At 39.2% G+C, this 144,179-nt stretch overlaps 5 protein-coding genes and 2 long non-coding RNA genes across 9 annotated transcripts; 3 read left to right on the top strand and 4 right to left on the bottom strand.

Moving 5' to 3' along the window:
* The first annotated feature begins 4,020 nt into the window (after window positions 1-4,020).
* tspan2a (tetraspanin 2a) lies at window positions 4,021-16,425 on the top strand. Its single transcript, XM_061728432.1, has 8 exons — window positions 4,021-4,222; window positions 7,226-7,328; window positions 12,847-12,944; window positions 14,031-14,105; window positions 14,200-14,289; window positions 15,094-15,165; window positions 15,288-15,371; window positions 15,458-16,425. The coding sequence occupies exons 1-8, from the start codon at window positions 4,154-4,156 to the stop codon at window positions 15,521-15,523; spliced, it is 657 nt and encodes a 218-aa protein (XP_061584416.1). The 5' UTR covers window positions 4,021-4,153; the 3' UTR covers window positions 15,524-16,425.
* A 1,419-nt stretch (window positions 16,426-17,844) lies between these two features.
* On the bottom strand, window positions 17,845-25,009 carry slc25a55a (solute carrier family 25 member 55a). Its single transcript, XM_061726829.1, has 10 exons — window positions 24,929-25,009; window positions 24,243-24,324; window positions 23,539-23,664; window positions 23,236-23,291; window positions 21,903-21,993; window positions 21,693-21,808; window positions 20,054-20,249; window positions 19,811-19,965; window positions 19,024-19,099; window positions 17,845-18,928 (listed from the first exon to the last, which is right to left on the bottom strand). The coding sequence occupies exons 2-10, from the start codon at window positions 24,260-24,262 to the stop codon at window positions 18,769-18,771; spliced, it is 996 nt and encodes a 331-aa protein (XP_061582813.1). The 5' UTR covers window positions 24,263-24,324; window positions 24,929-25,009; the 3' UTR covers window positions 17,845-18,768.
* Window positions 25,010-31,023: 6,014 nt separating this feature from the next.
* Window positions 31,024-36,237, bottom strand: tshba (thyroid stimulating hormone subunit beta a). The gene is made up of 3 exons (XM_061728431.1): window positions 36,164-36,237; window positions 34,529-34,724; window positions 31,024-31,649 (listed from the first exon to the last, which is right to left on the bottom strand). Coding segments are annotated over exons 1-3 (477 nt in total). The 5' UTR covers window positions 36,166-36,237; the 3' UTR covers window positions 31,024-31,370.
* An 885-nt stretch (window positions 36,238-37,122) lies between these two features.
* slc5a8l (solute carrier family 5 member 8, like) lies at window positions 37,123-47,891 on the top strand. The gene is made up of 15 exons (XM_061726827.1): window positions 37,123-37,947; window positions 38,683-38,748; window positions 38,955-39,006; window positions 39,796-39,863; window positions 42,182-42,336; window positions 42,476-42,616; window positions 42,704-42,833; window positions 42,922-43,010; window positions 43,791-43,903; window positions 44,816-44,883; window positions 45,007-45,093; window positions 45,241-45,431; window positions 47,039-47,148; window positions 47,521-47,606; window positions 47,727-47,891. The coding sequence occupies exons 1-15, from the start codon at window positions 37,594-37,596 to the stop codon at window positions 47,838-47,840; spliced, it is 1,824 nt and encodes a 607-aa protein (XP_061582811.1). The 5' UTR covers window positions 37,123-37,593; the 3' UTR covers window positions 47,841-47,891.
* A 1,460-nt stretch (window positions 47,892-49,351) lies between these two features.
* On the top strand, window positions 49,352-52,903 carry LOC133448376 (uncharacterized). Its single transcript, XR_009782965.1, has 4 exons — window positions 49,352-49,609; window positions 49,979-50,414; window positions 50,506-50,658; window positions 50,747-52,903. It is a non-coding gene; the product is annotated as an uncharacterized LOC133448376 (long non-coding RNA).
* Window positions 52,904-65,414: 12,511 nt separating this feature from the next.
* slc16a1a (solute carrier family 16 member 1a) lies at window positions 65,415-113,346 on the bottom strand. Of its 3 annotated transcripts, none has more exons than XM_061726826.1 (6): window positions 113,228-113,346; window positions 73,445-73,519; window positions 69,966-70,202; window positions 67,466-67,609; window positions 66,556-67,329; window positions 65,415-66,445 (listed from the first exon to the last, which is right to left on the bottom strand). In XM_061726826.1, exons 3-6 carry the CDS (start codon window positions 70,180-70,182, stop codon window positions 66,210-66,212), a joined length of 1,371 nt encoding a protein of 456 aa, XP_061582810.1. In that variant the 5' UTR covers window positions 70,183-70,202; window positions 73,445-73,519; window positions 113,228-113,346; the 3' UTR covers window positions 65,415-66,209. The 3 variants fall into 3 exon arrangements, with proteins under 3 accessions (XP_061582810.1, XP_061582809.1, XP_061582808.1); XM_061726825.1 differs by lacking the exon at window positions 113,228-113,346 and adding an exon at window positions 73,647-73,756; XM_061726824.1 differs by lacking the exon at window positions 113,228-113,346 and having other exon boundaries at window positions 73,445-73,739.
* A 5,938-nt stretch (window positions 113,347-119,284) lies between these two features.
* LOC133448374 (uncharacterized) lies at window positions 119,285-125,739 on the bottom strand. Its single transcript, XR_009782964.1, has 4 exons — window positions 125,696-125,739; window positions 119,847-119,929; window positions 119,502-119,710; window positions 119,285-119,390 (listed from the first exon to the last, which is right to left on the bottom strand). It is a non-coding gene; the product is annotated as an uncharacterized LOC133448374 (long non-coding RNA).
* Window positions 125,740-144,179: the final 18,440 nt, after the last annotated feature.

Here is a 144,179-nt window from a genome sequence, read left to right as displayed (position 1 = left end):
CAGGGTGAGGATTGTCTGACCGGACGTAGCGCGTGGAAGGATCACGTTATTCCGGCTAGATCCTCCCCACCCCATCCGGTTGGCCAGAGGGGGCATATATAGCCCAGAACTGTGTGCATGTTTTTGTGAGGGTAGCTCGCATTAGTTACCCAAGGGAACACAGGGACACCATGCAAACTCCACACAGAAAGGCCCTTTCGCCAACCCCACCCAGGGTGTGGGCACTAAAGTCATGGGGGAACTAACACGCCGGCGGGAAACGAACCCAGGACCTTCTTGCTGTGAGACGGCTGCACTACCTGCTGCGCCACCGATAGATCCTATTTTCTGCCATAACTTTTGAATGGTATGACATACAGAGTCGTGGGTGGTGTCATCGGACTCGGTTTTTACTCCTTCACCTAATTGGTGCAAATTAGCCCCGTCCCTTCTTCTGATTGCTCGATATGTAATCGTTCCAATTTTCTGCAATAACTTTTCAATGGCATGACATACAGAGTCGTGGGTGGTGTCATCCGCTAAATGTCCAGGCCTGAAGACATCTACATGTAAGTCATACAAGCGCTTCCACTGCAGCACGCCTGAACGTGCACAAGGGTGCGGGGGCCAGTTCATTGCTGCTTGCAGCTTTAATTAGGGCCCAAGCACCTTCAGTGCGAAGGCCCTATTGTATCTGTAGGAATTTTTCTTTCTTTCTTTTTCTTTTTCTTCTTTTTCTTCTGACGAAAGGAGTGCCTTTTTGCCCCCCTAAACGTGCCCAAAAAGTCACCAAATTTTGCATGCAAGTCAGGCCTTGCGAAAAATTTGATATTTAATGGTTTGCATTAAAGGGCGTGGCAAAATGGCTCAACAGCGCCCCCTTGAAAACTTTGTGCCTCAAGCCCCACGATACGGTTAGACGTACATGCACGAAAATCGGTACACACCTGTATCATGGCGCAACTTAAACAAAAGTCTCTTGGGGTCATGCCCGAAACCGAACAGGATGTCGGCCATTTTGAATTAATCGTGTCATTTTGGCGAAATTTATGCCATTCCTTCGGCAGTTAATTCAGCCCGAAACCGTAACGTGTCCCCAAGTGCGTCTCCATACTGCGACTACACGCATTACTTTTCTCTTTCGAAAGTGTTACCGTGGCGACGCTAGACGCCAACGAGCGCAACCCCCCTTCATCTGATTGGTCCATATTTGATAGTTCCCCAAAAGGCACCAAATTTGGCATGCAAGCCAGGCCTGGCGATAAATTTGATAGTTCATGGTTTGCATTAATGGGCGTGGCAAAATGGCTCAACAGCGCCCCCCGGAAAACTTTGTGCCTCAAGCCCCACAATACGGTTTGACGTACATGCACGAAAATTGCTACACACCTGTATCATGGCACAACTTAAAGAAAAGTCTCTTGGAGCCATGGCCGAAACCGAACAGGAAGTCGGCCATTTTGAATTAATTGTGTAATTTTGGCGCAATTTGTGCCATTCCTTCGGCAATTAATACGGCCCGAACCGTAATGTGCACCCAGGTGTGTTATACATCAAAATGTGCGTCTCCATCCTGCGACTATGCGCATTACTTTTCTCTTTCAAAAGTGTTACCGTGGCGACGCTAGACGCGAAAAGCGCTCGTCCCCTTCATCTGATTGGTCCATATTTGATAGTTCTCCAAAAGTCACCAAATTTTGCATGCAAGCCAGGCCTGGCGATAAATTTGATATTTCATGGTTTGCATTAATGGGCGTTGCCTAACGGCTCAACAGCACCCCCTAGAATACTTTTCTCTGCAATAACTTTTGAATGGTTTGACATAAAGAGTCGTGGGTGGTGTCATGGGACTCGGTATTGAGTCCTTGACCATAATTGGTGAAAATTAGCCCCGCCCCTTCTTCTGATTGGTTGTCCCTATTTTCTGCTATAACATTTGAATGTTTTGACATAGAGAGTCGTGGGTGGTGTCATCAGATTCTTTATGGAGTCCTTGACCTTCATTGGCCTGAATTAGCCCTGCACCTTCTTCTGATTGGTTGTTCCTTTTTTCTGCTATAACTTTTGAATGGTTTGACATAGAGAGTCGTGGGTGGTGTCATTTCTGATATGCTTATGGGGGGCGGTGGACGTGAGTGCGAGGGCCCGTTCATCGCTGCTTGCAGCTTTAATTATTATTATTATTGATATAATAAGCTTGTATTAACATTTGATTATGTTCACTGATTTTCTTATGGTGCACCAGACAAACGATCTTTCAATGCAGTTAAACCTTTTCCTTCTACTGTCACGGATATTTGATTGCCCCTCTGGGGTCTGGGGGGGTCCCCGGACCCAGGGCCGGTTTTTGCTATGGGCAATATGGGCGACTGCCCAGGGCGCAATCCACGTGGGGGCGCACGAGCGCTCTCAAAAAAAAAAAAAAAAAAAAAAATTGCCGCCGGGCAGGGCGCAGACTCGGCACAGAGCCTCCACCACCTTCTCACAACTTTCTCTCTTCTCCCTTCTCTCCTATTGGATGTGCCGAGATTTCGTCACAGCGCGGCACAGTGAAATTAAAAAATGTTCAATTCCGGCAGGCAGGCGCGACGCAACGCTGTGGCATGCGCCCTCTTGCACGCCGCCGAGCTCGGCGGCAGAGCGGTCCGCTCTTGCGCTGCGGCAGCACATACACAATGAATGGGAAAGCCGGCGGCGGATCGGCGCTTTGCACCCTTTATGTGAAAGGGGCATAGAGGGCGCAAAGCACGGCGGCACGTGAGAGGAAGCCTGCCCTCTTTTAATTTCACCGTGCCGCGCTGTGACGACATCTCGGCGCGCCGCGTCCAATAGGAGAGAAGGTGGTGGAGGGTGAAAAAAAACTTGCGGGTTGTAGATCAGAGACGATCAAGATGGAGGATTTCATTTTGGCTGTGAGTCTGTGTGAGGAGGTGTGGGATACAAGACTGCACTCAGAATTGGTCTGACCCTTCCGGTGACAGTAGCGGAAGCAGAAAGGAGTTTTTCCAAGCTGAAGCTTATTAAAACATACTTGAGGTCCACTATGTCACAGGAGCGTCTCTCTGCACTTGCCATCATCAGCATCAATCATACAGTTGCACAACAGATTTCGTATGATGATCTAATTGATGATTTTGCTGCAAAGAAGACTAGAAAAGTCAAGATCTAGATTGCACTTTACCACTTTACACCTGTTGTGAAAGGGTGAAAGTGTCAGGGTTTGACATTCCCCCCAGCTTTTCAGTTTCTGTTTTGCCCCGCCTGTGTCCCATCTGCCCTGATTGTCTGCACCTGTGTCTCGTCATGTCTCGTTATCCCTTGAGTATATCTGGTCTTGTCATTCCCTTGTTCCCTGTCGGCCCGTACTGGTCTTCCCTCCATGTTTCCTGCCACGGTTGTCCTCCAAGTTTTTTGATCCCTTTAGTTTGTTTTGATCCTGCCAAGCAGCGCTTTGTTTTTGCCTTTTGTTAAATAAATCCTGTTTTTTGCCGCCTCCTGCTCTCCTGCGTTTGGGTCCACACCTTACACTCTAGACGTGACAGAAAGAGCCAGGTTAAAAATGAAGTGAATAAGCCTAATTGTATTTTTTTTTATTTATTCATTTTTATTTCATTCATTATTTATACATTTGACTGTGTGAAGGATTAGTGTAAATTACAGTTTGTTTGGGTTTTTTTTGTACACACTGTATTTCATTTATTTGTCTTATTCATTTATTTATTAAAGATACTGTGCATTGATGGGATGTGGGTTTTTTTGTCTTTGCAGCGGGGGGGCGTTTGATGGACAGTTCACCAAGGGGGCAAAAGTAGCCAGGACCGCCTCTGCCCGGACCCCCGGGACCCCACCTCAAGCCTGAATTATGGTTCCGCGTTAAATCGACGCAGAGCCTACGGCGTACTGTTACGGCGTAGGGTAACCTACGCCGCGTGCCCTACGGCGTAGGTTCTGCGTTGGTGTAACGCGGAACCATAAATCAGCCTCCACCGGCTCCGATGGGCGGCGCAAGACGCCACACAGCGTGCATCTGGTGCGCATGTTTCCGTGCGTGTGCGTCGCGACGGGGGCAGATCTTCATCTCTGCACGGGTTGATGCCAAATTGGAAGAACAGAGGATTTGCAAAACAAGAGGGATTTCGATCGGACGTACTGTATCGACAAATCAGGCGGCATCATGACCAAAGTCCACGGTGCGATGAAATGCGTGAAATACCTTCTCTTCGTGTTCAACTTCATCTTCTGGGTGAGTCTGTTTCTCATATGGAATTACGGTGTAATTAATCCCGTTTTTACGCATCCATCCGTAGCCGGATTCCTTTGTAAACAGCGGGGCTGATGACTGTCTTTTATCAGAGAAGGAATTCTGGTTTCAAGTAGAAAACCTGTTAGTGAAACCCTCCGCCTCCGTAAAGCATACGAGCTGTTTTTGTCTATATTATTATGGTTAAACTGGTTATGCATAAATTGTGACTAGGATCCTGCACATCACCTGCTCCGGCTACACATTCCCTCTGACTCCACTCTGCTCCTCAAACCAGTGATCGATCATCTTCTCCTTTAATATGTTCAAAATCAATAAAGCATTTGCAGCCTTTTAAACACCTTTTTAATTTCAACCCATCATATCTTATTAAAGCCACTATAGAGCCTTAAAAGCCATCACGACTTGTCCTGGATGTAATCAGTACTCGAGTTGTAAAAAAAAATCAGGGGGGATGGTGGATTTTATCATATAGGGACAAATAATTTGTGCTGATTACAAATAATATAATATATTACAAATAATAGCACTGACCAAAACACCTGCAGAAATACTGCAGGAATGACATAGCAGCAGTTTTCTGAACTTATCAATATGCGTTTACAGGATAAGTCAAATTTAGTTTCTAGTTAAAATGTCTCATTTTAGTAAAAAAAATCTTATTACACTTAAAACAAGACTCATCACTGGAAAAAACATTTTTTATGCTTGTAATGAGAAGATAAATCTTGTCCCACTGGCAGATTTTTCTACTTATTTCAAGGGAAAATTTACTTGAAACAGGTGAAAATTGTCAAATAAGTTATTTTTCTGTTTTTATTTTTCTGGTGATGACTCTAAATGTTGAAATAGCAGTAAAACCACATTCATTGATGAAATTACATAAGGGATGGGAAGGGGGGATGACAGTTTTACTGGGGGGATGATTTTGATCGTTTTTATTTCAGGGGGGATGCCATCCCCCCTCATCCCCCCTCAACTCCAGTACTGGATGTAATGCAGCCGGGTTTTATATTTATTTCTATTTTATTTTTTTGCAGCACATGAGAGCTATACAGGTACAGGGTGCTGTTACTTTTCCAAATACAGATCCACTCTCATGATTTGGTGTGGTGCTGTGACTTTCCTGCAGGTCTGGTCTTGTGTACAGTATAGGAAGTACTTTTTTCTCTCTCTGTCAGGTTTAATCTGTTTTGGGAACATCATGCAAGGTTTGTTTGGGATCTTGTGCTTCCATAGCCCAGATGATAAGCTCAGGGGGGATGATATGCATCATTTTTTATTTAAAAAAAAGTTTCAAAACAGTGGTTTAGGTATTTTAGCTTCACAGGTATTTTATATTCTTTAGTTTATAATACTTATACACAAAAACAACAACAACAATACTGTAATCTACAAGTTCAGAGAAAAACAGCTCAGTGAAAATTGAATATGTACTTCTTTGAATGTAAGACCTCTTGTGTCCCAGCCTCCAATATGAACTTATTAGGGCACATCAGTACCAGCTTCATTTGATTATGCTTTTACTTCTGAGTGCAAGATAACTGTTGTGCATTCAACACAAGAACTGGGTCTCATTTCATGGTCTCTGACTGCGTGATGTAAAAAGATACCAAGATAAAAAGGCAAATCAGTCCGGGCTGAATCCAACCGTCTCAGACTGGTCCAGCTGTCGGATACTGACTACTACAGCTATGTTTTCATTGTTAAAAGATACGGTATATTTGGGTTTGAGAGGCTGCATTGACGGATCTGTGCTCTGTAAGATGATCCCTTGTGCCGTCCAAACTGACAGCGGCCCCTTTGTCTGGCCCGTTTTGGGGCTGAAAGCAGAGCTGTTGTGAATGGAGCCAAGGGAGGCGGCGTACAGTGCTCTGTCATTTTGGGGTGCAGAGCCAACAAGCGGCCGATGCCAGTGTGAGTTACATCACCCAGACGATGTGAGGCTGGCACAGCCTGTGGCTGAAACGCACCGTGGGAGATGGACCCCCAATGCTAATGTTCACATGTCTATGGTCCACGTGGACAGACTGGTCTTCCTTTTTCTCTCAACATCCCCTGTTAGGAAATAAAACATCACCAAAAAGACACCCTTGAAAAATCAAGATAAAGAAGTCCAGGTTAACTTCTAGACTTTAACATCACTGATTCACTTTTGTATTAGCTTTGTCGAAAATAACATGAATATTTATGAAATATGCTTCATGTAGGAGAAGGGATTCCTCCCTCAGTTTGATCCTGGTCAAGTTTAATGAACGGAGAGGAGATACTTGAAGTTTTTATTTCTTTTTTTTTTATTTAATCTTTTCTGCCAAAGTTGCTCATAGTAGCATTAACATTCCTGGCAGGAGTTTTCTTTTGACTATGTGGAAGAAAAACAAGCTTAGAGCATCAGCAGCCACTTCACTGACAAGACAAAGACTTAGTGCCATCTCCAGAATCTTAACTAACTGATAACGTAGGAAGGAAAAAACAAACACACCAGCAGTCCTTTAGTGCAACGTAGGGCTGTGCGATTAATCGATTTTAAATCTAAATCGGATTTATTAATCAAGACGATGTTAAAAAAAGGAAAAAAGGAAAATCGTAAAATCGATTTTCGTCTCGCATCTAGTCATCTTTGTTTGGTCAAGAAGATTGTAAATGTTGTCACTTTACTAAACCCAAGGAGGATTTACAGTATCTTTCAGTTGCACTTCATTCCCAATAGGGAAATTTGCTTGCTATTTTTCTTTAAAAATAAAGATAAAATATTTGAAACAATCTATTCCATTGTCTTATGTAGTTTGACCAGAAAAAATCGAAATCGAAAATCGGGTTTTCAGAGAAAAAAAAACGGGATTTTATTATTGTCCAAAATCGCCCAGCCCTAGTGCAACGGTTTCTGGACAAATGTAACCAATGTGGCTTCAAAATAAAATAATCCATGTTAATAGCATGTGTGCTATTTAAATACTTGTCATTTGTCATTTTCCCACCCCTCAGTTGGCGGGCTTGTTGGTGCTGGCGGTGGGACTGTGGCTCAGGTTCGATCCAGATACGGTGAAGCTTCTGACAGGTGATGGCGCCCCAGAAACCTTCTTCATAGGTACGTCCCGGTTTACAGCCTCACATATGCGTACCATCTGCACCCTAAAGAAACACTATTTGTTTTCAGCAAGAAAGGAAGCCTGTCTGTCTCAATGTACACACGTCATGTTTTATTATAGTTCAGGATCTGATGTGAGCTTCATGGGTTTCATGGTGTTAAATAATGATCATTTTACAACCAACTGTTAACTGCAGGGGAATCCCTGCCGTCATTTTTACTGCAAAGTTTTTTAGTGAAGCATATGTTAATAACCTGAGCAGATATGTGTCATTATTTCCAGCAGCATCATTGGTTTTGTTATAATCTTCACTCATTTCCTCCATTAGGAAATTCTGAAAATAAATGTATGAAAACGCCATCATTATCTGTGACGTGTGCTAGATAGAGTTGGAGTTATGTGCAGTAATTACTTCTTTCCGGGTCTCTAATCCTTTTCCTGAACCGATAACTACATTTTCCTGCAATATCTGAATGTGTTGCAGGGATATGGGCGGGTGGCGGGGCTGGAGATTTACGAGGACAGCGGGCGCTGAGTGACAGTGCAGTGTAATGTTGAATGTTAGCTGTCTGCTAGCTGTGACTAAAGGCTCAGGGCTGTGATTTATTGTTTTATATATTTATGGAGTGTACAGTGCAGTATTGACTAGCCAGATCTATTACCCCAGCTCTGCAGAAGTGGCTGCCTGAACTCAGGCTCATTTCTGTTGTAAGGGGAACAATCTTGTGAATTTTAACCCTCAAAATAGTGTTTGGTTCAACTACTGAGAAAATATGCTTTATGTTGGACAGGAATTATTTGAGCATCTCTGTCTGCAGTACAATCACATTTAAAGGGAACCAAAGTTACTTTTGGCACTTTTAGTTAGACGACGCCTCTTAAAAGTAATCAGATCATTCCTTCAGATGAACTTAAAACTGGTATTTTTAACATAAAAGAGAGCCTTTTGTGCTCCTTTAAGTCAGCCACTTGCTCCTTGCATGGCATAATGCAACATTAAACTCTGCTAACCACTGTGTTAGCCGACCTTTTTGAACAAAATGCTTCAATTAAAAAGATAATTTGGCCTCAAAGATGCATATTTTATCATGTATCGGCATCAAAGTTCACAAACAAACTTGTGACATGACGGTAATGTGTTTTTTATCTTTGATATGGTTGCAGCTTGTTATTCCGTGCAGGTATGCAGCTAGTGGAAAGTAAGCAGAATCTTTATAGGTTATGATGAGATTCACTTTAAATCTGCAAACACTAATTTGGTTCTCGTAAATGGAGTCACATGAACTGTTCAGTGAGACGTCGTGGACAGGGCATTGCGTACAGATTTCATATTCTAATTGATAATAAAAGCTCTGTCTCTTTGCTGAAATATCATATATGTTATTGCCGCTGCGTTCTCAGGTTCGCTTTTGAATACTGAATGAGGAGTTTCTTTGCGATACTCCCACTAAAACACAGAGCAGATTATTAAAACATACACTACACAAGACAAACAGCCTTCAGTGTTCAGAAATCAATACAATAGGCCCTCTCTTTCTTGCTCTGTGTGGGAGACGACGATTAGAATGAAGCCTATTCTTGCAACTCCCGTTTAGACCATGACCTAAAATGGTGACTTCACTTCATCAGCTCCCTGCTGTGCTGTCATGAAACCGGTGCTCCCTATCAGAACATGAGTAACAGGTTGGATGTGTTGGGTGGCAGAAGGCTCCTCCAGAGACCCCTGCTGCAACTGTCATGATCTCATGCAGCCGAGCCTTCAAATAACCCTTTCACAGAGAAAGTATCATCATTTTAGACCCTGCTCATATTTAATGCATTAAATATGACCAGGGAAGATGAAACTCTCCTGTTCAAGAAACCAAAGACTTCTAACCTTAAAGCATGACAGCAAAACTAACAAAACAGCAACTGAGAAGTTTTAATTCCACCCAGATAAAATACCTTGTGGCAGTTAAGTGTTTACGCAAAGTAGATACAGATTAGAGCTTTTTTTTTTCAGTTTAGTGACTTGACATGCAAATATGTTGGAACTTGTCTCTCAAACTGTTTCTGGGTGGATAAGAATCAATTCCTGCTTTCTGTTCCCAGCATTGACACTTTCATTTACTTTCTTTAAGCAAAACAACACAGGTTATGTTTTCTGAGCGTTCAAAGTGTTTTTAATAGACTAGAGGTTTAGGAGGTGATGCCTCAGTCATTAAAACCCATCAGAACCATCAATTGTGTAAAAAAAGATGACGGGTAACGGGTTGGAGCCGTTACCCGCCTCCTGGGGGGCGTCAAGGTTCCTAAGAAGCTCCATTTGCTCTGGAAGTCAGAATTTGGAGCTGGGAATGACGTAACACCTACACTGACATGTTCCAGTTGGAAAGCTAGTAGGAGGAGCTCATTGTCGCTGCATTCTGCATCTACAAACATTGTCGTCATACTCTACACACGTGTGATAGACTGAGGACACACAAACTGATAGAAGTGCTCACAAAGTTTGATCCTGCAACTAATACCTTTACTTCTTATCCAGAGGGCAATCTCAGTATTTGAATTTAATAATAGAAATAATAAACTTTATTTATATAGCACCTTTCAGACGAAAGTCGCAGCTCAAGGTGCTTTACAGTAACAGTACAAATAAGAAACAACAACAGCAAATAAAACAAAAAACACAAATATTTAAGTGCGGTGATATAAAACATAACCCTCACAACATTCAGTTCCAAATTCCTCCACAGAACAACTACTAAGATAGGATAATATAAAAAGGACCATAAAAATTGAATATATGAATATAAAAAGGTAAAAATGCTGCACGAGTCTTAGGCATATGAAAAATAAGAAGATAAAATATCAACAAATAAGAGTACAAGATAAAAATGATCATATAAAAACATTTAAAAGTATAAAAGTAATGCAGACAGTAAAAATCAATTATATATACGGTAGATAAAAGGAAAGTGGCAGCTAAGGCGCGGTTATCTTATGTTTAAATGCTTGAGTAAAGATTTAAGAGTTAGTTTACCAAAAATAAAATACAAATATCAACAAATCCAGAAGAGAAGTTAACCAGAATAAAACCCTAATATTAGTTACATCTCTTAGCACCTACTTATGTTGATGCAGCAGTCTAAAAACCTCAAGTGGCCTCAGTGAATAAGCGGTAGGACGACTGCAGGTGGCAACGCAGCATCTTTATTGAGTTTTAGTGGTGCATCTCATGTTAAATGTACGATGCAAACTTTTTTAAGAGCTAATTGAAATATGCAAAGGCAAGTGTGTACATTGAGCTTATTTATAAAGTATCTGTCATAATCAAACAAAAACATAATAAAATCTTGAGCAGAATACTGGAGGGCGGATGCCTGAATTCACCCCAGACAAAGGGACTAAACACAACTGATACCACAATAAGGTGAAGTGGCACCATTCCCTCTGGATGATTCACTTTCCATTCTGTCACCTCCATGCTCTCCAGTGTTTAAACAGCCATTACATGTGTATACACGATGGGGACAGAGGATAAGAGATGTAACAGATGTTTACGTGCGTCTCTGAATGATACCCACTTTGGGAAGCGGGGCGCTTGCTTCCACACTCGTCTTCAAGATGTCGTCAGTAAGAGGAAGTGCTTCGGTATACGAGCTATTAAAGTCTGTGATGAAGTGGTGGAATAAAAATCTCCAGTTTGCAGTTGACACCTTTTAAACACACTGGAAGATTTCTTGGCCCCATTATACTTTCCATTGCTAACGCAGATTACACCCTTTGAAGTTGAGCGTCTCATGTTTCCCGCCCTCTTCAGATCAGCCATCTCTCTCTCCGCCGCTTCTTCACCTCCTCTTTGTTCGACAACAGGAAAACAACAGCTTGCATTGGCCCCATGTGGATTAATTAAATTACTGCAGTAGTTGCTGTCAGTGTCACTGATTAGGCCCTCAGACTACCTCAGGGACCAGCCCGGTGTATAGTTACAGTGCGGAGGACTCGGTTGTGAAGGCTGGGAACAGGGGAGCAGGCGGTGGGGGGGGGGGGGGTGACGTCACCCGGGCTCCAGGGGAACCGAGACGGTTTGCCTTTTTGCAGTAATCGAACCCTCCAAAATTTGATTTGCCATTTTATGGCACAGATGGCATCTATTTTACTGCTTTACTCTGCAGGAGCACGAATGAATAAAATCTGTAAATGGAAACCAAACTAATACATCAAAAGAGTAAATCAAAACCTTGTTTCTCAGTGGACCCTCTCGCCCAATCAGTTTAGGTTCTTATTCGATTACGACACAGACTCTGGTCATGCAACCGACAGAAGGTCCCTAAATGGGAAGGACATCTAGTTATATTTCTATGTTCCCAAAGGAGGAGAGATCAGCTTTTGTTTTTTGTTCACTGGATCCATTTATCCTGAAAAATAAAGCATGTTTTAACCATTTTTTTTGTGTGGATTTTTTCACTTTTGGAATTTAGATCAATCTTGATGAAAGTGTGAAGGTCTGCAAGAACATCAGGCTATTCAAACGCTGCTATAAGCAGATTCTCATACTGAACTACCAACAATTGATGTTATAATGACCATGATTTTTTATTTTATTATTTTTTCATTGTCTTTTTTTCTTCTGTGCATGATGCTTTTCTTTCTTTTTTAGCTACTTTTATTATGGTGATTGTTTTTGTTTTTTTTCATTGACTTTTTTCCCTTCTCTACTGTGCTTGATGCCTTTCGTTTTAGCTACTTTTATTATTGATTCACATGTCTTTTAATTACTTTTATATTGACATACTTTTATATGTCAAGAAGAAGGGTATACACTGTATATATGTATTATTATTATTATTATTATTGTTATTGCTACTATTATTCTTTTATATATCGGATACTCAGAGTATCCGATATATAAAAGATATATATATACATTTTATATATAAAATGAGTATCATACTCTTATATTGCAAGAAGGGGCCGGACTAGATAAGCATTTGCTTCTTCCTGTCCCTTCTTGAACAAAACTGGTTGTGCTTTATTATTATTGTTGATGTATGTGTTTTAAATTGTTTTGTTCAAGATGAATAAAGATCAAATCAAACCAAAAAATAGATACAACATTCACACACATACACATCTTGAAATGGCCCCACTTATTTTTAAATGACTTAACCATGCTAGAAAGCACCAAAGAAAAAACTCTAAAACGCACAATGAAGGGGTAGAATTATAATCAGGCTGTGAGCAGTGGGAGGCAGCTCTGAGCTTTTTGGACTATTAAAGAAGTTTCCGCCTCCGCGCTCCGGCTGCTACTCAAACACAACGCTCTTCTCATAAACTCTGCTTCACCAAGTACATGAAAGGGGCTTGGATCATGCTGCCACCCTCGGCTGGGGCTGTGAACTCACTTGATCCTCCTCTTTGTTCTGTGTCTCATTAGATTTTTCTGAACTCATAAATCATAAAACCTGAGCGTGAGGTTACTGATGCGGTCTGAACACAATAACATAAACTGATCAAAGTGGCCCTGTGTTCCCTCAGCGGTGTACATCCTGCTCGGCGCTGGGGCGCTGATGATGGTCGTCGGGTTCTTCGGTTGTTTTGGGGCCATGCGGGAGTCCCAGTGTCTTCTTGCATCGGTGGGTTCAAACACTATAAAAAGTGCTTGTGTCATTTTTCTACACTACATTATTGTTGTTTGAATATTCTGTGAATGTGGCCTTTAGAAGAAAAGTTGTCTATATTTTGTAAATAAAGTTCTAGAGAGCTTTGTTTTAATGAATTTCCTTGAACACAATGTGTTACTACGACGGAGTATTAGGGCCAAACTAAGACAAAAAAAATTGGAAATTACGAGAATTAAGTCATAATATAATGAGAATAAAGTCGTAATATTACGAGAATAAAGTCGTAATGTTGTGAGAATAAAGTCGTAATAGAATAAAGTCGTAATATTACGAGAATAAAGTCGTAAAATTACGAGAATAAAGTCGTAAAATTACGAGAATAAAGTCGTAACATTACGAGAATAAAGTCGTAACATTGCGAGAATAAAGTCGTAATGTTGCGAGAATAAAGTCGTAATATTATGAGAATAAAGTAGTAATATTACGAGAATAAAGTCGTAAAATTCTGAGAATAAAGTCGTAATGAATAAAGTGGTAATTTATGAGAATAAAGTCATAATATTATGAAAATAAAGTGGTAATTTATGAGAACTCTAACAGGAAGAGCAGTCTTCTCCCTGTGTTAAAATGAAGAATATTGAGCATCTTGTGAAGTTATATTTATATATTTATAATATATTACAACTTTATTCTCGTAATATTATGACTTTATTCTCGTAATATTATGACTTTATTCTCATAATTTTACGACTTTATTCTCATTACATTATGACTTTATTCTCATAATTTTACGACTTTATTCTCATTACATTATGACTTTATTCTCGTGATTTCCCTTTTTTGTTTTTTTGTTTGGCCCTAATACTCCGTCGTATGTTACTAATGTGAACGTAGGAGAGGGCTGTTTAATAGAAATTAAATGCAATAGTGTGAGATATCATTTTCTAACTGTTCCTTCCAAGGGTTAAGAAAAATAAATTTTTCAATTTGATACTAGGCAGTTATTTCTCAAATTAAGGACCCCTAAAATATCAGTTCTTGAACCAAAGCAAAACCACTCCCACAAGGAAATAATAAACTTTCTTACTTATTTTGCAGTTCTTTGTTTGCCTTCTGATAGTCTTTGGCGCAGAGATCACAGCTGGTGTGTTTGGATTCATGAACAAGGAACTGGTAAAGTAATACATTTGTTTACCATTCATATTAGTTTTTCAAAAATGAAATGTAATCAGTATTTTTTTCCTTCTGCTTTTACTTTCATAAACAGATTTCAGAGGAAATCCAAAAGTTTTATAGCAGCTCCATTGCTGATGACAATTCGAATGGAACTGCGATTGCATTAATTTACCACAAGACTGTGAGTACGACTTGGCTTGTGTTCGCTCGCTCTCAGCACTCGAGTTGAGGGGGGATGAGGGGGGATGGCATCCCCCCAGTAAAACTGCCATCCCCTCTTTCCATCCCGTATGTAATTTCATCAATGAACGTGGTTTTACTGCTATTTCAACATTTAGAGTCATCACCAGAAAAATAACACCAGAAAAATAACTTATTTGACAATTTTCACCTGTTTCAAGTAAATTTTCACTTGAAATAAGTAGGAAAATTTGCCAGTGGGACAAGATTTATCTTCTGATTAAAAGCAAAAAAATCTTGTTCCAAGTGAAAATCTACTTGAAACAGGGGAAAATTGTTGTTTTTTCCAGTGATGAGTCTTTTTTTAAGTGTAATGAGACTTTTTTACTAAAATGAGACATTTTAACTAGAAATAAGACAAATATTCTTGTTAAGATTTTGGGTTTTTGCAGTGATCCATTTTACTTATCCTGTGAAGGACAGAGTCATATTGATAAGTTCAGAAAACTATTTTTTTATTGTTGTGTTTTGATGTATTTGATGTAAGCCCAGTGGAAATTTAAAGCTTACAGAAGGCTGCATTTAACTGCTGCTATGTCATTCCTGCAGTATTTCTGCAGGCGTTTTGGTCAGTGCTATTATTTGTAATATATTATATTATTTGTAATCAGCTCAAATTATCTGTTCCCATATGATAAAATCCACCATCCCCCCTGATTTTTTTTTTTTACAACTCAAGTACTGCTCGCTCTCCTTATCCAGGCTGTCAGATGTAGCATTAACACCTTTGTTTTGTTTGTTTCAGCTGAACTGCTGTGGAGGCTCCACATCAACCACGGCTCAGGAACTGTGTGCAGAAGCTCCTGAAGACACTCAGGTGAACCTTCCCACCTGTTGTGACATATTATGGCCACATGATGGCAGTATAGCACCGGTGTAGGAGGATCAGCTTGTGTGAGGCTGTTGTCATGGTGTTTTCTCTGTTTTCTGCACCTCCAGGACTGTCTGACTGCAATAATAGACTTCTTCAATGAAAAGCTGCACATCATTGGATATATAGGGATTGGCATTGCCGGAGTAATGGTGAGAAATATATTGAGCTTAAAGTGAGATGTTTTTTTGCCTGTTTTGCTAATGACACCAGTTTGTCGCCATCTGTCCATTTTCAGATCATTGGAATGATCTTCAGTATGGTCCTGTGTTGCGCCATCAGGAACAGCAGGGAGGTTATATAGATGGTGAGCTGGTCCCCCGCCTAACTCGACAACAACCAGACCAGAACGCGCTCGCTCAACCCTTCATAATCAATGTATGCGCATGAGAAGGGGAACACCAAAGTTACATTTGAATGGCATTCCTCGAAGTCCAGACTGTAGTGGTGGGGAGTTTCACCACACAGATCAAATTCAACACAATAAGCTGGATCATTATCCTCGCGCCATCTCCTCGACTCCACCAGCACTGACACACCGACTTATTTCTCCGTCCCTTCTCCAACTCTGTGGCATTCCTTGCTTTTAACATGTCTTTATTAGACCACTGGTGCTCTGCAGAGGCTGCAGTGCTTCACTGGCCTAGTGTTGTCACTGAGGAGTATTGCTGTAAATATGGACAGCTCTGTTCACATCCTACGTTAATATTATTCCGTGCATTTTCTCACACTTTTAGATCTAATGCCATACTTCATCCTACCTTGCGTGTTTTAAGTGTTTTGAGGACTAGCCTACCTTTGCAGAATACATTTCTACTATGCATCTACGTAGTATGATTTTGTTGCACAGTCAAGCCACCGATTAAACGATTATGAGTATGTACATCGTGACTGTGCTCGCTCTCTGCCTTCGCTCTCGAGTATTTTTTACTGTAAAAGCACAATAGAAGACATGTAGGTACGATTTCAACCTCAAAGGGTTAGGACGGTCTGATGATAAACTTCCCCTTTTGTAAATGTTCAAAACTCGTCCAAGAAGCGAGTACCACTTTGCACTGAGCTCTTCTCAAGCACGTTTGAACTGTAACAGTGAGCTAGTTTGCATTTTGTGTGAGTTATCGTGGATGTAAATTTTAAGATGTGAATTGTAGAATAATATAGTTTATGTTGTATTGTTAACCGTAATAAAACTACTGGGTGCTTTTATTCATATGTTTTCTGTCTTTTTTGTTTTGGGGTAGTTTTTTTTTTTTGTCTTATGTTGCCCCTGAATCACAAGCTCACTTCCTGCTTGATTTCACAGGAAGAGAGCGTAAAAGTTCAGCAACGTAAATTCTGTGGTCGGGGAGTTTCCTGAACATGTCGACACTCTGCACGTCCACTGATAAGAGACGGCACTCACACACCCCAGCTTTTTATCCTATGCTCTTTTTCTTTCGGTAAAAACCTGATAAAAATCACTTGATCAATAAGCAACAAGATATACTTATTTTTACCATTATTTGCTTGAAAAAAAAGGAACCCAAAAAGAAATGTAAAAAAAATCATGTGGACAATACTAAGTAGAAGCCGGAGTCAGCTGCTGATGAATGGAGCAGTGTGCAGACTTCTATGGAAGCTGTCTGTCGTTTGTTTGCTGATCCAGATGTGTGTTAACAAGAGTGAAAAAACCACAGCAGCAGTCTTAGAGAAGCTTCTCTTTTGGCTGCATATCAATATGGAAAGGGTTATATAATTGTCTTCTACAGTGAGAAGGATTATTCACAAGTGACAAACATTCAAGAGAGCCACCAGTCTTCCCGGGAGTGGCTGTTAGGGCAGTTCATCAGAAATTATTTGAGACCAACACTCAGGACATGTAAACTACGTTTTTTTAAACTTCAAATAGTTATTGAGATATTCACTTGTGAGTTGTAGTTCCCGCTATGGGCAAGTCTTGAGTTTGGATAATCACCAGATACCGGCCAAAATGCAACTTTGGACGTCACAGACAAATTCCAATTGTTATAGCGAAACAATTTGAAAAAAAAAAAAAAGTTAATTCTGTTTTATTCTTATTTTTCCAGGCACTGTCTCATGATCATTTACCCAAAATCGTTTGGAATTGGTTGAATAGCCTTTGACTCTTTCATTTCACTTCTGGTTCGTCACAAGTAGCAAGACGTCGACAGAAATGAAGGGCATGGGGGGTGTTGGCGTCTGGTGACTTCCAAGGAAGTTTTTATCTTCTAAGTCTGCTGAGCTAAAAGATAAATGCGTGTATAGCAGTGCCCTCTAAAGGTAGATTTATTCCACATGCAGTTCAGCATATGAGCCAAAACATAAACCAGTTTATTATACTGTAGTTTTGCAGTAGGGTCACCTTTAGTAGAGCAATTACATGCCATCTTTGAGAAATGCTACAGTAAAACCCTTAAAAAAAAAAAGACTTCCTTCCCATTTCTTTCTTGTTGTTAAGACTACAGCTTCATATACTTTGAAAATAAGCACAAATGTTAAAATGGACCCATCATTTATGTTGGTGCTCAAATGGTTTCTGCCCTTCAAGAACAGAAACAATGTTTATTATTATATAACAGTCAATGTGCAACATGAAAACAATGCAAAAGACAACCATGAAACGGGAATGATTTACAAATTTAATGTTTATATATACAGACACACACACGACATGTACAAAATTCCACTACAAACACAGTATGTGTAACAACCCCCCCCCCCTGTTGCAATAATGCTGGTTTCAGTTTCAGTCACAAGAACCAATGACATAATCTGCTGTATTACAGCACGAACCAGAAAGGTTAGATACCAGGTGTACGTATGCAAATGTGAGTAGCTCAAGAGTTACGCAGACAAACATACAGATCTAACGTGCATGAATGTTGTCAAGTTTTTTCCAGACAAGAATGGAAAGTTACAGACAGGTAACAGGACATGTATTCAGAGTAAACCACCTGGTCCCACGCTGCTAGATCAGCCAAATCTAGAGACTGTTGAGAATGTGTAAGAAACAAATTTTGAAAAAAATTATCATATTATGATAATTATAAAAAAACAAAACAATTCAATTTTATAAACTGTTCCCTGTTGGACCAATTTTAGCTCCAAGTTCAATGTGGTTCATGAGACAATAACAGAAATTGCAGAACGTAAATTAAAAGGAAATCCAAGTTTTGTATTAATAAAATAAAAAAAACTATAAAATAAAAAAACGACACAAAAATATATTTATTTCTCTGTGATGCAGTAACCTTCCCTCACAGAGGGAAACCAGAAATGACTGTGTGGGGAATAAGAAAGAGAGACACTCCGACTGAATCCCCAACACCAAAAGGCCAATAGCGTCAAGTGCAAACGATCGCTTCAGCCAACTGAGAAAGTCACAAAAGTGTGCAAGTGCGTCACAGTTGTCAGATAACACAGATGATGAAAATCATTAGGTCTTTGCATCCTGAAGTCTGTGACAGGATTTCTTTTTTTGTTGTAAACTGTTGTTGTAGCTGCCTGTTGTCCAGCGAGGTCCTATTCAGTCATCCAGCCGTCACGGCCTCACACCGACAGAGGGTTTAGAGGCGAGCTGCTGAGAATATATTCACCCACGCCGACGAAGTACATGACCTGTGCAATTCCGAACAGAGGCGCGATGACCAGAGCCCGGCAGCCGGCGCCTTTCAAGAAGGCGGCTGGGCCCTCCTTCCGCATTATTTTGCTGTTGAGACACAAGAGATGGGTTCGTTTCTACAGATGCACCAAGAGTTAAAATATATACGACAAAGAATCGCAGCCAAGCTTGCACCACCGTACCTTACACAATCCATAACTCCGGTGTACGTCTCTTCACTGACGCCTTTGTTCAGGGATTGTAGTCTGGTCTTCACCACTGGAAAGAAACATTTCATATTAAGATATCATAATTAGAAGTTAGGGCTGGGCGATATGGACCAAAAGTCATATCTCGATATTTTCTAGCTAAATGGTGATACTCGATATATATCGATATTTTTTCTGTGCCATAATTGGGGTTTCCCCCAAAGCATTATAGCATCTCTGTTAGCTTCATTTTGTCTGAGGCAAACCCTTAAAAAACAGTCAGTTTTAATACAAAGCCTCGTGCCAAATGTCACACAGGTTCCTTTATTAACAGAGGTCTGCACAATATCAAAATGTATAAAACAAATGAAATAAAAATAAACTGCCTGCATATATAGAATAAAAATGCTTCTTGAATAAAATAAATGTCCCTTTCCTGCATAACAATTAAATTAAAATACACTGTGCAATTAATACAATGTAGACAGTAACAGGCAGACTTTTCCACTGAGGTTGACAGTTGCGCAAATAACAAAACATTTGTGCAAATCTCAAATAAAACATTCAAGTCAATTTGTCACAAAATAAGCTATATCAAAATCATAAAAAAAAAAAAAAAAAAGAATTCTCGATATAAACGATATTGTCTCGTACCATATCACGTTTGAAAATATATCGATATATATTAAAATCTCGATATATCGCCCAGCCCTATTTGAAGTTTTTATTTTTAAATACTTAATCATTACACGTCTTGGATAGGACAGCGTGGAAAACTTACCATCACAGGGGTTTACAGCCACTGCAGCAGTAGATCCTGCGGCGCAGCCCGAGAGGAACGCCCAGTAGAACGGTGATGACTCCTCTGGGCTCGGTTGACCCAGGCGGTTCAGATTAGCAAACAATGGGAAGTAAACAATGGAAAAGGGAACATCCCTGAAAGGAAATAACAAATTAGTGTGATATTAAGACTGACCGGTGTACATTTGTTGGGGGGGTGGGGTGGGGAAGAATCAAGATTTACCTAATCAGTGTGGCCCCCAGACCCCGGTAGAGGCCCTGGATGCCCTGCGTGTGGACGAGCTCTCTTGCGATCTGCGTGGCCGACACAGCTCTCGGGGAAGGAGCGGCGGTGCCAGAGTTGTAGGAGCGACTCAGCACGGTGTTGGTGCCCACCAGATTTGTGACTGGCATCATGACCGGCTTTTGCTGCTGAGCCGCTGTAGAGAAAAAGAGATTCCGTCTTAATTATACACAGCGTACCTTTAAGAGAACACATTCCAGAGTTGAAACACTACTATTATCAGATGGTAAGCAGTCTAAACGCTCATTAGGGAACAAAATGACATGAATCAAAGCAGTTTTGAGGTAGAACAGCATGCACGTGCAGCCAAATGGCAAGTGATGTTTGCACAGGGTGTAACAGAGCAATGTCAAAATCCATGACTATTTTAGGGCAAGACTCAGAACAGTCATTCTACTCAGGAGCCATCCTCTCACAAGCCTGTACAAGTCAAAAACAATGGTTGTACTACAGCCAAAAGAAAGAAAGAGGAGATCACAGCCTCTGCTTCTGACAATATTTGTCTTTTAAGTCAAATATACAGGTATGGATCCAGTTCCATGAACTCTCCTTTTGCTTCCACCACCATTAGCCAGTGAGGAACATGTACAGGTTTATTACAAGACAGCTGAGTCTGAACAGAGATGCCTGTATGAACTAGACACCTTTTCTGAGCATTAAATACATGATCTCAACCCCCTTTACACCTCCCATATTCATTTATATAACCAAAAGCTTGCTATAAAAAGAAACTAATCATTGTCCTGTGCTGCTTTGTTCATTACGTGGGAAAAAAAGAAGAGAAGACTCAGGTATGCTGCATGTCTATTGTGACAAGACCAGACGTGCTGCAGCCCAGATTTCTGAGAACTGAGTCTGCGTGTTGAGGCAGCGTCCTCCAAATACCACGAATGACATGAAAAGCTCTAGTCAAATTTCTCCTCTGAGGGATTAATAAAGTTTTATTCTAGTCTTTCTTTTTTTAAATACATCTATTTTAGAATATAGAATAAAGAAATGTTTTGAAGCCGTCCGTTTTTAACACTATGCATTTGCTCACACTTAACCACACCTGGAAAACATTAAGAAATGTTTATAAAAAGCCTTAGGTGTCCATATTACTTGGAGCAAACGGCATTGTCTTCCAGGGTTTATACAGCAATCCTTATGTTAAATTTAATACCAATTTAATACCTTTTTCACTACCTTCAGATTTTTTTTAAAAACTGTCACAACATTAAGTGTTAATCACGGACCTTTTAAAATTAATACAGATTTTGAACTATAGAACACTATACAGAACAGATTTATAGACCCATTGATGTTGACCAGATGTTTCACATTTATTTCACTTTGTGAATGACAATAAAATAGACTGATTAAAATGTAAAAGGTAAAAAATAATACCAATTTAAAAAAAATAATACCTCTGACAGTGAATTTAATACTTTTAATGGCCTTAAATTTGGCAATTTTCGTTTATCACTTTTTAAAACCCCGCTTAACCACATCTGGAAAACATTAAAAAAAATGTTTTTAAAAAGCCATAGGTGTCCATATTACTTGGAGCACGCGGCAAACAGCATTATCTTCTTCTTACCGAGCCTGCCCGCATCCTGCAGCTGTATCTTGAGCATTTCCATGGGGGTCGTGATGACGACTTGGCACATGCCTGCACCGCAGCCCGCCAGCATCTCTTTGAGCACCGTCAACTTTCTGTGAACAGATGAGAAGAAGATTCAGGTCAACTTACGATTGACGTGCGTATCATTCCTGAATCCTGAGTATTATTTCACAGGACGGTTCTCACCCGTCCTTCGCCAGGTGTTGACGGAAGAAGTCATTAGCAGCCAGCTTGATGGCCTTCTCGGGAGTGACCAAAGTCAAATTTACTGCTGCGCCTGAGGAATAATACACAGTTAGTATTGGGGTCTCAATTTTTCTTTAGAGAGATTTGATTCAGAAAAGACTATCCCGCCCCAATTAAAAAGAAACAAAAACCCACACAAGTACATTTCTTGCTACTATTATAACAATTTAACATTAACTGTTTAGATAATCTATAAACAGACAAGACAAATACTCAATTTAAAACAGATTGAGAAACAATGAATGGAGGTTAAGAATAGAGATTATACTGAAGAGTAGTTTTAAGGAAGAAAAAACAAAAAACGAGACAAGCAAAACAATACAGAACAAAGAATGATGGGTAATAAATTACCCAATTGAAAATGCAAACACTAAGGTTTTGAAGTACAGTTAGTTTACGATAACAAGGCCCACTTTGTGGAGAAAATTTAAAAGAAATCTTTGTTTACTGAGGAGCTACAAGTCAGTGAGCAGTGTAATGAAAACATACACAAATGAATCCATGTTAGTGAGAAGACAGAGCGACTATGTTCTGTGCGAGCAGGCTTTGAGCAAACTGACAAGCTCATCTTTGTGACCGTTTTATCAAAAAGGCAAACATCGCTTCAGATAAAAACCCATTTGCAAGATCAAATCAAGGCCTGCACGGACACAAGTCATAGTCGAGAAATGGGACGAGTCACGAGGAGTTGACAGGACAGCGAAGAGACAGCCAAGTCGTTATTGATGAGAAGTCCAATTACAGAATAAACAGATGGCAAAACAAAAACTTGAGCCTATAGTTTTAAATAGAGCAATATTGTAAGAACCATTTAATGATTCCTCCAGCGTGGCTGCGCCTTATCGGCTAGCCTTCAATATCCCAGGGGGACCCATGTCTGCAATATGAAAAACACAGATGCAAACAACAGCATTCCTTGCAAAAGCAGAGACCTACAATAATGGTCTCTATCCTTTAGATTTTCACTTTTGCTTTAGCAATAATCAAACAGCACAAGTACCAACTGGATGAATGTCATTACACTCAGCTAAGAACGGTTTAAAACAGACTTTGTTTGAGCCTCTTTTTTCCTTTAACTTACATATTTTTAAATATACATCAACCATCTCATGCATTAATAATAGAAATAGTCCAAATGATCTGTTGAGAGTAAAATGTGCCCAGTAGCAAAGACAGAAATGCTTCACCCTTTTTATCCATTTATCTTCACATAAAACCTCTAGAGGTGATAGCTTAATACGTCATAAAACTCAGATGTATATAGTTATCTTACCTCTGTACATGCCAAAGTATCCCTCTGTTCGAACTGTCTTGATAAGGCAGTCCATCCTTCAAAAAGAACATAACAATTAGGATAAAACTAAATGTTTATGTTTAATGAAATCTGCATCAGGTGATACTAGTTTCACTGACAGTGGGGCAGAGGTCAGCTCAAAGACACAAAAGGTGAATCAACGATGTGGAATTAGTAAACACAGAAGCGGATTATACATGAGCATAGTAGTCACGCCCAGGGATTGTGTCAGCAACGTCTGGCCATGTGTGTCAACAAGGAACTGGAGCCATAAATACTCACATGCTCTTGTAGACCTGCTGCCCTTGTCTCTGGTTTTGCAACCTAGTCTTTACCAAGTCAATGGGGAACACGCAAGTGACCCCAACAATGCCAGCAATGCCACCATTAATGAGCTTGGCTGGGAGGCTGTGAGGAAAGAACAAGACATTATATTACACAAAATTGAGACTGACAAATTGGCAATACAGTCAGGTAGGGCTGGGCGATTTTGGACAAAAATAAAATCCAGATTTTTTTTTCTCTGAAAACCCGATTTTCGATTTCTTTTGGTAAAACTACAAAAGACAATGGAATAAATTGTTTCAAAATATTTTATCTTTATTTTTAAAGAAAAATAGCAAACAAATTTCCCTATTGGGAATGAAGTGCAATTGAAAGATACTGTAAATCCTCCTTGAGTTTAGTAAAGTGACAACATTTACAATTTTCTTGACCAAACAAAGATGACTAGACGAGCTCTGTCTGTAATGCAGCCAGTTGCAAAAAAGGAAAATCGATTTTCCTTTTTTTAACATCGATTGTGTATTAATAAATCCGATTTAGATTTAAAATTGATTAATCGCACAGCCCTACAGTCAGGATATATTAACTAAAAAAAAAGCAACATAATAATAAACATCAGCATCATCATCAACAACAGTCAAAAACCCAAATATTACAAGTTTGAGAATGCTATTGAGACTAGAAAGGTCACAGTCTCTTACCTGATCTGCTGTTGGGACATGACTTTGATGCGAAGTGAAGATGTATCAATGAAGAAATGTAGACTTCTGAATAAGTGAAAGCCTAGACAAGGAAACCACAAGTGTTACTAATGCCTGAGAAGGTTTCTGAGAAGTGTTATATCCTATGAGCTTATCCACCTGCTGCAGAGGCTTTTGACTCATCTATGAATGAGTAAAATCAGTGGGCGTGGCCAGGTTACCGGAACACCATATATGGGCAAGCCCCGCCCCCCATGCCCCCCGCTTTCATACAATGTTGATAAAGATGTATCCACTAAAAGTTAAGTAAGTAAGCAATTATATACAAAGGCATTTAAAACAGATCAACTTCAGATCAACTTTATTTTTTTGGGGGGGTGGGGTCAATGCAAACAACAGAGCATTGCACATTTGCACCTTATTTTAGATAAAAGTATCCTAAACTATAAAGTTTCTTTCACGGTTTAGACTAAATAATAAATAGTAAGGAAAATGCACGCCTCTATTTGTACGTTATTCAATTCAGTTTTTAAAATACAGCTTCAACAATGGGGTGATTCAAATTCAAACGCCCATTCATATCAAAAAGTGAACCAAAAGTAAAGATAAAAACCCATCAACCACGATTTTAAGGATCGAAAACGCCCATCATCTCACTAAAACTTGAGAAAAAAGGATTTGCTTACCAAAGGATGATCTTAAAGTTTCTCTTTTGTCTGGATCCGTCAGTGTGCAGTTCACCTTCACGTCGTTGAACAGCGCTAATATACAGATGAATGGGACGACTGGAAATTTCCACTTGGGTTTTGAGGCGAAAGGCCCCGCCCACTATCGGGTTTCAGCCAATCAGCGTTCAGCTGACGTGGTCCGTTCACTGACTAACGTTGCCCCATCTTTCTTTACCATTGGAAGATGCACACGTCAATCAATTAGTCCCACCAATCGCTGAGCCGCATCGTTGTTCGGTTGCATACATTAAATAGGCTTTTGTTTAAAGAGCTCATATTTCACATTCCAAGGTAATGCGGATTTTCAGGTTTTGAGACAAATCATCCCGGGGGGGACGAGGGGAAATGTCCCCCCCAATTTCTGAAAAACATGAATTGTCCCCCCCAATAAAAATACCCTAAATTATTCAAAATTGAACAAATGTATTTTCAGACTTAAAGGTTGGAATATTTATTAAAAATATATTTCTAAAAAAATAATACATCCACGGTGCGTTTTGAGGTGTACAGAATGAAAGTATTGCTACTCCATACATTTTTTTTTTTTAGTCTGAATTAATATTTTTAACATTTTTGACGGACTCGACAATGAATTTTTGTCTGTTTGTTTGTTTTATTTAGGATCCTCATTAGCATTAGCCACAGCATTAGCTATTCTTCCTGGGGTCCGACATACACACAAATTAACACTTAATACATACAGACATACAGTACATTACACATGACAAAACAAAACAATAATAGACACAACTCCCTTAATCACAATCTATACAGAGGATAAAACTAAATCACCATCATTCTCAGACATAAATACATAGAAATGAAATCAAATAAAACACCTTTATAACCAATACCTGCCTGGAATGACCTTATCTAGAATTATTTGACCACTTTTCACCTTATTACGATAGGGTTTACACTACCTATAATTATATTTCAACCTTCACTTTGTTCCCTCTAAATGAAAAATCATCATTCATAAAATTTTAAAAGATATTGTTTTAACTGAAACTTAAACCAATCTTTGCTACCTCACCTGCATGTGAAATATAAACTGGTATAGAGTTCCACCCAACCATAGCTCTGTAAAAAAAAGTTCTCTGAATCATACCTGTTCTCACCCTTGGTAGTGTGAACCTGCTTTCTGATGTCATTCTAGTATTGTACCCATGGTAAGCAAAATGATAATGGAATATGTCATACAGTTGTTTTGGAGAGCGTGTCACCAGTATATTTCTCAGGAAACTTAACATAACATACGTAGACCTTTGTCAACGTTCTGTTTACATTCGTACCTGCCCATAGCCAACATGTGGCTCACTTCTCCGCTGTTTGCCTCCTCCCGGTCATATGAGTCTGTTTTCAACGAAGCCTTTTCAATAATCAATTGGTGGATCAATGGACCAATTTATGGCATGGTATGAGTTGCATATTGGCAAAAAATTTCAAATTAAAATCACGTTGTGTCCCCCCCAATCCTGACATCGGATCTGCACCCCTGCAAATCATACTAAAATATTTGTTAATAGGTTGGCGGCGACCACACGTTTTAGTTCTGTTCTATTCTATTTTAGTCAGGATCATAATAGTCTCAGTGCTGTGTTTTTGCAAGCAAAATCTTAAAGGCAAGGCAAGGCAAGTTTATTTGTATAGCACAATTCAACACAAGGTAACACAAGGTATTCAGTTTCCTGGTGTTTGTAAGGACTCTTAAACCAAAATTTTGCTCGACAAAACATATTCAAAAAAAACTTATCAATATTAAGAACAATAATACAACTTTCACAAACCACATTCTTTCCTTGTTCCATGTTATTACCTTTGAATGCTGCTTCAGTATAAATGCATCTTTAGTAAAGGCCATTGTTTTCATTTTAAATGAATATACATCTTGGTTATAATACAAGCATTTAAGAAAGTGTGGTTCTGAACAAATTATTTTAATTTGCAATTTGTTTACTTTTTCTTTCTCTACATTTTGGCTTTGGTCCTACTACAACCATGCACCTGAATACATCTACTGCTTCTGCAGCCTTTTTTTTTAAACAGTCTGTCTGCATGATGAATGAGGGTGAGCAAGTTTCACTCTTCTCTTACTGCCCTCTGGTAAGGCTCGTACTGAATTGCAAATGTAAAGGAATGTGACTACGTGGCTGCCTTAAACTAGGACAAAACTAACTGAACATTTAGTCACGTTTAACTGAAGTGGTTGTGGTTGTTAAAAAAATTATAAACTGCATAAATAAGCATTAAGTGAAAATCCATATGTGGATTAAGATATTGCTGCAGTTAAATTAGGAGTATGGGGAATTCTACAATATACAATGTGGCCTAGATAGTCAGACCGAAAGAGTAGTTTGTTAAAGAAAGGTTTCAGTTGGTTAAAATGGAAGAATACAACTGCATGTTGAAGACATCTGAAATGTCTGTTGGCTTAGAAACACATTCCAAGGCATTAGTGGGCTCTTCCCTGCAAACACATGATAGAGGCTGAAATATGCAACTTTGGGTGGTGCACCTTATTTGCAAGTTGAGTAGATTTTTGGAAAAGGCAGTATCACATACTTATATACTTATTGCTGTTTTTTCCGCTGCATTTACGACAAATTTCAAAAACACATTACATACTCTTTTTACCAAAAGTTAAACTGCATTAGGAATCAGGTGATAGAAAGTTTTTTTTTGATTCATCAAGGACGCTAACTTGCATTTGGGAATCAAATTTCAAAACAATCTATGTAGGAGCTGGACATTTTTCTTAAAACCACAAATGTGAACTTCTCAGTTGTTGGTAAGGAAAGGTCATGCAATTACTAAAGGGTTAGCTATAAAAGGCTACATTTGGGGGGAAAAAAGGATGTAACAGCTCTGTAGAAACACATTTTAACGACTAGGTGACTGCAATACCCGAACAAGACTGAAATAATAAAATAGCACTCTTATGGCTTGAATTAGTGAATTATTAAATTATCTTTTACATGCAAAAGGGTCTCAATTGTCAATGCAGGCGTGACACAGAGAGTCATCAGTACAACAGTTTACTGAACAGAGCTCAGTGCTCTTTAGACAAAATGACCAGCAGGTCCCAAAACAATCTTTGTAGTTGTGTCACATGCCTAACCCACAGACACAATACGGGTCTGACCTGAGTGGAGTCACGATGACCTCACCGAGTGACTGGAAATTTCCATCACTGCTATCATGTGAGGGGTACGTCTGTGTTTATAAACATTTGCTCGAATTCATTAGAAAGATGTTGACGTGATGAGTTGAATAAAATAGGGGCTTTGGCTGCACGGGCCCAACTCAGGAGCATATAAATAAACTATCCTTTAATTTGGACTAAACAAAGTTTATGTTGTTTTTGAAATCATAAGGGGATCAGTGATTTAAAAGTCGTGATAGAGGGTGTACATGAAGACAGGGTAAATTAAATTCCTCGGTGTGATGATCAACCACCAGATCTGCTGGAAACCTCACATTCAACATGTTCAAACTAAAGTATCCAGTATTTCAGTCCTCAGTAAAGCTAAATATCTATTGAATATCAAGGCATGACTGTGTTGTATATTGCTCACTTATTTTTCCATATTTTAATTATTGTGTGTAAGTTTCCTGACTCCGACTGTTCTGCTTCAGAAAAGAGCCATCAGAACGGTTCATTATGCAGGTTTCCAGGACCACATTAATGAGTTATGTAGAAACGCCTGCCTGCTAAAACTCCCAGATCTGGTAGAATTTCAAACAGCTCAGCTAATGTATAAAGCCAGAAAAACAAGCAACTACTAGATAATATACAGAAACTCTTTACTGATGGAGAGGGGGGTTATGATTACAGGGGAAGCCTTGTCGAACAACCATGAAGAGCACGTGCAAATCAGTAAGTGGTGTGAAGGTCTGGATTAAACTCAAATCAAAGTATATTTGATTGTATATCTCAGGGTGCACTGTATATGTGGGTGTGAATGTTTATATGAGTATCTGTGTGTGGTGGATATGAAAGTCTATCTGAATGTCAATTTACAACACTAACATTTAGCATTAAAATAATATTAAATTACTTTCTGCATTATTTTATACGTATCTATGTTTGTTTTTTGTTGTTTAAAAAAAATGAAATATATATATATATATATATATATATATATATATATATATTAAATTTAATACATTCATAAGACTCAGAAAACTGGACGGCTATCAAGTATAATCATGGAATATTGAAGTTTCACTTCTTCCTCCCCCCTTTCAGACATGTTAAACAGGATTTATGTGTTTTATGCATGTGCATGTATATACTGTAGATACGTATATAGATAGGTTGGTGCACATTGGGTATAGATTTATTTTATAGATTTATTTATTTTGTGTACTTTCAGTTAAAATAGATTCATTTATTTATATACATTTATTTTCAAGGGATTCTGTATGTTCAAAATGTGTGTGTATGCATGTATGTATATGTGTATGTACAGTATATCTATTTGTATAAAGATGCATAGATTCATACTAGAGTTAACGTTGTTATACAATGGTTTTGACATGTCTGGAATGAATCAATCAAAATGAAATGAAATGAAATTTGAGTCAGTCACAATAGTGACATAGAAACCTCATAGCACCAGTGATGATGACACTCGTGTAGGGGGACATCTTATAATTCAGTCAGGCGTTTCTGTCCAACAGGCAGGACAAATTCTCATTCCTGAAGCTGTGTTGTTTGCTCCTGGTAAAAGAAAAGAAAAGAAAAAAGAGGGGGGAAAAATTCTTATTTTAAAAATTTGAATAAATCCCACAAACAAAGTTGTTTGGTTTGTCTGAGTGAAAGAGTTATTGGTATGTGCACTGCATAGCTGTTTCCTATGGAGTGCTGATGGAGGCAAATTCCAGTCCATCCTCTACTTCATCCATTCCAGTATCAGAGTTTTCAAAACACAACTTCAGCTGGCCAGTTGAAAACATTGCACCCTTTTAGTCTTATGATTTTAAAGTCATATTAGGTTAAGTGTTGATTTAAAGAAAAAGCTTTAAAAAATTGTTCTTGTACAGCGCATGGATTTGTAAGTAAAGTTAAGGTAGTATGGTAGCACGCACAAAACTTTTTGAATTAAAGATCTGCTGAAATCGGTTGGAATTTAATATTCTGCAAAGGCATGAAAAAGAAAAATATAAACAGTTTACTGTTTTAACATCTTTGTTTTAGAAGCAAATACTTAATATACCGAGCAAAGATATAGGTGAAGGACTATGCAGTGGTCGACAGTTGGGTAAAATGACTGCAAGGTTAAGAACAGTATCAGGTTGTCATAAGTTGAACAAGGTCAAGGATACATTGGCTGAGAAAAGAAGTCCACCACTGACAACACTTTCTTAACTGTTTTTCATCCATATTTCCTCCGATATTATTCACTGACTCTTATTTTCCAAGGCTCACCTCATCTCAAATTTGATTCAAAGTTTAACTGTTGACTCCACCTGTTGTGTGGATGCTTTGTTTACTTTTTTAAATGTCACATTTCATTCTGTCCTGATCAAAATCCTTCAAAACGTGAAAATATCAGTGTGACACAACCTAAATAAGACTTAGAGGGATGGATGTTGTAATATATGTAGAGACAATATACAGTATCATATAAGATGATGAAAGAGCGATGTCAGAGATAGATTTATCAAACATTCTCCCTCTCTGAACTACTGAGCTATAAATACTCTCCAGCTGTCTGCCAAAATTCCTTTTGTAAGAGGAACTATTTATGACCACTTGTTAATATGAGAGGTGACAGAGTTAAAAGCCTAATCCAGTCCGGTGTTTGGTGAATCCCCCTTCATGCAACGTGACAAATCTTTCCAGTCGGACACCCTCCTTCATATCCAGTTCAGAAGGAGAGTTGTGTCAACAATCATGTGTTTTCCAGAGTGACTTTCCAAGGTAAATATAGTATCACAAGATGACACTCTAGAGTAAGTCAGCCTGAATTAGTTGTGTAGTAAACAGACATCCACATCCAGGAACAGGATGTGATTAAGACAACCAGAGCTTAGCCAGAGAGCTATTTAGAGGCTTCAGCTTTAATTGGGATGTATTCAAAGAATCCCTTTCAGAGTTTAGATAAAAGTCTGAGTGTCACATGAGTGAACAAAAAGATGAATAATGACGCTGACCAAAATACGTTCTGGGAGTGGGATCAACCCCATTGTAAACTGAGAAGCAGATCTGCAGCATAGACATGTTGTGACAACAAAGGGACATTAAAATAAGCTGCTGCAATAGGTTAAAGTACAGACAGTGCACATATCACTAAATCCACCAACAGCTAAAGTCTAAAGCTTTTTTTTTTTCTTTTCACGAAGCATTCATGGAGTGTTAAAAAGAAGACATGCGAGAACATGAACAGAAGAGTCAAAAAGGGATCATATAGTTATTCAGGCCAGGGTACGGGTAGAGCCGTCTGACTGGTTTGCTGCATTGAACTGCGTCGGTGGGGGCTCTGTGTGTGCACTCGTCACTGTCGGTCCTGCAGGCCCCGCAGTGACAGCTGAGAGCCACGGGGTAGGTGAAGACGGGATTGGAGTCACGAGCACACCCGGGCAGAAGGGCTGTGCGGTACTCGACGTGATCGTAGGTACAACCTCGCTGGATGAGGAAGCGTGGGCCGAGGATGTCTCTCATGTTGCTGTCCTTCATAATGCACACACACAAACAAAGAGCTCATTAATGATCTTGTGACTCTCAATCCATGAAAAAAAAGGAAAAACTGTTGTTTATTATATTTCATTACTTAATGTCAGATTAGTTTGTTTAGATCAGGGGTCGGCAACCCAACATAATGAAAGAGCCATATTGGACCAAAAACACAAAAAACAAATATGTCTGGAGCCGCAAAAAATGAAAAGTCTTGTATAAGCCTTAGAATGAAGGCAACACATGCTGCACGTTTCTATATTAGTTAGAACTGGGGGAAATTTATTTTCATTATGCACTTTGAGAAAAAAGTCAAAATTTCATGCAAAAAGTCAAAATTTTGAGAAAAAGGTTGAAATGTCGAGAAAAAAGGCGGAAATGTCGAGAAGAAAGTCGAAATTTTGAGAAAAAAGGCGTAAATGTCGAGAAAAAAGTCAAAATTTGGTGAAAAAAGTCGAAATGTTGAGAAAAAAGTTGAAATGTCAAGAAAAAAGTTGAAATGTCGAGAAAAAAGTCAAAATTTCAAGAAAAAAGTTGAAATATCGAGAAAAAAAACAGAATGTCAAGAAAAAAAGTCAAAATTTCGAGAAAAAAAGAAGAAAAAAGCAAAAAAAGTGAAGAAAAAAAGGAAAAAAAAGAAAAAAAAAGAAAAAAAGGAAAAAAAAAGGTCAAACATTTTTGAAAAAGCTCCAGGAGCCACTAGGGCAGCGCTAAGGAGCCGCATGCGGCTCTAGAGCCGCGGGTTGCCGACCCCTGGTTTAGATGAATGCACCTCATGTTTGAGTGTTTAGGAACAGAAAAAAAAAAGTTTTATATAGGGATGCCCCAATACCATTTTTTTCACACCAAGTACGAGTATTTTAATTTGAGTACTTGCCGATACCGAGTACCGATCTGATACTTCTACCACAAACCGGAATGTAACAATGGGATTGTTTATGTTGTACTGTGAGTTACATGGAGTGTTTATTAAAGTTCCCTGTGAGTAAGGGTAATACTCAACCATCCTGTTTCTATAATTAAGGAAGAATTTACTGAAACATGGAAGAGCTGGCTGAGCAGCAGCTCTGTGGCAGCTGCTCTGCCGCCAGGCTGCACACTCACCCAGGGAGCCGTGGGGCGGCTCAACATCTCCCCCTAGCAGCGCTAACCAGTAACTACAACAACAATGAAGTATCGGTGCGTGGTATCGGAGAATTCTTGCGAGTACGAGTATATGAGAGCAGTATCGGCCCCGATACCGATACCAGTATCGGTATCGGGGCCGATACTGCTCCATACTGATACCAGTATCGGTATCGGAGCATCCTACCTCTTAGTATTTTGGATGCATCCAAACAGACCACCTTAGTGTCAGTTCTTCATAGCTTTAAGGGAATAACCAAATCAGAATCAAAAGGAAAGACTGCTTCATTTTGTGGTCTCAGTTTTAGTATCATGATCAGAAAGTAAACTGCTGAATGGAAAACATACTGTAATATGATAACCCTTTAAATTCAGTGCAAAAACAACGCAGCTGAGTTAAAAAAGAAATGATTGTATTTTAAGAAGCCAATCATTCTTTATCTCGCACATAGAAAAAAACATCAGGCCCCATGTATAAAACATGCAGCTCACAAAAAACGTGCGAACGCCTCTGTCTCCGCTCACGTTCGGATGTTCAATAAATGACCTGAATGGTAAAGTAATGGTCCCTCATGCACACATCAAGGCTGCCGTACGCACATTTCTGAGGTTTTGTCCTTTGCCGACACTCACTGGTGATGCAGTGAAGTCCAAAATATGAGGAAATGTGACATCAACAATAAGTCGGCTATCATTTCGTGTTTTTCTTCTAAAATGTTAACAAAGTCTTCTAACACCACCGGAGCAGCCATCCTTGCACACAACGACCACTATGCACTTTCAATTATCAGCAGTACTCGAGTTGTAAAAAAAAATCAGGGGGGATGGTGGATTTTATCATATGGGGACAGATAATTTGTGCTGATTACAAATAATATATTACAAATTGACCAAAACACCTGCAGAAATACTGCAGGAATGACATAGCAGCAGTTAAATGCAGCCTTCTGTAAGCTTTAAATATCCACTGGGCTTACATCAAATACATCAAAACACAAAAATAAAAAACTGTTTTCTGAACTTATCAATATGCCTCTGTCCTTCACAGGATAAGTAAAATGGATCACTGCAAAAACTCCAAATCTTAACTAGAATATTTGTTTTATTTCTAGTTAAATGTCTCATTTTAGTAAAAAAATCTTATTACACTTAAAACAAGACTCATCACTGGAAAAAACAACAATTCACCTGTTTCAAGTAGATTTTCACTTGAAATAAGTAGAAAAATCTGCCAGTGGAACAAGATTTTTTTGCTTGTAATGAGAGCAATAAAGATACATCTTGTCCCACTGGCAGATTTTTCTACTTATTTCAAGTGAAAATTTACTTGACACAGGTGAAAATTGTCAAATAAGTTATTTTTCTGGTGATGACTCTTAATGTTGAAATAGCAGTAAAACCACATTCATTGATGAAATGACAAAAGGGATGGAAAGGGGGGATGGCAGTTTTACAGGGGGGATGATTTGGACCGTTTTTATTTCAGGGGGATGCCATCCCCCCTCATTCCCCCTCATCTCGAGTACTGATTATCAGTGATGACTATCAAATAAGTTTACATGTCATATCAGGCTTAAATTACCCTAAAAACATATTAGTCTAAACAATATGTAATGTACAAAATTCTCCTCACGCTTCCTTTGTAATTTTGTGTGCAGTAATAAGTTGGACCAGATCCTTAGCTGGATCGAGGAATTTTTATTATTACGCCCTTATAAAAGTATGTAATCCGTTACAATTCACATACGTACCCTGGAGTAGCAGAATCCCATGCAGATAGTGGTGTTGATCGCCACACAGTAGTCACACTCTGGCTTTTCAACATACAGGGTGAAGTCAGTGGGGAGGCACATGGGAATGGCGGGATCGAACAGCAGAAACAGCAGCCAGAATGTGGTTGCACCTTTGTTCATTTTAAGCAAGGTGAGGTTTTTTCTCCTTTTGGTCCTGTAAGTGAAAGGAGGGAAAAAGTCAAAGAAACACAAATAAGGGAGGATTAAAGATTTGTTTCCATGAACCTTTCTTTCTCTGTGAGAGAGAAACAAGGGAGAAAGAGGGTCACCTACTCGTGATGTCGCTACTTGCAGACCCGATGAAGCTCTGAGTCTGAGCATCTCCATCTAACAGTATTTATTTGAACATTTTATAATCCACCTTAATCCTAGGTAACTGTTATCTTTGATCTGTGACAACAGGAGCCCACTGAACTTTGAGTCCATTAAATGGATGACATGAATAATGATTTGCTTAATGAATAAATGAATAAATGAATGAATGAATGAATGAATGAATGAATGAATGAAGTTTATTCAGTCATTTCAACACAGAACAACACCAAAAAAACATTGTACACAGTATTAACATTTCATACAAAACCAAAGAAATGTGTTGAACAATAACTGAAAAGGCATAGGCTGAAGCAAAATGCTTATAAAAGCCTATCCTATAGTACCAACTTTCTATTTTTGGCTACCGACCTCCAGAAAACCAAAAAGAGAATAGAAAAGCAAAGAAACAACAAAAGGCAAAGAAACAATAGAAAAGCAAAGAAACTTTTACAGATGGTCAATTGCATTTATAAGCTTCAAAAATAGCTTTACAAACCATTTTCTTAAATACAACAAAAGAATGACATGTTTTTAAATTTATGTTGGCATCATTCCAGAATTTAACTCCAGTGATGGAGACACATCTCCTTTTCATACCTTTTTAGCTATTTGTACTGTGAAATTGCAGACACCTCTAATATTGTAACGAGTCTCCTGAATTGAAAAGAACCTCTGTATTGGGTCAGGGAGCATTTTTGATTTTGCTTTAAACATAATTTGCATGATTTTAAAATAAAACAAATCGTAAAATTTAATAACATGAGAATTTAGAAAAAGTGGATCTGTGTGAGCGTAGTAATCAGCCTTATTGATGATACGTATGGCTCGTTTTTGAAGTTTTATTATTGAATTTAAGGTGGTTTTAAAGGTGGATCTCCACAATTCCACACAGTAAGATAAATAGGGAACAATCAATGAGTAGTAAATCAAATGCAAGGCCTTGGAATTCAGTATATTTCTGGATTTATACAGGATTGCGAATAAAGATACAAGTGGGCTAAGACCAGTGTCCACTAGATGTCACAAAACCCCTAAAAGCGTAAAATCTTTTTGAAACGGATGTTACTCAAATATTAACCTACACAGCATTTTCCAAAACGACCCTATCTGTCTCTCATTTATGTAAAAATTAACCAAAACGTCCTAAGATGCAAATATCTCTGTGTGATTTTTAGAGCGTGAGCCAGAGATGCTGAGTAAGATGTGACATGTGGTTTAAAACCAAATTACGCCTGCAGCAATGTGAGCAAGTAAAAACACACTACAGTACATACGTACATGACAGATCTTTGGCAACACCTTCTTTTCCTTATTTCCTGACAAAGAGAACAACCAGACCTTGTTTATCTAATCTCATTCTGCAGATGACTAAAAACTGCTGGAGCAGCTTTTATGTTGCAGCTCCTGAGGCAGATAACAAACTACCAAAATGTGTTCTGTGCTGCAATTCACCACCCAACGTCTCCAGTCTGCAAGGAGTCCTTATCTGTGATTTGTGTTAATAATTATCCAGGTAGCCAAAGTCTCACGAGTATTTTAAGTAATTACGATGGACCATGATTGTTTTGAAAGTCAGAGTTGTATCTGGACTTATCTGCTCTTTGCATTTTTATTAACTAGAATTAATGGACTAACAAAAATATTTGACCTAAACTTGGTCGCTGATAAGTGTGGAATGATACGAAGCCAGGCTGGTATTCCAGTTTTCATTCTTCCTGTTTTCTTTTGTCTTCAGTACACTCATCTTTTATCAGTGCTTTATCGCTTTCTTGGAATATTGCTCATGAGATGATCATAACAGAAGGTAAACTCTTATATATCTTCCTGGCACTTGGGTGTTTGACTTGAATGTGGCAGTAGGATCACAGACCATCCCTAAACATTTATCCGGCCCCTTCTTGAAGTTTATTTAGAATTTAGAATTTATTAAAGGATAGCCCCTTGATATGTGGCATCTCATTTTCAAGGGGGTCCCAAGAAAACATACAACATTACAATACATCACATTACCGTATAGACATACATGACATAAAACAAACACAGACATCTTGCTGCTCCTCTCCTCCCACACAAAGTTCCTGCTATAACTAAAAAGGTACTGAGTAACCTGAATATTCTTAATGTGTCACTAAATTACTTTATTTCATTGAAGAAGTGAATATAATATAGGAAGTCTTTTAATTGCGATCAGAACAAAATCTGAGTCAAATTGTATAGAATCATCGTCTTTGTATAATTTCTGAAATTATTTCAGGTCTCTGTGCTTTGTTTGTCCTTGATGGATCATTAACTAAAAAGAACTAATCTTTATTGTCGGGCGAACGCATCAGAGCTGAAAGGCGCTCCATAAGGTGGTATGTGTCAGTGATCCGCTGACAGCTGAAGGGGGAAAACTGGAGCAGTGGAGGACTGAAACCTGGAAATCTTTGGATACATCTGTTCATTGTTGAAGGTTTGAAGGGAGACTTTGATTGATTCAGAGACTTTAAATATATCTGAGTATTGGTAGATGAATCTTTTTTTTGCCATTTTAGGAAGATATCTTTGCCTTTGTTAATTGTATATCCATCACTGGACTAAAAGCAAGCTTGTTAAACATTAGGACCCCCTCATGAAATAGAAATACAGCAGTATCTAAGCAACCGTGTTCTTAACTAAACGTTGGAGAGCATCGCTCGAAGAACTTTTAACCATTTGTGTAATCAACCATGACTGGAACAGGTGGCTCAGTGGCCAACTTCTCCGTCTGGGATTATGTTGTGTTTGCCGCAACAATTCTGGCCTCCGCCGGTGTCGGCCTCTTCCAAGCCATCCGGAGTCGCAAGGACACCAGCAGTGCTGAATTTTTGTTAGGTGGGCGACAAATGACAGCTGTGCCAGTTGCTATGTCCCTCACAGCCAGCTTCATGTCTGGCATCACCGTCATCGGCACACCAGCTGAAGCCTACCGGTTCGGCATCGCCTTCTGGACCTTTGGCTTCTCGTACGCCATCATGTCTATCGCCACTGCTGAACTCTTCGTTCCACTTTTCTACCGTTTGGGGATCACCAGTGCCTATGAGGTAGACTGTTGTTCATTAAACTGGTGTTAACACTCGTGGAGAGGTGCAGCATGAAATAAGCAATGGATAAGATTGTATAAGATTGTATATACCTAACAAATCATATTTTATTTTTGTTTAATCTCATGTTTTATCTAAATATTTTAGTCGTTATTTATGGTCTATTTTATACATTCTACTGTCTTATTCTTTTAGTTTTTAATGTCTTGCTTTCTAGACATACTTTTAGGATTTTATGTTATGTTATACTCTTTTAAACTCTTTTAGTGTATTTTATCCTGCTTTCTTGCAGCTTTTATCTCCAGTGTTTCCTCATGGGGAGCCTCCATGCTGGGAGTGACTCTGGCCTGCAGGGGGTCGTCCTGGGGGTGGTTCTGGCCTGGATGGTTGTGGAGCTCTGCACCACGGCTTCACCGCTGTGGTGTGGACTCCTCTATCCGTCCGGGCCGGGATGGTCTCTGAGGGCCCCCCCCCTTGTAGCTGCGGGCTATGAGACCTCCTGGCGTGGACGGCTCCCCGTTTCCGTTTCCTCACCTGGATCCTCTGTGCCTAGCCATGTCTGCACCGTGTGTCTGTGTGTGTGTGTGGGGGGGGGGGGGTTTATGTTTATTTGTTTTATGTTAAGCACTTTGTGTTGCATTATGTGTATGAGAAGTGCTATATAAATAAAGTTTGATTTGATTTGATTTGAACAAGTATAATGGCAGATATTATAACTCTTCTTTTCATTTCAAGTACTTGGAAATGCGCTTCAGCCGGCCAATTCGGCTGATTGGAACATCACTGTTCATCGTACAAACGGTAAACTAAAAACCCTTTCATAAAAATAAAAATAAAGAGGAATGTTTACAGTGTTAAATGTAACATGACAAAAAACATTTAATCTTTTCTCCTTTTGACTTTATGTAGAACTGATTCCAGAGAGCGGTTCCATGACTCCATTCATATGAAACACATGCTGATTGTGTTTCCTTCTAATCAACTAATGGTGACATGTTTTTTCGCAGGCTCTGTACACCGGTTTAGTCATCTATGCTCCAGCTCTTGCACTTAACCAAAGTAAGTGCATAAACAAAAGATCTGGAATAAAGGTCTTACATTTTACAATTGTTAAAAATGCTACTTGGACATCCAAATTATGAATAATCGTCTTAGAGCAATAGATTTGTCCTGACTGGTCAAAAGAAAAAAAAAAACCTTAGCTTTGATGATAGCACACATTCACAGTGGCATCTATTTGATAATAATGTGCAATGTATCATTTATGTCCAACCAAGATGCATTAATTTTCCACCACGGTTTGGTGTTTATGAATGATATCTCAAGTTATGTTCTGTACTCTGTGGTATTCAATTCATGAGTCAGATAAGCTGTATTGTGCTTATCAGATTTTATATGCTGCTCTTCTTACGTTCATGCACTCCTCCCTCTGGAAAAGGCCACATTTTGGACTCAACAAAGCACACAGCCTTTTTCCATCGCTCCACAGTTCAATATTCTGCTTTAATATTCTGCAAATGAAAGGCTTTTTTTTTTCTCAATTGGTCTCGATTAATGGTTTTCTGAAGGTTCCACAGCTATTTATTCCCAATAGCTTGAGCTACCTTCAAGTTATCTTTCACAATGCAAGTTTAAATAATGATTTAGACCGCTTCAACAAGCTCTTTAGTTGTTACTTAATGCATACAATTTGACTCTTCTGACACACAGAAGAAATTATTGTCATAACCACAGACAGTGGTGGTAATATGTTTGGCCAATCAGTGAATACCAAATGCTTAATTCATACACCTGTTGTCAAATTTCTAAATATCTGAAAACATTTAACTTTTTTTTCTCAATACTTAGTCACTCAACTGGATCTGTGGGGAGTGCTGGTGGCTACCGGGGCAGTGTGCATCCTCTACTGTACATTGGTAGGTATTCCTCTTTCAAACAGCATTGACGATGTCTGCTGTATCACCCAGCATGCATTGGAGCATTGGAGAGCCTTTGTTGACTCACTTGTGCAACTGGAGTGGCAAACCTTTTTTTTGTTTGTTTGTTTACTTGTAAAAATTTCTGGCAGTATATCGAACTGCTGGACTTTATAAGGGCTGGCTTTTAAGATTGGTATAACTCATAAACTTTATTGTAGCGTAGAATTTCTAGGCACACCCAAGGAGTTCTGTAGTTAAGTTGGTGTAGGATTGCATTTTAATTTATATAGACAGTATTGTGCTATTGGATAGACCAGGGGTCGGCAACCCAAAATGTTGAAAGAGCCATATTGGACCAAAAACACAAAAAACGAATATGTCTGGAGCCGCAAAAAATGAAAGGTCTTGTATAAACCTTAGAATGAAGACAAATGGTGAAAGGAGAAATGTCGAAAAAAAAAGTCAAAATGTGGAGAAAAAAGTCAATATTTAGAGAAAAAAGTCAAAATGTTGAGATTAATGTTGAAGTACAATCTCGAGAAAAAAGTTCAAATGTTGAGAAAAAAGTCGAAATGTCGAGAAAAAAGCCGAAATGTCGAGATTAAAAAGGAAAGGAAAAAGGAAGAAAAAAAAGAGGAAAAAAAGGAAAGAAAAAAGAAAAAAAAACAAGAAAAGAAAGAAAAAAAGGAAAAAAGAGAAAAAGGAGAAAAAAAGAGAAAATAAAGACAAAGAAAGAGAAAAAAGGAAGAAAAAAAAGAAGAAAACAGGGAAAAAAGAAGAAAAAAGAAAAAAAACAAGAAAAGAAAGAAAAAAAGGAAAAAAAGAGAAAAAAAGAGAAAAGAAAGAGAAAGAAAGATAAAAAAAGGAAGAAAAAAAAGAAGAAAAAGGGGAAAAAAAGGAAAAAAAGGTGAAACATTTTTGAAAAAGCTCCAGGAGCCACTAGGGCGGCGCTAAAGAGCCGCATGTGGCTCTGGAGCCGCGGGTTGCCGACCCCTGGGATAGACAAAGCAGATGAAATGAGAGTTACTCCTTCCCAATCTGGGGCCATGGTCTCCAGCAGATATAAAGGTAAACTGTTGGGTTATCTGGGGGTTGTTTAGTCACTCTCAGGGATGGGCGGAGGAGCTCAGTTATATGGGTGAGGCTCAGAGTTAAGCTGGTGAGGGTAAGGTTGACTTTTGAAAAAAAAAAAAAAAAATCACAGAATAGCTGTGAAAGAGTTTCACGTTATAACATTCCTTGAGAGATTATTTCTTGGCAGGCTTGGAAACACCTTAGTTTCCCTTTTGGTAGTGCTGGGGGCAGAGCCGCCTGGGAGATTTGCGAGGCCCTGTGCAAAATGGCTGGGGGGGCCCTCGAAATTTTTGGGGTTTTTCGGGTCGGATCGGGTGTCTATATGCGCAATTTTAACTCTCCAATTAGCAAAATACTGGATACCTTCCCCTGCCTCATCATCATTTCTTGCCTCGACGCGGGGCCCCATGGCTGCTTGAGACCCGGTCGGATCTGTGATTTTTGTAACAAATTTATCAAACGAGCCTTTCAGAGAGGCATTAAACTCTTCCATTTTCTTTAGTTTTTTTTCTTTTTTCATCCCCTGATCGAAATTTCCTGATTCTGTCTCATTCTCTGGACATTGTGTGACAGTTTGTTCCAACTCCACCCGTCTGGATCAGAGCAGCTTGTGTCTGCGCTTGGTCTGATCAGTTGTATTGAACAACAGACACGCGCATCATTGCACATATATTTATTGATACGCACAGACTAGTACACATTTAGGTCTGTAATGGAACGTGACTGTTGATATTAATAAGGGAAAAAAAAAAAAAAATTGAAAAAAAAAAAAAAAAACGCCCATAGCGCGAGGCCCCTTGGGGCGCAAGGCCCTGTGCGGTCGCACAGTTCGCACACCCCTTGCGGCGGCCCTGGCTGGGGGTGTAGCTGGGGATCTGGATGGATGGATGGATGGATGGATGGATGGATGGATGGATGGATGGATGGATGGATGGATGGATGGATGGATGGATGGATGGATGGATGGATGGATGGATGGATGGATGGGCTCCCTATTCATCTCAGTGCATACTGTACAAACACTGAAAATGTGGATTAATTCCAAAGACAAAAATCTGGCCCATATGAACGTTTATGGATAGTTTTACATTTTGTTACTAATAGCATAGTTTATGGTTGATAAAAGCATCTGAAATGTTGTTGAATTTAAACATATCCTCTGTATGATGGTGATCTTAACTGACTTATTTCCCTGCAGTACCTGTGAAATTAAGCTTCCTGTAACATGCATTTCGTCTCAGGGTGGTCTGAAAGCAGTCATTTGGACAGATGTGATGCAGATGGTGATTATGCTGGCAGGATTTGTAGCAGTTATAGCTAGAGGAGCTGTACTACAGGGAGGCCTGGGCAAGATTTGGGAAGATGCTGAAATAGGAGGCCGACTAGAGGCCTTTGAGTAAGTACATGAAAATATTTGTGTCAGTAGTATCATAAAATGTACGTGATAATGCAATAAATGCAAAAAAAATAGTTAGGGCTTCTTTCAAAGGAATGGAATGAAAACTGTCTCAATCTTTTTTACCTTCTTACCACAGCTTTGACCCAGATCCTCGGAAGCGACACTCTTTCTGGACCATAGTGGTTGGTGGCAGCATAATGTGGTGTTCTATCTACTCAATCAATCAGTCCCAGGTGCAACGCTACATCGCCTGCAAAACCTTAGGACATGCCAAGATGTGAGCACTCCTGTAATGCAGTACAAAGTCTATTTTTTGGCTTTGAGAACAAGTCCATGTGATAACAAGTCCCATTTCATCACCCAGGTCTTTGTATGTGAACATGGTTGGCTTGTGGGTAACAGTGAGTCTGGCTATGTTTTCTGGCCTCACCATGTACTCCATTTACAAAAACTGTGACCCACTTTTGAATGGTGATATAAGTACCTCAGACCAGGTAAATACAGATGAGGACATATCTACCACTCATTTTTAGTTATGCAACAAAGCACCATGCTTACTAGTAAAAATCCCTCTTCAACCAGCTGCTACCCTACCTTGTGATGGACATTCTGGCTGCGTACCCGGGAATCCCTGGCTTGTTTGTGGCAGCAGCGTACAGCGGTACCCTGAGGTGAGTTTTGAGACAAACCAGGAAAAAGCATGAACTACACATCAGATTTAGCAATCTTGCAGTGTTTAGACATTGTTTCCTGTAGTCGATATAGTACCGTATTTTCTGGACTATAAGCCGCACCTGCATATAAACCGCATCCGCTCTATTTTTAAAAAAATAATTAAAAAAAGATATACAGTACAAGCCGCACCCGCTCTATTAAAAAAAAAAAAAAGATATGCAAGCCGCAGATAATTTATGTTGTTAGATTAGATATTTACTACATGTACAGAACAATTTTGAACTGTAAATGATGTACATGTTTGTACCTAAATAGATCCTTTCCTAAAAGTGTCTTTTAACACGGCAGAAACTTTGCTGATTAAAACGGGACAGAACCAAGAGAAAATAACCGGCATTTATTTAACTGTTTGAAATTTGCTTCTACCTACTTCTATCTGTTAAAGAAGAAGTAGCGCATTCTTCTTTGCATTTATTTTGTCTTAGTTTTGATTCTAATTCCGGTTAGAGCGCCCCGAGCGGTGGAAGAAAAATCCACAGAATAGCCGCACATTTGTATAAGCCGCATGGTTGAAAACCTATGAAAAACGTAGCGGCTTATAGTCCAGAAAATACGGTATATGTAAAGACTAAATTGTCAGTTGCTGCTTACATTTGAATGTAAAAAGATTTCATCTGCATGTCACCTGAGAGAATTTTTAATTGTAATCTCATCTGACATTTAAATGCATTCCTTTGTATTTTGCTCAGTTTTTTAAAATCTTACCATTTTTTCAGCACAGTATCCTCCAGCATTAACGCTCTAGTTGCCGTCACTGTAGAAGACTTTATTTTTCCGATCTGGAAAGACCTCACACCAAAACAAGTGACCTGGCTGAACATGGGCCTGAGTAAGTTGCATACAATTAATTGCTTTTTTTCATTACACTAATCTATTTACAAATGACCACTGCGTGGGGACTGTGGGGCATTTTGTCCAAGGAGACAAATCAATCCAACAAGTTTCAGACTGCAGGACCAACGCTCTAAAATTGCTCTAAAAGTGTGATTTTTGTTGTTTAAAAATTTTTTAAAAATTAACTTTTCAACATAATTTGCGTACATTTATTGAAACTTGAGAAATACTGTATCCCTCCAATATTTTTCAAGCATTTGTAAGTTAACAATACATTTGTATTAAAACCACAGTAATTAAACACAGTAGTTTCATCTTAGTCCCAAACAGTTTGAAGCTCCTGAGATACCAGTAGACACTGCACAGATCCTTATCTTATCTTGTTATTCTTGTCAGCTTTTGTCAATGTAAGCAATTCCTTTGTGCGTGTTAAAACCTGACTGCAAAGGAGTTCAAGATAGTTAACAGATTCCCTGATAACTGTGAAAAAGAAACTCTTGTTAATTAATCTCCAAAATGTGAGATTTCACGTGACACGGGTTAATATTACAACTTAAGTTTTTCATTAGATGTATTAACTGAGATAAACCTGCAAGGGGAGGAACATGCTGCTTCCCGGAACTTCATTTGAGAGCAAAAAACACAGGGAACACAGGATTTTTTCCTGTGACAAGCATTCTTGTGTATGACACACTCAACACAATGGATGTGTAAGCTGTTTGCACATGCAGGTATTAGCCGGACTCTCTGCAGTGAACTTCTATGTTATGGGACTTAAATTAAATGTACAACCTCTGTTCTTGGGACATCTATCAGGGAACTTTTATAAAACACTGTTATATAAACTTAAGAAGCTTTTAACGTAGCAACCAGATTCTTTAATAGCTTTAATTTGACCAACTCTCAGGTGTATTCTTTGGAGGGCTGTGCATTGGAATGGCTGGAGTTGCTTCAGCGATGGGAAGCGTTCTGCAGGTGAAGTCCTCCAACACCAAGCACAACACTGCTGCAGTCTTTTAAAAAAAAAAAAAAAAAAAAATTCTCTATGCCATCAGCATGTGCTGAAGCCTCAAGTCTCCTGACAATTTCTATTTTCAGGCAGCTCTGTCCATATTTGGAATGATCAGTGGCCCTCTTCTTGGACTCTATTTATTAGGCATGTTTTTCCGCACAACAAATTCAATAGTGAGTATTTCCTATGATGGGAAACATTCTCTTACAGAAATGCATCTTCTGATAACACAAACAAATATTGGTAAAAAAGAAAAAAAAAAGAAGAAATACATAGATACATTCATGAAGAAGCTGACAACTCTTGTATTTACGTCGCAGGGAGGGCTTGTGGGAATGATGATCGGTCTGGCGTTGACTCTGTGGGTGGGGATTGGATCCCAGCTCTACCCAGCAACAGACGACATGACAAACCCACTCCCACTCAGCACTGCAGGTTGCAACAACACGGGTACAGACTCCACGACAGCGACTCCCTGGACCAGTTCAGGGCCTCTGACCACACAGCTCGAGTGAGTCATTCTACATAAACAAGGGCATTCTGCCTTTACACAAGAACACGTGTGTTCACAGGAATTACGTTTTTTTCATTTAGCAAAGCACAAAAGTTATTCAAAGGCCCCAGCCCTCCCCGGAACTGTAAAACTCGATTGCACTTGAAAATTCATTAACAGAGGTATCAAAAAATCTCTGGTTTTTACGCTGCAGGTGAGAAAACTAAAAGTAGTATCGCTTCCAGTAGTTTTAAAAAGGTTTCTTCCACTCACTGCATTTATATCTTTTTGTATTTATACTAAGACTAGAAGAAGGTATAGTGGGAAATATTACGAAGCAAAAGAAAATAAACAAGAGGAAAACTTATAATTCTGAGCTTCTCTTAAAGCAGCACAATGTAACTTTCAGCTTTTGTTGAGTTTGGCGGCTCCTTTGGACAAAAGCGGTAGTGCTTTACCAGTAGTGTGGAAGGGTTCCTACCATGCTCCTCAAAGTTACATAGTGCCAGTGAAGGCGATACAGACCCCTCAGACCATGACAGAGGTGTCATTAAACCTGTTGGAAGTTGATGTACCATCACAATGACTCTGGAAATATTATATTAAGGTGGAAAAGTTACATTCTGCTGCTTTAAGTAATGTGATAGAGAAAAAAACCTACATGTTCATGTTACATATTTCATGGTGATAAAAAGCAAAGTCTGTAGTCTGTAACTGTACAAAATAAGGGATGGATTTAAATTTAAAAAAGAAAACAAATGTCAGTTTACACATAAATATGCACTTAGTAGGGCTGCACGATTCTGGACAAAATGAGAATCACGATTTCTTTGCTTAGAATTGAGATCACGATTCTCTCACGATTTTTTTTCCAATATAAAATTTATTGCACTTATTACTTTAACTTTGCAACAGCTGAACAAAAATATAATAACAATAAACATCTCTTGTCTTCTTTACACAAACCTTTGAATAATTTAAACAATAATAACAATTTTGAACAATATTTGTTCTTCCCTGAGTTGAACACCCTTTCAGAAAGGGGGCAACAAATTATTCCTCTGGCTGCTTTTTGCTGTAACAGCTGACATTGAACATAAAAACAATAAACATCTCTCTTGTCTTTAAATAATTTTAACAATAACAATTTTAACAATATTTATGTGCAATATGTGTCAGGTGATGAGAAAGGTAGATGTTTCTCCAAATGTAATCCACAATCATTAACAAAATATAACAAACATGACAACATGATAGTTGACCATGACAGGACTACAACAACCTAGAACATAGGCCTAGTCCTTTTTTTATGCAGCCATCTTTAAAAAAAAAAAAAAAAAAAAAAAAAAAAAAAAATTAAATCGTCGTCATTTGGAAATGAGATCGCGTTCAAGCATGAATCGAGATCGCAATTTTTTAACGATTAATCGTGCAGCCCTAGCACTTAGCACCCAAAATTATTATGTGCACAGACTAAGGAGTGGCACTCTTTATTCTTATGAAACAGTTTGAGTATCTGAATCTTTAACTGTTTTACTGACTGATATCACTCATTGACAAGGCAGGTGCAACTGTTAGGATATCAGTAAGAGGATTACTAAATTGATTTCCTTTTTTTCTATCAGTCACAGGCCACCATTAGCAGACACCTGGTACTCGCTGTCCTATCTCTACTTTTCTCTCTTTGGCATGCTGACCACAATGGTGTCTGGCTTAGTGGTGAGCATAATCACAGGTACGGACACACTTCCTAACATTTACTTACACTGAACATAAGAAGAAAACAAAACAAAACAAAAAAAACATCTATATCGTGTTTAATGGTTATTGGTTCCATTACTGTGCTACTTCTATTTACAACAGAATTTACAATGGGTGAAAATCTTGGTAAAATTGAACTTTAGAGATTGTTAGTCTAATAGTCAGCGCCCTCTGCTGGTGAGGCAGCTCACATGCAGTTTTTTATGCACTAATCACCTTTTTAAAGAGATTAAAAGAAACATTATATTGTCAGAAGAAAAAAGACACAAATGCATTTCAGTCTATTTTGAATCTGTCTGGAAGACATGAAAAGAGAAAGGGGAACATGTGTCTGTGTGTTAAATAGGTGGATGCAAGCAAAAGAAGATGAACTCTGATCTGTTTGTGAGGAGGAAGGATTTGATATGCTTCACCTGTTTCCAGGATTCAAAGGTAAGATGTTGACTATCAACAGTTAATTAGCAACAGATAATTAGTGACAAAGGCAAACCATAACACTTGACCTTTTGTAATTTTATATATCTTATACTATGTTGTTTTTCTTTTCTCCAGGAACCACATGACACAGAAAAGGATGTAGCAGACCTCCACATGGGAGTTGACAACTCAGCATTTACAGACTTTGATGTGATGAGCAAAGAACCTGAAAAAGCCACAAAACTGTAACGCTGGTAGCAAGTTATGGTTATTTTCTAAAAACAAGCATCTGTAACTTCATTATGAGTATTTGCCTATAAGTGTTTTTTTTTTTGTGGTTTAAATGTAATATATTGAAAAATTATTTTATTCTCTTCGCTTTAAAGACCCGAAAAACCTTTCACTGAATATAATATGCAGTCAAACATATGTTATTTTTCTAATTTAAGGGCTGTAACAGCAAGGCTATATGCAGTGGTGGACAGTAACGGAGTAAATTTACTTGAGTACTGTACTTAAGTACATATCCAAAGGATTTGTACTTTACTTGAGTATTAGATTTCTTTGGTACTTATTACTCTTACTTGAATACATTTCCAAGACAAATATTTTTACTTTTACTCGAGTAAATTTCTAGGAAGGCTGAAAAGTACTCGTTACTTTCAGGTCTGCTCTTTTTTCTTCTTCCCTAAAATCCTATTGGACACAAGCTGTTTTTGTCAAAGGAGGAGACCTATCACAGTGCACGCTCTCCACTGGGATGTACGTAAAGCGGAAATACGTCAAGCCTCCTCAAAACGATACCGCCAAAGTAGCCTGCGTTTGTCAAGACAGAGCCGCAAAAAGTCAAGACATAGCCGCAACAATGGCTACGCCTGCGTCAGGAGAAGAAAGACAATCTGCTTAGTCGTCTGAGTCTGATAATGAGCCGGACTCTCTACCTCTCTGCTTTCAACAACTCAACATCGAATTCTCAGAAACAATAGTTAAAAGATCCTTAAATTAATTTAGAAAAAATATAGTATTTTACTGATGTGGAAAATAAGAAATTTACTCTTACTCTTACTCTTACTTTTACTTAAAGTAAATTTAAAAGCATTTACTTTTGGATACTTAAGTACCTTTAAAATCAAGTACTTTTCTACTCTTACTCGAGTAATATTTTGACTGAGTTTACTCGAGTAATATTTTGACTGAGCTACTTTTACTTGTGACGGAGTAAATTTTGACCAGTAGTATTTGTACTCTTACTCAAGTACTGGGGTCGAGTACTCTGTCCACCTCTGGCTATATGAAAGAGTTATAGCTCACCACATTTTCATGCCTGAGCTCCTCTCACTTCCTGATTAGTGGTGTTTTGTCAGTGTTGAGTGTTGTCCTGCCTTCATTGCCCTTTGATCAACTGCTGTTGCTGATATCAGAGTGTAATTGTATATACTACATAAACATTGTCCTTTCATTTCATGCTAACTTGGAAAACACATTATTGTTTATTATTTGTCTTTTACTATAGTCTTTTACTATTTGTCTATTAACTTTCTTGCACAGATCTAAAACCAATTCTACTTGTCAATAAACCTTTTTTTTTTTTTACTATGTTTACATTCAGCACTGACACTGACAATCCACAAACACGAGCACACATAGCCAGGTCAGACAACTTCCCTGAATAAAGAAGAAGAAGTGAAGCCAAAATAAACATTTATTTAAATGAAAAAAAAAAAAAAAAAAAAAAAAGTTAAAGCTTTTGGGCGGTGACATCTCCTCTATGAAGGCCTGTAAAACGCATTTGAGCGGGAGAGGTTGAGCTTTGGACTGGTTATAGCTGTGTCTTTTGTCTCCTTGGTAACAAACAGAAGAGGAAGTTCACAGAGCACCGCCTTGCCCACGTTTATCTGTTTCAACACCTCATAATTATTCCTTAAACTGTGCCAAGATTTTGTAGGAAGTTGAAAGTCAGCGATCTCATGGAGGCAAACGCGGAATCCAGGACCTGAATTAAGTTAGGACAGAAGAAGGTAAAATGTTTCTTTTTTTTAAAACTAAACAGCTCCAAGTTTGACGAATGTTGTCAAATTACAGAAATGTTTGGCCTTATTCAAGCTGAGAGTGAGACTGAGTTTTTATAAATTAACATATCTACAAAAGGTTAGGGTTAGTGGGAAAGCCGTTTTTTATGTTTTCTTGTGTATAGTCATATTTTGTAAGATGAAACTCATCTGGTGCCCATATTTTATCATGATTTTTAAAATGTATTATATTTGAGCCATCTATAATAGCGTTTTTCATGAAAAGATTGATTATTTTATCTGTGTAGATTTTTTTATTTTTTTTTATATATCCCTGTTAAAGCAGGCTTCCTCAGCCCACGTTTTGCATCCCTACAGGACTTGATTGCCACGGATATGATCTTTGGTCCCCTGACTTGTCTTTTGATGTTTTCGTTTGCTATGGCAAATCAAAACTCCACACAATTAACTACTATGCCAACTCCCTCTAACTCTGCTGTACCTGCAACTGTTATCTTAAACTTCACTGAAAGGAAAAGGCATAAAACCAGCACAAAGTTGGACAATGGAGGACTGACCAGCACAGAAGCCACAACTGAGAGGACAGGTCAGACTTCTCAGTCAGAAACAGAGACTACATCACTGAAGACCTCAACACCAAGATCGCAAACTCCTTCATTCACTTCACTGACAACACAAGCAATCCATACCATAACAGGTTACCTGAGTACATCCAATCCTTCAGTTTTTCAAACAGAAAATTCTTCTCAAATCGTCAAAATAACCATGAATGCAGGGAGCCAAACCACACAAGGTGAGCACTAAGATCCACCTTCTGCTTTTCTGAGTTTTCTCTATCATTTACAAGCTTATTGTAATTTCATTCTTTCTTTTTGTGCCAGTAGGTTTACAACTTAACATATCAGAAAAGAATATGACAATTATCTTCGGTTTTGTGCTTGGAGTGTTTGCTGTGGCGCTGGTTATTATTATGTTTGACAAATGCAAACATAAAATTCAATTCGTGCATCGACCTCTGAACAGCGCGGATGACCCAGGTAAGACTTTCTCCTCTGTCACATCGTACATACAAACAATTTAATTGCTTAGGAGTAGATAAAAACAAATAACATGCAATTTCTACAGCTGGTTTTGTTGTAGGGGATGTTTCTGGAGGACTTTATGACGACCATCCGATCTTTGATAATGTACCACCAACTCCTGTGGACCAGTCTCAGTTTCGCCTCGAGTTGTTTCAGTAAAGGGACACCATTGCTCCTACTATTCAACGTGCCATGTATTAATAAGAATAATCACAAGACTGAAACTTCACTCATACGCAAAATAACATTTTCACAAGGTGAAATTGGTAACAGAGGAGAAAATAGTAAAGGCTATAACATCCAAAGACAACAGTGACATTTTTTTAAACATAACTTTCATTATGTCACTACTACAATACATAAATATGTAGAAAAATATTTAAGACTTTTTCCCACATTAACAACATAAACCTAGGTAAAGTCAACAATGTTTCATTTGAATCAAAGTAAACTCATTCTGTGCAACAGCACCTTTCTTTTCGCAAAGTCTTTAAAAGCATTGTGGGTACCGCCACAGTCACCTAAGCTATACTTCCAAAGCAGAACTGTATGAACTCCAAAGTGTAAAAAAAATAAAATGATATTGGTACATTTGATCCTTATCTATCAATTTCTGTCAAACCCTAAAGACACCTATGCCAGTCAGTGATATTGTTAACACTGTTTATCTGCCCTGTAACTGCAATAGTTAGGCAAAAATCTTTTCATTGCACTTCTTTTTTTGATCACTGCCAATAACAGCAGTCCAACCAGCATCTCTAATTCTTTTCATTGCAGCCAACTTCGACGAGTTCCCAGCTGATTTACCATCGACTGGGCTCTGAATCTGAAAATAAATACTTTTTTTTTTTAAATGAATAAAGAAATAAATTGCCAAATAAATTAACTTCAAATAAACTGATCTACTACTGTGGTTATGTTACCTTCTTGAAGATATTGCGTTTGGACTGTGGAGCAGAAACATTTCGTTTTGGCACCTTTGCAAACATCTATATAAACAAGAGGATCACATTAACTTTTGAATTTGTCAAATTTAGCAAGTCCTAGAAAGCAACAAAGTTTAACATATTTCTGAGAATGAATACATCAACCAATAATAGCAGGACATACCAAGATATCCATATGATCAGAGCTGTCGGACTTAAGTTCAAGCTCTATGGCACTCTTGCCCCATTGTGGAGCCTTTCCATTAGAGGGAGGAGTCCTTATTCTGTACGACTGTAAAGGAATTCACAGAGGAATTGCCAGGGTAAAAAAAACATGCATATATTTGTTTATTGCAGAAAATGTCAGAATAATAATAGAATAATATTGATGATGATGATGATGATGACATAATACTTTGATCTTCAATGCTCCAATGCTGCTTTTAGCCTTATTTCCAGTTTTCTTGTCCTGAATGTCCTATAATGCAAACTTAATGTCAGTCTGATTATTATAATTACATAATGACATGTCCTTATAATTATCTTATTGTTTTATCTTACTTTTATCAACAACTAATCAAACTAACAAGCACCTTTAAGTGTAGTTTATGAATATATTAAACAGCTTTCAACCTTCATATTTTGTGTTCCATAAGGGGTCTTGAATGATTCAGAAGCCTTAAAGGTATTGTGACATCATTTTTAACATGCTTTTAACACTATTAAAAGTCTTGGCCAACATCCCTCAAATGTGTCTAAAAGAGTGTAACAAGAAAAACTTCACTCTAGTACTCCATTCCTGGCTTTTTATTACAGTGTTTTTTTGCACCGTGAAAAACGCTTCCTTTTCCCCCTTTCCTGTCAATCATTGCGCCGCTCCTCCTCCAAACCTCCTCCTCCTCCAGCCATACGCTCACAGCGGCGTCGGAGAGTTAAACCGGGAGCGACAGGCGAAGCATGCACGGAAAAGCAGCACGGCGAACCACAGCAAACAATCATAAAAATAAAGGCATGTAAATAAAGTGTCCCCTTATCTTAAGTCCAGTCAGTGGCCGCGGGTCTTCTTAGCAGTTTTCCTCCCGGTGATGAGAACAAAAGAGGCTCTAAACAGCTCCGTGTTAAGCCTGATTTATGGTCCGCGTTAAATCGACGCAGAGCCTACGCCGTAGTGTTCAGCGTACGGTGCGCGTCGCCGCGTAACCCTACGCCGTAGGCTCTGCGTCGGTGTAACGCGGAACCATAAATCAGCCTTTATGGTGCGCTGGAGAGGAGCGGAGGCAGGGAGCTGGGTGGAGGGGGCGGTGATTTAGCGGATCGTTACGTAACGATCCGCCACCAAACCAGATGCGCCGTTTTTGCATAGTTATGCGGAAAATCCCAGAAAGCACACAATACACTGAATGTTAAAAGTTAGTTGTTTTTTGGGTGTAATTGATGTCAAGACACCCAACAAAACACAAAAAATCAAGAAAAATGTGTTTTTCATGTCACAATACCTTTAAGAAAAGGAGAACAAAATGTGATTACAATAATTTCTTTCAGATCATTTAATAAAAGCCTACAATAACATCCTCATATTGTATTTGTTCATTGCTGCCACACTTCCTTCAAATGTGCATACACAGAAAATCCTTAGCTGGATCCTCTTTTATATTTGTTATACATCCAATCACCTATCTAAGTCAGCTCACTGTTGACTACAGTAAACATATTTTTGCTAAACAACTTATAGTTTTAAATAAGGATCTAAAGAATTATTTAAGTCTATTTAAAGCCATATCCAATGCATTTCCCTTCATTTTCAATTGCATATTGAAACTGTTATCATACAAAGTTTCTACATGCTCCCATGATAATTTAATTCCAGATAAGTGTTCTTCACCATACCAAGTTTATTTAAGCAATGAACAGTAGGCCTGAATAAAACAGACCAGTCACATTAACAAAGGTTACCAGATATAAGGCTAATGAACCAGTTGTTTGAATAACAATCCGAAGAACAACTTTTTTAAAGGTTCAAGTCAGTAAGTGATCATTTGAATTCAAATCCAACTCAACAACTAAGATACTCATGAGACAAAACATGAGAAAATGCTTCTTCTGTCTAAAAGTTTTGATAGATAAAACTCACAACCTTCATAAGAACTGGAGTATTCACACCATTGCTGTCAGAGGGAGTTTTCCTGGTCTTTGGGAAGTCAAATATGCAACTCTTTGAAGAATTCTCTGGAGTATCAAGGCCTCTCCCCTCTTTGTAGTTTGAGGCAGCTGACTAGAATGTAGAAGATGATTTCATTGTTAGGTAAAAATGATGAGAGATCAGGCTCAGTTGGTTTATTATGGTGTAATATCTGTGCATAAATCCTGAGGGTGAAACACAGCTTTCTAAGCACAGAAAAAAAGTAATTTGCAAGCACATAATTATATTTTGAAAATATTTTTTTTCCTCCACACAAAGAATACCTCAATTTGAGTGTTTGAACGTCTATTCTTTAAGGAAAAAAAAAAAGATTTTACAGTCTCACAAATCCCTGCCTACACTCAACTCTATACGCACACTGAGTCCTTGATGTGACAAAAAAAAAACAAGAAAAGAAAAAAAATGTCATTTTCTGGACCAAAGCAGTAGCAAGTGCTAAAAATGTGTCCGTGCTGCTTCTCATTGCTAGCTATTGTATATTACTGTAAGCTGATACTTCAAAAAGGTCCTCAATGACTATTAGCTACTGGCTTTCTGAGACACTAAGGTGTAGAATGATATTACTGCTGAGAGCAAATGGCATTTTTTAAAAGGAACAAAATACACTTTTGTTTCCTCTGTTTGACACCGTCTTAGGAAAGAGAATCAAAATCTTTTCAAAGAAAAATATCTACATTTGTTGCATACTCAGGATTTTGGCACAGATTTTATACTAAAGCTTTTTGATAATTTTTTTATACCTTGTCCCTTCGTGTTGATGACTGGGTCATTTCAACAGCAGACATTTCTTTCATCAAATCTGTAGGTTTTCCTAAAGACAGCGGGCCACTACAATATGAACTCATATAATAAATCATAACTTTGTCATGCCATATCCAATTAACTTCAAACTTTGTAAAGATATTTTTTATTGTGATGTAAAAACATCCTGTGGATTTCAGCGACGTAGCTTTAACATACACTTAGAAACATACATTTGTCATAAAGTCGAGATTTAAGCGAGATCGTTGAAACTGCATATCCTATCATGCATTGCGACCTGAACTTCCGCAGTACGGCAGTCCAATCACAAACCAGATTATCCGTTGTTACTCCTTAACCAGAGACGTTTTATAAACGAGACACCCAGGCCCCCGGTCTCGCACTCAGCAGGCACGCCAATTTTTCCCAGTGGCCAGCTGCGGTACTGCAACAAAAAATCCCATGGGGCCCAGAAAGCTTTTTTCCCATAGGCCGCAATAATAAAAGAGAAGCCTCTAAAACTGTTCACAGGACACCTCCAGCTGTAATCACCGTTAATTACTAATCTTTGTATTCTATATTTTTAAGTCATGGACTTTATATCCGTCAAAAATGTTTTCTAACGGCCAGAAAAGTCAAAGAAAAGTCTCTTTCTGGGCGTGACGTCACGGCTGTGTCTGTGCACTCCATGGATGTATTATATTAATATATATTATATAATTATATTATATTAATACATTAATAATATATGTAATAATATACATGTAATTATATACATTAATTGATATATTATATTAATACATGTTATATTAATACTTGCGTCATTGCCCCGGGGCATGATGGGAGGCCCCAGAGCATCATGGGAGGTGACTCAACTGCGCATGCTCTATGGGCCCCATAACGCGGAAGTAAACCCGGAAGTCAGGAACTTTTTTCGGCGTATGCGCTAGGTGAGCAATTCACATTGAAATGAACGGCAGCCATTTTCCTGTCTCGTATCCAGTTATTTTAATAGATCCATGGAGACACCCCACTACGGTTCGGTTTCCTGTATCTGTGTCACGTGGGTTTCCCCACTCCCCTGCCCCTTTAGGAGACTAACAGCAGGTCCTGAGTCTATTGAGTCCTATGGGAAAAGTGAAGCACAGATTATTACCAATTCCTTCGCCCCATAGTAACCTTAGTAAATATGGGACCCATTTTTCAAAAGCCATATATCTTCTGAACATTCTGACACCAAAATGGCAATTTTCAGACCAACAAATTAGGAGAAAATGAACTTTGTTTGAGACCTGTCTCTGTCTGAGCAACACACTCTCGTGAGATTTGGCAATACATAGCTCTCCTCAGAGTCCTCGGTCACTGCAGAACTGCCAACGTCGTTTTCTGATTGGATAAACTGAAATTTAAGACTAAAATAAAACTTGCTTCTTTGCTTAATAATACTGTTACTGTTATTGTTGAAGTCTTTTTGGAAGGGAAAAAAAGAATATTAGACTGATCAGATGATCTTGTACTGGGTTGATATCAGACAAAGGTAGCAGATAAAAAAAAACAAGCGACAAAATAAGGCGCAAATATTAAAGTTGTACTGTATCTAGTGTTGTCCATCCACACACACACACACACACACACATTCACAACACTTCCAAAACTATGTGGGGAGAGGGGCGACCACACCCACTTAGGAGACAGTCCAGTGTATACCATTTCATACCATTGGCAGAAACGGTAATGCGTGATCTTCTGTACAGAGTATCTTTGCCTTAACCATATGGAGGATTTTTTGTGCCAAAATTAAATAAATAAATACATCATTAATTAATTAAAATACAATTCATTTTAAGTAAAAATATATATCTATTATTTCAGCATTTAATTAATTAATGACACATTTAATTAATGATTTCGTGTTGCTGAATCATGAAATGTAAATGTAAAACTGTCAGTTTCACTCGTCAAACTCAGTTTGTTGTATTTTGTATTTTGTATTTTAATTAATTAATTACATATTTCATTCTAATTTTAATTAATTAATGACACATTTAATTAATTAATGATATATTTAATTCCCATTTTAATTAATTAATGATGTATTTATTTATTTAATTTTGGCACAAAAAATCCTCCATAGATGCATTTCAAAAAATAAGTGGCACTGTTTTTTTTTTCCCTGCTATTTCACACCCAAGCCGCTAGGTGGCGCATCGCGTTGGTGGTACCGGATAGTAAGCGTTCTTAGGACGTAGAAAAAGTAATCTCCTGCCGTGGAAACTGGGAGCCGTGTCTACTATTCTCTATCACTGGTAATTTAAATATACTATATTGGTGTACATGCTAGAGTTTATTGTCGTTTGCCAGATTGTTTGGTACAAGTTGATCTGACAAACGTTTTGCGAATATATGTTGTAATTGAGATACAGAGCCGTGTGTGGGGAAAATAAGACATTCCCACCGAGGAGGAGGGGGGGTAGATGCGCAGGAACATTACACGGAGGAAAAAAGTTAAGAAAAGATGAGCAGGAGAGGTCATAAAAAAGCAGAAGGGCTTATAAGCTCGCCCCTCCTAAAAACAATAATTAACAAAACCATATAAGCACAAAACATAGGCCTATACCAGTGGTCCTCAACCTTTTTTCAGTGATGTTCCCCCTGTGAAATATTTTTTCAGCCAAGTACCCCCTAACCAGCGCAAAGCGCTTTTGGTTGTAAAAAAAAAATACCTAAAACAGAGCACTGTGCCATCAGTAACTGATTTATTAAACATAAAAATATTGCTGCTATGCTTCAACCACGACTCCATCGTTGGTCCAAGTGATTGACAGGTGAAGCCACGTGGCATTTAACAGGTTAGGTGGAACCATCCTGGTGTGGGGGATACTGCGGTTTTAGGATAATACGTTGAATAGCCTACTCCTGAAGATAAAATTAATTTTATGAATTTAGACTTATATTTTCCTCAATTAATTATGAAATATTTATTTTTAAGGATTTTTGCATGGATGCTACTTTTTAAATATATGTATATTTTAAAATCTCACGTACCCCCTGGAGTGCCTTCACGTACCCCCAGGGGTACGCGTACCCCCATTTGAGAACCACTGGCCTATACAGTGTAACTGATAACTCAGAGTTATACAATACTTCAGAATACAATTAAATAGCTGAGAAACATATTTGAATAATGGTGAATGAAAAACACAGATATATTAAAAATCTATAAACTTTTTTTTCAGCTTTCTTTTGAATGCAGATAATGTTGAGCATGTTTCACTTAGATGTTTTAAACTGTTCCACAGCACAACACCTTGATACATAAATGAAAATTTAGCAACTGCGGTTCTACAGAAGGGGATATGCAAATCATTCCTTTTCCTTACTCCTTGTGGAGTATGAATGATAATAAGAATTAAACTCAAAATAATTATGAAAATGTCTGGGTAAAGTTAACGGAGAGCATAGCTATGACTTTATACATCAGGATTCCTGTTTGATACTTATAATATCAATTTTAGCATTTGCTGAATTATGATTCTTATTTTTATTCTTAAAGATGATAAAATTAGACTTTGTAACATTGAGTGATAGTTTGTTTAACTGAAACCACTGAGTACAGTGAATGAGCCCTGAATTAGCCTTATCAATGAGTGAGTCAGGGTTAGTGTCAGTAACAAGAAAATTGGTGTCATCAGCAAATAAGATAGGTGACAAAATACTAGATGCTTTAGGTAAATCATTGATGTATATCAAAAACAACAATGGACCCAAAATGGACCCTTGTGGAACTCCACATTTTAGAACATCCCGCTGTGACAATTTATCAATAAAAATGACATTGCTCTCTGTTGTGCAAATAGTTTTCCACCCATTGCAAAACTTTATTTTTAAAATCATAACGAGACATTTTTGATAATAAAGTTCGATAATTAACTGTGTCAAAAGCTTTTGATAAATATAAGAAAATTCCTAAAGTGTATTCATTTTTCTCAAAAGCATATAAAATCTTTTCTGTAAGATGCAAGAGAGCCATATAAGTAGAAAGATTTTTTTCTAAAACTATATTGATGCTCATTAGGGGTGTAACAATATATCGTGCAATGAAATTTCGTGATACAAAAACGTCACGATACGTGTCGTGGAGGTGACAAAGTGTATCGCGATATTGGGTTATTAATATTAATCTATTGTGTTGACTAGTAACGCGCATCCGACCGCGACTGTGACCGAGCGGACCAAAATCTTACTCCGCTCAGAAGAAACTAGTCCCGTTTTGAGAGAGAGTTAAGCCGTACCTTATTAAATTAAACCTTTTTTGGGTCGTGAGTAGGATAAACACAGGACAACTTTTGCGTGAGTTTGAGTGTACTTTAATGTCCCTCAACAGTGTAGGATTTTAGAACATCAACACAGCACCCACTGTATCACTCCGCCCAATCTAAAACATACTAACAACTACAGATAAACTGACTAGTGTAATTATAGTCCCTGATTTACAGAATATAAAGAATATATTTATAAATTAATAAACCCTGAATTACCAAAATAACCTTCTTAATAAAAATAAATCTCCTCTTACACTTATAAGGTGAGCATGAATCAATCTTTTTTATGATGTAAAATTGTATGTATTTATTTACTTTTATTTATTTATTTAATTTTAGTTGTTACATTTCTGGAAAAGAAAAAAGTCAAATCATACATGAGAGAAACTATTCAGTTTGTGGCAACATATTTTTACTTGTATGAAACTGAAGATGCATAATGCAAACCTGACATTTACTTTTATTTCAGTTTGTGGAAAAGGGTTGGATTGGTTTTCTCTTTAAAACTTAAACAGTTATAAAGCATTACAAACTGTAACAATAGGGCAAACGCACAGCATTGTTTTGTATTTTGTGTCTTTCAAATAAAAGACCATTTTTTTCCAGTCATATGTTCCTCATTCAAAGTTGTTAAAAAAATACTGCTATAATATCGTATCGTATCGTTATCGTGACCTCAATATCGTGTATCGTACCGTATCGTGAGATTAGTGTATCGTTACACCCCGATGATTAAATTATTTATATATATATATATATATATATATATATATATATATATATATATTAGAGGTGGGTGCAATTCATCGATGTGTCGATGCATCGCGATGCGTTTTGGAATCGATTAATTACATTTTTTTTTTTTTTTTTTTTTAAGTTATCCTATCCAGATTCCAGCCTGAATAAGCTGCTGAATCATTTCATTTTCAAGAATGCACATTTCTTATTGTTCACTTGAAATATGGCAGATATGTTTACACTAAATACATTTGATGGAAGTACATATATCTTGTTTACTTGAATTAATGAACTCATTAAATCCAGGGCTTGACCGTTTTCAGTGTTTTCCGCCAATAGAGAGGGCTCTCATGCAAGTGCAGCTTTCCCTGGTCAAAGTTAAGTAAGTCAAAGAGCAAATGTTCACATAGTCATAAAATACATATATAAATAAATAAATAAATAAATATATATATATATATATATATATATATATAAATAAATAAATATATATATATATATATATATATATATATATATATATATATATATATATATATATATATATATGGTCTACGCATGTATCTACGCTTTTGTAGCTTGGATCAAACAAGTTTTATTTTACCTTTCTTCAGGTATTAATTTATATTAAATGGACGGACGCTTTACAAATGGATAAAGTTACACTCTGAAAGGCTTTTTCTGAAAAATATTTAGACAATTTCCATTCTGAATGTCAAAATAAATTGACTTGTTAGATTTGTATTGTCTATAGTGTGTTCTTTTTTAACTGGCAAAGGTGGCAAGAACAGTTTTTGAAATGTATAAAGAAAACAATATAGCAACAGGAGGTCCTGTGTGCCGCAAGAAAGAGTTGTTTCAACATCAATGCCGATCTTTAAAGAGCAGCACAGCTCCAACACAAGAAGGAAATCAATCATCAAGAACAGTACATTTGATGTATTCACATTTAAATCAAACCACACTTGAGTTTGTTTGAGATTGTTGACTGTTCTTAAAAATGCATTATTCCATCAGTGACTGGAGTCACATTATGGTACTCTGCGTAGTAGTATATTGATGCACTGTGATGGGCAGTGCCTGCTTTATAAAGTCGCGCTAACCAACCAACTTCTGTTTCAATTGAAATTTCCAGTTGTATCTGTGAGATTATTTCACCAGTGTGTGTATGAGGGAAACATTTTCAAGAGTTTGGTTTCATGTGTTTATGAACGCTTATTCATAGTTTATAACTGCATTTCGTATGAAAGGAAGTCCAACTCTTAGGCGTTTTATTCTCTAACTTACCTCCTTCAGCATTCTCAAGTCCACGTCGTTGTCCACCACTTCCTGAGGCTGAACAGCGTTTACCTGGCCGCGGGGTACCAACAAATTGAAGGTAAAACCTCGGTCTCTCTTCATCCTAATTAAGAATAGGTATTGCTGTAATTATCCCTTTACAAACCTGTTCTTTAAATAAAAGACACGTGAGGCGTATGGTAAAATGTGCCGACTTTCATTTAGCTGAAATGAATTAATGTCTAATTGGCTACGCCCGTTAGCTCGGAATTTGTTTTTAAGCTTCAGAGGTTCTTAAGTTTTACTTGAAAATGAATTTGCATTCAGCTGGATAGTTTGGCGTAAATTCCCAACGAAAAAAAAAAGAAGAAAAGCAATAGAGCAGAACGCTACTTTGGTGTAAAATAAATGTGACAATTAACCTCACAGAATTAACCTTGCAGAATACAAAAACTGCAGAATTGCAGAATACAAAACTGATTTTCACGTTGTTTTTTTCTGCAAATGTCATACATCTACAGTAACAGTAATAGAATATTCTGGCATGTAAGTAGTATAGGTAGGCTATTTAGCATGATACACAATATATATATATATATATATATATATATATATATATATATCATTGGTTGTCCATCGATGATGACGTCCACTTATGTCCTTAGCGGTGGGTTGGTTGGTGGCTAAAGAGCCCTATCCTGGAACCACAGATTTTATTGCAGGTAGGGCCTGTGTAGGTTGTAGTTGTAGTAGTGTTACTGGCAGTCAAGGGTGTGTTTCTCCTGAATCTCCGTTGTTGCCTCCTGGCAGTCCTGTCCTCCTCCAGCCTGTGTGTACCTTCATGGCAGTGCTGCCGCCACAGGTCGAGGTCAGCAGTCTCAAAGTCCTCAGGCCTGATCTTACACTTCCTCAGTGAGGTGTTCAGTGATCCTTATACCTTACTGGGCCCACCTATCAGGCGCCGTCCATGGTGTAGCTGGCCATACAGTATTCTGCGAGACAGTCTGTCTTCGGACATCCGGATGACATGTCCGAGCCAGCGCAGTTGGTGCTGAGTGATCATGGCCTCAATACTCCTGCAGTTGGTCTTGGCAAGTATTTCAGTATGAGGCACATGATCACGCCAGGTGAGGCCAAGGATACGCTGGAGGCAACCAATATGGAAGCGCTCCAGGGCCTTGATGTGACGGTTATATGTGGTCCAAGCTTGGAGATGCGCCACAAGAGCACAGTTGTCTGCATTCTGCAGCTCAAGGACCCGCTCTCTGGATAGCTTAGTGGTTGCTTGGAGTCTCCGAATGTTAAAAGAGGTTTCCATCCAACCTGTAATCCACTGCAACACCAATGCTAGACTCGAGTTCTTTATGGAGAACGTGGGTAACAAAGAGTTTTTAGAGTGCCACAGGTGTTGCGCAGTCCTCAATAGCACTACTTGGCTGTAGGAGGGTGGATTCCAGTGGCAAGGAAAACCCAAGAAGACCAGCACCCTCCCCAGTTGCAGGCAGCAGCTGGTTCCTCAGTCTGTCGAGTCCCGCCTACGCGTTCTGCCATCACGTTGCTTTTCTCTCAGGGTGTGCTCCCCTAGCCTTTTGTCTTCCAAGACTAACCCACAGGGCAGCGAGGTTGTCTTTTGAACCAATCTTAGTCTGACCCGTCCCCTAGCACCTGTTTGCCTTGGGAGACCCTACCAGGGGCATTGAGCCCCAGACAACATAGCTCCTAGGATCATTCGGGTGCTCAAACTCCTCCACCACGATATGGTGGCGGTTCAAGGAGGATACATATATATATATATATATATATATATATATATATATATATCTCAGTGTTTCCCCTAGAATCTTTTTCAGGCCCGGTGGTACCCACCGAAAAAACCCTAAAAAGACGAGGCGCGTGGGACGGCATATTGGAAATGTGACATGCAGCAATATAACAATTAAAAATCATTGTAGGCCTATATTGCTGAATTACTGTATATCACTTCAATGAAATCATTAGGCTTAATCTAATCTTTAACCAAAGTTGCATGGGCCTTAAAGGCTGCAGTGTGCTGGTCTGACCCCATATGAGCATTGAGCACATCTTTTCTATGCATTTCAGAGGGGATCTCTATGAAAACCCTCTGGGATGGTCCTCTTTTAACGGGCTGCTTGTGCTGATGGCATATGCGACAGAACATCCCTATTCACAATTGAGATTATATCAGTTGTAAATAATTTAAACATTGTAGAAGATTTTTCTTTTTCCCGTTTTGTTATAACAGAGTTACATGCATTTGACAATGCCTGGGGAAAAAATTAACCTTTAGTGGTTCTAGTCATCATTATTGCTTACCAAAAAAAGAAGCTCAATCAGAACAAAAATGTAAGCTAAACAACAAATTGGAAATTTACCATGGGGAGTGTGGTACAACCAAGGGCTGTATTTATGGTTATTAAGCCATTCGGGATCACAGCCAGATGTTCTGTGTTTAGATGCGTTGTTTTTTACCGGGTCACCAGTCGGACGGGGGTCGGCAGTCGGACCGGTGTTAGCGACGGTAAAGGCTGATTTACGGTTCCGCGTTACACCAACACAGAGCCTACGCTGTCGATTTAACGCGGAACCATAAATCAGGCTAAGCTGCAGTCTGTCTGCGCTGATCACTGACACACCGGGTTGGAGCGGATTTGGTCAGGATGTTTAAACTGTATTTTGTGATTAATAAGCACAGTTTTTAATTATTTTGCTTTGGATCAATGTAGCAAATAAAATCGTTCGGACCATCCAGCTCCTCAAACATCAGTTACGTGTTTCACGTGAGCAAAACGAAAGTCAAATCAGCAAAACGTCAGTTTGCTGGATGAAATATATTAATTCCTGATAAAATAAGTTTGTTAGTGCACAGCTCTGCTCCTGTACTCATGTAAGGGTAATTGAGCAGCCCCCCCTCTCCACTGCAATCTGCCCCTCTTTCTCCCATCTCACCTGCACCTGTCATTGTTTCCTCTGTTGCCTCTGTTACTCTCCCTTCCTCTATTTCCCGTGGCTCCGGAGTCTGGCAGAAAAAATTCTTTATATTATGTCGTTTGTCGCCCGCAATATTTTTTCTTTTTTTTGACGGCGCCATAGTTGGCTAGCTACAAACTCTATACATCCCATAATGTATAATAATATGCCCGCGCTCTCAGCAGCGGTACTTGCATCATTACTAGGCAAAGAAGCAGGTTAACTCACGTTGCAGAACAGCGCAGTGCGGACTAAACGTGAATGATCATTGATTTATGAATGGATAGATACGCCGCTTATTTTTGGCATATTACATTTTTTTTTAGTCCTGGCGGGGGGTTTCGTTGGCCTGGCATTCCCGCCATGCCTATACAATGGTAGGGGAAACACCCTATATAATACACACACATACAGTACATGTACAAACACGACTATATGATAGAGAAGCAGAAGCAGATTGTGTAAAACTCAGCTATTTTAATAATATGAAGAAACGATGATAAACATATATCCATATATATCTATGTATATCCATAAATATCTCCATATAATATATATATATATGTATATATATATATATATATATATATATATATATATATATATATATATATATACATATATACACACACACATTAATCTCTCTCTTTAGAGCTGGGTATTATCACTGACTTCCCGATACGATTCCGATACACTAGGTCCCAAGTCGATACGATTTCTGATACGATATCAATATTCTAGTTACAATACCAATTTTGCTTTGGCAATGGAAGGGATTCTCAAAAAAAAAAATTTAAAAAAATCGAGGGGCACGGTGGCGCAGCTGGTAGGGCAGCCGTCTCACAGCAAGAAGGTCCTGGGTTCAATTCAAAGAAGCAGCTTGCTCACTCCTCAAGTAAGGAGGAGACTTGGGCTCAGTGTAGGGGCTGCCGGGGTTGAGCACTGGGTGATAAAATTGGGAAAAAAAGGATTTTGATTTTGAGAAGAAAAAAAAAAATATATATATATATATATATATATATATATATATATATATATATAGTGGCTACAAAGGTGGGCTTGTGTCTGGAGGGCCCTGGTTCAAGCCCTGGAATGGCAACCATCTTGGGCCCTTGAGCAAGGTCTTAACCCTAATTGCTCCATGGTGTGTCTCTCAGATGGAAGTCTTTGGCAATGTGGTTGCAGCCTTATTTTTAGATTTTTTTTAAATTTATTTTATCCCTGGTCGCAATTGTTCACAGATTTGTACAGGAATACGCGGCACAGTGCTCTGGCATCTTCAATACTGTTCTGTCTCATGTTCATGCGTCGTATGGGTAGGATGACCAGTCCAAGATGGCGTCAGTATTTCTCGCGCCCCAGCGGTCGATGAGGCGTCTATGTATATATGTCTATGGTTAGAGCCGTTAAAACCTCAATTTTTTGTCTTTCACCTTTTGTGTTGGAACATATTGGTCTTCAATATGATGGTCTTCAACTCTGAGATTGATGAGAAACAGAAAACTCAGTCTCGTTAAATGGTATTTAAATGGTTTATTCGACTCCGACTGGCATGGGTTCATATGTACAGACTAGGCTACTATGTAATTCACCATTATTGGCACATCTTCCCATCTTGGTAACAGACAAAGTATTGGATAAAGACAATAATAGTTGACAAATCATAATACAAACTGAACCCACCCCTCCACCCTCTTCTCCCACAATCAAACAAAAAGGAAAAAAAAAGAAAAGTGAATGAACAAAAAGGCAGCAGGGCGGATTCTTGAAAACCTTAGTCCACTGCACCACGAGGTCCCTGGGGCAAGGAAACTGAAGGACAGTGTAATTATACACACACGCAAAAAAAAACCCTAACAAAAAAACAAAAAAAAGTTAAATACAAAGATCAAGATCTACACTAGTGAAAAATAGTTACAAATTTAAAAGTTAAAACCTACGGTATCTATAAAGGTCTTCAGTAAAAGGTATATTTCCTGACTATAAAGAAATGCTATATCATGAAACTAACAAAATGCTAAGAAAACTTGGACAGCAATTTGTCTTAATGTAAATATAAGGATGTATTTGATGTGGGTTTATTTGAGTTTAAAGGGATTTAATAGGCGTGTTAATATTTAACACAGTTGTAAATTAGTCCATGATTTCACTGGCAGGCAGCAAAAACAGCACAATGAAAAAGAAGGGGAATGTGCTTGTGAAGTATTTCAACATAGGAATCCTTTTTCATGGACGTACACCTCGCTGAGAACATTACACTTCTTGACAAAAAAAAAAAAAAAAAAAAAAAGTAAGCTGGCACGATGCAGAGCACTAGACAGAGTCTTCTGTGTTCCTGGCCTCTACCCCCTCTTTGGCACCCTCGTCTTGGCCGGACATTTGTCCTCTAGCTCCCACTCTGGCTTGCCTCTCCTCCTCTTTTTTCTCCTTGTCCAGCAGTCGATAGTTGAGTCCCATGCCCGCAAACAGGAAGACACTGGATACGATGAGGATGATCCCACAGCACCGGTAAGTGTAATGATAATGGTTGTAGATGTCTTTGAACTTTCCTGTAAAAGACAAAAAAAAAAAAAGTCAGATTTCATCATTATTTTAGTTACTATTATCTTTAGTAACTACAAATACGTGACTAAAATGGCCTCTCATGGCGTGTACTCACCAAGCAGTGGGGGGCCTAACAACACTGGACCACACTCCACAATAGTGACCAAGCCAACAGCACTCGAGAAGCGCTGGGGTCCCACTAGATCCATCAAAGTCTCAAACAGCACTGAGCTCAGCCAGCCGAAAGCAAACCCGAAGAAGAGGGCATAAATGATAAAGCCTGTGTAGTCAACTGAGATTGGAGCTAAAACATGACATATGCCATTCATTAGTGCAGAGGCAGCAAAGAAGTACTGTATTCTGGGCCGGACCCACTTGGTGTTGGCCACCATGCCCATGGACGGGCGGGCGAACATGTCAACAAAAGCCAGGATGGAGAGTAAAAAAGCTGCCTTCTCTTTCGGGATATGTTCACTCTTGGCATAATTGGAGAGAAACACAAGTGGTGTAAAGAGTCCAAAAAACATGACAACATTGCCCACGATGTAGAGTAAAAATCCACGGTGTTTGAACAAAGTGAGGTCAATGAAGCTGTTAATGGTCTGCATTACAGTCCTGCTCTCAGTGGTCTTCTCCACAGGTTTGGGTTTTGGTCCTATAGGCCGCATGAGGGAACCTGCAACACAGCAGTTGAAGAGCATACCACCAAGGATCAAAAAACTTCCTCTCCAGCCAAACTGGTCAAAAAGCCAGGTGTTAAGGGGAGCCATAGTGGAGAGAAAGACTGGGCTCCCAGCCATAGCAAGCCCATTAGCAATTGGCCTCTTGTTGTAGAAGTACTTTCCAATCATTGTGAGGGCAGGGTTGAGGTTGAAAGCCAATCCCAAACCTTAAAGTATCAAAACGAAAAACAATTGTAAGCATATACTTAAGGCAGATTCATGTAAAAACTTTTAAAAACATAACAGTGTACAGCTGAAAAAAGTAGGCAAGTCATGACAACAAGTATTTAGTGTTCTACATACCTCCTACTATGCCAATGCAAAAGTACAAGGCTTCAACAGAGTTGCAGAAAGAGGCAGCAATAAGGCCTATTCCAGACAGGCATCCTCCTGCCATCATCACAGGACGACTGCCATATTTGTTAACTAGGATGCTGCTGATGGGACCTGAGCAGAAAACACAATACATAGGCAGTTAAAGAAACTTGATGCTGAAAGAGTGTGATGGTCTGTCGTGCAGTTATAAATTTAACCAGCAGGTGGCACTAGTGCCACAACTCACACTCGCAGCTCCTGCAATCATGTGTCAGTTGTGTCAGTGCTGCACTGCAGTAGATGTGTTCTCATGCCATTAATAATGTGATCCGTTCAGAAAATCCTGAAACACTGCAATAAGTTGATCGAGTCAATCATTTATAAACTTTGTTGTTTTGTTTTTTTTTTTAAACTGACTCCTAATACAACATCTCAAGTCGGACAAGTTACTGAGGTTTTCTTTTTTTGGTTGTTGGTTGGATAGGGAGGATTTTGGCATTGGTGTGTGCATGAGGTAAAATGCCAGAAAAATCTTCATTCTCTGCAAATTTTTACAGCTAAAAATTAGCAGCTAATGCATCAGTTTCAGGAAAATACCGGCTGGATGCGGCAACAGTAAATTAACTGATTAAAAAGCATGCATACTGGATTGAAAGTCAAGAAAATTACTATGACTTGCTGACAAATGACTGCGCGTTGAGGTCACAAAACAGCACCTCTCTACAACATATAACAAGCTTAAATGAGTATGAAGATCCTCATGGAAGACGCTTTTGCCTTCCTGCCAAATCTCTGCGGCCCCCAATGAACCTAAATGGAAACTGACAGTTTTTGTTTAGAGGTTGTCCAGACTCATTTGCCAGCACGGTGCAAGAAAAAGGGGGTTTAAATTGTAATGCAGGCAGTCTCCACAGAAACAATGAGTTCTTTCCTTCTGCTTTGCAGGGAGGGTTGCTTAGGATATAAAGGTTGGAAACAAACCAATGTAGAATATTATGAACGTAATGAATCAAAAATTGAAGGAGTACAGAGGTATGCAACAGTAGGTCGTTAATGAACTCCAGCTGATGCGCACAGAATGTTTAAAAGAGTTATGGGAACAGTCATCTGCACACAAGACTGACAAACCTTTCCACCTTATATTCTCAGTTTTCCAAAAGATATTCATGACGGCCATCAGCCGTTGAAACTGGCAACTGAAGGCCATCCCCTATGATTCACGTTGTTTTCATATAAAAATCAAATATTTCAGCGACCCCTTTAATCCCCGGTGGATGGGAGCACTGTTGTGTGCAGAAGACAACTCCCACGAGGAAAGAAACACTTCATCAGTGGTTAAGATGATCTCTCAGAACCATTTTTGTATTGATTTGCACTTATCCTGCCCCCTTACAGCTACAAAGGGACTTAAAAAACATGCCAGTACTGTAGGAGTAGGAGTTGATCTGCTTGTCACTTGTCTACGTACTCATACCACTGCAAGCTCCCACATGGCAAGTCATGCAAAACTCACTTTAAAACGGAACACAAGCTTGGATGAGTTCTGTTTTTCCAAAATAAAAAGTCTTAAACGATACCCTGGAAAGTGAAAAGGTAAATTAAGGAGCCTCAGCATGTAACTCAATAACCACTTTCACCTGCCTGAGTGTCAGTCTGCAACTACTCGTTAGTGGAATGAGATGCTGGACAACAAGCAGCTTTAACTCCTTTAAGGGGAATGTGATACCTCTGATTTAAAGTAATGAGGCCACGACTTGGATCAGGTGTGACTTTGTGTGACTTTGGCATGCATAACCGCTAAACAAAAAGACAGCTTTGTTTTACAGGATTCGTGTAGTGAAAAAATGGAACTGACCAAGTTTTGATGTAATACATTATGCATTATTCAGATAATGCAGTAGGCAGAAAAAATGTGTCCCTTTTTTTTCGTAGCCTGCAACTCTTCCTACATGGTTTTATAGCTACCGTTCTTACTTTTTCCAATTCATGACACATTAGAGACTGCACTGTTTTGGGGGTCATGTGAGACAACGAGGGCTTCTTTGAACTCCGTTCTCTCTTTTCATGCACATGAATAGAGATTTTTCACCACCTGACTGACCAGAGTTGTGACATCATCCAGCGTCTCATTCATCTCAGAGTAGGAAAACAACCCACCTCCCTGGTGGTTTTCCACTGTCCCAGCACAAGGGGAAACAATCCAGAGGTATGAAAAGCTGAATCTCATTTATATTCTCAAGAGAACGTTTCAACACTTCAGTAGATGTGTTTTATTATTGTAACAAACAACATGAGTGAGAGGCTTCCCTGTACAACTGTATTTCAGCAAAAAAAAAGGATTGAGCTAACTGAACTCCAAAAGGAATAAATCTTGCACAGTCATGCCAAGAACCAGAAATTGATTCCATCTATTAATCTTCCTGATGTGGCAAATGTCAAATGTTAACAAACCCACATGTAGTAGCTTTTATTTTGGATTGGAGCTCACCTCCGCCGTACATGACTGCTAACATGATGGAGGAGATCCAGGACACCTGGCTGCTCGTCACGTCGAAGATCACCTCAATTTCTTTGAAGAAGACGGTGATGGACTTGGGAAACGCATAGGAGAATCCAATCGAGATGAAGGCCCCTACCACTACCATCCATCCCCAGCCACCCTCGGGTGGGGTGTAGCCTAGAGGGGCACCAACAGCAGGCGCCATTTTTCCTCAGTAATTGGAATCTGTGAAAAAGAGGAGAGAGAAGACAACGGCAAAGAAAATTAATAGTTGCTGGTATTTCTCCAAAACATATATTTTTGTTTACTGGTCTTGATGCAGACAATCCATTGATAACAGTTAATTAACTGAGGATTATTTAAAATATTTTAACCATTACATCAATTCATCAGTGACTGAATCTAAATGTTGCCATTTCTCTGGCATGTCCTCGGTAGTCCTTGTAAGAATTGCATGATGAGTTTCTTGAACCCTCCCTTTAGTTTTGTCTTCAGTCAGCTCCGTCAGTCTGACTGTGCAATTTACCTTTTGTGCAGCTAAGGAATGAGAAACACATGTATCCAACAATTGTTGCTGCAAGAACATTTGTGAAAAGCACAACTGATAGTGTTCAGTGCTGCTGAGGTCATGTGTGTCGAAGCATTGCACTCAAACGGAGACAGACCTTACATTCATCAAAACAAGACAGAAGTGCATGAATATATCACACCTTTATATTTGACATACATCTGGCCAGGTGGCAGTTAAAATCTGGTTAGGTAACATGTTTCCAGACATGTTTATTTGCATTGATTATTACATGGACTTTTTGGAAAATGGCTTTCCTTTTGTACAAAAGATGCATGCCAACTGTCGTACTCTGCAAGTCATGGCATAAATGGAAATCAAAGTATTGACTGGCTAAATGTTTTTTTGTTTGTGTTTTTTGGAGGCTTGTTGCACTACAAAATCCACAATGCAGCTTAAAGTAAATGGATTTTGTATTGATTAAAGAGTTTGTCTTGGTCAGAGTGCACGCGTCCATTAAAAAAAAAATAGAAGAGTTTTTCAAAAGGATGACCTGCCTTATGCGAGTTCGGCTCTTGCTCCACTTTGAATTGCTCCGAACATGCATTCACTGAGCTCTCACCTACAAATCTCTCACAGATTCACTTTAGAAGTGATGAATCAGAGTCCATCTGCAGAGTCAAAAAGCTTATTGTGCCGTTTACACAGGGGAGACTATCCAGAGAGAGCATCGATCAGCCGATGAACACAGGTAAGAATCACATGGCTCCGTAGCTCAGGTCTATGCTCAAGTGTTGGTGATGATTGTGTTTTGGAGCCAAGTAGGACTTGATTTGCTTGATGAATTAGATTAGTGTTGTGAAAACTTACTAGATAAGCCAGCTGTACACAGCAAGTTGTGAATATTTAATGTAGGTAAAAGGACTTTTGTTATTGAGCTGGGATCTTTGCTGCTGCGCAGCTGTAAACGTGCCTCCTGTTTTATTGTGCTTATGCAATATGTAGTGGAAGAGAAATAAGAACTTGTATCTTTATTCTTAATGGGTCACTTGGAATACTGAAGCAACTTCAAGGAAGAAACCAAGTCTTACAGATAACATTAAAAAAAAAACAAGGGCACTTAAGTTTTTGCCAGTGAAACAGCATTTTGTGCAGCTGATCAAGCCATATGACTTTCTGTGATTGACTTGATATCGGAGGTGGCATATTCCACTGAAAATAGATTTTAATAAAACATTATACTATTAGACATTAGGTCCAAATTTGTTTGAGTAAAAGCTCCCCCCTCAGCATGGGTACTACCAATACTAACAGGTGAGTGGGAGAAGCGTGTCACAGTCACCAGAGGTGGGAAGGGGAAAATAAATAAATATAAGCAGGCAGCATCAGCTTGGTTTAAAAAGGAAACTGTTGCTCTCGGACACATTCCACAAAATTGCATATTTTCACATTTCAGGGCCATTTAACTCACTGTAACAACTCTAAAAGTGAGTGTGGATGACTTGCAGTGGGAAGGGAAACTTGAAATCCTATTTGTCAGTGTAAAATGAGCTCAGTCAATTTTACAAAATTCTAACATTTGCCATATCCATTTGATAATTTTATACACACACACACACACACACACACACACACACACACACACACACACACACACATATATATATATATATATATATATATATATATATATATATATATATATATATATATTATATATGTATGTATATATATATATATATATATTATATATGTATGTATATATATAAATAAAAGACACAACTTAATCATCCATCGCAACTTCTTCCCCATCAGCATCATCTGGATGTGCTGGAGCCCATCCCAGCTCTCTACAGGTGAAGTGCAGGGAAACGCCCAGGACAGGTTGTTGGTTAACATCAGAATTATTAAACATATTTATATTCATATATTCAGATACTACTTTTAAATGATATTGGCATTGGTTAAAGTTTTTGAAGTTGCAGTGACATGTTTCAATGGTGTGTAAGAGACTAAGAAGTACTCTCACCTTTGATAAATAGAGGTTTGGGATGCTGCAGATATCCCCTAACACCGTCACCTTTCATTGAAAATGGCACAATCATAAGACCGAAAGGTTAAAATATTTTTAGGGTGTGAAAGCAGACACCACAATTCGCCAGGGTGGCTCTAAAATAAGACAGTAGGGGAAGTGTCAGCTCCTGATAGGAGAGAACATGTTGTCTGCATTGTTTAAATGATGAAAAATGAATTAGGGCGATGTTAGATGATAAGCGGAGGACCACATTCTGACAGGCAGGAGCCCCAGATAAAAATCATTTAAGCCCCCCCAAACTACAGAAAATCCCCAAGTTTCCAGCTGGATTGGTTGCTTGGATCATGCAAAGAGAGCCAACTGTCAGGAGTCAGTAAAAACCTCTGTAAAGTTGATTTGCATCATGCAGAAGAATGTCAAGACAAATAGCCAGATGCATGAAACCCCTAACTCTGTACCGTGGGTCTAAATAAAGCAGTCGGAGTGAGCAGCCTGAAAGTGCCACTTGACAAAACACATTCCAGCAAAAGCTGGGCTAGCTTAGCAGAGGACACAAGCTGAGGTAAAAACAGGATTTAGTATCTGCAGACACAAGATGAAATGTCCTGAATAATAGTTTAGGCAATATGTCCCATTTTATTGACTTTGCCGCAGTTAGTTATCAAGCCATAGCTTTCTTTTTTTTGTGAATTCAGAGTGTACCCTTTTGTTTGAATTGCAAACTAGTGAATACTTACTTAAAAAACAGAAAAGCAGGATGCAGAAAAAAATAAATTTAAAAATAAGTTCACCTTTTCTTACCAAGTTTAATACTAAACATTGAAGCCTTATATAAAACTACTGCAGAAAAAAACAAAAGTACACTACCTGTAGCAGCAAAATGTTTTTACAATTTCAAAAAAATGTCAGTGCTCAGCATCTTACCTTGGCAGGTGCTCTTAATTGTTGAGGAGCTCTTCAGGAAACTCAGGGAGGTGCGTTAATGCAGACCCGGCATCACTGAATGGAGCAGAGAGGATTTGTATTAAAAAAACTTTGAAAAAGAAAACAATACTTTTTACGGATCCACCAGAAGGGATCTCCGAGTCTCTGTGAACTAGGACAATCCAGAAGTCGCTAGTCCCACCTCTGCCTGCATTCGTTTCCACTGAATGAAGAAAAGTTGAGCTCATTCAGTGGCCAGTTCAAACAGTTGGATGATCGGGACACTGTGGTGCTCAACAGCGGGGTCAGTCAAGTTCTTATTGGCCGTGGGAGACTAAGCGCCATGCCCCTCCACAAAGCTTTCTCCACCCCTTTGTCATGTGCTAAGCTCAAATACAAGGTCATAGAAATCCACTGCAAATCATTATAGTACATATAGTTTAAGAGGATATAGCTAGAAGTCTGCACTCCTAAAGATAAGATGTCAATTTCCCCTTCTAGATTATTTAATCCATGATTTTAAATTGCATGGTGGAAGCTGCGGCAAAAATAAATTAGTTTCTATTACACAACAGATATTGTTACCCTCAAGCACCTGAAGAAAGACTTTAGTGCCTTTGGAGCCTTTGAGGGGTCAGTTCTGGTTGAAGCTTCCTCTGAAACTCCCCATGGAGTCATTAATGATCCCAAATCAGGGTTTACGAAAGGAAAGACTGAGTGCAGGAGGTTATTGCAACAGCATGTACATGCAAAATGCCTTCAATTTCTGCACACCCTTTAAATAATGTTTCTCTTTGTTACATTGTTTTGTGTGCCTTTTTCCCTCCCCCTCCCTCCCCCATCTACTCAAGCACTTGTACTGTTTTTCTAAAGAGAGGATGCAATAGAGCATCCTCTATTCTGTGTTTTGGCTTTGTGCTAATCAAAAGTAGAGTGGGAAGAACAGAAATGTTGTCGGACAAACACACAAACAACTAATTATGTTCCAACGCAGTTTGCTGTTACAACACTCACACACACTGTAAACACTTTTGGTTGAACTCCAGTGTCTTAAAACTGTATTCCTAAATTAAAGGGGACCTATTATGAAAAACACGTTTTTTTCTTGTTTTAACATATATAAAGTGGTCTCCCCTCACCCTGCCAACACAGAAAAGATGTAAAGCCACGAAATTCTGCAGTGTCTGTACAGCCCGCCCGGCTGAATCTTCCAGTGTCATGTGATTTCTACGAGCCGTTGAGAATCTGCGCCTATGGTGACGTCACCATAGGCGCAGATTTCCATAGGTCGGCCTCGGCTGCTGAAACCACGCCCACAACTAACTCCGCCGGCCGGAGCGTCCGCCATTTAGAAGCGGTGACTGTTTCCACAGCGAGGGACATTTTTTGCATTTTGCACTAGAATTCAATTAAATCTTCCTGTGTGAACTAGTGTGAAGACGAGGTGACCCGGATCCCTCTTCAGGTAACTAAAGGCTGATTTATGGTTCCGCGTTACACCAACGCAGAGCCTACGGCGAAGGGTACGCATCGATTTAACGCAGAACCGTAATTCAGGCTTAAGATCCATTTACAACGTGTCATAAATGCATGCGAGCGTCCGACTATCGCATCGAGCTGCGTGACATCGGACGCTCTGTGTCCACACTGAAACCGTTAAACTCGCGGCCAGTTAGGACAGTCCAATACAAAAAAAATAAAGCAATGGAATTGATTTTGTCGCCGAAGCTCCCTCGCATGGGACACGTTTTGTGTACGCAGCCGGCTCTTCTCCCCCCGGAGCGAGGCTTTGTTCCCTCCCCTGCTACACGTCATTCAGGCAGCCAATCAGCGCAGAGCCTCATTATCATAGCCTCCCCTCCCCTCAGAATCCCTCACAGATAATGAGGTTAGAAACGGTAAAACTAGAGACATGGCCCACAGGCTGAATTTCTGTTTTATGTAGAAAAAAACAGCTTTAGATTGTTTTTAAGACATTCAAGGCCTGTTTAAAATATACATTAAATGCCATAATAGATCCCCTTTAATGCATTACTGTTGCATTTGCACGTTTTCTACATTCATGATAGTTTGGAATCCTATGATTGTCAGCAGGTCGGGATTTTCCAGTTTTGAGTCCCCCTAGTTGATTTCTCAGGTTCCCTGAATTCTCATTATTCGTCCATGAAGTTGGCAAAATCTTTTGCTGTCTAAATATTTCTGCTTCCTTCCAAATAGTCTCAATCGGAAAAAGGGAATAAATCTAATATAAATTTTGATCCAAAGACAAGCAGCCCCATCAGGGAAAATATGTCCAGTTTTGTCTATCACCAAAAAGCTGCAGGGCTACGGACACTCCAAGGTTTAACTTTACTCATCCTATTTTTGTCCAAGTTACTTTTACCATTATTATTCAAGTCAAAGCATAGCCATGTATCCATATGCAGAGTCAGTTCTACCTTTTAAAGTTTCCCCCTTCAATTTAAGGCAACACTAGAGTGCTTCTATCAGCATGTTCTCTCTTGTTTCTCCAGTTACATATTTGGTTGGGAATCGACACAATTTCTACCTGTGTGTTATTGAGCTGTCCCCCTCAGAAGAAATAATCGCTCTGTCCGTCATGCAGCTGCTCGGTGGAGGTTTACATGCCTACTTTATCAGCTTAATCGTGCAAAGGGAGCCAACTCTCAAGTGACTAGGGGACAATGACATCACCCCGTGTCCCAGCACATCCCAGGATATCTGGTCGTCCGTGTCTACGTGTCAGACCTGCCGTTGCCTGGGTAGGTGATTGTTCTAAGCCTTTTGTATGCGTAGTGAAAGGCCAGATTACTTTTGGGATGTGTGGAAGGCCGAAGGAGATGACTAATCCAGGGTTTGCGCGCACTAATCAGGGTCCAGGACTGAAGAGAGAAAAAAAATGAAATATATAACAATGAAGTGTAGTGCAACACCACGAAAAGTACCATGTTAGTATTAGCAAGATTTGGTATATTTTCATTTGTACGTGTGGTTGATAATATTTAGCGCAAAATAAATAGTTGCACAATCGGTGATAGAGAGAAATAAGAGAATTCTGGTTATCACTAGAACATATTTGTTCACACCTGACCAATCAATACCTCAGCTGCATGCCACGTTGAATTATCTGGTACAGTAACTCATTCTCCCCCACCTCGCACTCAGGGGAGAGTTTGTTTTAAATACCATTGTACTTTCCTACAATATTGGATTTAGGTATATAAAAATCGCAACAGACTGATGACACTAATACGAAATAACTCCTTTTTGTGTGACGAATGAAAAATAATACATGTGGCTCAATTCACTTTAATTCAAGCCAATTATAACTTTGCTCATTTTGTTAAAATAACTTGATCTGGAAAACGCTGGACTTTGCAGAGGACGTATCAATTCAAGTTCAAGTATGACTGTCCATTTCAGTATTTTGCATTCCATTGCAAAAAGATGTTGCCAAAGTTAAAGAACTATAGGTTTACAATAACTTTTTATGTTAAAGCATAGTATCCCCTCTGCTGCAAAGGAAACGCGTTGAGATCCAGAGCCAAGGCTTTAGGATCCACTGGGGTGAAAGACCTTATTCATTGTCAGGATTAAAATTGATTAGTTCAGCCATGTGAAGCACAGCTCATATGCAGTAAAATAAGCTGCAGTACGGACAATATATGTTCTCAATCAAAAGAGGACACTCTCAGGAACCAGCATCCTTGCATTACCATGACTAATTTTCAAATAACTTGGAAAAAAAATGTCACTTTCCTTAAGTCATACGTACCCTTAATAAAAAAAAATTGTAAGCATGTAACTTGCTACTGAGAAGATGTGACTTCCCTTAACACGGTTTACTTCAGAAGCCAGCTCTGTAACCGGGAACACAATAAACACTGCTCTACTTTTGGCTTCGACTGGACTAAACGTAATTTACTGTGTCCCACAAAAATTGACACTCTCGGGTCAAAAGTCGGTGGCAATTACCTTTTAGCCAAGAAGAGAAAGTGAAGCAAATCTTGGCTTGGAGAAGTAAGGGGGAGAGCAGTGTTTTCATATGGGTCAGAGGAGGGCATAATGTCAAAAAAAGCCAATTAGCTCTCACATACACGTTGCAGGGACAGGAAAGCTTGCACCTGGTACAACGTGTAAAAAGGGGCTTACTGCAACACCCTTCCCTCCTCACTCCCCCCCACCCCGCAGTCACCATTTTGCTCCTTTCCTTCCAGGACTGAAATGATGGATTTGGCAGATATTTTCCATGGAGCGAGGCCAAGCAGTAGAGTCACAGATGCTGATGCTGAAAGTGAGAGAAGGTCTGCCCAGCCCTGACTGACAACAATGCATCATTTGCTCAGGAATGCCGTACAGGGGAAGTTAATTTCTAGAATAACTTGGTAGAGGATGTGCCGCCTTTATTAGAGTTGATGCTATACAAGCATCACCGATACAATGCAGCTTTTGTAGCCAAAACAAATGGCCCAATGTCTTTTCCAGGGAATCCCAAACATGAATCATTCTCAAAACCATGTTTTTGTATCATAGTTGCATTACTGCTCAATAAGCCAATCAAAAGCAGTTAAATATAAAAAGATTAGCAGACCTTGCTGATTGAATTGCAAGACCTTCCCTAGATATTTGGATAATTCCTGTTGAGTTAATATATACAGGCTTATCACCACATGTACTATTTCTAAGTGATATGTAATAAATGAGTGGGTGGAAGAAAAAAAAAATCCACTGCAGTTTGGCAGACTGCCAACTATAACTCATAAGGCATATGACCCCGATGCTGGTCCTCATGGCCTACTGCCCTATATATTTTAGACGTTTCCCTGCTACAAGACACGTCATTCATATGAATGGATGCCTCATCAGCTTGTCATCAAGGTCTGTCAATGACCCATTAATTTTAGACAGTTGTGCTGAAGTAGGGAAGCAGAAACATTCAGGGCCCCTGAGACTCACGTGGTGAAAATGCTGCTTTAAGCAGTTTAGCAGCACGGACTCGCTGAACTACCAAGGGGAAAAAAAACAAAAAACAACACATTTTTTGTGCAAGAGGTCAAATTATAGATTGCTCTCAGATCTATGAAGTTTAATCTTCTTTTTTTTTTTCTATCAATGATTTTCCAAAAACTGTCACATTTCGGTTTGTAACCCGACGGACATTTTTCTGCTTCAGTCCTTCTTGAATGAGTCCAGAGAAAGCAGCATATACGGCGCTCTGTTTTCTCTCTGCATTAAGAAAGTTTTAACTTGCCCTCGTGGCTGCAGGCCAAAATCAATAGCTGCGTCCGAAATTCCATACTTCCACCCCAATGAGTATGCAAAAACAGAATGTGAGATCTTTTAGTGCGTCCGAAACATTAGTACATACTCAATAGTATGCGCTATCCATACTCATTCCGGAGAAATGTTTTAGTATGGATTGATGGACACTAGCTAAGCAGAAACTTCCCACAATGCAATGCGCGGTGATTGGGTGCTGTGCAGATACGTATATGTCATAAGTATAATATTAAGGATAATAATATTATTATTATATAATATTAATATTATAATGTTCGTATATAATAATATTATATAATGTCATCTTGTTTTCGGCCAGGATAAACGGAAAAAAGCAGAGCGGTGCTGCTACTGCTGCTGTGACAGGAGTTGTTACCATGGTAACAACTCCCCCTCCCAACGGCAGGAAGTGCAATGTGCGCTCTGAGTAGTATGTCCAAATTAATGCATGCTACTGATATTTACTCAAAAGTGTGCCGAACTTAAGTATACTTTTTGAGTATATACTGTTTAGTATGGCATTTCGGACACCGAATGTGATCATGAAGATGGTTTTTCCACAGTGTTCCTTTGCTCTTCCTGTAATTTCCACATTTTGTCCCACTCTTTACATAATGCAGTGGTCTCAGGCTCTGAAAAAACCCCACTTAGTACCCGTTTCTAACAGGTCCTTTTTGTACAGAGACTTTCTAGATGAGCAGCATCTTTTAATGATTTTGACCCTCCTCAGAACTTGCAATGCATCCAAGAATATTCCATCAAAAGTGGCCAGTGCTAATGCAAGGTCTGCGCACATTCGGATCAGTGGGGATTCACATGAGGGTGTCCTCCACACATTCTTGTCATAGTCTGGACACTAGCATCCTAGGGTGCATTTGGGAACTTTCCAGTGAAGTAGGCGTTTTAACAGCAGCTGTGAACACATGTGCCAGGTCCTGGCCACATGCTCTCAGACTTCTCAGGATGCACATTAATGCCAAGTCTGAACGGGGATCTGAACACAGATGCAGTGTAGACCAATGTACCCTTCCACTTTTCTATTACTTGCTAAATGACTAAATTTTGGGGGTTCAAACTTTCTTTCTTTTTTAAAAGAATCTGGTACATATGAATGAATGTGAAAATGTTAACCGTTTAGGAAACCTGCCCAGTGTGTACCCCACCCGCTGCCTGACAGCAGCTTTGATGAATCGAGCAGACCCCTGAGTAAGATGAAGCAGGTAAAGATAATGGATGAGTTCACTTTCTAAATTCAGTTTGCGAAGATTTGTCTTGCTTGCCCCCCAGTATGCGATTCAATATCTGCATTACCAAAAACAGCCAGTTATGAGAAAATGAACATGTTTGAGGAGAGAAGGAGAGATAAACAAAAAAAAAAATCTGCACTTATAGAACCAACTATTAACAATACCGCAAATCTTTATTCCACTCTTCAAAAGTGAACTTTAATAAAATCAAAATTAAGCTGGTACTCATGTTGCTTTAAAATAGGAAATGGGGATACAAACTCTTTAATCCAAAAACATTTCACTGACTTTAAGATGACACGTCTAAAATATGCTCAAGCCAATTGGTTTTCCTTCTCTTTCTGCTCCGTTGGCTTTTGTTTTGGGAAGCGGGGAAAAAAAAAACCAAATCAAAAAACAACTCGTTGCGCAAAGTTTTTTTTAATTACAACAATAAGTGTCAAGTACAGTTAATTTTAAGTGTTACCTTTTGTTTTTCGAATGACCGGATTATATTCAGACAGCCCAGTGTACGCATATTTTGTGGTGGTTTCCTACATAATGATTGTTAGGAAATATTTCTAATATGCACTGTGTGCTAAAGGTTTGTGTGCTTGCTGCTGCAGACAAATGGTACACAGGTCTGTACGGGGGTTTCTGCATCGTGAAAGGATGCAATTAATTCCCTCGAAAGGACTTTTGAATAATATTTGTTTACAATGCTGTATGCCGGGGAGCTTTTTAAAGTTACTGCATAGACTTTAAAAAAAATGGGTGAAAAATGGGTGCCACAAAGGGGGGATGGTAAAAAAAAAAAAAGGATACAACTCTTTTTGATGAATACTGCAGTCAAATAAAACAAGATTAAAACAAAACGTCACAAGCCTCCCTACTCTCATTTAGCACACGCATGCATGTGTGCACCGCATCTTCCCCATTATAACCAACTTCAAGTGCTCCTTTGTCCTGAAACATACCCGGTTATATAACACCTCCTGGCATAAAGGCTTCAATTTCAGGTCACTACATTTGTGTTATGTTGATCAGAGGGCTGATCACACTGGTTCTTCCTGCATATACTGTACAGCAGTTATCACCACAAATTTGAATTTTTAAAATGTTCCCAGAAAAAAAATGTCTTTTTGTATTGTTTTAGACAAATTGAACAATTTCATTAAAAAAGTGCACATCCAGGTTTTTTAAAAATTGCTTCCAGGTGTTAATGAGAGGACTAATTTCAATTTTCTTCAGAATGAACTGAAATTTAAAAATCAAACATGGTCAGAAAATTCAAATCTAAACAGTTCTATGTGCTGAAGATTATATGACAGATGTATACAATAAAAAAAGGGACATCTGCTCTCATTAAATGAAAAGCATTGTTTTCCCTCCTTTACTCCCCAATGTTTAGGCATTTAGATATGCTTAAACTATGTTTTGGCCGATAATTATAAATATGAAATCTAACCTTTTGACATTTAAAACTTAATTTGAATATTTCTGGCAATGACCTCACCAATGATCAATATTATCTACAAAGTGCATTTGGATAATGCTGGAACATGCACTGGAAATAAAAAGCACATTGGAAAATACAGAAACATTCTCAGAAACAATAAGGAAGACATGTTTGAGTTCAAAGCCGGTTAATAGCGCGCACACACATACTTTGCTGCTCTCTCTGGTGGGTTCAAAAGCCTTTAAGTTTGTTTATTTTTATTTTATGTTATATTAAGTAATCTTTCATGTGTTCAATTGTTAAAATATCTTTAATGTTCTTTGTTCCTTATCCATAGTGACCTATAACAGATTTCCTGGAGCCCCAGTGACCCAGTTTTTCTGGAGGGATCTTTACAAAGTCATCAAAACACTTAACCTGATGTAAGACACACCCCATACACACCAACATGAAAAAAACTAAAGGTGGGATAAGTCAAAGTTTTTCAATACATCTATTATTCTATGTGTAGAGATTTAACACACACATCAAACACTCAACAGAGTAGTTCCCTGTGTAAACAGATAAAGTGCCTATGGCGGGGCATGTTCCGTCACTGCAGGGGTCACATTGTTTGTAGAGGCTGTATTTTAGGAAGTGATGTCGGGACCCCTGCAACAGATGGCCCATCATGCAGACTGAACATGTGAGACAGGGCAACAAAGTCTCCTTTGAGTTTTGTTTCCTGGTCTTTTCATGTTGCAGTTGAATTAAGATTTGTCTTTTAACAATATTGGCGACCCGTTAACACCATCACGTGAATCACCTGGAAGCAATAGTTTATAATCCAAGAAATAAGGCATTCATGTTCTTACAATGGAAGAGTAGTGCTAAAAGCAATAAATTACATCCACTTTGATACAACAGCACTCTCACACAAACCACAACCAGCACCTCAAGTGCTCATTGTTTCTGATTTGATTGATCCAAACCAACGTGCATTGTGTGTTTTATAAATATAAAGTTGTGGTTTCACGGAACATTCTGCGTCGAGTTCCTTCCTTGTTCTTAGAAAAACTGCTACAAATATGGGATACATGAAACTGGATAAAAATAATTAAAAAAAAAAAAAAAAAAAGGTGAAACTGCCCATGTCCAGATGGCCTTTCATTACAAAGTTTAGCTTTGAATGGCTCTAGACACTAACAATTTACGAAAACTGTAGGGTAAATTATTTGACTGAAGTGGAAATGAAAGATACTACAGTATAGCACAGTTTCACAAAGGGTAAAGTTTGGATAGTCATTGGTGAGGTGGAGGAATAGAAATGGGTTTGTTTTGGTGATCCAACTTCTGATAAACATTACAATAATTAATGGAAAAAAGGTTCAAGATGAACCATCCGCATCCTGCAAGATTTCAGTTTCATTAACTTCTGGCTACATCCACCCTGGTTTTAAAAAGAGAAAATACAATTCAAAAGGAGAATTTTTTTTACAAAACTGTGCAACTATTGCCAAAATCATTTGCATAAAGCTATTCTGGATTCATGATGAAAAGACTCTGCATATATTTTGTGGGAAGTGAATTGGGCTTGGTATTTCTTTGGTGCTGTATTTTTAGAATTACAACACCCATTCCACATTTTGATGCTCTGCAAACTTATTTGCCCCAATAGCTGTCATACAGCCATGCGTAAAAGAGGGCGCACACTTTACTTAAGATTTTACACACAATATGATAAAAAAGGGGAAGGTTTAAAGGTCATCTTCAAAGTGTTTTGAGTACATTGTTCTGCTTTGCAAAGTGTTCTTCACAAGTGAAAACATTTTAGCCACTTGTGATTTCTTTCCAGGAGTAGATGTCCCCAAAAGTACGGCCCAAAATAAACTGGACAATCAAATGGCACTCAGCAAAACTTTTAATTAACATCAGCTGGAGAAGCCATTGTATTTTCACCTCAGATTTCCCTCCTTTTTAAGTCATCCTCCATCCAATTTGATGAAATCAGTAGCCACTCGCCCCTTTTTAGTTCAGGGTAACATTCAAACAGCCAAGATTGAACTGAAGTGGAGTTTAGCTTTTTGGATGATTTCCACATTGGCTGCAAAATCCTGTGCAAAGTAATGCGGATAGAAGTGTACATACTACCATGAGTTTATCTGTACTATGTTCACATAACAGGAAGGACTGTCTTCCACATACTTGTGGTCTTACAGTTTTGGTCCCAAGCCATAAACGGAAACAGCACATCAGATATCTTAAAAAGCATCTGGTGTAAAACCTTTGCCAAACTGATTTTTGTAGAATATCATAATCCACCGTGGGGACACCCATAAAGGGAACAGCCAAAAGTAGTTTCCTGCAGTTAAGATGTTGCTTTTTGGAAGAGAGGTCTATCACATCTGTATGGTCAGAGTGTAAAAGGTCCCACAGAAAAGTGTTTACCAAACAATTTTAATGCCTTAATGTGGTCAATCAGGCTCTGTATTTTCACTTCACTGCAGTAGAGGCAGCCCATTACAGAAGCTCTGGTCATGGTTGTCAGAGCTTTTAAAATGTTAGAAAACTGATTTTGGAAGCACTTTGCTATGCTAGTTCAGATGTGCTGCTGAAAGGACTTCTGCAGATAATTCTGGCACTTTTCTATGTGTGTCATGATGAGTAGCCATGGCAACAAGAAAGTTGTTTACATACAGGAGCAGCTGATTGGCTTTTGAAAGCTCAAAGTAATGCCAAGAACAACACCCTAAATCCAGACAAATTTAAGAGGAGATGTAGAGGAAGTGGTGCAGGATGAAAACATTGGGAAAGTTTAAACAATTTCCTCCCAAATATAATGCAGAATTTGACATCATGCGCACATAAAATGAAAACAAACAAACAACCCTCCCAAAAAAACAGTGGGTTGGCGAGGAAGAACTATTTTAAACTCAGCTCTGTGTTTTACAAATCAGTGGGCGCAGGATTGTAGTCTGGACTGCGTTCCTTTAGCCAAGCTTTCAGACAATGCAAGGTGATAGACAAAGAAGAGCAGCAAGACTAGAGGAAGGATTTCACTTCTTGTGACATGTTATTGTGAAGGACTGTCTCAGATTTGAACTTTATGGCTAAAAGTCTATCCATGGTTTTCTACTGAGAGTGTTCCTGCTAATTAGTTCCTAGTTTTTGGTTTCTATTGTTATAACTTATGATAAAAAAGCAAAGAGAAATTAAAGCTGCAAGCAGCGATGAACGGGCCCTCACACCCTTGTGCACGTTCAGGCGTGCTGCAGTGGAAGCGCTTGTATGGCTTGCATGTAGATTCTTCAGGCCTGGACATTTAGCGGATGACACCACCCACGACTCTCTATATCAAACCATTCAAAAGTTATAGCAGAAAATAGGGACTATCAAATATTGACCAATCAGAAGAAGGGGCGGGGCTAATTTGCACCAATTATGTTCAAGGACTCAAAACCGAGTCCGATGACACCACCCACGACTCTTTGTCCAACCATTCAAAAGTTATGGCAGAAAGTAGGAACTATAAAATATGGACCAATCAGATGAAGGGGGGGCGCGCTTTTTGGCGTCTATCGTCGCCACGGTAACGCTTTTGAATGAGAAAAGTAATGCGCGTCGTCGCAGGATCGAGACACACATTTTGATGTATAACACGTTACGGTTCGGGCGAAGAAGCGGCCGAAGAAATGGCATAAATTGCGCCAAATTACACAATTCATTCAAAATAGCCGACTTCCTGTTCGGTTTCGGCCATGGCACCAAGAGACTTTTCTTTAAGTTGCGACATGATACAGGTGTGTACCGATTTTCGTGCATGTACGTCAAACCGTATTGTGGGGCTTGAGGCACAAAGTTTTCTAGGGGGCGCTGTTGAGCCATTAGGCCACGCCCATTAATGCAAACCATTAATTATCAAATTTTTCATCAGGCCTGGCTTGCGTGCAAAATTTGGTGCCTTTTGGGGCACGTTTAGGGGGGCAAAAAGGCCCTCATTGCGTTGGAAGAAAAACAAGGGGAAAAAAAATAAAAAAATCCTACAGTTACAATAGGGCCTTCGCACTGTAAGTGCTCAGGCCCTGATTACCAGTTTTACTAGTATTCATGTCCTTTACACTAAGAGTCGCATTTCCATTACCCCTAGATTTGTACAAACCCAAATATAAAAGAGAAAACATGTAATGGAAATGACTAATTAAAGGAAATCTCCCAAATGTTGCAAAAACTTTTTTACGCTTTCACTCTGTGGTTTTTCAGGAGATTCGATAATCCAGTTTATCGCAAAAGTGTGATGGAAACGTTTTTTGCGCATTTCCACATCTCTGGCAGCACTGGATGTGACGTAGCCGGTCAATCTAAAGTCATCAAAATCTCATTTCAAGCCTTTTTTGGCATTGCAGCATTACTGTACATAAGGGCTTTGCTCTGAATAATCACTTGAATGATCATCAGCCGTCTTCATCATATGTCTATCGTCTCAACAGTGTTAGCGGCAATCGCAACAATTTGCCAAAAACACAAAGAAAATGTTTTTGTCCATCTTCAATGTTGAGATTTTCTTTTTTGTCGTTTTGAAGAGAAGCCTTGCATGATGAGATACGGAGAGTTACGAGAATTATACTTAATTGAAAAACGCAGTTCAAGGGAGACACCAACCCCCAGCAGCGCAAATTCAGAGTAAATTTTCTTTTGTGAAAAAAGTAATGGAAACACAACCAGTGTCTTTTCTTCCCTTGTGTGCTACATCATAGTTGAATTCACAGTCAGTGCGGTTACATGCACATGCAAATCAAGTTACTGGCAACAATCTAGCTAATGATTAAACTGGAGTTTTCAGGAAATCCAAGTATGCATGCACGAGAAGACATCAATTATTGAGTGAGGTGCTTTCTACTCACACTCACTTCTGCATTGGCATTCTTCCGGTTAAATCTTTGTTGTTTTGCTGTCGTCTTCTCCTACTGATATATTGGCTTTTGCGGTGTCGTCACTTCTGGAAGGGAGAGTCCCGGGGCAGTAGCTAGCTCTGCTGAGGTGGGTTGCGTATCTGGCACCAATACCTGATCTCAAGAGCTTCAGTTCAATTTGACTACAAACTGACTACTACTTTTAAAAATTCGGTTGGATTAAGGCAACAATTCGAATTTCTGTTAGTACATTTACATGCACTGAGTGTAGGGCTGTTCGATTAATCGATTTTAAATCGTAATCGCGATTATGTAATTAGAACGATGTTAAAACATGAAAATCGTAAAATCGATTTTTCACTTTTTTTTTTTTATTTTTTATTTTTTTACCTTGTCTGTACACATATTAATGATTGATGGAAATACCTCTCAATACCTGCGACAAGTGCCCCATTACACACCTCTACCTCCTTCATGGGTTGTATTATTATTTAGCATGCAAAGACCCAGTTTAGTTTAATTAGAAAATGTCTTGTTTTATTTAATTGGAAATATAACTTACTGTATGTTTGCAAGTGCTGATTTGCTGATTTTTTTTTTCAGAGATAAAACTTTATATTTTATTATATTTAAAAAAAAAAAAATTTCAACTTATTTTACAGAGTTTTGCACTTTATTCATTCATTTTTGGTTTAATAAGAGCAAAGTTTGCACTTAAAGCCCAATGGGGCAAATGTTCAATAAAAAAACAGCATATTTGAAATAATTTCTTTACCTTTTGTCAATTCACAAAATAATCGTAATCGAAAATCGGATTTTGAGAGAAAAAAATCGAGATTTTATTTTTGGGCAAAATCGAACAGCCCTAACTGAGTGTTGAGGCCTCAACAGCTGTACATAAGTTTATTTTATACTTAATTGTAGGGAAATAGACAGAAATGCCAGGAGGGGGGCTCTTGATGTCTGTACTTTAAAAAAAACTCTTGAGCTACTAGATTTTACCTTTAAAAACAAGGAAGTGAAGAACATTGTCTCTGAATTAAATGTGGTAGTTCAACAGCTTCACACTGGTACATACAGGCACAGACAGATATTCACTGTGACGCCTGATACCTGCCAAATACCTATTTTCTAAGGAATCATAAAATATATAATTAGAATTCCAAAAGGGTACAATAGCTGTTTTTTTTTCCACATCTTTTATGCCCCTCCCCCCTCCTTATTTTCAGTGGGATGTGCTGTCGATGACCCCTGTTGTGCTCCAGAAAGATAGTTGTGGTCATTCACGCGTATGAGATATGGTTGGAGCACTGGCAATAAGGGGAAAGGCCTGAGGGCTGCAGAGGAGGGTGTAAGGCACCCCGGCAGTAACAGGAGCGCCTTTCAGTTACTTTGTTCAACACCACAGAGCGCTGACCTTGAGGGGAATGGGGAAAATTGACAGGAGGGATAGCGGTAACAAGGGCCAGCTATATATCAGCGAGGCAATTTGGAACAGTTTATCCGATGAGGGTCAATTCCTGCTGCAGTGCCATAGATCAGAGTTTTCAAGCTTCAGCACACTGTCGTGTGAACGGGTCAGGATAGACCCACTTTTAAATGACGGAGCTGTTGATGAAGCTCATGCAAATCAGTCACACAAAAACATACAACAGCGGGGCAATCAGGGGGACTTGCAATGCAGGAAAACGCGCGTTAGCAAATTCATCTTCGGCCATGTGCCCTTACTGCTCCATATCTGGCTCTGGTCCAACTCAAATCTGCTTTAAGAGGCAATTTCACCGTGTTCCCTTCAATTACTTCACATATCAAGGACACGGAACAGGTGATCATCTTGGGGATCTAGGCATTAATGTCATTATTACCACCTGCTTTAAAAATGAATACCCTCATTTGTGCACCACAGCATATTACACATATGTATAGAAAAAAATATAAATGACCGGCACTAAATCTGCCATAATGCCATGGTACAATGCCAAAGAGCGTACCAGAGATTTCACAGATGCTTTTAAAGAGACTCTGACCTTATCTATTACTGCTTCTATTTTGAAATCAGTCTCTCTGAAGCTCTGGGCCTGACCAGATGGCAGGTCTACTGAGTGATAAAATTTGAAAGACAAGAGCACTATTACACCACAAGTCTCTCTGGCACAGACCCCAGTGGAGGCTGGGATGAGAGCTAAATTCCAGCACAAAATCTGAATTCTCTTCATTATTTTGCTCTCCAGCATGGTCAACAGAATCATGTCATTTCAGATATTCAGCAAATTACTGCAGCGTGCCAGGTCTAATAAACTAGAGATGGGACGTTTTGAATGATGTTCTTTAAATACCTTTTTCCAGACTTCTCAAAAGTTTTTTTGGAAGTATTCACGAGGAAAGAGGTCAGCACCATTGATCGGTTTGATCTTACAGAATTTGTTAGATATTTTGCAATATCCACTGCATTTGATCGTTAGGATTACATACAACAGGATACCAAACCTTTTTATAGGGTTTAGGAGAAAGTAGGGCTGGGCGATATGGACCAAAAGTCATATCTCGATATTTTCTAGCTAAATGGCGATACTCGATATATATCTCGATATTTTTTCTGTGCCTTAATTGGGGTTTCCCCCAAAGCATTATAGCATAGCATCTCTGTTAGCTTCATTTTTTTCTGAGACAAACCCTTAAAAAAACAGTCAGTTTTAATACAAAACCTCGTGCCAAATGTCACACAGGTACCTTTTGTTAACAGAGGTCTGCACAATATCAAAATGTATAAAACAAATGAAATAAAAATAAACTGCCTGCATATATAAAATAAAAATGCTTCTTGAATGAAATAAAACAAATATCCCTTTCCTGCATAACAATTAAATTAAAATACACTGTGCAATTAATACAATGTAGACAGTAACAGGCAGACTTTTCCACTGAGGTTGACAGTTGTGCAAATAACAAAACATTTGTGCAAATCTCAAATAAAACAATCAAGTCAATTTGTCACAAAATAAGCTATATCAAAATCATAAAAAAAAAATGTAAAAATTATTTACGATATTGTCTGGTACCATATCGTGTTTGAAAATATATCGATATATATTAAAATCTCGATATATCGCCCAGCCCTAGGAGAAAGTTATGCCCCATTCAAAAAGATGTACTATTACAAATGATCACATTCAGCCATGTTTCAGTGACATGGCTCTGGCACTAATTAGCTCAATGTACACAGCCACATTTTTTTTCCAGCCTCCTTTTGCATCTTCTTTGTTCTGCTACAATCAGTGGAATTTTACTATTATTATTGTGTGATGTAAGGGATGCATCATTGCTTGACCTGTAGACGTGTGTGTGTGTGTGTGTGTGTGTGTGTGTGTGTGTGTGTGTGTGTGTGTGTGTGTGTGTGTGTGTGTGTGTGTGTGTGTGTGTGTGTGTGTGTGTGTGTGTGTGTGTGTGTGTGTGTGTGTGTGTGTGTGTGTGTGTGTGTGTGTGTGTGTGTGTGTGTGTGTGTGTGTGTGTGTGTGTGTGTGTGTGTGTGTGTGTGTGTGTGTGTGTGTGTGTGTGTGTGTTGGGGGGGGTAAAGGTCATACTCAACAAGTGTTACAAGTTGTAGCCATAAAAAGCACTGCAAGAGTTTACTTTGGCACAGTAGCGCTTTGGTATGAAAGCTAATATACCTAACCTACCTAGACAACCCCATGCTGATGATTAACAGATATTTCACTTATAATTGATGCTAAATGCAAAAGCAACTTAGACTTATCAGTTACCCTGCAGGTAGTGGTCAGTAACCAAAGTTATGGGTTGGCATGACAGCTGTGCTAAATGAATAGCAGGCAAGTAAACAGTTAACATATCCTGGGAGAGGGTGTTTAAATGTTTGTGTTTATACTTTTATTTCAATCCAAAACAACAGTTGGAAAAATGGAAACCTGCTGGTAGTGGCATGCGTCGTGAGGGGTGGGGGCGGGGGGATTACCAGCAGGGAACCATTAAAGACTTCAAGGCAATCCAACAAATAATTTTGCCAGTTTTGTTTTCCTGCCAGTGGTATAGTTTAAAAGACAGCTCTGATGATTCAAAAAAGAAAAATTACTGGCAACCTTTCAGGGTTTAAATGTCACAGTATGACTAGATCAACAAGTCATTCTAGTCGTGTGCTGGTATTTACCGTTACCCCAATAATCTGTCTTTAATGACAGGGCTGCCTCAAAAAGTATTTAACCTGGCTTCACTAAATCCATATATCCACAATACAAATATGAGAGAGCAGAAAGAGAGAGTGTCTCTCACTCTCACTAAAGGTCTAGTGAAAAGACAAAAGAAAGAAAAAAAATCCCTGAAAATCTGAATCAGAGTGGTTGAATAAGCTGAATACATTACCACAGGGATCATGGGAGAGTATTTGTGCAATGTGTATTAAGTAAGTCGGTTCCCTGCTGGTAGTCTACAGGATTTTCACTGTATGCAGTTATAATATACTACACAGTCGACAATGCATTTTTGCATCTTATCTGTGCTCTGCTCATTTTCCGCTTGAGGAAGTGGGGGAAATTGACTTCGAATTGCTCCATGCAAAGTAGCTGCGCTTTCCACTCGCATGGTTAGACACACAGCATCAGAGTGCAGCACAGGTATGCAAAGTTTCTTGCAATGCAAGAGACCCCAAGCAGCCATGCCAAATATGAAAAAGGATCAGCACTCATCCGCTCATTAAGGGTTTGAATGATAGAAGCAGCACCCTATTCCTCTTTCAATGGAAAGAATGTATGCTGAATGAGAATATGTAGTTTAAGCACTTTTTGTAGCCCTAATAAAGTTCTTTAAAATAAGGTTGTACATTTGTTTTATATTTAAAAATGATCATGACTCAAATACATTTCAATACTGTCCTCAATTTGAACCACTCACTGTCAATTATACATGATAGTAATTAAGTTTAGTGCAAATATTGCGTGGCAATTACTGGATAAAATATGGTGGTTCACAACAGGGCCACACTTCCAAGTGCTTGGGAAGGGAGGAAGTCCACCATACAATTCCTTTTGTATTGTTTTTCCTCCCATGCAAGTTTCATACAATCCTTTATTTTTGCCTCAAAGGACTTTTAATGCTAATTCTTCTTTACCATCAAAAGCTTTGTTAATAAAATACAAGCCTGAAGGCTCCAAGAATAACTAATTGCCAGTGCCACTTGAAGTTTGAGTATATTTTACCCAACTGTGATTTTTATCAAGGGCCAGTATCACAAACATGGAACTCGGTGAACATGGAGTACATGGATGAAAACGTATTCAAAACCAGAAATTCAAACCCAAAACTGGGGCAGAGGCAGAATATTTACTTCAAAGAATGTCAGTTATTGCAAATGAAATAAAGTTTCTGGTCGTAAATGCACTTCTCTACCTACTCCTGAATGCTCTCTTAACTGCACTTACCCTTCAGTTTACCATGTTTACTGTGGCTCCAACGTTATTCTCTGTTGTAAGTTGCTTTGGATAAAAAAAGGTTTCTTCTAAATCTACAACTTGGGCTAATTAAAAAAAAATAGACTCTTGTGACAGCTTTTATATGACTTTTATTTTATATGGAAATCAGAATTGAAGATTTTTTTTCTGTAACTTAAGTCAGTAAAAACTTAAATTTGATGGTTTCACACTTTTAGTACCCGTCTGGACTTCAAAATTCAATGTGCATCCAAAAGCAACAAACCACATTTGGAACACAGCTTTGAAATTGAGTTAGTAGATTGTCTGAAAAGTTCTTAGCAATTTTTATATCAAGGTGGTTCGTACAGTATATGAAATGTGCCAAGTTTTTAAAGAGTCTCTGATTTATAATTTTTTTTTTTTTTAACTGAAAAAGACAAAAACTGGTAGGAAATTGTGGGTTTGACTGTGGAGGTTTAGTCGTTTACTCCCGTTCAAGGCAAACAAACTTTACCGTCTGTAAAGGTAATGCTAATATTTTGAAGACCCTGCTGGTGTCTGTACAATATCAAGTTTTTGTTGCCTGACAGTTTGAGAACAGGATGGGGAAAAAAAAAGCATTGGCTGATTAGGAGAGCATTCTGCTGAATCAATAAAACAGGTGGTAATACAGCAATCTGGGTTTGTAAGCAATAAATCCAGGAACAATAGAAATAAGACGCCACAAACCCAGACTGTAGAACAACAAGAATAAGAAATAAATATGAAAAAAAAAAAAAAAAAACTCAGACCAACTGATCCAGTGCTGGTTCGCAAGTTAAGTTTGAACCTATGCAACATGAATCAAAGGATACACATGGACATGGACAACAGCTCAGAGCCGGGGGGCATTTTTAAAAGGAAGAAAGAAGAAGAAAATAAAAAAAACCCAGCAAACAACAACAAATCTCTTGTAAAATCCTTTCACGCTTCAGTTTCTCCAGTCTGTTTGTGGATTTGAAGCAATTTCTGAATAAAAGGCCAAAAGGCTAGAGAAGAGCTGCTCTCATACCTCGCAATGCCACAGGGGACTCAAGGGAATCAGGCAGGAGCACGATGATGCAGAGCAGGTAGTCTGAACTCACCCCATGCCGTCTCCTTTGTGTAGCACATTAGACATTTTAGGACCACTGATCCTGGGCACTATCCGTTCATCTTTCATGCTGTTAAGGTCGGGGGAAGCATTGAAGCCAAATTATCACTGGACAGGTTGCCAAGGGAAAGATGGGAATTGATATTTGAATATGGAAAAATGTAAATTTTCTATGTTATGTTGCATTTGATTTTGTTAAAAGCAGCACAAAGGAACTGTGGGCATTTGTAGCTCAGAGGGACAACAAGACTGTTAAAGATTTACTCGTTTGGTGTTTGACTCAGTTATAAATTTCTTCCGAGGTCATTTTTTTTTTTTTTTTTAAGTCTCTTATTCACCTCTGCCATGGTAACCACTGTGGCGCTGTGTGCTAGTTTCAAGTTTCATCATTCTTGATGGTCGATGGTGCCATAAAGTGGTGTGTAGTTGGCTCAAGAGACAACCTTGCCAAGAAGCCAGTACAGCAGATCGAGAGAACTAGATGACCCTTCCTAAAAGTAATCAAATAGTACTCCTTTAAAACAAAAGTAGATAATGATATCTTGACATGAAAAAAAATTCCTTTGTACAATTTAAAAAGTTCCTGTGCACACCTGAACTTTTGAGTATTTGATGACTGATGATGTATGTCAGGGTGATAAGCTAGGCCCTCCAGAAAAATGCGATTACGCGATTGCATAATTCATTGCATAATCAGCCAAATGGCGCAGATTACGCGGGGATACATTTATTCCTAAAAGGGCGCATATTTCCCGCGATGATCGCATATGTCCGCGCTGAATATGCGAATTATGCAGGGCTCGATTGATTTCACAATAGCTGCACATTTTCGCATAAAGTTTGGAAAAAGGGGGAAGTGTTGAGAGTGACATGTCGGGACGCCTGGTTGCGACGTGCGGGACCCGCCCGGGTACCTCCGCACCCCTTGCAGAAACCGCCACCCCCCAAACAGCAGCTCTCACCCGCGGAGGTGAGAGGTACAAGGAAGTGCCGTCTCCGTCGAGCCCCCCGCTTGCGCGGTGGGCGCGGCTGCCGGTGGACTCAGGATCCGCGCTGACCGCGCACCACTGCGCCCGCGAAGGCCGGCGGAGGCGGACGCACGCTCCCACCCACTTGGGGACCTTGGCGGCGGACGCGTGGGGTGACCGAGCTCCGGCTCGTCCCCTCGCCGCGCCGGTGCGCCCAGCAATCACCCGAGCACTGAGCCGCGGGCTGGAGGGAGAGAGACGGCCGGCCTCCGGGCCGCCACCGCCCCTCTCCTCTCCACCCGCGTTCTCCTTTTTTTCCTCGCCTATGACCTCAGATCAGACGAGACAACCCGCTGAATTTAAGCAAGAGGAAAATAAACTAACAAGGATTCCCTCAGTAGCGAAGAGCGAAGCGCGAAGAGCTCAGCGCCGAATCCGCAACTTCCTGCATATTTCGCATATTTTGCAACTTTCCGCATATTCCACGACTTCCCACATATTCCGCAACTTCCAGCATATTCCGCAATTTCACTGCATAAAAGCACATAAAAAACCAGCACATTTAATCGCAAAATCAAGGATTTTAGCCCGCAGAATCAAGGATTTTTGCCTGCGTTTTTCTGGAGGGTCTAATAAGCAGCATGTGATATAACGGTTGTGTCAAGGCACAGATTTGAGTTTATGAAAATATTTATGAAGTCTTAAAGGTGACAAAGAGGCTCGGTAGGTTCCATCAAACGAAAAACACATGAAATCATCAGCAGACCTAAATGTGGTTTCCTTGGAAATTGCACTATAGTTTCTATGAGATCCAATTAATTCATGGAAAGGACAGAACCAGCATTTGAAGTTGCATATCTGATGACCATGTGAAAAAAAATCCTCCCATTAGAATTAAAAAGAAAAAAAGCAATTCTTGATATTGATAAGCTTATCAATATCAAACTTATATGTTGTGTGTACTGCTGCTGCACAAAGAGAATTTCCCCATTGAGGGAGGAATAAAGGACAATCTAATCTAATCTTAGAAGCCATGGCCTCCGAGTACAGATTTTAACCCAGTAAAGGATGGCTGCAAACCCACTTTCCAGTTTCAACCAGTTGAAATTTTCTGCCAGGAAAGAAAGAACGACTACAAGGAAAGGAGCGCCAAGACTACAGGACCACTCTCAAAATGACTTGAGGCTGCCATTGATGCCACAAGTTTTATTTGTGGACTATTAATTAATGCTGATAATGAGTTTACCACTTAGAAGAAAACTTCAAAACAAACTTTCCTCTCAACTTTACTCATTGCTGCATCAAATTGTTTTATGCTGGTTCCGTTTCTACAAACAGCTTCAGTTTGATCAATAGACTTTAATCATCTCATCTTACAATAGAGGTCTGGCAACAGTTTTCACTATCTGATCTGCAGGGAGAAATCTCAAATTAGTTTGTTTCACTCAATTATTCTAAATTCAGAACTTTACGAGGCAATTGGACAAATTCCCCTCAATGATCAACGTGCTCTTGTGAAAAATCCAAACTCTCTTAACCAGAAGCACTGTTGGCCTAAAATTGTGTTTAAAAGCAGAGAATATTTGTATGCAGCAGGAGAGGTTTCGTAGGCAAGAGGAATCAAATATTAATCAGTTGCTGTTCTTTGACAATGAAACTACATGACAACGGTCTCACTTTCAAACATCTGAGGTGCACAAATCCAAAAAGGAAACACATCTTTGATAATTTTCTGCTCATTTCACTCAGTGTTCAAGTGCCGAGGCAAAGAAGACACTCGAAAATTCACAGGTGAAATTAAATGAGCGGTTAGTGACTCACTGATAGGAACGCTGCCCTTGAAAAAAGGTCTTGGGTACAAAGATTAACTACATTGTATGTAATTATGGAAAAAAAACGGACCAAAAATGTTAAAATTTTCTAGCAATGCCACACAGCACATGAAACTATAGATAACGCTCCTAGAGAGATTAAAGGACCCCTCTACTCCCATAGCTGTACAATTATAGGGGATAATTTTCTTCCTGACTGAAGGTAAATTATTGCGGTCTCATCTCTTTAAACAGAACAATCTTAAACTAGTTCAGTCTACAGTCTCTGCATGGCCTCACAGGTTGGAGTAAATAAGTCTGATATGCATTAGACCCCTGATGTGATCAAAATGGATTCTTAAAGATGCTCAGAAAGAAAGAAGAAATGCAAGTAGGCATTTAATCTCGTGATTTGTACACCTCACTGAATATTTTCTCATTTCCTCTCTTCGGTATTTGTTGTATTTAAAAGCATGCACATGGGAAAACGCAGCACTCAACAACTGAAGTAGAAGCCTAATGATAACAGTATTTGCAGAAAGATTTTTTTTTTTCTTTTTTTTGGTTGGCAACTAATACAATTGTTCCACCAATTGTGGTTGGCATTTCCCCACAGGCTGTCATTCTTTCAAAAACTGTTTTCGTGCAGCCTTTCCCTCAGTTTTTACATAGTCGAAGACTTTGTGAATGCAGAGAAAGACCACGCTTGTTAACAATTGAAATAAATGTAACAGAACCACACTTTTTATCAAGTTACTGTAAGTAATGTGGAAACATATGGTACCCGCATTTTTAAATCAGTGTCCCTCAGACAAAAAAAAACAACACATCACACTTTATACGGCTCTCAGAAACGTTGTGCCAAAAATGCAATAGAGAGATACATGTGTGAGGTTGCGTCACAGAGGGCCCAACTGGCTCAGTGTAGGGCTGGGCGATATGGACCAAAAGTCATATCTCGATATTTTCTAGCTAAATGGCGATACTCGATATATATCTCGATATTTTTTCTGTGCCTTAATTGGGGTTTCCCCCAAAGCATTATAGCATAGCATCTCTGTTAGCTTAATTTTTTTCTGAGGCAAACCCTTAAAAAAACAGTCAGTTTTAATACAAAGCCTCGTGCCAAATGTCACACAGGTACCTTTATTAACAGAGGTCTGCACAATATCAAAATGTATAAAACAAATGAAATGAAAATAAACTGCCTGCATATATAGAATAAAAATGCTTCTTGAATAAAATAAAACAAATATCCCTTTCCTGCATAACAATTAAATTAAAATACACTGTGCAATTAATACAATGTAGACAGTAACAGGCAGACTTTTCCACTGAGGTTGACAGTTGTGCAAATAACAAAACATTTGTGCAAATCTCAAATAAAACATTCAAGTCAATTTGTCACAAAATAAGCTATATCAAAATCATTAAAAAAAAAAATGTAAAAAAAAAAAATATATATATATATTTTTTTCTAAATCGATATAAACGATATTGTCTCGTACCATATCGTGTTTGAAAATATATCGATATATATTAAAATCTCGATATATCGCCCAGCCCTAGCTCAGTGCTAGAAGGTTCTTAGTTCAAATAAAGGCTGGCCAGTCTCCCTTTGGTGAAATCTAGCTTCCTCCCAGAGTCCAAAACCATGAATGTTAAGTTGATTTGTGAATCCAACTTGTCCATTAGTGAATCTGAGAAATGGTCCTGTGACGGGCCGTTAACCTACCATTTGGTGATACGAGAGCTGGGATAAGCTCAAGCAGGCAACCTTGACCCTGCACAAGTCAGCAAAGATAATGGATGGATGAACGGATGTTTTCAGCCACATACTTTCTCAGATGACAACTCTGTGTGCATATGTAAGTGCAACCAAAGCTTCCCAGCAAGTTAAACCACCATGAATAACTCAGAAGGAGGAGAATAAAAAAAAAAAAAAAGCTAAAAGCTGATGGACAACAGCAAGTGGATTGCAACTGAAAACATCCACAAAGTATGGTCACACATTTGTGGAGGCATTGCTTTCCATCATCTGCAATTAGCTTCTCAGGATGTTTTGTCACACAGTCAATGAGCCGACCTAATCAATTTATCTGTGGTGTGATACACATCTTACCGCCTTTATCATTGAGTGAGGCAAGGTACAAGCTTTCAGATTTATTCTGGTCTCTAAACTACTCTCCCACTACATTCAACTCATCTCAGATTGTAAAAATATTGGTCACTGATGAAAACTCGGCACCGACATTCCAATCTGACTGTAACCAATCTCACTGTAAGAGGAGATACTAACTAACCTTTACTGATGACAGCGTTGAATATAAATGGGTATGCTATTTAGCACAATTTGTGTGTCCTTTAAATGTATTTCAATCATTTTACCTAATGAAAAAAGCATGCCAAATGATTGAATTACAAAACACCATGGCCTAGAACTGGTTTTACACTAAGTTCATAGCGGTGGTGGGGTTGTCTGAGCAGACAGGACCTCATGCATCTGTCAAATGATACGAGTATGTCGTCATTTGTAACATTTAGAAACTGTAGACTATGATATCCTCGTCACTGCTCGTCGTATGGTCACGGATATGCACGTATAGCAAAAACCAGAGCACGCCCTGCCACGTGAAAAGTCTAAACTTAACCTCTGGCTGCGTGGCCTATTCAAGGCACTTGAAAAGATCAGTGACACCTGATTGTGATATGGCTGAAGACTGAGGAAGTAGGTGGAGCTCAAAAAGGAAAAAAAAGTTATAATCGTAGTACTTTAGGTTCTTTTGATGTTCTGATGGAAACGTGAAAACATTTAAATGGATTTAGAAGTGAAGTTTAGCCTGTTGAAATTATTATTCCACGACAGAGTCATTTTAAAGCTCTGTCAACATTTCAAAAGGTTAAAAAGAACGAGTCAGTGAGCGCACTCGTACAGTTATCCATTCAGATATAAAGTCAGTAAAGGAATGACTAAATTAATATGCTCTATATATATCTATCAAAAGGCTGGTGCTTTTTTACCTAAACACATACAGCTCCATTTGAATTGAGTCTGACATTTCATACCTTTTATAGTAATGTGTCACCAAAGATAATATAAGCGAGGACTTTGCTTGGAAGGCAGTTGCTGGGGAAAACAAAACGGATTCTATTGTAATGAATTTAACATCACCCATGGTCCATTTTGCCTTCCCTCGCTTCATTTCAGGACCAAAGAAACTTCAATTAAAAGGTCACGTCTTGCTGGCCAGACATGTCGGGGCTGATGCAAAACTTGCATATTGTCTTGCAACTGCAACTACCTCCCCATACAGTACAAGCAGTGCTATATCTGCCTGCTGGATTCTATGAGAAAGACCTTTCTTAGACCAACTATAATGTTGACAAGCGTACAGCAGGTTTGATAAAAAAGGACTCTGGAGATTGAGAAATCTCAGTGTTCCACAGCATGTAGATACTGACATTTTAATGTAAAAGATGGCGTGTTCATAAATGCACTCACGCAACCCTTAGCAGGTACAATTTCCATGCATGTGCCTCAACTTCTCTCAGATGGGTTTATGACAAATCATTTGTCAGGAGGGGAATATGCACTCATTTGGTAAACCAAGTGTTTGGATGTCTGGAGTTAAAATTTTGATGGCACTTTGTCTCCCTCTTCTGGCACTGATGTCTCTTAATCCTGCACTGCATAAAGAGCAGGTCATACCGTAAACCTTTCTGGCCCCCTTCATAGCTATTACTTCAGACGATGGAATGCGTTACGCTTTGGTATCTTGTAACATTTATGAAACATGGGGAAAACGTAACATTGCATATAGTGACTCAATTTGCACAGTCCACTAATTTTTAAACCCTGGACCAAATGTACTTTGCATGATAGTACAGCCAAACAGACAAAGTCAAGACTTCATGTCAAGATGACTGTATCGATGTTGAAAGTTCAATCAATAATCACATGACAAATTGCATCTCAAGGCATTTACTGGCCCCCATCAAAGTCCAGTTGTGCTACATGTAGAAGCTCAAAGTGTTTTGAAAAGCAAATACCTTGGTATTCAGCCGTTTGTACATCATGAGATGTACAAACTTTGCAGTTGAGGTTTGGAATTTAAGGAGTGCCACTTCTTCTGGACGCTTCCAAGTGCAAATTACTGTCTCGCAGAACGCCCGTTTTGCGTCTCCAAAGAACCAGACTGAGTTGAGGTTAAGGATAAAAGTGAGCCATGTCACAAATTACCTCGAGTGAAAACAAGTAGTTAATATTTAAATGAGAAAATCAACTGCTTTCAAGAAATGTTTCACATGTTTCAACAACAAAACAGATCAAATTACAACACAGCAGTAATAACGCAAGTTCCTTCAGGCAGAGTAGAGTAAATGGAAGAGGGGGGAGACAGAAAAAAAAAAAGATTATACTTGTAATATAGTTAGAAGACACTGTTAAACTGCTACAGCGCTCTGCCAGGAGTTGTTTCTCCTGGCAAAGAAATGTTAACTGCTGTGAGTGGGAGACCAAAAAATAAAAAAATATTCCATTCAAACTCAAGTTTCAAGGACGACTTGGCTACGTCACCACTCCCTCGGCTCACAATACATGGTGCAGTTGCATTTTGCATCTTTATTTACCAAAAATAAAACCCAGTGCCATGATACACAGATTGGCTGGGGGGAAATACAGTATAATCAGATCTCCTGATACCGATGGGTTTATGAGCTTGCAATAAATTATGAAAAAAAGCCATTAAAATGTGAAACTGACGCAAAAATGACAATTTTCTTTTTTCGAGGGATACAAATAATCTCTTCTTAATTAAGAGATGCTTTATTAGTTCACATAATTTAGGACATTTTTAATAATTAAATAGTAGAAGTGGGTCTAAACACCCTCTAAATAATTCCTGACATTCTTAAACTGCTTCTGCTTAACATATTTCACTGAGACCAGAATTGTTTTTCATTCACAGATTAATATTCAGAATTCTGGAGTTACACAATTTGCATGTTTATCCTGTGCTTGCATGGGTTCTCTCTGGGTTTTCCCAGCTTCCTCCCTCAGTCTAAGAACATGCATATCAGGTTAATTGGTCTAAATTGCCCTTAGGAGTGCGTGTGAGGTTTGTTATATGTGGCCTCGCGATGGATTGACAGCCTGTCCAGGGCGTACCCCTGCCTTTCACGCCAAGCGCTGGATACCCATGGCCTTGAATAAAAAGCATGTACAGATCAAAAGATGGATGGAAGAAAGTTGTTCTCTTTAATAAGTGCATCTCTAGGGATCCATCTTTACCAAACTATGCCCTATTACACCACCTGCAGTGTTAGAAAGAATACAGGGCTCCAGACTGCGACCAAATGCTCGCATTTTGCGACCAAAATTTGAGTATGTGCGACTGAATTTCATGTCCACTCGCACGCATGCGACTAGTAAATTTGCCAGTTTTTTTTTTTTTTTTTTTTTTTTTACACGTTAAACGTGGAAGGGGTGCGTCAATGAACCCGCATATTTGCAGGCCAATGAGTGTGAAAGGGAATGAGTTGGGGGATCTATTTATTTATTTATTTTTTTCGTTTAATTTCACCAGCTCAAAGCAGGTATTACGCCCGGACCACATTTAATGCGACACAACGAGCTGCCGCCGCGGCGCGCACATAAAGTTAGAAGAAAAAGGCGGCGGGTATGTTTGGTTTTAGTAACATCATGCTCAGGCAATGAGTCTGCAATGTCCCAGACGGGAGACACATGTAGCTCAGTGCTTAACTTTTATTTTGAATCCACTCTATATTCTTCTGGTCTGTTCTCCTATATGTTCCCCGCCTGAATTATGGTTCCGCCTTAAATCGACGCAGAGCCTATGGCGTAGGCTCTGCGTTGTTGTAACGCGGAACCATAAATCAGCCTTCACCCGGTAAAGAAAAAAAAAAAAAAGAAAATGTGCTCCAATACAGCAGGTCTCATAATTTTATTTTGAACACTGCCAAAACTCTAACTTAAAACGTAACTAGAACTTAAAATTTGCTTGACACAAATGAAAGTTAAATTTTAACACGTGGGAAAAACACCTAACCTTTTAAGTGATGTGTGTTATCAGGTGTAATGGCATTTTTAGGTTAGAAATAAGAATATTTCTTGGTAAGATCCTTAGTTATTTGAGTGAAGGCAGTGAATTTGGTCAACTGGTGTAAGTTCAGGGTTTTAGTAAAGACACAAGTAGGGAAATGTTATTGGCCAGTACCCCCAATATTTGTACATTTGTTAAGTACTGTGTTTAACAGTTAAATTCATGGCTGAAAGGTTACTAAGCACTTTGTTACCAAGCACTTTTTTTATCATGTGAATGTATGTTTTTTTAATATATAATGACAGCAATGGTGCTGTCAGTTTACTTTATGTTGCGGCATCTTTAAAAGTGCAATACACTGAAATGTAGTAGAAATGTAAAAATTTGGTTAGCGTGTCGATAAACGATGTGCGCTCCTAAAATTTCTGATTGTGCCCCTAAAAATTTTCAGTTAGGGGCTACTGTGCTCCTAGTGAAAAAAGTTAGTCTGGAGCCCTGGAATACATATATACTTTCAGAGTGACACACTCGACCTCTTAGTTTTACTGCTAAATTCCTTTACAAAAAAATATTAATGAATAGCTTTAACCATCTTTTCAATATTATTATGCGGTTTATCCAAAATGGCAAGATCAGCAGTCCAATAGATGGCTGGCATGAAACTTAACACTGTATTTGGCAGGCAGAGCAATGGCAGAGGCAGCGGCGGTGAAGATGGTAATGCTGGTATGAGTGGGAGTTGCCTTGAAGACATGCCATTAGGCCAGGCAGATAGAGACGAAGCCTGTTGAGCTGCGACAGATTTTAAGGACAAGTGATTCAGTCTGTAAGGTGGTGATTACAAATGCCAGGGTAGTCTGAATTGGATATTGATTCTGTCAGGGTAACAGTGTGGAGCAGGTACAAGCTGCTGAACTGAGCCTCATTTCACTGAGAGCGAGCATGAGGACAGCCTTGGTGATGTTCACACAGTCGCTTGAACATCTAAACTCTGGCTCACTGCTCAAATCACAGCACGCTGGCACAAAACAGAAGGCTTATAAGTGAGTCAAAGTATTAGTCTGTACAATAAAACCTGGCATCAATACTAAAACGATCAATGCTGTAAATCCCTGGACAGACTGGACAGGTAAACCCTTAAACATGTTGAAATAAGCCTCAATTTAACAACTGAGGTTAACGTGCAATATCGTCTCAATCTCAAAAGGTTTGAGAAGTTAATTTAATCTTTTCAGTTTTATCTGCACATTTAAAGATGCAAATGAATATATTCTTCATTTTACAAGAATATAATTGGGCTATTGAGTTACTGTGCTCATTGTTCCCATTGACTGCGATACATATTCAATACTTGGGAATTCTCAATTGTTGCCTTATGATGTGGATTTGAAATTGATTTTTTGTTTATTCAACTAATTAAAATCCCCAGCCCTGTGAAACAGTTTTTGTTTTGTTTTTGCCCCTCAATGGGTTTGTTTTTTATATTTCTTCCCATTACAAAACTTTGAAGGCTTTGAAACTTGACTTTTCCGGTAGGATGCATCTCTGGAAAAAAGAACGAGAGGCAAAACAGTTCCTTGGGGCTTTATGTCCAGAACGCAGCATTGGATCTGGAGTTTAACCAATCAAATGGGGCCCATGTCAAACCATTACTTCCTTAACTCAACTGGTTATCCTCGTCTGCTTCAGTCAAGTCACTAATGCTTGCCTATAAAGTGATTTCCTGGTCTATATACAGTTATTTAAACTGATCGTTACGGCCTATACTCCTCCCCGAACATTAGGTTCCTCTATTGAATTTTTGATATGTTGGTGGAATGAGTTAGCTACCATCAAAGCTGGGGCTTGCCTGTCTATTTTCAAGAAACTCCTCAAGATGCTCTTCTCTTCTAACCTTCTAACCTCTCTAAAATCATAGCGATCATAGGACAGGTCATAGGTCAGGTTCTGTCATTTCACAAAAAAACCTTTTTCTCCAATATTTTATATCAGATGAACACATTGAATTGTCAAAGTGACATAAATTAGAGGTCCATTACTGGTGATTGCGTAACCGGCATCTCCCAACACCTGAGAGTATCCGAGTAGACAGGCTTATCCGCTTTGAGCAAGAGAAAATGTTTGTAGTTTTACTTTACATAGAAGGGGAAACCTGTAAATTAAGCTATAAATCAATCTTTTTTTGACTTCTAAGTAAGGAAAAGCTTCTTTAAGATGGAATTGTGTGGCATTGAGCCATTTGACAGGCTTTTCTTTTTAATAAATAAAAAAATATAAATGGTACATTATCTTAAAAAAAAAAACGTTGCAAAGCTGGGGCTCGCCTGTCTATTTTCTTTTTTTTTTTTTTTATTATTTTCTTATCCCCGATTTTTTACCCATTTCATCACCCAGTGCTCATACCTAAGTAACAGTCCTGGGCATTGCTCTCCTCTGCCAACCCAGGGAGGGCCCTACACTGAGCTCAGGTCTCTTTCTTATCCTGAGGAGTGACGGATCGCCTCTTTTCACCAGACAGGGTGGGGTTTCTCTGACCGGACGTAGCGCGTGGAAAGATCACGCTATTCCGGCCAGATCCTCCCCACCCCATCTGGCGCCCCGGTTGGCCAGAGGGGGCAGTATAGCTCAGGACTGTGTGCATGTTTTTGTGAGGGTAGCTCACATTAGCTACCATGGGGAACACCGGGAGAACATGCAAACTCCACACAGAAAAGCCCTTTCGCCAACCCCACCCAGGGTGTGGGCACTGAAGTCATGGGGGAACTAACACGCACTTCAGCGCCCACAGCGTCCCCGGCAGGAATCAAACCCAGGACCTTCTTGCTGTGAGACGGCTGCACTACCTGCTGCGCCACCGTACCCCCCTCGCCTGTCTATTTTCAAGAAACTCTTCAAGATGCATCTCTTTCAAGAAGAACTCTTCTAACCTAAAATCCTAACTTATTAACTGCACTTTACCTTTAACATTGCCGGTTTTGGCACCTTCAACATTTCTCTTTTCATATTAATTTAATGGGAACAGGACGTACGGCAAATGTCTCTTAACTCTAGTGTAACTTGGTTCCTCACTTTTAAGTTCCTTTGAATAAAAGCATCTGCAAACTAGTCATTTTTCTCAATCCTATGATGGTAGATTTTGTAAATCTGCTGGCCCACATAAGGGCCTTTTGAATGCCAAAATACTCAGTCACTTAAAATAATGAGGGTGTTAAAGCAGTTCCCCTCCCCCTTCACCTTCCCCTACCCCCCCGGAAGTGAGTAGTTGAAATTTTTCAGCGTTTTTAGATTAGACCCCGTTATCCTTGGATGAAGAACGTGGTTAAAGCACACTGGGCAACGTAAATTCAAGGCGTGTTATTGCCTCCCCGGTGCCTGAAGCCAAGTTGAGTTGAAGGAATATGACCTGCGGTGTTATTGAGTGGTGTGACGTAAGATGATGCCCCGTTGGCTGTTTGGTTGGTCTTGCTGGCTTGATAAACATAAGAGTTGGCTAGATGCAAGAGAGAGCAGGTGGCGGATCCATGCTTAACAACAACGGGAATTGTGGAGCGACTTCCCCTCAAATTGTGATGCACAAATATGACCAGCAGTCTCCCTCTGCCATTTCTGCTGTTGCATTTGACCGAGAAGAACTTCTTTCTAACACTCCTCAGTTTGTTAATGACCCAGGTTTTGTTAACTCCAAAGCCTTGGCTTCTCAATTTAGTAGCCAGTTGCAGAGTATGTTACTGTAAAAAAGATTTATAGGACGAGGAGTTTGTCGACATCCTAGTCTTGTCAAGAAACTCCACCCACGACCCGCCACCCCGTGTTAGTTCTGTTTACATTAGTCCTGACCAGTGATTAAGTGCACCCTCAGCAATGCATTTCTTTCTTGGCAGTGGTCATACTGCTCACATGGGCTATTCTAGTCCAAGTGATGGGGGTAAATTGGGATCTGCCGATTTGAATACTTTGTAGTTTTTCTTCTTTGTTTTGCCCATCTCCAATTTCTTTTGGCTGTCTGAACAGCTCAGATCACGAAATACGATTTAAGACCACTTTCATATGTTGACAGACACACGCACACGATTTACTGAGCCAGTCAAAACAAAATTACTGGTGAGTATATGATGAAAGAATTTTACTATCAAACTCAACACATCAAATACATATTTTTTAAATTTAGGTGACCACTTAACTTCAGCCAACTTAATCCCATGATATTTTAGCACCAAAAGCACAAGTCAAATTGAATTACATAGTCCACTTTAGTACCATAATAATCCCCATATTCAAAACAGTTCACTCTAATCCATTTTTAATCCAATTCAATCAATTTCATTACAAGGGTTTTCATATAAATGCCAAGTTTTCTTTTCCAAGTAAAATCGAGCTATAGGCTGTATCAAAGGAAGTGCTTAGATCAAGAGTGATTAAACAAGAGCAATCCTTAACACTGGCAGCCAGCGCAAGATCATTAGTGAGTTTATGGGCAGTCGTTTTGGCTCAGTGAAGGGCTTCAAAGTCAGACTGATTAAAAAGAGTTCCGTCATTTCACAAAAAAGAAACTTGAGGGAAAACTACTTTTTCTGCAATATTTACTATCAGATGAACACACTGAATTGTTAAACTGATGTAAATTAGAAGTCCATTACTGGTGATTGCATAACCGGCATCTCCCAACACCTGAGAGTATCCGATTAGACAGGCTTATCCGGTTTGAGCAAGAGCAAGTGTTTGTAGTTTTACATTACACAGAAGAGGAGAGCTGCAAATTAAACTATAAATCAATCTTTTTTTGACCTCTAAGTAATGTTATTAAGGAAAAGCTTAGTATTCTTTAAGATGGAAATGTGTGGCCTTGAGCTATTTGACAGGTTTTTCTTTTAATAAATAAAAATATAAATGGTATGTTTAAATCAGAATCTTAAAAAAAAGAAAAACTAGAGGTTGTCTGCATCTCTAACAACTTGGAGAAAGTCCCACAAGTGCAGAGCCTGATAACTGAAGGTTCTAGCAACAAGTCTACCTTTGGAAACTCTGAGAAACCACAAGTAGGCTCTGAGTGTAAAGTGCTCTGTTGGGTGAGTTTGGCATTTAGAAGCTTTTGGATGCAAGAATTGTAAAATGTAAAGATACAGATGAAGGGAAGCCAATTTTAGATAAGTATATTAATGAATCTTGCATATAAATACATAAATATGCAACTGAATTAAGACTTTAAGGAATGATCATACTTGATCTTTTCATCGGCTTGAATCATTTATTCTGTATGCCAAAATTGATTATACTTGTTAGGCAAATAAGTTCCACCCCAGAAGAAAGAAAAGAGCCCCATTCAGTGTTTATAACAGTTAAATTGTGCAGTGCCACTTTTTTTGGCCTGGATAACTTTAAAAGCCCAAGTGCACACAGATCTGTCAGGAATGCTTTATGAATGAAGCTGTGTGACCGAGATACAACACAATCCAGAAAACTACAACTCCATGGATCTAGTAAGTCTATAAGACATGCTGCCAACATATAGAGATTGATGATAGCATCTGATGCAATTTATTCCATGTCCAGGGTTGCTGGTTCACAGTCTGTTAACGTTGAAACCACAGGTTGCAAAGAAAATCTCCTACGAATCCGTCAGCTGGATTTGCACTCCAGGTTTAAACAGTAAAGCCGGTGGATTGTATTTCTTGTTTATCTGCAAATGCAGATGGGAAAATTTATAGGATTTGTGCAGTGTGGAAAATGACAGCCGTGCAGGGTTCTGGCCACTTCAAGTATAAGTGCGGACATGTTTAAAAATTATTAAAAAAAAAAAAAATGTGTTTCACACATACTGACCATTTAAAGAAAAAAGATCTTAGCAATTAAGCCTTGTTTATCGAATGTACAGTCTTTTTTAAAACTGGGGGAAGGTGGCTCAGTTGGTAGAGCGTTCGCCCTTGAACCTGAAGGTCAGTGGTTTGAACCTCCTGTGTCCACCAAAGTGTCCTTGGGCAAGACACTGAATCCCCCGGTTGCTCCCGGTTGTCAGGCCAGCGCCGTTGTATGGCAGCTCCGCCGACAACCGGTGTGTGAATGTGTGCATGTGTGGGTGAATGTCTACAGTGTAAAGCGCTTTGGGGCTGTAGGAGTACAGCTGGAAAGCGCTATATAAGTGTAAGCCATTTACCATAACATTTCTTCCTCTGTAAATCTTTGCCAGACCCACTTCAATGGAATATTTTGGAATATGCATTCATTCATCAGGTTTTAGTGTGGATAGTACCAGGTAGGGATGGGTATTGGGAAGGACCTCACGATACGATACGCATCACGATACTTGAGCCACGATACGATACACATTGCGATATCCCGATTATGCGATATCCCGATTATTATATTCTACATAGTTCACCGAAAAATTTAAAAATGCATTACACATCTTAAAATCCAAGTTGTATATATGTACATCAGATGATAGTGATGGATCTTAAAATCCGAGTTGCACGTTCATCAGATTATAGTGACAATTCATGGGACAAACTGAGTCAAAATAATGTTTTATTATAACTATACAAGCTAAAGTTACAACATATTTGTATATGTTTTTCATATTATTTACATCATATGAAATTAACATTAAATTTAGTATGAGGTTGCTTTAATTATGTGGCAAATGATAATAAACACAAGAAAGATGGGTACTAAAACCAAGGACAGGCACAGTGATCAGTCAGTATAGATATAAATCCATAAATAAATAAACCTCTGTCCATTATTTTTCATTTTTTAAGGACAGGCAATTGTGTTATATAAAAAATAAATTATAAAATGAAATAAAACGTGAAATAAAACCTGAGCTCAGTGCAGGGCCCTCCCAGGGTTGGTAGAGAGTGGCAATGCCCAGGACTGTCACTTAGGTAGGAGCACTGGGTGATATAATGGGAAGAAAATCGGGGATAAAAAAAAAAAAAAAAAAAAAAAAAAATTAAATAAAAAAAAAAAAAAAAAAAAAAAATCGATATTCAAATTTTGAATATCGATATTGAATCGGCTGGAAAAGTATCGCGATATATTGCCATATCGATATTTTTGCCCACCCCTAGTACCAGGCAGACTCTCCATTTGGCCACTTGGATACAGTACCTTTACTGTGCCAAAATGTGTCAAATGTGTTTTTTTACCCTTTTTGAAGGGAATATGGCTATAAAATACTTTGATACATGATTTTGTAAATGTAAAATCTCAATCCAAGAATCACTGCGCTCTGTGCGGGTCTCTCGGTGGTTGTCGCTCTACGTGCTGTGCAACTGTACGCCACGGAGCCAAGATGGCTGCCGTGCTCCAGAGTTTACGCTCAACGGTAGAGGCCTGATGGATGAAGTCTCGTAATAGTGTAATATCTCGTTTGAAAGGTTGCGACATGTAAAATGTCAACAAACTTTACGTAAATTCCCAAAAGCCACGAGAAGTCAACAAAATGGCCTTGACCGGCAGGATATGAAATGACGGTGGATTAAACAGTTTCTCTACTATGAAGGATTAAGCTGTGAATTTTAGTCAAAAAATGGTGTGCATAGACTGGAAATGACAACAAACCAGTAAGGAAATAAAATATACTGCTTTAGGTGGGAATATTTCTGGGATTTGCTGACGTATTGTGTGATGAACACGCAATCTGATGTGCTGGCTGTGAAATGTGAATTTTGGCTTTTGGTTTGTTTTGAGATTGGCATGAAGTGGTCGGCCTGGAAAGGATTATGTTCAGTTTCATCTGAAAGTGTAGCTTTTCTAGTTTCATATGATACCCACTAAGTTGGGGTGGAGAAAATTGATCTTGCGTTCTTTTGCGTTTTGTTGTGGATGTTGCTTGTGTTGGGGGGCCCATCATTTGTTGCATATGTATTGAAGTTGTTATAAATCATATACTTTGTTGACAAAACGTACTTGGAGTTTTGACATATTGGCTTCAGGGCCTCTTGTTTGAGAAACACTTGAGTAATTTTTTCCACACATGAACTGGTGTATACAGCTGCTGGACCCGGTACTGGGTCCATCGGGGGGAAGGGGTTAAAGGGGAATGAAAATAGCCTATCAGCACACACAGTCAAAACATACAAAGATGTTTATTTTCTTTTTTTAATCAAAACACCAGATTTACCAACATGGGAAAATGACGTCGGTCATCGCAGTGAATGTCGGTAACGGTAAATTTGCGGTTTATCGCCCAGGCCTATAACAACGTACATTTTATTTCTAACCAATTTTTGGTCAGAAGGCAAAGATTGAAAAATGTATTATTTCGCCAAGAAATTAAAAATCCTTGCAATACTGATCCAAGTTTATATTCATAATGTAATTTACTGATGTTGTAAGGACAAAATATACTCATGTGGACAGTTTATTAAAAACAGGTGCCATCTTTATTCTGGACTAGAGTAAGACTTAAAAAAAAAGCAACTCAAGTGTTAAATATTAAATGAATGATTAAAGCAGTATACTGAAGGACCCGACTACCCTGTGAATGGAAGATTGCTTCTTAAACGCTTTTTTTTTTTTTAAAAAAGGAGGTACATTAATTTTATGCCATTCTTAGTTTCATAAAATGAAAATGAATTATGCTGACCTCCCACTCAAATGAATTAACATGGGTGATTGTGGATGTAATTGCTTATTAGCATGACACAGTGATTCTACAGTCTCACAGGTGGATCGTTGTCAGTCTCTAAAGGTTTCTAAAGCAAGAAAACCTCAGGAACAGAGTCATTATATCAAAATTATTTTCTTTAATAAGCAATCTTCTTAATAGGAGCTAAAATAAAAGTTGACAGAAGATGAAAAGCTGAACCTAACCATAGGAAACCTACCCTCGATAAGGATTACATATCACAAAAGTAAAACAAAAAAAAGCACAAGTAAGCCTGCAGTCTCAGTATTACAGAAATGTGTAGGCACCTGTTACTACAAATATCTAGGCCAGTAAAAGATTACCAGAGAAGGAACATAGTAAAAAGTGACTGTTTTTTTATATTTGGACTTTATTTGTTGGTAAAAACCTAAGGCATATATATGTGCATTCTTACTATATTTAATATACATATATTTATATATACGCATACACATATATACACATACAAACCCAGGATATGGGTTTGCGGTCACATGGAAAAAGTGAAACTTTAGCTACTTTAAAGAATTCCCACCAGGCTGTCAGAGTTGTGCTAATATTAATGCTTTTGAAACATTTGTGATGTTTAATGCTTTGACTAATAAATGGTAAATCTGAGATTTCCAGATCATTGCAAAACACTTGCTCAGCCATTGACTATATAAAGAATGATTTTTCGACCATTTTAAAAGGAGCTTGAGGCAGGATTTATGAAAAAAATTAGTATACGTTTTAAGTTTTCTAGTAATAATGTCAGATGAAACGTTCCAAACCAAAACGAATGAGCCCTTTAGTGTATCTCTCCGTTGCCTTGAACAGACTGTGTGCTGCAAAATGTGCTGCAATTCGGACTCCGAATGTCCCGCGCTGGGCGGCGGATGTGACGTCACATGACGCTGCATGCACGTTCTCCCCATTCTCCCGTGCCGGCTTTGCTGTTGGCTGCAGTACCCCCGACGGCCGTCGTGGCGAAGGGTGGCGCTAAAGAGTCTCATTTCTTAAAAGGAGCCTCATGCTCCTTTAAAATATACTGTAGTTTGTTCGCTAGGAAGTAATACTGGAAGTTAGGTAAATCCAAACCTCCACATTCTTTGGATTTTTGTAATGTCTTCAAGCTAATACGTGGTGTTTTATTCTTCCACAGAAATTTTGACACATATTAATCCAATGACTTAAACCAAGAAGGAGGGGGTTTGGATGGTATCATTGAGAAAAAATAGTTTACTTTTGGTAAAACCATCATTTTGATGGTGACTATTCTTCCCATGAGTGAAATGGGAAGAGAGTTCCACCTGGAAAGATCATTTTCTATTTTCTTTAAAAGCTGAACATAATTTAATTTTATTAACTCTGACAGCCTAGGGGAGATATTTATGCCTAAATATCTAATGTTCCTTGATTGTAATTTAGTATTGGCTGTATTCCTAAAATTGCAGTTAACACACAAAACTGTGGATTTAGACCAATTAATAGAATAATCAGACAGAGATGAAAATCCCTCTATAAGTGCAATTGTCTGTGATAGTGAGGTTTGTGAATTCTGGAGGAAGAGTAGTACGTCATCCGCATAAGGACTTATTTTGTGATCTAAAGTTTTGCATTGTATACCTTTTTAATATTTAGATTTTGTCTAATAGCGGCTGCTAAATGCTCAATAAATATTGCAAATAGTGAAGGAGAAAGAGGACAACCCTGTCTGGTACCTCTTTGCAAGTTAAAGCTTGTTGAGATTGGATCATTTGTCCTTACATGTGCCTTGGGAGAGCTATACAATATCTTTATCCAGTCAATAAAAGATTTGCCAAATCCAAATTTGTGTAAAGTTGCCAATAGAAATTTCTGAATTTACCCGATCGAATGCTTTTTCTGCATCTAAAGATATAATAGTAGTTTCCTGTTTGTTGATACTCGAATGATCTATAATATTAAAGTAATCTACGAGTGTTAGTAGAAGAATGTCTACCTTTAATGAAACCTGTTTGATCCGGATGTATAATAGAAGGAGTAATTCTTTTCAGACATTTGGTAAGAGCTTTGCTGATTATTTTAAGATCTACATTCATCAATGATATTGGGCGGTAGCTTGATGGGAGCAAAGGATCCTTATTCGGTTTTAATAAGAGACTAATATTAGCAGAATTCATATTTAAGGGTAAGCTTTTATTCTCCCTAACATTTAGGATCATTTTATAAAATGTTGGTGCTAATAAGCTCCAGAATTCGGCTTGAAAGCCATCTGGGCCCAGAGCTTTATTATTAGGCATATGCTGAGGAGCTTCATGGAATTCTCCTATTGAGAGCGGCAAATCTAAATTCGTAACCTGCTCCTGATGTAACTTCGGCAGATACATTTTTCCAAGAAACTGATCGATAGATTAGTCGGATGGTTCGATTTGTGATGGTTCGATGGAGTTTACAGTAAAAGTCTCTAAAAACTGAATTTATTAAACAGGGATCATGTGTAATTTCCCCCGATTGGTCCTTGATAGATGTTATGGTTATTTTTTCTTTGTTTACTTTTAATTGATTGGCAAAATATTTCCCCGATCTGACCCGACTTTATTGTTTTAAAGAAATTAAAAATGGGAGTGGGGGAAACCCCAAGCAAAAGTGTGACCACCATTTATTCTCCAGTTATGCACAAGATCCCCTTTTTGGTGAGTGCTAATGTAGTACATGTTTTTTTATAAACAAGAGTAATAGTTATAACGTGTTCAATTATCTAAAGTGTGGTAAAATACATCCAGCTTCAACCACTTTGGAGAGAGGCTAGATTCTTAACACAGATGTAATGTCTTCTTCCAAATTTGAGTTTAAAAGTTAATTAATTCCACCAAGGATAGGTTCCTCATACCACATGATGCAACAGAAAGTTGAGAGGAAAAAAAAAAAAAGAAGCGAACTCACCAAATGATGCACAGGAGCTTTAATCACTGATATCGTTATCCAAGAGTCAATGGAAAGCTGTGGGGCGATAACCCAGCCACAGGAAAGAACCAGACAGGGTCAACCAAAGGGAGCCGTCAGATCTGTCCAAGTATCAAAGATTGTATAGTCAACATTTGGTGTAAGAACTGCAATGTATTCTTCTTTTGTTACGTCTGCATATAGTGAGGAGCAAAGAAGGCAAGAAGACCTTTCTGGATACTCTATCCTGTTGTGAGGATGAAAACAAAAACTAAAGTGGGATTAAGTGAGTCGGTCCAAAGTCGGTCCTCGAGGGCCGCAGTCCTGCCTGTTTTAGTTGTTTCCCTGCATCAACACATCTGATTCAAATTAACTGTCGTCATCAAAGTCTGAATAGTCCTGTTGATGACCAAGCTCCTTGTATCACGGTTTGATAAAAAAAAAAGGGATACATCTAAAGCATGCAGGACACCGGCCCTCGAGGACCGACTTTGGACACCCCTGATCTAAGGGTTAAGAATCTCTGGGATGAAGTGCAGTTACAGATGCAAAGACAATTCATGAAGATTGTCAATGTACAGGCTAGCAGATACTAAATTTCAAATATTAGATCCAACAAGCTATTTAAAATGACAATGTTTGCCTGGGTATTTATCATCTGTAACTCACACTCCATGCTTTTCAAGGCTTTCAGATACAATATTGTCTATTTTGTCCATTAAGCTGTTGATCACATAAAATCCTCTAGCTGCAAACTGTATATTTCTGCATCTGGAGTTTGAAACTTCATACTAAAATCTAAATGTCATACAATACTGTGAAAGGTCTGCGCGTAAGCCATTGGAAGAACAGTTTTACCTCATTTCAAGTGCATTGGAGAGCCTTTGAAAGAGTGATTTATTGCAGTGAAGTGTCCAAATGTCACATCCCAAACCCATCAGGCATAGAATCCCCCCCCCCCCCCCCCCCCAAAAAAAACAACAAAAGAACACACCACTTATTCAATAGGTTTACATCTGATAAACCCAGCCTTTGAGATTTCTTTCCAAACCAAAGCTTTCCTCTTCATGTCACAGTCAGAGGTGGACAGAGTACTCGACCCCAGTACTTGAGTAAGAGTACAAATACTACTGGTCAAAATTTACTCTGTTACAAGTAAAAGTAGCTCAGTCAAAATATTACTCGAGTAAGAGTAGAAAAGTACTTGCTTTTAAAGGTACTTAAGTATCCAAAAGTAAATGCTTTTAAATTTACTTTAAGTAAAAGTAAGAGTAAGAGTACATTTCTTATTTTCCACATCAGTAAATTACTATTTTTTCTGTATATATTTGTCTGTGCCCTCGTTTTTTACTCGGTCGAACTCAAACATTGAGTTAAGATACGGCCAAGGATTTTGTGAAAGTCCCTGCTCCGAGTCCGGCTCATTATCAGACTCAGACGACTCAGCGGATTGTCTTTCTTCTCCTGATGCAGGCGTAGCCATTGTTGCGGCTCTGTCTTGACAAACGCAGGCTACTTTGGCGGTATCGTTTTGAGGAGGCTTGACGTATTTGCGCTTTACGTACATCCCAGTGGAGAGCGTGCACTGTGATAGGTCTCCTCCTTTGACAAAAACAGCTTGTGTCCAATAGGATTTTAGGGAAGAAGAAAAAAGAGCAGACCTGAAAGTAACGAGTACTTTTCAGCCTTCCTAGAAATTTACTCGAGTAAAAGTAAAAATATTTGTCTTGGAAATGTATTCAAGTAAGAGTAATAAGTACCAAAGAAATCTAATACTCAAGTAAAGTACAAATCCTCTGGATATGTACTTAAGTACAGTACTCAAGTAAATTTACTCCGTTACTGTCCACCACTGGTCACAGTACATCTTTAAACTCCCGTTGTACAGCTCAAGAAAGTCAGACATTGACCAAACACAGCATTTTCCTTAGTTGCCTTTGCTCTCTGTCAGGTTATCTGTAATTGGACGGGGTGTCAGAGCACTGCACCCACATTACACTTTTTTTCCTTTATGAAAGCACAAGACACAGGAACAGCACCTGCATTCATGCACATTGGGCAGAGCACCAAAATATAGAAATGGGTTCAGCCTATGGTATCATTTAAAAAAAAGACTTATTGAACAAATGAGAAGTGTGCCAAGAAAACACCATCCACACCCCAACACCACTAGCCTCAATCAATGGGGCCATCGTTTCATGATTAACTTCACCATCCAGATGTTATAGCAGACATTAAAGGGAAAGTTCGGTTTTTTACAACCTGGACCTTATTTCTGACATTTTTTATGGTCCTATACTCACCCAGGCAAGTTTGGTGTCATTTGGAGTCCTTCGGAAGATATTAGGGGGTTTTTTGCGAGCTGCTTCTCCATATAACGGTAGTGAACGGGGCACCGCGGGACACACACGATGCAGCGTCTAAATAACACATGATTGCCGCAAAACTCTTCATTTCTTTTATGAATCACTAGATCTGCTTCCAGGACCTGTTGTGTACATCCGGGGCTGTGTGTGTAACAAATAAATCAGTTTGTAAACAAGACCTCTGAACTCATGACGTCATCTCTGTGCGCGCATCGCAGACACAGCTCTGTGTACAGCTGGAGTTCGCTACTGTTAGTTATTTGAAACATGTCTGAATATTTGTCAAATTCTGAGGTTGTGGACGACGACTTTGAATATGATGGACGTCCTTACCGTTTTGAGCCAGAGTATACGGCTGAAGAGCTCACTGAACAGAGGACAGAGTGCGCGCACAGAGATGACCTCATGAGTTCAGAGGTCTTGTTTACAAACTGATTTATTTGTTACACACAAAGCCCCGGATGTAGACAACAGGACCTGGAAGCAGATCTAGTGATTCATAAAATAAATGAACGAGTTTCGCGGCAATCATGTGTTATTTAGACGCTGCATCGTCTGTGTCCCGCGGTGCCCCCATGCGCTACCGTTATATGGAGAAGCGGCTCGCAAAAAAACCCTAATATCTTCCGAAGGACTCCAAATGACACCAAACTTACCTGGGTGAGTATACGACCATAAAAAATGCCAGAAATAAGGTCCAGGTTGTAAAAAACCGAACTTTCCCTTTAAGACTCATCAGGCAAAGCAACGTTTTTTCTAAGTTCATTTAGTCCAGTTTTCATAAGTCTGTGAGAATTGTGACGTTCGTTTCCCATATTCAACTCGAAATCGAGCGCACATGCGGGAGCACAACACTCCGCCCTGTCTCCTCCATCAAGTAGGTCTATTTGAATATCATTGGAAACCGGCCAAGCAAATGATGGAAATCGCAAAAGCAAGAAAAAAAAGTACCGTATTTTCACGGCGCACCGTGTGAAAAGGCGCACCCTCATTTTTGTGTGTAATTTTTGGATTTAAAACACACATACGGCGCACCGACCCAAAAGGCGCACGGAGCGCGCACACACGCGCCGCAAAACGTCCTCATCCTCGGTGTCAGTCACTTTCTGTGCCGTGAAGCCCCTCGGAAATGCCGGCTTTTGCAAAAGCCCGAACAACAGTCCCAGCAGACACGTTAGCCCACACATGATGTGTGAAAAAAACCACCGGGTCACCGTACATAGTCCTGCCTCAGCCACTTGATCATCATCCCTTCATCCAGTCAGCCCTTTTCATTCGCCTTTATAATGACTCGAATGAAATGTCTTTAGGCAAAGTTTTTCTTTTAAAAATCACCATAGGCGGCAGTTTCTGTCCATCAGCGTGGCAGGCAAGCACAACAATAAATTACGACTTTTCATACCCCGTTGTGTGGATCTCCACCGCGCGGGTCCCGTCTATCGTCTATCCACCGCGCGGGTCCATTCTCTCCTCTGCGCTGGCACCGTTTCATGAAGCGAAAGCACCAAGACGGACCTCCATGAAAATGTTCAATTTTCATTTCTTCCGCCAGCGCTACTGTGCTTCACACCCCCCTTCCCCCTTTAACGTCTGAGGATGGTCTCATTCACGTCCGCAACTCACGGGTGCTTTCTCATGGTGGCCGTCCGCCTTACATTACCGTAATACAGGTAATAGATACGGCGCACCGTTTCATTGGGCGCGCAGCACATTTTTAAAAAGAAAAAAGAATTTTATGTGCGCCTTAGGGTCGCGAAAATACGGTACTAGTAAAAGTAGTGGAGCCAAGGAAAACCGCCTTATTTGGTTCCCTATCCTCTTACGTGACTAGTAAGAGGAAGAAAAGCAAGTGGGAGCTTGTGGCATAAGCTGTACATGCGGTGGGCTAAGCGACCGGCAAAGCGCAGTCAGGAAAGGTGGTGGACAAGCTATGGAGGTCCTTGTGCCATTTCAGCAATGCATGTGCTTCATCGTGCGTGACACCGTCCTCACCGGGCTATTACTACTACCACCATTTAGCAGCCGCTTTTATCCAAAGCAACTTACATCTGAGCAGGGCCTGTTTTTGCTATGGGCTACTGCCCAGGGCGCAATCCACGCGGGGGCGCACGAGCACCGCCGGGTAGGGTGCAGACGCAACGCCGTGGCCGGCGCCCTCTTGCGCGCCTGCCGCAGCGCAAACCTCGCGGCAGGCGCAGGCAGGTGCGGCGTCACGCTGGGGAAGGCGCAGGGAGATGCGGCGCTATGCCGCGGCAGGCGCGCTCTTACGTGCCACAAGCTTGGCGGCAGAGCGGTCCGCTCTTGCGCCGCGGTTGCACATACACAATGAATGGGAAAGTCGGCAGAGGTCGCCGCTTTGCGCCCTCTATGTGAAGGGGGCATAGAGGGCGCAAAGCGCAGCGGCGCAAAGCGCAGCGGCGCAAACCTCGCGGCAGGCGCAGCGTCACAACGCGTAAGGCGCAGGGAGATGCGGCGCTACGCCGCGGCAGGCGCAGGGAGACGCGGCTCTACGCCGTGGCAGGCGCCCTCTTACGTGCCACGAGCTTGGCGGCAGAGCGGTCCGCTCTTGCGCCACGGTCGCACATACACAATGAATGGGAAAGCCGGCAGCGGTCGCCGCTTTGCACCCTCTATGTGAAAGGGGCATAGAGGGCGCAAAGCGCAGCGGCGCGCGAGAGGGCGCCTGCCGCGGCGTTGCACCGCACGAGAGGGCGCCTGCCGAGCCGTTGCGCCACACCTGACTGCCCCAAATTGAACATTTAATTTCACTGTGCCATGCTGTGACGACATCTCGGCACGCCCAATAGGAGAGAAAGTAATGGAGGGTGAAAAAAACGCCGGTTGTAGATCAGAGACAAAATCAAAATGGAGGAAAAAATTATTTTGGCTGTGAGTCTGTGTGAGGAGCTGTGGGATACAAGACTGCAGAAGCAGAAAGGAGTTTTTCCAAGCTGAACCTCATTAAAACATACTCTAGGTCCACTATGTCACAGGAGCGTCTCTCTGGACTTGCCATCATCAGCATCAATCATACAGTTGCACAACAGATATCGTATGATGATGTAATTGATGATTTTGTTGCAAAGATGGCTAGAAAAGTCAAGTTCTAGATTGCAATTTACCTCTTTACACCTGTTGAAAGGGTGAAAGAGCCAGGTTAAAAAATCTGCTACAGTCTGAGCACTCAATTCAGATTATGTGAATAAGCCTAAGTGTATGTTTTATTTATTCATTTTATTCATTATTTATAGATTTTAATGTGTGAAGAATTTATAGTAATTTACAGTTTTTTTATACACACTGTATTTCATTCATTTGTCTTATTCATTTATTTATTAAAGATGCATGGCTGTGCATTGATGGGGGGTGGGGGGGCGTTTGAAGGACAGTTCGCCCAGGGCGCAAAAGCATCTGAGACACACACCCCATGGAGCAATTGGGGTTAGGGCCTTGCTCAAGGGCCCGAGGTGGTTCATCTTGGTTGCCATTCTGTGGCTTGAACCTGGGACCTCCAGACGCGAGCCCACCTCTGTAGCCACTAGACTACCACCAGAATACTACGTGTTGGGTTAATTCAGCATCCAGATCAAGGTCAATTATTAAATCGTTCAAGTGTACCATAGCCCACAGTTATGACAACTTATTTATGCTCACTTAGAAATAATAGACTGGATTGACTGAATTCATATTGTTACAATTTTATTTAATTCAGATGAGGCCACACCGGTAACCTCTGGGGTCATATTCTCATCCCTCCCACCTGAAGAACCTCAATCTTGAAGTTGGCGCAGGCTGCTCTGGAATCCCAAGACAAAATAATTCAGTCGCTTGCTGAAATCAACATGAACTAGCATAACTGACGCACTTGTCAAAATAAAACAATACATTTGATAATATTAAAAATTAACCTTGACTTCCATTTATATGATGTCAATTACACGTTGTTAGGCCCGAACGGCAGCTGGATGGGGTTGCACAAGGAGTGGTGCTGGCTCGTTTGCTGGCTCCTCAACTTCACACAGTGGGATGCCATGGCGGTGCGCCAGATTGTGCAAGATGGCACATGCCATGGCAATCCAACACCTCGTCAGGGCGGTACAGCAGCATCCCCCCGGTCCTGTCCAGACGGCGCCACCGATATTTCAGTGGTTCAGTGGTTAGCAGCTGTCACATGACTGGTTATTATTAATAGACACATTAATGAACTGTAACGTGTAACTATTTAAAGTCGACATAGTAAACGCATCACTTACCAAGGAGCCATCCATCCTGCACCCTGCCAGCTTGGAGCCTCATCCCCACCATGCTGTTGCCGAGGATGTAGGAGGCAGGCCACCTTGCCACAACATTCAACAGGTGCATTTGTGCATCACATATGATTTGTAAGTTGATTGAATGAAAATTCTTCCGGTTAACGTAGAGATGGCACCTTTATTGCAATGTGTGTGCAGTTGATCATGCTGATTACATTAGGAAAACCGACAATTGCTGCAAATTGTGTTTTGATGTTTGCACGGTCAGCTGCATCATACAGGAACCTGAGGTACTTGGCGGACATGCCGATGATCCCGTCTCATACAGCTGGGATTGCACAGTTCAGTGCAGACTGACTGATTCCTGACCGGTCTGCCAACTCCTGCAGGAAGGACCCGGTTGCCAGGAAACCAAGTGTAGTGAGCATTTGTAGGGGAACAGGTAGTGCATGGTTCCTCCCCATGGACCTCTCCAAAGTCGGAACTCAGCACAGAATTCCAAGAGGATGGCTCTTGGAAACGGCTGAACAGCCTGTCATCGTTGTGGGCCAGTAAATCAGTGTGATCCCTGAAGACTCACTCCATCCTGATCCTGCCATTAGCGATGTCCTCTAGCCCTACGCCGTAGGGTACGCAGCGACGCGCAGCAGGGCTGCGTCGATTAACGCGGCAGCTCCGCGGCGGACACGGGGAAACTCCAGCTCGTTGCCCGAGGAGGAGGCGCCGCTCCCGGGGAGCTGCGCCGCAGAGGCGGCCCGGAGGCCGGATGACCAGATGATCTACAGGTTTGGAATGCTTATAAATGTGGTCGAAAACGCAGATCTTCGTTTATGTGTGGAAGGTTTTTTTTTTTTTTAACAACGATGTAATGTGGATACTCATTTTTTATAAACGAAGGGGGGGAAATACGGGGAAATATTCGGTTTTAAAAATACCCGGCTATTTCGGATGCTTTTAATCAGAAAAAAGAGAAGATAATAAGCCTGTTTTCTGTTTAGAAAGTACAAACGTAGACAGATTACAAGTACTCACCCGTTTTTAAGGAGTTATTTTCGGAGTTTCTTTCAGGAGCACGGAGCAGGAGTGCTGCAGTGAATAAAGGCGGATTTATGGTTCCGCGTAAAATCGACGGCGTAGCCTACGGTGTAGGGTACGCGGCGCACGCAGCGCTCTGTGCGTCGCCGCGTAACCTACGCCGTAGGGTCTGCGTTGGTGTAACGCGGACCCATAAATCAGCCTTTTAAAAAGCGAGTTTCAGCTGTCAATCAAAAGAACGTGGGGGGCCTAACGGGTTTCGTAATTATAAGGCTGTGGCCTGTCATATTGGTGTGAATACACATTCACAACCTCTTCAGTGTCACAACTAACATTAAGATCCATTATTTTTCCTATTGTTGAATTCACCGCGCTCCCTGATGTCACGTCACTTCCGGTTCAACTTTTTCAGATGCGGAAGTAAAATACTCTCACAAAAACAACTCCGGAGGTCACTGTAGTATATATTTATGCGTATTTCAATGAAAATTCAGTTCCTACATTATTTTCCTACACATTGATTCACAGGGGTCTCCAACCTGCAATATGCTCTTTAACATCCGACCGTGATCGTAGAAAGTGGCGTACGCACGTTTTTTTGTGCACTGCACTCTTTGTACATGAGGCACCTAGTTTGGTCTTCTGCTGCAGCCCTAGGGTCAGTGTGCTGTGCATTCAGAGATGTTCTAAAAGCATTAGCTGTAACATGTAGTTATTATTTTGGAGGTACTGTTGCCTCTCTTTCATTTTCAACCAGTCTCCTCAGAGAATGGAATCCATCATGCATTCTCTGGACAATTTATATTTTTCAGACTATTCTTTGTAAACCCAAGAGATGGCTGAATCCAAGTGTGTCATTTTTCTATACTTGTGACCCCCCGCCCGCCCCAGTACTGCTTCAACTCCTCAAATGGATTAGCTGCACTGACGTGTGCATTTCTAGGAATTACTAAAATTATAACCCAGTATTTGGCAATGCAATGCCATTCCAAACCCATCTTAAAACACTTCCCATGTTTGCAGTGATTCATAACAACAAAAAGCTCATCTTGATCATTTATCGTTCGTACACAATTGCATGCTTATGAGAGATAAGAATGCAACTTTTTGCTTTTGACTATACACTTGTACTATGTGCATAATTGCCCCTGTGAGTCTTCAGGATGCAACAAAGGAAAGTTCCACATTAAAATAAATGGAGTAAACTGAGGAAAGTTTCATTATTCATTTCACACTGGCATGCAAAACTCACCAGCTTCCCAAAGGGAACACTATGAAATTTCAATTGGCATCATTCTATGAGTTAGGTTTTAATGTCAATATCACAGGCAGTGAAGAACAGCCTCGCAGGCTCCCATATGACTCCAACAAGAAACTTCAAAGGAGCACTTCTCTGAATCCCTCAGTTTTGCATTAAATACCTTAACCTTGGAGACATGGTAACTACCCAGCTGTGTCAGTTACCGAATTCCAATGAAAAACTGATCATTGAGGACAAGAAAGAAGAATTATTAACAGCTATGCCCTCTGCCTTCCAACCTGTCCATCTGTCCAGCCGGCCTGATTTTTACCCTTGAAATCAACTTTGTTCTTTGTGATCACTACTGTACATTCTCATAAAGATTACTTCATCCATGGACTCTTAAAACTTTCAGATCAACACTGCTGATAGTCTCTGCAAGAAAACAGACATGGACTGTGATCTTTTACTTGAAATATCAATGCATTGGGAGGCAGATGAGAGAACTCCTTACATGGAATAAATAATAACTCCTTTTCTGATGTTTTGTAGATGGAGGAGGGTGGGGGTGATTACATGAAAAAGCTGAGCTGGTTCTTTTGGAACTTGAGTGGCTGCTGCTCAATTAGCCTCAGGTGTTGGTCATTAATGGTTGATGGAATCTTCTCCACCCGAGTGTATGTGTGTCTATAATGCTGCCAGTTTTGTATGCTACAGAGGTAGTATCAAAGGTATATTGTAAGGAATTTTCATGCATACATACATACATATATCTCCAGGTTCTGTAGTCCAGATTCAGTGTACTACACAGTGGACGACATACAGCAACATTTGAAATGCGTGATCTCTCCCAGGACAAAAGACAAACAACTTTCCTTTTAATAATCTGAGGAGGTCCTAAATTTGCAACTAATATTTTGTTCCAAACGACACCCTAAAGCAGTGGTCCCCAAACCCCGGGCCCCGGCCCGGTACCGGGCCGTGGGTCATCTGGTACCGGGCCGCACAGAGAGAAAAAATAATTTCTGTAGCATCCCCTGATGATGGATGACTCTCAAACTGATGGTTCACAATGTTTTTATTCCTTGGATGTACAATAAATACACTGCAAACACACCGTAAGAGCTATAAAGGAATAAAATAAAATAGAGTTCTACATTCATATAAGTTTCATTTAACTTAAATACAGACTGACGCAGCTGCTGCTCGCTCGGTAATAACAGCTACACAGGCTGATTTATGGTTCCGCGTTACACCTACGCAGAGCCTACGGCGTAGGGTGTGCGGCGACGCCGTCGATTTAACGCGGAACTATAAATCAGGCCTACCGCTGACAGAAAAACTCAATATGTACATAAATAAGGCATAACATTTGCAAAGAAAACAAATCCTTATCAGAAGGTGTTTTTTGTGTCAGTTGTGCACCACTTTAGCTTTCAAGACACTAGTTTAGTCTTTCAGACATACTTTCTACTGCCGTTAAACTTTTACCATCGAAGTCCGAAGCTCAGGATGTTTACAATTTCTCAGCGAGACGCCTTCAAAATAAAAGCACTAAATATCGGTCTCCTTAATAAATAAAATAAAAGCCTGGCTTTAAATAACGTTAATGAGACATAAAAACACATTTATAGAAATACTCATATTAAAAGGTAATTTAAAATTTCCATTATTTTATTTTATTTTTTCGAAAATTATGTTTTATTATTATTCATTATTATTATTATTACTATAGAGAAAATATCACAGTTATTAATGCCGATCTTGTCATTTTATTTCGTTTTTATCAACTACACCTTTAGATTGGGCCGTGAAAATATTGTCAGACATTAAACCGGTCCGCGGTTCAGAAAAGGTTGGGGACCACTGCCCTAAAGTACACAAGGGTGACTTGAGGAAAGAGCAGTTACTCCTTACATGTGATTAGAAAACGCTTTAACAATCTGATATATCTAGGAACAGCTTTCCTAGATATAAATATAGTGTGATGCACTCAGGGTTCTGAAATTACTACTAGAATCAAATGTATCCACTAATACAACACTGCTGGTAGTTAAGGAGGGGAAAGAAATATAAAAAAAGTTTTTAGTTTTAGAAGTTTTGGAAGTTTTAGCTATACATCTATATCCTGAGTCCTCAGTGGAATTGACAGACTTTGCCCCATCTGCTACCACTATAACAGGCAAAGTAGTTTTAAATAAAAAATATCTGGATGTCAGTCTGCCCTCATTTCATTTGAATTAAACTCCTTCCAAAGACAGAAGAAAAAAAAAAATCTTTCCCCTCTTGCCCTCACTTAATATATGGAGAGGTTCAAATAATCCTTATAAAGTTCATCTCATGCAGCTGCAAATCTCAAGAAAAGCATTTATACATAATATGAGCCGTCTGATAGACCTGTAAGAAATAGACCGTCATCATCTCAGCATATTTGGAACACCCACGCAGTCTCTCAATCGTCACATTTAGAGGGGGCATGAATGGGAAGGAAAATGTCATTAGTGAGATAGGTAATCTGTTTCTGGAGAGGAATCAAAGATCATAATTGGATTTTCTTCAAACTGCTTCAAGCTTTTTGGAGTCTCAGACCACTATCATATTAATGATTGTAAGCTGCAGAGTTTAAGAGTGAGCTTGGTGGAAAAATGGCTTCCTCTACAGGTGCCTGCCAATAACTTCAGACTGCAGCAACTGTGCCACCGTTGAATTCCCCCTGCTTTAAGAGGTTTAGTGATTGAAATGAGTTTAGAGCATGTCAACTGAATATTATATGAAAGATGAGGAAGGAGGGTTGGAGTTGTAGAATTGTGTAAAAGGAACTGAATAAATATCCAAGAAATAAAAAAATAATAGCTTATTCATGGTACAGCAAAAACTAAACTGGATGTTGAAAATCCTTCCATCAAAAATGACAACTGCAGAGTATAGCAGAGTATTGCAGTGCCCTTCATTTCCGTCGGACTTGTTTTGTTCGATAGATCTACAAAAATCGAGTGAATTGTCTCCTGATCGATGCAAGTCACATTCTACGGGAGAAAACTGTGTTCTTATGAGGTGTATTTAATTACTCAACCAGTCCAAACACTCCTACAGATCATGTCCACAACTTATCTCTAAAGCGTCTTTCATGAAAATAGTATCTGGTTTGTAAGAGCTGCTCCATAACAAGAGAATTGGGGAGGTGCTCTCAAAAACCCTACAGATCTAGGGTGTCACGACCTTGGGTTTCCAAATTAATTTTGCTCTCATTATCTAGGTTCAAAGACTTCTGGGCAGCTGCTTTTGTGGCCTTGTGCTGCAGGTTATATTGGAGTTGATCAGTCATCTCGTCAGTTGCTTAGCTGTTTCTTAGCTGCACTTTAAAAAAAAAAAAACTCACTTAAATGCTAGTAATCCACTAATAATTATAATAATTATAATAATAATAATAATAATAATAATACTACATGCACCACTACATCCACTAGGCTCTGTGTTCTCAGGAAAGCCAGTTTCTGGCTAAAGCTAGTGCTAACACAAACAACTTAATTGGCAGCATTAATACCTCACAAACAGTTTTAAAAGTTTGTCTTACCAGCTTCCTCTCTGATGACTTGTTCCACCTCTGCTTAGGATCACCACACTGCACAGCCAGGTGTACTAATAGCCTCCCTCCTAATGCCTTGCCAGGTGTCGTACCCCTCCTTTTGTGGACCACGTGCCACAGTGTGACTTGTAAATGGTTCTTCCCCCCTCAGTACTCTGTACACTCCTGATGGTTGTTTGAGATACCAATTCATTTATTTTTCTTAAAAGGTACTACTCTTGAAAGTGTGTTTTATCACTTTGTTTTATCACTTACTTGGTTAAGTAAACTCAGAGTAAGCTATAAAGCTTTGCACCATATCCTCTGAACATAACGTGGTATAACGTTTGTCTCAGGTTATTTTCAACCTCAATCTGAAGTCACAGGAGTTTGGTTACTGTCCCAGCATGGCATTCCCTTTTGAGGACAGACCAACACATGCTTTACATCGGGAGGGGCAATGAGACCGCACACTGATGCGTTATCTTATACCTTATTTTGGAGGAACAGCATTGAATGTTTGCTGAATCTTTAATACACTTAAACAACATTCAGCAGTCTAACATTTCAAATAGTTCACACCATGGAACTACCCAAACATCTATTTAAACATTGTGTGCTGGGGATGTAAAAAACATTTTGGCAAGGTAACATTGCTGGGTATCTGCTTGCTTGTTGGTTTGTCTTGTGCGCAGGCAGTACCAAGGAAATGGGACTGGAGTTGAAGGGGAAATACTGATAGTCAGTCTAAAATACTCACATTGCACTAATGTGTTGGCATCCTGAAAGGTAACTTGGCTCAATGGATGTGCACCCAGGAAGTCTATCCATAAATGTTCGTCTTTGATTGCTGCTGAGAGCCAGTTTCTTCACAGGAGTGGAGGGGAGTGATGCCAGTCCCCCATCTGTTTGATGGGCCTCTTACCTTCCTATTAGCTTTGAAATGTTAATGAAAGAGGCAATCCCATCTGATTAAAAGAAAATTAAGAATCAAGTTATACATAGATACATACACACACATTATTATCTTTATATGTGTATATATATCTATGTATAAAAAAAATATAAAAAATATATATAAAAAGTATATATATATATATACGTGTGTGTGTGTGTGTGTGTGTGTGTGTGTGTGTGTGTGTGTGTGTGTGTGTGTGTGTGTGTGTGTAAAATGTATGTACTATGTACGTATGTACTATGGGAGTTTTTAACTGCCATTGTTTATGTAATAATTGCTCAGGGGTCATGTTCTGGGTCTCTGGAAAGCGTCTGGAGACAACTTTTGTTGTATTAGATGCTATATAAATAGAATTGAATTGAATATATTGAAGCATATAAACACCCCATAAAGTAGTGGAAGTAGTGGAGGGATCATGATTTGTTTTGCAGCCGAAGGAACTTGGCCCCTTGCAGTCTCTGAGTTTACCATACATCCATCCTCTGTTTACAAAAGTATTTTTGGGCCAAATGTGATGAGAGAAGTCTGCATGGACAAATTCCTGCATCTTCTGATGAGTAAAAAAAGAAATGGCCAAAATGTCTCTACAGCTCCATAAAACAGTGACAACGTCATACAAAAAAATGCAGATGTCATTTTCGGTGCTTCTTCAAGCTAATGAACAAGGCTTCAACATATTCTAGATTTTGACTAAGGTTTACTTAAATAAAGAATGACGAAATGTAACATATGAAACTGTATTTACTTAATTTAGAGTTCTGTTTAGAATCTGACCATCTTCATATCCTTATATGTACAATCATTCAACTGGAAGTGGGTGTATTTTCTTACGTACGTGACAAGATGTTCAATTCCGAAATATTCAAATTACTCAGTGTGCACCCTTCAGTCCCGGTTATGTTTATGTTTATGCACATGTGTGTAACAAGGTGGTGTTTGAAGCTCCTTCATATTTCTCCTACAAATTGCTGATATCTCAGCAGATGGAAGTACTGCAGTTATGGAAGAAGACGGCAATAATCTGAAGTGCTGCCAGTCTGAAGTACAATGAAAATAGTGGAGCATATGAAGTATTTTTTACAGCAGTTTCTCACACTTGTGGCCTTTACGTTGTCATGTATTAGAGCAGACTTAGCTTCTGAATTAGACTTTTGGTGAGTAGCGTATAGGGAGATGAAAACAGATATATACAATGTGAATACTTTGATTTCTGAGCATATTAAGCAATAAAGAAAACAATTATTTTTAGAAAGAGAACATATTTTGTCTTTCTGAATCTCTCAAAAATGAACAATCAAAAATGTGACCTTTCTGTTTGTTAAATATCTTTGTTGGAATAGTTTTTTCTTTCCTACCATTGAATCTCCATTTCTCCATATTGTATGCCTGCTGCGCTTGACCTGCCCTGATGAAATCAAAGCAGTTATTGTTTGGGTAAGGCAGCTTTCCAGTCCTCTGGCACACATTCTTGGAGAAAACTTGAAAAGAGGGTTTCGGTAGAAATCAAGGAAACCCACAGCCATTCAAGATAGTTGCCTTTAGCCGAGATAAGCAGACCTATGTGGTATCGCTGTGCAGAAACTGCACAGCAGCTCAGGTGTCTGTGCTTTCCAAACATTTCAAACCTTATGTTACCAGATAAATAAGGGACACACACAAGCAAAGCGTGCAGTTTCACTTTTGCTGTATTTCCACCAGAGGCTTCAAGAGATCCAGTTCAAATTATAACTGATAATTCCTGCTATGATCACTGGATGTGTGAGCTGAGCAGTAAAGCTAAGCGTGGCATTGGATATTCTCAGATTACATTCAGACCTCATCCATATGGGCAAAAAGAAAAATCCGATATGAATCAGATGACAGCACTTCCCTCTTCCATCTAAGAGGGCAAATCACATGTTTGAAAATACAGTGGTGATTAATATCGCAAAAGTCTCCTCTGTGTTCTCCATTCTAAAATCTGGCTAATCCCTTGCTGAGCAGTGGCTTGAATATCTGGCTTGAATATCTTGCATGACTTGGAGCTTCTGTTCTGTCCGTTCACTTTTACTGAACTAGCTGACCTTGCGGTATAAATGCCAATATCCACCGTTGAACATCACCGAAGCGTGGCAATGTGATAACGGAAATAGGCCCATGTGGCCTACTAGATCTTCTATTTCACCTGCGGTCATTTTTTTCTGCATTTACTGAAAATTGTCTGTATTTATTTCCTTCAGGGCTAACTTTTTCCACATCAGTAGCCCAGCCAATCAACCTTGCCTGCTGTTAACTAGTGTAAATGCATTTTATAGATATAGGTTGTTTTTTAAAATATTGTGTAAGAAATTCATGAAAAAAAAATCGTATTAAATTAAAACATTTTATAAATCAGAATTGGTCACAAATACCTGCTGTATAATCATAGGTGAGAGGGTATTTATTTTATATGACAATTTCAGAACTTCTGCACACAATGCCCCATCAACTGTAATTATAAGAAATGATTCATATCTTTTAGTCATATCATATCATATCACATCATATCTTTACAGAGACCCAGAACATAATCCCCGGGCAATTATTACATAAACAATGGCCATCAAAAACTTCCCTAGTTGAGAAAAACCTTAAACCAAACAGTGGCAAGAAAAACTCCCCGTTAAGAGGGAAGAAACCAGCTGGGCAGAGCAGGAAAAGAGAGATCAGAAAGAGATAAAGAAGAACAGAGAGAGGGGAGGCACAGATATATTGTCAAAGGTACAAAAGACAAGATATATACCGGTACGTATTAATTATCCGTGAGCTGGATAACTATAAGTTCTATGTACATATTACTGATACAAGGTTAGTTGGTGCACTACAGAGAGGACTATATAAACAGATGTAGACAGCAGACACTGAGGTGGTCAGAGGGGGGGACTGCAGGTCAGCATGCAGCTCTAGAAGCTCTGACCTGCAATGACCTGCTTGTACAGAAGAGAAAAAGAGGGGGCAGACCAGCACAACAAACTACAAGAACAATGGAGTGCAATTATGTTTATGAGATACTTCTAATTAATAACTGTGGCAAAAGGGTAAATGTATCATGCATCCTAACTGGACAGGTAATCAGTCCATCACAGAGGTACAAATAGACAGAAAAAGACCCCTATGGTAAATGTAGAAGCGACATACATACTGGCCTAAACACCAAACTACTTGATGAATTAATCCACCTACTCTCCTGTTCTGTGCAGCACTTATCATTTTTACCTACCTGCCAATGTTACTGCAACAACTAGGGATAAAAAAAGAGAAGCGGTTCTGAAAGATAACTGGTTCCCAGTAGTTCGATTCCGTGAAATCGTTAACCCGTCTGCCTAAAGATTCCGTTAACGGTTCTGCCACGTATTTGCATGATGACGTCATGTACACGCTTCGTATTTTGGCTCAGAAAGTTTTCAACATGATGTGGAGGCAGAAACGCACCAAAGTTTGGTTATATTTCATGAAAAAGGACAATACTCTGGCCAGGTGCAACCATGGACTGTTTATAACAATGGACGAAGCATTTGGTCATGTGACCCATTGGTTTCTGAAGACCAGCTTTGAAGCCCGTTTTCCTCTGCACAGAGCGCAGCCATGTCACTCAGCAAGCCCTCGGGAACGGGCCCACTGCACATCAGTCATAGTTACAGTAGCTTTGTTCACAGCTCCTTCAGCCGAACCCGAAATATCTGCAGATCTACCCTCAGACCTTTACTGCGGGATTCACCGTTTGATATATTCACTCAACGGTGAAATAAAAAACAACCGTCTTGTTTACCCGACGTTGGGAACATACAAACGGATAGTTGCTTTGCGAAGGGCTGTAGCATGGTGATTACAGATAAGGAAGTGATAACGGCTAGCGATTGGCTGAGCCGACTGCCAAACAATCATATTGGAAATACATTAAATGCGTGATATAAACTCCTGGCGTGGTACAAACCAATCCCAGCATATTTTGAACCAGGCTGTTAATATTATTTCTGCTTTAAAATAAGACCTTTTAACATGAGAGTCAATGGACTCGCTATTGCAGCCCTCTATCGGTCAGTCGAAGAACTGCAGCCGACCGTTGTCCTGCATGAGCGTCAATGCAGTAGTGACATGGTTGGGGCTTGGTTGCAACAGATTCAGAGCTTTGATCACATCAAAGGTTGGAAATACCTCCAACACTCTGATACATTTTCTCCATAACAACTGTTTAAGTCCAGAACATGGTCATTGGGATTGTATTCATGTCACAATGTTCATTTGAAAAGGTTCCTGTTATTCAGCTTAAGCCAGGTTTGATTTAGATGAAGCTGAATGCAAAATATTGGTGCATACTTGAAATTAAAGTGTTAATGCAACCAAAGTCGATAAAAGAATCGATAAGGAACCGAATCAATAAAGGATATCGATAATGAAACCGGAATCAGTTTACTGCCAGTGCATCTTTTCATACCCACCATTGTGATTTCAATAAATTGTTTGGTTGGTCATCACTTCACTTTTGGCACCTTCACCACTGGTTTCTTTTTATTTATAAATCAGATTTGGGAAAATAACTTTTGCGTCTGTCCTCTCTTCTTCACCCGCTACCCGCTACTATCTTACTTGATCAAGTCACTGCATTAAGTTTCTCAGTCCTCTGGCCATCACCATTTCTAGGGGAAATTAATTTTGTTATACTGCAGCAAATGACTGGAACTCTCTTCAACATACTCTCAATCTTATGCTTTTGAGTGCTACGGGGGCCCGACTGACAGGACAGAGGACACAGTGCACAACTACTTTATTTGCCAAACACCCACGACACACGTGCTTCGGCTTCAGCAGCCTCTCCAACAGCCCTTGCTGCTGTGCAGCCACGCCTTTATGAAGGCAGGCAGGGTGGAGAGGTTGATGGGACACACCTGTCCCCAATCAACCTGAGTGGCTGCTCCTCCACCCTGCCACATCCACTTTCAAGCAATATATTCATCAGGCTGTTAGTAATTATTTCTCTTATAGTTTTTATAATCCATTGACAATTCTATTTTATTTGTTGGTACTTGGTGTATGTATTGATTTTTTTTTTAATGGTGTTTTATGTCTGTTTGTGTTTGTCTGCCGGTGTTCTCGACCAGGTTGCAAATGAGAATTTGTTCACAAATTTTTACCTGGTAAAATAATGGTAAAATGAAAATAAAATAAAACAAATATGCATAAGCAAAAATTTGGATAAAAACTATGAATTGGGAGGTTGGTCAACTGAGTTTTTTGCAGAAATATGTTATGGATCGAATCAAACGTGAAGACAATAAAAGTAGTGAACTGAATAATAAACAGCAGGGTTTTTAGGCACAGCCAGAGGCATTTTTACTTTTGTATTTCATAAAAGGAGAATTCATAACTTCTAGTCAAACTCTGCTACAAAGGCAGCACCATGAGTATTGACATATATACTGTACTTCAAAAATATGCATGTACAAGTGCATGTGTAATCTCCTGTTAATGCATAACCCAGAAAATAATACAAACTGTTTTCTTATAGCATGACATAAATATTTTTTCCCCCCTAACTTCAAAATAGTAGTTTTTATTCCAAAAGCTAACAAAAAAAATAAGAAAATGGTGACTGAACTGAACTGAGTGAAAAGGAAAGTCAAACTCAAGTGTTGTGGTTTGCAATTGTATTACTTTTATTTTTGCCACAAGCCTAGTGACAGAATCTGAGGCACATTTTTATCCAGGTTGTTGTTCAGATTTGAGGACTTGTTGGGTGAAAAAGTCAATTCGTATAAAAGACAAATTTTTAATACAATTTTATACAATTAGGGAATTTAAAACGAGAAATAATGTCACAGTGTAATATACAAAATGGCTTGTACACATTTGAGGTAAAATTCTGTTAAAAAGGTAAACAGTTATTAGATAAACACTTCAATGATAATTTACACATACAGCACCTTGATGAGTTTAAGAGTTAGAAATAACTATCTACAAATGTTGATGTTTGAAGAAATATTCATACACTATTTGTGTGTGAGGAGTTTAATTTTAAATGTGAAAACTTGTGTTTTGTTTCTGTTAGGATAGAGGGAAAGATGTTGACACTTGAGGGCATAGTTTGTTAACCTTACTACAATTTCAGAGGAGAGTTATTTGGTCAAATTGGAAAATGAAAATGTCCATCTCTCTAGATTTTTCCCTTTAGGGGTCACCTGAGTGGATCATCTGTTTCCATCTTAGTCCATCTTCTGCATCTTCCTCTGTCACAACAAACCAAATAGATATCCTCCTTCAGCACATCATCACCAGATATCTGCTCTTTGGTTTTTTTCTTTTTCTCCGACCTAGCAGCTTCATCTTCAGCACCCTTCAACTAATATATTCTAGTATATTCTAGTATATTCATAGATAAGGGGTGGGATAAAATAAGTATTACTTCTTCCCACTCCTTTTCAGATAGGTTAGTAATCTTTTTTATGTATTGTAAATGTATTCGTATGTCTGTCCACTACTGTGATTACTTTTCAGTTTCTTTCTTATCAGGTAGGAACTACTTCTATACTCTACTCTATTCACTATCCGTGCTCTTTATCTGTGCAAACCATCTCAATTTTGTCTATCGTTATATATCTCCAAGATGTTTAACGTTATCTTCAATGCAACCTCAGGTGCCAGCGGGAGCAGAGAAGCGGAATGCTTCTGACTAGTACCTGCTTGGCTGAATACATGAAAATTACAAACTTATCCAAAGGTTTCAAGATCATGTGAGAAATATCGAGTCATTTGTTGTTTCAGTAGCCCATTTCACATCAGTGTGCCCTAGTCCCCCAGCAACTGACACAGACTTCGGCATCCAAGCCATCATGGCATTATTAGGGCCCGAGCACTGACAGTGCGAAGGCCTGGCCTATTGTATCTGTAGGAATTTTTGTTTTTATTTTTCTTCCGACGAAATGAGGGCCTTTTTGCCCCCCTAAACGTGCCCCAAATGTCACCAAATTTTGCACGCACGCCAGGCCTGGCGAAGAATTTTATATTTAATGGTTTGCATTAATGGCCGTGGCCTAATGGCTCAACAGCGCCCCCTAGAAAACTTTGTGCCTCAAGCCACACAATTCGGTTTGACGTACATGCACGAAAATCGGTACACACCTGTATCATGTAGCAACTTAAAGAAAAGTCTCTTGGCGCCATGGCCGAAACCGAACAGGAAGTCGGCCATTTTGAATTAATCGTGTAATTTTGGCGCAATTTATGCCATTTTCATGTGTCGTACTTTAACGAACTCCTCCTAGCAGGATTGTCCGTTCGACATAAAACTCGCTCAGGAGACACAAAAGACGTTACCCATGAAAAGTTATCAAAATCGTGAGTTTCCGTGTAATAGCGTGGCCGTGGCACCGCGTCAAACTTCAACGGTAAACAGGAAGTGATACTAGTAGCTGATTGGTCGATATTTGATAGATCCTATTTTCTGCCATAACTTTTGAATTGTTTGACATATAGAGTCGTGGGTGGTTTCATCGGACTCGGTTTTAAGTCCTTCACCTTAATTGGTGCAAATTAGTCCCACCCTTCTTCTGATTGGTCGATATGTGATAGTTCCTATTTTCTGCAATAACTTTTCAATGGTTTGACATAAAGAGTCGTGGGTGGTGTCATCCAACTCGGTTTTAAGTCCTTCACCTTAATTGGTGCAAATTAGCCCCGCCCCTTCTTCTGATTGGTTGATATTTGATCGTTCCTATTTTCTGCCATAAATTTTGAAGGGTTTAATTTGAGAGTCGTGGGTGGTGTCATCGGACTTAGTTTTGAGTCCTTGACCTTTACTGGTGAAAATTGCACGCACAAGGGCTCGTTCATTGCTGCTTGCAGCTTTAATTATTATTTCTCTTGCTTATGGTTCTGTAGCTGAGGCCACAGCACTGGTGGCGCCGATCCATGTTCAGATTTAAATAACCTAAATATTCTTGTCCAACAAAAACAATCAGTAAATCAAATTGTACCTCTGGTATTTTTCCAATTTCTCACGTTCCTTATTCTTGATAATGCTGTCCCTTGGGATTGCTATGCCAGTCACCATTGCTGGTTCATTGGTCTGGATATAGAAGATTAGGAGATTTTTGATTTTCCATTCTGCAACGCTTGTGGCGGTATCTCCCACCTTGATTTTTGGACTTCCAACTCAAACTATCTGCAGATGTCCCTATACACTATGACTGCTACCTGGTTGTATTGTTCCATGTATGCATTACCTGCAATCATTTTGGAACCCACTATTATGTGCTGGATTGTCTTTAGGCACTTACATACTGTCGTTCTGTAACATTTCCATAAAAATGGGCTACCAATTTTACTCCATTGGCCTTTACCAAGCAAAAGACAAAAATACTACAACTTACATACACAAAGTTGGCATTCTTGAACCAAAATGTGACTCGATGTTGTCGAAACGAGACAGAAGTCAATCACATTCATTGTGCTCATATTAATAATAATGAAATTAAAAAAAGCAAAGGAGAAGAGGCTGTCAGCTTTCTTCATATTGTTATGTCCTTTTAACAGGAGCTTGTGTAAGCGTGATGTGCCATTGCGCAAGAGAGGTAAGTAGATGAGAGAGCAACGTTTTGTGTGATGTGGCGACGTTGACCAGGAAAGTTCGAACAGTATAACTAGACAGATTCTTCTTGTAGTCGAGGTGTGGCTCATTTCCTGGTTCTATCCAAATCTTCATACCTGAGACTCTTTCTTTGATGTATTGTTTTGTGATGGTGACCTGGGGCCTCATGTACAAAAAGTGTGTGGATTTCATCGAGAATGCTTGCGAAGAAATCCTGGCAATGCAAAAAGAATTCAAATGTTCAAAACTGTGAACACGCCCAAATCCACACGTTTCATTTGAATGTCACAACCAACGTGTAATTGAACGCAGGTGCAGGAGCATGACACACTCCCTGTGTCCTCCCTCAAGTAGATCAATTTGAATATAATAATGAGTAAAGCAAAGCAAAAGCGAGAAAAAAAACAAAAAACATCCACTGTGAGCTCGAGACATTCCTGTCAGAAGTTGAGGCCAGAAAAATAATGTATTTGGCGAAATTTTATAGGTGATGCTTCTTACATTCAGCAATTAAAGATTAAGATTATTTTGGTATGTATTTATGTTTTAAAGTTGCATTGCATGCAGATGTGGTGGACTGTCAGCTTGCAAAAATAAGATGGCCATTTCAAACTTTGCCCTTTTCTGTGAGGAGTCTGCATGTTCAGCCTTCTCCACATGGGTTGTGTTTGGGTGCTCCACTTAACTCCCACAGTCCAAAAACCTCCATGATTGCTGTTGGTAATTTGTGTCTGTGTGGCAAGACAAAGGCTTCAGCTTCCTTTAGAGATCCCTTTTTTTAAACTTTCAAACAAAGCATTGTTTAACACATCCAGATGGACACAGTCACCTGTAGAGGTGGATTTGCCAGGCCCATTTATATTCAAGGTTGATTGCTTGTAGGATGTCATTTGCATTACCAGAGACTTAGCGCTAATGAGACTCCTGGATTTAGGCCTTAATTGGATTGCTTCAGCACAGTCCCTTATTGATATTTGGATGCCACAGTTCATCATGATAAGTAATGAGAAGATTATCCACTGGAGGTATCCAATTGCAGACTCCATATGTGGAACAAAGGGAGCCTTGTCCATGCTATGGTTTCCATAAGGGGCTGAGGAGGAATATTCAGAAGCAGTAAGAAGCATACATGGCTACACATACATTAGAGTAGATGCAATGTGTTCCATTCAGACTCTGATGGCTGACCCTTTATAACCTGTGGGATCTCCTGTTTACCATTTCAAGTAGCACTTGTTGTTCACCTCTTCCATACTATCATTGAGTAGGCAATAAATAAATCTGCAAGTCAACCAAAACAACATCTGCTAGGGAGCAAGGTAAGGGGATGAAACAAAAAAGAAAACAAAACAATGTCGCTCCCTCCCAAAACATTGTCTAAAATAAGTGAAAGAAAAGCAAAGGAAAAGACTTGGGATTGGAAAAGCTCAAAAGTCTCTGTGGTTCTTTCACATAATACGACATCCAATCCATAAATAAATGACGTAAAGCACCCACCAAGCCATTATTCACTCTCACAGTAGGCATTACGTACCTTTTCCTTTAACTTGTAAGAAAGAACGAGCAGCTTACAAGAATTATGTAAGTAAGGGTGTGCAACAAACTGTCGACTCATTGAAGCACATAATGAAACAAAAACCTCCTCATCAAGAATTCCCTTGTCTTCAAATGGCAAAATGTTCATGTTATGATGTACAGATGGTGTGTGTGCTTTAAGTATTAGAGTGTGAAAGCACTTTCCCTGGAAATCAAAGACAGAACTTTCTGTCACTATAGCTTGTCTATTGGCTTTGGAAAAATGCTAAGCATCTGTGTAATAAACTTTCTTCCCAGCTGTCAGCATATTGCGTGTTAAAACATGCAATGATTCATATCTAAAGAGATTTTTCAAGAAAAAATGATTTACCCTACTTTGAATTCTTTGGGTAGAAATGCTCAAAGAAGATATTGCATCTCCATGGGAAGTCCTGACTATTTGTTCCTGCAGAATGAACTGCAGAATTGTGTATTCATTTTGATTTGCACAAGTGGGTCTACAGTGCTTAGGCATTGTCTTCATTTTTAGATTCAGCCAGGAAAAAAAAAAGAAAATAGCAATTTGGCTGCATTCAGAGGTTTGAACAGTAACTACCAGATTGAGAAAAGGGAAGTCCTGGCAGCGACAGCCCTGGTACCAACAATCCCCTGAGCTTCCACTGTGGACAACTCTGTGGTCCACGGCTGCTAAGTTTCTGCAGTGTGGACCCCATTAAAAAACATTCCTTTCTGCTTGAAAGTCTGCTTTCAGGAAAATACAACAGGGCTTTCAACAGAACCACATATTGTAGTTTCACAGACTTGAACATTTCTTTCCAAAAATAATTTCATTTTTAAACGATTGATGGATAACATGGCTTTAATGGTTCTTCAACACATTTTTCTTTTGTTAATGAGAAGCCATTTTATTTGCATTGCATTGTTGCAAAAACAATATTTTGCAGCAGTGTTTTGCAGAAGCCACTAATATACCAGATGTGATATGGCTAGATTCTCCAATGTCAAAGCTTTGGTCTCTTTTGACCTGAATTGGGAGGTGGGAATAAGCCCGGAGCAGCTTTGCCAACTCAGTGAATCTCATTACCATAACGTGAGGTAGAGAGAGAGCTACACTTACTCAGCATAAAATATATATTAGTAATCTGTGGCCAGTTGTGCTATCAAAGCTCATGGTTGTGGCAAGAAAAGAGCTACAAATAAGCAGAAATATCTTGTTTCGGTATATTAATTGGTGGGGAATAAAAGTTTCATGGTCGTTTATCAGTTGTTTTTTCTTAAAGGGCTGCAAATGGACAAAAGTACAACCTCTTGCCATACTTATCGATGTGATGTTGCTTTCAGAGAGCTCACTGCAGCATAAACTTGGCAAAGGCCCCTGCCACTTGGCCTCTCCTGCTTTATCAAATCTCTCAGACATGACCGGGCCCGAGGCTTGCCGCCCTAACTCGACACTAGCTCCAGGCAAGGTTGGAGCAGAAGGTACGTTGACTAAAAGCACATCCACAGTCCTTCCCCCAAGATTATTTAAAGTAACACCTAGACATCCTGTGCAATTCTCATCCATCTTTTTCTTCGCTCTTCTTTAATCTCATGTGGTTTAGTTTTATATTTAAGTAAAATGGAATTTTTTGTTCCATATTAAAATCGTATCGAATGAAACATGAGCAGAACTGTCTGAGCAGAACAGCTTATTAAAGGTGCAGAGTAAATGAAATATGTAGTGAAGCTCTTATAATTCTACTGATAATTAATTCCAAATTATTCTTCTCGTAGCTATGTTGATAAAACCACTTACACAAACCACATTTACAAAATGTGAATGCTAAGTAGTCTGGACATCACAAACATAATATTACATCAATTGTAATTTATTACATCAGTATTTGTTTGAGCAAAATAATGTTTCTTCACTTTTTTAAATGAGACATAAAGCTACTAAAAATAAACATAAGGATCACAGATTTCTTTTCTTTAGTGAGAAAAAACGAAATTAAAATCTCACCAACATCAAAGACATGAGGAATAACTGAGATACAGCTGTTAACTTGAGTTTGCGTGCCAAAGTTCTTCTCAAATTGAGTGTCTGACTTTCCGCTGCTGCCCCAGAGCTCCTCATCCAGTTATAAAATATGATATGTTGCATCAGTAATCTCTCCACCTCACTTTGTGTCTTATTGGCCGCAGGTCTGTTGAGGCATCAAAGCAGAAAGGGATCTCAAAGAGGAGAGGCCTCCTCTGCACACTTCCTCTGATGGACTGGCAGATGCAGCATATTTTCAGAGCACAAATGAGTGGGTCTGGGTGAATTATGGCTCATCATTTAAAGAGGGTACAGTAGTTGACTTCCAGATACAATTAAAAAAAAAAAATGTATGCACTTCAGTAAATGGTAATTATTAACTACTGTGCAGCCCCTTACAATCAAGGTTCACACTGTAGAGGTAGTAGGAGACTTTAGATACTTAGGTACCTTTATTGACAGCAATCTTAACTTTAATAACAACACCAACCACATCTTTACCACATCTCTGTGTGTTTTGGCTGCTGCACGACTGAATTTCTCCTCTGGGAGATCAATAAAGTCTACTATTCTATTCTGTTCTATTTTAAATCTTGTGATCAACGGCTACATTTACTACGCAAGCTCAACTCTTTTAGTGTGAGCAAGCAGATTATGGAGACTGTCTAAAAAACCTCATAGAGGGAATCTTAACCTTTAACTTGGCAATGTGGTACGGCAACCTTACCACAAAAAATAGATGCAAGCTACAAAGAATAGTGAATCTAGCCAAAAAAATAATAGGGAAGACACAGAGAAACTTAAGTGGCATTTATAAGGAAGTGATTGGGAAAAAAGCTGCTAGGATAGCAAATTATCCTACTTCCCTCAGGTAGACGGTACTGTGTACCAAAGGCTAACCGGAACATATTTAATTTATGAGACAAAAGACAAATCTCCACTTGTGGACAAATAAATTAACTAACTAACTAACTAACTAACTAACTAACTAACTAACTAACTAACTAACTAACTAACTAACTAACTAACTAACTAACTAACTAACTAACTAACTAACTAACTAACTAACTAACTAACTAACTAACTAACTAACTAACCAAAATCTTTTCAGAAATGAGTTCCAGTATATAGTGATGACCACAGTGATGACCATGATCCATTGAGACCACTTGACCAAGCTCTTAAAATATAACTTCATATTCTAACTTACGACACTTGACTTACCACAGACAGCATCTCTCTCTCTCTCACGTTCAACACCCAAATCTAGCACGTCGCCTTTCCTTCTACATTAACTGACACGTGGTGGTGTGTTAAGCTAGCCAATAACTCGCCTCTGAGGCTACACTTAATTGTGGGCCAGGCCTAATGTAAACAGAAGTGACGCAGGGTGTTGGGTCTTGGGATTTGTAGATGGCTAAAATGAAAGACTGTAGCTTTGTAAGAAATTAAATTTGGTTCATTAACAAACTGAGGAGCGTTGGAAAGAAGTTCTTCTTGGTCAACAAAGTTATTTGCAGTCAACAACCACAACAGCAATAGTGGCCGAGGCCGAGGGAGAGTGCTGTTCATATTTGTGCAAAGTTATTTGGAAGTTGCTACGAAAATCCAGCACAAATGCACATGGATCTGCCACCAGCTCCATCTCCTACATCCAGCCAGCTCTTCTAATGTTGGTGAAGCCAGCCAAATAGACGGCGGACTGTTGTGTTACGTAGTACCTCTTAATAACGCCTCCTGAGTCATCCTCCCTCCCCTGAACTCAGTTCAGGCACTGGGGAGGCAATAACATGCCTTGCAGTTGCATTTCCCAGGCACTGCTGGCCTCCTCTTGGATTTGCAGAGATCTCCGTGTTGCTCTATGGAGGGGGGTTGGTCTGTTCTGCAGGCCAACCCCCCCTATTTGTCCACTTGTGTGATTTCTGTGTGACTTCCATGTGACTTCCATGTGACTTCCATGTAGTCCTCAATAGATTTTCCACTTGAATGCATGGCCTCTCCCATGACCCTGTATAGGATTAAACAGGTATAGAAAATGGATGGATGGATCCATGGGCTCTTCTCTGTCCTTCCTGATTTCTGATTTGTCTTTCAAGGGGCAAGAGGACACTTGAACGGAAGGGATAGAAGTAAAACAAACCAATAAACCACAATTTTCTATTTTTTATTTCTATTCTATTTCTATTTTTTCTATTCTTATTAGAAATTACATACATTATTTATATAAATCCAGTAGAGATGAAGAAGAATATGAATCCAAAAGCCTGTAAGAGTAATAGTTGAACCGTATGAAGGTCATGTTTCCATTCCTACTACAAATGTTACCTTTGGTCTGACACTCCATAGATGTGCATAAGCAAGGGAAGTGAAGACATTTCCATAAATGTGACTCAGCACATGCTCCCACAAACCAAAGCCGTGCATTTCAGGTTCATTTATGATTTCAACATGGTTTTATAGGTGAAAGTACCATATAGTCTAAGGTAGGGCTGTGCGATTAATCAATTTTAAATCTAAATCGGATTTATTAATCAAAATCGATGTTAAAAAAGGGAAATTGGAAAATCGATTTCCCTTTTTTGCAGCTGGCTGCATTACAGACAGAGTCATCTTTGTTTGGTCAAGAAAATTGTAAATGTTGTCACTTTACTAAACTCAAGGAGGAGTTACAGTATCTTTCAATTGCACTTCATTCCCAATAGGGAAATTTGTTTGCTATTTTTCTTTAAAAATAAAGATAAAATATTTGAAACAATTTATTCCATTGTCTTTTGTAGTTTTACCAAAAAAATCTAAATCGAAAATCGGGTTTTCAGAGAAAAAAAATCGGGATTTTATTTTTGTCCAAAATCGCCCTAGTCTAAGGTGGTCTGGCTGTTAGTGGTTGCCATGGTGTGCCCAGCCTTTTGCTTATTACTAGGATAAAATGCATGTAGAAAATAGATTGGAAGTATATCGGGCAAAATCTTCTTACTGGACAAAGAAGACACAAATAAATCAGTTGGCATAGACAAATTGTTGTACTGTTCCTTCAAAATCAAACAAAACAACTATTATTATTATTATTAGTATTATTATTATTATTATTATTATTATTATTATTTTATTATTATTTTATTATTATTATTATAATAATTTGCCATAATTAAGACATTCATTTTAAGATATCCATAAATTTGTGCTTTATGTTTGGAGAAATGTATACAAGCCACAGATAGTCTTCATGTGAGCGAAAGTTACACAACGTCTTGATGCATCTAATTGAGCGCCAAGCTCCTGCACAATTTCAGTACCCAAAGCAGAGGCTGTAATTAAACTCACACAGAAATATTTCATCATTTTTGGCCTCTGCAGACTGTATAGATTTTTGTGGCAATTTGTGTGCCGCCAGCTACACTATGTGGGGTCAGTATCGCCGGTGTGTTTAGCTGGGCTGCCTTATCCCCTATTCAATCTAGCCTTTTGTTTTCCTTCATGAAAATAAATGAAACAGTGCAGTCATCTGCAGAGGCGAGCAAAGCCCTCTTGACTGAGGAGGCCTTCGGGCTTCGTCAGGCTTTTCCAGCACGTTGTCATGGCAGTTGAGAGAGACCGAGGGAGAACATTGCAACTCGGTGCTGCTGTGGAATGACAATAGGAAACGGGCTATGGAGGGGATTGCTAATACAGAATGCCAATCATAGCAATGTTCTTCAAATGTGCTACTTGAAAGACAGGTTGGCCTAGTGGCAACATGAGACCAGGATCATCCTGAAGGACACAGAAATTAATTGCAAACAAAGGCTGACAGAAGTTAATTGAATCAGATAAAAAACACGAAGTACCAAATTTGGAAAAATCTTAACACTTCAAAGGTTTACTTGTAGAATCATGTTTTTATAATGTGTTGAAGACCAAGATTTGAACTATACAGCTTGCAATTAAAAAATACTGTCATACAATCATAACACATCTGACCAGGAAGAACAATAGGTTTAATGATGCAGTTCAAATGAGCTGCCCTCAAGATGAATTCTATATATCAGAAAGTTTTTCTGAGTTTGCAGGGTCTTGTAGTTCAGCCTTCTTATATGGCTTTATTTGCTCAAAGGCTGCAAGTTTAAAAGGATAAGAAACCAACCCAGAAGTGAGCGGTGAGGTCTTAATGAGTTACGTAACTTCCCTGGAGCCATACATCCTCTGATGTAGCACCAGCCCAAGATTTTAGGGGACTTAAATCTAATCCACAGATGGAAGGAGATTTGCAGGTAGACAGGCTGGAATTCTCATTTGATGTCTCTTTTTTTTTCCCTAGCAGAAAGAGATGTCAGCAGCCTCCCTTTACACAGTGATGGATGAAGAAAGTTGCTTTTGTCTTTATTTGACCTGAATTTTTTAAAGAGAAAATGTATATAGTTTTGTGCAAAAGTTTGGACACCCTGGAAAATGCAATCTTTTCCTCATGGGGTCTGACAAAGATGACCGATGAAGTAAATGGATATAAACGTACAATACAAAAAAGGCATGTGTAGAATTTGCATCAAATGGATGAAGTTTTCCTTCATGTGTCACTGGCTGCCACAAAATCTCAAACCAACATTTCCACCCATTTGTTAAACAGGATTCATTTAATCAATCACTAATGACCTAACAGCCTCTCTCTCTCTCTCTCCCTCTCTCCCTCTCTCTCTGTTTATTTGGCAACAAAAACCTTATACAAAACAAGGTGATATTTCATAACAGTTTTTGATTAAGTCTAATGTAAGTTTTCCCTCTTATCATTCTTCTTCGAAGGCCCAGTTTGTTCATCGGTGCTGGACGGTGGAAGCCTACCACGTGTGTTTCAGTCAAACATTTGCTCAACTCTTATACCTTTTTGTCTTGCACATGCAGGGACTTATCTCAGTGTTTGGTTTTTGAGGTCTTTCAGAGTTTCCTCACAGTCGGGGTTTTGAATGTGAAAACTTCTTTAACTATTTTCAAACTATTTTTCCTGCATGGGTTGAATATCCCAATCATCGTTTAAAAATCTATAATGTTTCCTAGATTGCCATTTAATCTACTCTAAAGAAGATCTTTTATTACATGTTAGAGTGTTCAAAGATGCCACAAAGCATTTTAGCAGACACTCAAAACATTTTTGAGAAGCTTTGGGGACACAATGCTTTAAATTAAAGACAATTTTGTTTTGTTTCTGTGGTTTGCGAATTTAAAAAATATCTTTTATCTAACTTGTAGTGTCTTACTTGAAATGTGTAGTCTACAAACTCGCAAAATTTCACTCGCAATTTATTTTAACCTAAACATTTATCTTCAAATGTCTTGTTTTATCCAGATAGGAGTCGAAACAAATTGGAGAACCACTTAACATTGAGATGTTTTCCTTGCTAATGACTTA

This window comes from Cololabis saira, chromosome 8 (genome assembly GCF_033807715.1).
Source record: "Cololabis saira isolate AMF1-May2022 chromosome 8, fColSai1.1, whole genome shotgun sequence".
In the NCBI taxonomy this organism is placed as follows: domain Eukaryota; kingdom Metazoa; phylum Chordata; class Actinopteri; order Beloniformes; family Belonidae; genus Cololabis; species Cololabis saira.
Note: the sequence above shows the minus strand (reverse complement) of the source record. Positions and strands in the feature narration are given on the sequence as shown.

Excerpts from the sequence above, each read along its gene's own strand:
- tspan2a (XM_061728432.1), top strand. The coding sequence starts at position 4,154 with ATGACCAAAGTCCACGGTGCGATGAAATGCGTGAAATACCTTCTCTTC. Across the intron at positions 7,329-12,846 it reads CCCAGAAACCTTCTTCATAG|CGGTGTACATCCTGCTCGGC; the intron begins GTACGTCCCGGT and ends GTGTTCCCTCAG. Across the intron at positions 12,945-14,030 it reads CCCAGTGTCTTCTTGCATCG|TTCTTTGTTTGCCTTCTGAT; the intron begins GTGGGTTCAAAC and ends CTTATTTTGCAG.
- slc25a55a (XM_061726829.1), bottom strand. The coding sequence starts at position 24,262 with ATGTCCCAACAGCAGATCAG. Across the intron at positions 21,994-23,235 it reads ATACTTTGGCATGTACAGAG|GCGCAGCAGTAAATTTGACT; the intron begins GTAAGATAACTA and ends ATTATTCCTCAG. Across the intron at positions 18,929-19,023 it reads GGAGTTATGGATTGTGTAAG|CAAAATAATGCGGAAGGAGG; the intron begins GTACGGTGGTGC and ends GTGTCTCAACAG.
- tshba (XM_061728431.1), bottom strand. Across the intron at positions 31,650-34,528 it reads TGGGATTCTGCTACTCCAGG|GACAGCAACATGAGAGACAT; the intron begins GTACGTATGTGA and ends TGCATTATGAAG.
- slc5a8l (XM_061726827.1), top strand. The coding sequence starts at position 37,594 with ATGACTGGAACAGGTGGCTCAGTGGCCAACTTCTCCGTCTGGGATTAT. Across the intron at positions 37,948-38,682 it reads GGATCACCAGTGCCTATGAG|TACTTGGAAATGCGCTTCAG; the intron begins GTAGACTGTTGT and ends TTTCATTTCAAG. Across the intron at positions 45,094-45,240 it reads TCCGCACAACAAATTCAATA|GGAGGGCTTGTGGGAATGAT; the intron begins GTGAGTATTTCC and ends TTTACGTCGCAG.
- slc16a1a (XM_061726826.1), bottom strand. The coding sequence starts at position 70,182 with ATGGCGCCTGCTGTTGGTGCCCCTCTAGGCTACACCCCACCCGAGGGT. Across the intron at positions 67,610-69,965 it reads AGCAGTCATGTACGGCGGAG|GTCCCATCAGCAGCATCCTA; the intron begins GTGAGCTCCAAT and ends TTTTCTGCTCAG. Across the intron at positions 67,330-67,465 it reads TTGCATTGGCATAGTAGGAG|GTTTGGGATTGGCTTTCAAC; the intron begins GTATGTAGAACA and ends TGATACTTTAAG.